Here is a 144,179-nt window from a genome sequence, read left to right on the forward strand (position 1 = left end):
GTTTAGTTGTTTCTCTTTCTCTTCCTTGATCCTTCCCTAGAAGTTTTCAAAAAAGCCCGCCTCTTCTTCCTCAAAATTTCTTCTTGGTCATACACTTCTTCAGCCAACCAAGCTAAATAAGCATGGTTATTCTTCAAAAGTCCAGCCCGCCTATAAGAATTCCCAGCTCTATCTGCATTTATCAGCCCCCTCTCATAAATGGTAATTGTAGTTGATGTTGCATGTACCATTCCAAATTCACGAGCTTCTCCAGGAACTTTTGGTTCTAAATCAAATTGTCTTAATAGCCTATCACCTTTATAGAAAGAAGCCTTTCTCAGGCCCATCAGAAACAAATGGTCCCATCCAGATGATCGTAGCCTTGGGTTTTGGCACCCCCACCAAGAGCAATGCCAAAGGATAGATGCACTAGACCTCTCTTTCAGGTGCTTAATCCAGTCTTGTTCAGTGACACAACTAGTTCTCTTCAAAGAACGACCACGATAATGCTCCGCCCATAGGGAGACATTGTGGAGGCAACACCAAAGATAAGTGATCCATAAGCCAGATCTGAAGGAGTAAAGGGCTTCCATGGAATAGCACAGTTTCTTGGTTGGATAAAGCATCCAGACCATGAAACGTTTCAGCAAGAACAATGGGAATGATATTCTTCTCATTAGCTGCCTCATGAACTATATCAGCCACTCTTACATCAGCAAAGCCATGATCACCAGTAAATAGCAAGAACTCGCTCAGAAGACAAAAAGCCAGTGCGAAACATTTGCTTCGACTTTGACAGAGAGTCCTGACCTCCATTGGCATGAACTTATCAATCATTTTCTGAACATCCACCCATTGACCATCCAGGAGCGGAACAACTTCTTTCAAAGGAATCCCCATCAATGAAGAAAGCCTAGTTTGGTGTTTCGGCGCACAGGACGGTATCGCTGGAGGTGCGTCTATGTCACAACCCAGGATTGCTGTGAATTCTTCAACTGTGGGACACAGTTCAGCGAGGTGGAATCGAAACACATGGTCTTTCGCATCCCAGAATCGTATGGCAGCCATGAGGAATCCCCAATCAAGTTTCACACGCTTCAAGACTAAGAGACCTTTCAACCCAAAAGCTTGGAAGTTTATACGTTCAGTTTTGTCCATGCCATCTACCCATTTATTCAAAAGGGTGAGGATTGAATCAGACCGATGCCATGTATTGGAATGAGAAGAAAAAGGGACAGTTCGGGCCATTGTTTGAGTTGTTTGTTTGTTTGTTTGATCTTGTTGGGAGAGCATTATATAATCTCTAGAACTCCAAGTCTTATGTAGTGATAATTGCTTTTGAAAGTTTATCATATATCCAATAAGGGGAGGAGATCATCTTGAAGATTGGAGTTGCAAGCTTCAGCGCCAACAGAAGATAAGTGAAGCACCAACAGAAGATAAGCGAAACTTTATCGCCAAAAGATATATATATTAGTGAAGCATTACTCTTTTACGTAACTGAGTGTAGAGATCCATTTGCATGCTTTTTATTTTTTTAATATAGGGGCATTGCACTTGACTTTTGTTTTTTTATTAAAAAAAAAAAAAAAGTCTTTTTACGTAACTGAGTGTAGAGATCCATTTGCATGCTTTTTTTTTTTTAATATAGGGGCATTGCACTTGACTTTTGTTTAAAAAAAAAAAATTTACATAACTGAGGGTATTGACCCATTTGCATTTTTTATTTTTTTAATATAGGGGCATTGCACTTGACTTTTGTTTTAAAAAAAAAAAAAAAAAATTCGTAACTGAGGGTATTGGCCCATTTGCATGCTTCTTACTTTCAATATAGGGGCCTTGCAATTGATTTTTTAAAAAAAAAAATTTTTACGTAGCAGGGGGCATTGGCCCATTTGCATGTTTTTTTTTTATTGACCCATTAGTTTTCATGCAAGCTGCTAGGGGCATTGGTTCAAATTGACTAGTTTCTAACAAGCTTGAGAAAGAAAAATGTTCATCTTTACAGGAATTAAGCAAAAACCTCTCATCCATTTTGGCATTCGACAACCGCTTCAGGCCTACATCACACAAGATTCAACTAAGGAGTCTCTTGCATCTCAGGCTCAAGGGTTTGACAAAGTTTTGTGAAAAGACATGAAAAACGTTCTCAGAGAAAGACCAACAAGATTTTCAAAAAATTCATAACTTTTTTTTGGCAAGAAAACTTGAAAATTTTCATTTTCAACAAAACCCAACAAGGTTTTTATCTCAAATTTCCAAAAGACATGATCATTCCAAGAATGCTCAACAAGTTTTCACAAACACAAATTTTGATAATAATATCAAAATTTTCAAGAGAAAATTCAACAAATTTTCAACAAGTTTCAGGTTCAAAATTTTCCAAAAGACAGACAAGTTTTAGAAAATTTGCCAAAATCTTCATAAGAAAACCCAACAAGGTTTTTATCAAATTTCCAAAAGACATGACAAGATCACTTCAAAAATACCCAACATGTTTTCACGAATTCAAATTTTGGTAAGAATATCAAAATTTTCAAGAGAAAATCCAAACAAAATTCTCAACAAGTTTCAGGTTCAAAATTTTTATAAAATTTGCCAAGATCTTTACAAAAAAACCCAACAGAATTTTCAAAAAAAAAAATGACAAGATTTTTTTAAAATAATAACAAGTTTTTGTAGAGAAAATTACAAATACATTTTGGATAAAAAATTTTGGAAACCAACAAGTTTCCAAAACTAAAAAGAATTATCACACATCGGTTAAATTTCAAGTTGCAAAATTTGGTGTCTTTCTTTTACATTGACATTCGCTTTTTAAGCTCTGTCAATGAGGGGCATTCTGTAGACACCTCATTTTACAACTTGCATTTAACCAACGGTAGATCTTCAAATTTGTGATACAAAACAAATCTTGATGTTCTAACGATCATAATGGTATGTCATGGGTTTTGATCGGATCACCTGATCAAAAGTTATCATACAAACAATTTTCAATGATCATGGTTCACTTACACGATGGGCCTGATCACGTCCTATTTTAAACACTTAATTTTGATTGGTTCTCACAAGAATTAATTTAAAATCAATTAAGTGTAATTTTGATTGGATTTCGTTTTATTTCATTTAAAAAAAATATATATATATGTTTTTACGGCATCTTATCTGCTCTTTTAAAAAAGAATTGGAGAAAGGATCCATGAAAAATTCAAAAAAAGAAAAAAAAAGAAAAATGCTCAAAAACCGTCATTATCTTCAGCAGCAAATTGAATCGCATTTTTGGCCCAGAAAAAGTTGAAATTCGGTTTTCTCTATTTCTATAAAAGTTGTAGAGAATTAAATTTCCTTTCCAAAAACATTAATTCCGAATCAATTGGAATTTTGAGCATAAATTTATGGCCAAAATACGAAACAGGTGCAGAAGATAATATAAATTCAATATCATCTTCAATCATCTTTCGAAATTTCAAATGGGGATCAAACTCAAATCTTTTCAGACTCATCTAATAGGCTTATCCCTTCCCTTAGTTCCAGAAGAAAGTTTTTTGAAAAATAAAGTGGATAGAAACAGATACATCCTGTGAAATTTTCAAAAATGCTCAAAAGACGTTACTTTTTTTAGCAGCAATTTTAAATGCATTTTTGGTCTGGAAAACGTTGGAATTTGGTTTTATCTATTCTGAAAAAGTTGTAGATAATTGAATTTCCTTTCAAAAAACACCAATCTTAAATCGATTGGAATTTTGAGCGGAAAGTTAGAGCCAAAATACGAAGCGGTGCAGCATCATCTTCAACTTCCTTTCAAAATTCAAAAGGGGATCAACACCAGCTCCGTCCCAGCTCATTTAAACAGGCTATCTCCCTCCTTAGCTTCAGAAGAAAGCTAAAAACTTAGCTTTAAACTAAGCCATCCCTTCCCCTATAAATAGAGAAGACCTCTGTCATTCTCTGGACCCGAATTCCCTCTAGAGAGCTAGTGAGAGAGCAGAAAAGAAAAAACTGTTGTGCAGCCATTGTTCCTACTTTGGTTGTAGTTTAGTAATTCCTTGCTTTCTCCCTAGCCCTTTAAGTGATCACTTCCCTCTTTTTTAATTTATGTTCTATGCTGGTAAGTATTTAATTATATTCTTAACTTTCTACACATGCTTGAATAAGTGTTTAACAAGTCATTATTTGTTTCTTTTATGATAAGCTTGGATGAATATGCCTATATGTCTCATTGTTATTCTTTTTACATGCTTAGATGGACACTTCTAGGCTAGCACACAATTTTTCTCTTGAATGCTTAGATGAGCACTTCTAGGCTAAAAACACAACTTTCTCTTCAACACTTAGATGAACATGTCTAGGTAATTGTTTACCTTTTTAAAAAAATGCTTGAACGAACATGTCTAAGTATTTTGAGTCTCTCTAGATAAACATGTCTAGGGATTTTCCTTTACTTCTCTTCATAATTGTTTGGACGATCAAATATGCTCAAATGTTTTATTTTTATTTGGTTCTCTCTGCAATTATGTTGATTACAAATAACATGATAAAATTGTTTTCTTTTTCTCACATGCTTAGATAAACATGTCTAGGCTAGGGATTCTTTGCTTACATTGATTTCTTGGATGAACATGCCATTACTTTAATGTTTTCTTTACATTAAAATTGTTATCTAACAAGTTTCATTTTTTGTGTCTTTTTTATGTTTGATTCTCTTAGCACATATTTGTTTACAATTTCTACAAATTACCATGTTTATATGACATATTGTTTGTATTTGTTTGACATGACATGACATTGGCCACCTTAACCTAGGAGACCGGTTTTACCGGGCGAGATGGGTGCTTAATCCCTTCCCATCTCGTAAATTAGCCTCCGAACCAAGATCAAGGGTTATAGACTATGCTCTTGTAATTTTACATTTTTTTAGATTGTAACTAGGGAATAAAGCAATGTAATTTACTTTTTTAGATTGTATCTAGGACAAAAAAGCATTGTAAATTTTTGTTACAAATTTGATGTAAATTGCAATATACATTAATACAAAAGAAGTATTATTTTTTATTAGAGGTTTTCTTATTTTCCCTTTTAAATTAAATAAGTGGCGACTCCATGTAAAACCCTCGATCTAGGGGGGAAGACATTTTACAGTCGCCAACTTGCCTTGTTTGGCAAAAACTGACGTTTTGCATTCCCTTCTCACCTTACTATATATACACCCTTATACCCATCATATTAAGAGAGCTTCCAAAGAGAATTTTGTGAGAGAAAACCCTAGAGAAAAACAAGATTGCCTCATCCCCGATCTTCATCTAAAGAGACTCTACAAATTCCTCTACTCTCTTCCTTTCCATTGTCATACCCTTGAGAGGTTATTTACCAAACCATTATCTCACGACACTCACGTCTGTGAAAAGGTCCATTTGGTGCTTAGGGAAGCAGTTTGGGAAGGAACCAATATACATTGGTTGATGCTATGGTCAAGTAGCGGAATCTGAGAAGCTAAAGAAGAAATAGGTTCGGCATAACCTCGTTGGAGCAAGAAGCTTGGAGGGCTTAGGTACTTGGGTAGATTAGGCTTGGAGGGTCTTCTGCTGTTCATGTATCCCAACTATATTCTTTAGTGGATTTTATCATCGCTTGGAGGGCGGCGGAGAGGTTTTACGCCGAGGACTTCGGTTTCCTCTTCGATAACACATCGTGTGTTGTCCGTGTGTTTGCATCTCTCTTTCCTTTATCTTTGTCTTATATTTACTGCTGTGGATGTGTTTATATTTGGCTTAGATTGTTTTATCAATTCTGTTATAAGCTTGTTATCATATTCTGTACATTAATTGTTTGATATAAAGCTTGAATTGGTATTTTTGTAATTTGGGGGTCTAACGTTCAAGGGTGTTTCATACCCATTTTGAACTTTCAAACCCAAAAAAAAAAAAAATTGAGCACTTCTATGTTTATATTATCTTTGATATTACTATATTAGGAGGGGACTATGCTTTTAATACAATGTCGTTTATGATGCATGGATAGACAGTAGCTTATTTGATTCTAAAAATAAATAAAAAGAGGACAGTAGCCTATTTAGTTGTGAACAAGTCCCTCTCAAACTATGTGGAAATATTTTTTATCATTATGGGATATCAGAGATTTTTTACATATATACATGTTAGATCAACTGAATTTCTTCTTAAAATAAAACTTCATGAACGTTCTTATAGCTTATACTTTTCCTTTGGTTTGATATATATATCAAATGTAATCTTATTTATTAAAAATAGAAGAAGTTTTTTGTTTTATTTTTGCACTTCTCTGATGAATAATAAGAAAGAGTTTTACTTATCGTTAACGAAGGGAACGAACTCATAACTAACGGCGTACGGTAAAGTTTTCATTACAGCATTGAAGATGTTTATGCAGTAACCTTGGACCTTTATTAATTTATGAGTTTTGTTATCAAGTGTCAAACCCACAAATTCAGTAAAACCATCCTTCTTGGGAACTCCTACTCGCAATTTCTTGGCATTTGTTGTAATCTCCCAACCTTACAACCCAACCTTTGGGGACAGAGGTTGAATCACCTGGCCATATAATAGTCCCTAGATTATTGGCTGTCGGAGTAGAATATGTTCTTGTGTACGTTTGTCCAATTTTGTTTCCTATTGAGTCCATTTTGTTGAGTCCAAAACGCTACTCTTCTTTCTACATTATCATTCACATTAATTATTTCAAAAGTTGATGACTGTAATTGCCCATTAACGAGATTAAACTTTCCAGAAAGGCCTCTAAATTTAATAATTGATAATGCGTCACGAAGTTTTGGTCCAGTTTGTGACAACCCAAAATTTTCAAGACAGGTTGAGTTGTTGGGAGTTTGAGTATCTGAATTGTCAAATCCAAAGATTGTTGTCCCAATCACCTCAACTGCAATGGCTAGTGCCCAAGCAGTGTCATAATCCCATAGTCCAAAAACATTTAAATCAGCATTCTCAATAGTTTGATAGTCTCGAATAAATTTCTCAAGCTCTTCTGTCTTTGGAACATAGATCTTTACACCTAAAACCCCTTCCATAGATTCAAGAACTGAAGGATCTACCGAACTCAGGAGACTAGTTATCCCATCAGTCATGATCCAAACATAGCCTTTGCTCATCATTCCAATCTCTTTTGCCTTGGTGAAAAGCCGGGAACCAAGTTCAGCTGACATGTGCACAATGAAGACCCTTGTTCGCATTGTCATCAACTTGTGAAGCTCTTCACCAATTTCATCATTTGAGGCCAATTCCCGAATAACACTATGGTAGGGGACAAGGGTAACAATGTCTTGCATTGCACTAATCAAAAGGGTATTATTCCCTCCCCGTACTCATTGTCTATGTAGATCAGCACTACTTCTCTCCATGCAGAGGCTTGAACAATTGCACTAATGGCTTTTACTTGAGACGAGTCACTTTGAGCAATTCGAAAAAAGTAAGGTCTCCGAGAGGAAGTGAGAGAAGGGCTTGTGGCTGAGAATGAAATAATCGGTACTTGAGCTTTGGCTCCTAGATCAATCATGAAGTTTGCCTGCGTTGAATTTTCTGGCCCTATAATGGCTTGTACATGTACATTTTTTATTAGGTCCAGAGCTGCGTAAGGACAATGACAAAACTCAAAATGGTTAGGAGCTCAAATTTTGTAGAGTAATTATTAATTACTTTGATAATACAGTGAGATAATGTTCTCCTCTTATATATATATATATATGATGAAATCTACTAATTAAATTTATGATGAGTTTTACTAAGAATATGAGAAAAAGAACACCACGACATCATTATATTTTAGGAGTACCTAATAATTTAACAAATTTTGTAAACATCTAATCCACTTCATGCAAATTTTTCTATTGGGTTCTTAACAAGCAACTAAAACTTAAGTCTTTGTGTCTGTGTGTGTGCAAAGGTTGAAATTTTATATATGAGAAAAATTCCTTGATACTCCTGAACTTTGGGGTTTTGATCACTATATCATTCAAACTTTTACTTTAATCAATTTACTCCCTAAACTTCACACATATGCCAAATTGCATTATACATTTGCTTGTCTACCGTTAAATTGACTAGCAACACTCATGTGACACACGTGGACACTTAAAAAACCATTTAGTCTAATGTTTTCAACTTTTCAACCAATAGAGAGGAGTGAGAGAGCAACTAGAGTTCAGTTGAGAGAGAGAGAGAGAGGATTTCTCAATCAAACCACCATTGATATCACCATTCGTGTGCCTGACACGCCGTTGGACTACAAGTGCATCAGTTTTACAATCTTATATTTCATATTCAAAAGTTTATTGGTTTTGGGTATGAGTTGTGTTAGGTTTTGAGTTACAATTTGAAAAGAAAAAAAGCAAAACATAGATCTGGGTTCAATAATACATATGGTTGACTTGCTCCTTGATTCTTCTTCTTATTTTCAAGATTCCATATATCAGGTTTACCTGGCCGTTACTTAGAGCATTCAAAACACTAAAAATCCTCATTACATCAAAAATGTCAAAAGTCAAAATTTTTAACGTCTAGCTACAGTAAACTGCCATCTTTGATTAATATATATATATATATGTGTAATTAATTTCTCTTTTGATAAGCTTGTACCATGCATGTGAATTCCTAGAAATGTTGAAAGAATTTTTAACATTTCATGTTTGTTTATAAATTACACAAGAAAATTCAAACACGTGTGGGATTCATTCCCACTCAATCTCATTTTTATAGGAATGTGAAGTCCCTTAAGTGTGTATCTATGTTCCCATCTAAAAGGGAAAAAAAAATATAAATAAATTAAAAATAAGCTTTGGTAAACAAATCCTTTTCACCTAAATGTCCATTTCAAATAACCCACATCAACTCACTTAATCATCTAATCCTATCAAACTGTTGTAAAACCCATTACACCCCAGCCCAAAACCCAAGCTTAATTAACATAAACTCTTTCTTTTTTTTCTTTTCTTTTTTTCTTTTTCTTTTTTTCTTGAGAAATAATTGACTCAAACTCTAGAAGATCCTAATCCTCCTAGTGCTAGAAATCCTCCTAACCGCAAATCAGTTTGGGCTTCTAGCTCCAGAAGAGAATGATTTAAAATATAAGAAAAACTTATCACTTTTAGTATGATCATCTTGTTACTACAGCTCCAGGAGAGAGAGAGAGAGAGAGAACCTGCAGCAGCTGCTTCAACAACACCGCTGGTGGAGTCCCTAGTTTGAAGGACCAGCCTAGTCTTGAAGTAATCTTCATAGGCATAGAAGTCTGAGAGGGCCATGTTGATGCAACTCAACCCCAATTTCCCAACCCATGTATAATTATCAAGGACACCCACATTTATTGGGATTACTACGTTTCGTGCCATGGCAACAAAAACGTACGAGAGAGATAAAGAAGAAGGATAGAAAAAAAGAAACTCTGCTAGGGATCATGATCATGGGTATATTTGAATCTCTTGGAAGATTTGAGGTTCTTGGTCTTAACGTTAAAGGACCTACATACTGTTTATAATATATTGTAGGAATTGAAAGTATGAAGAAGAGCAACTATATACATGTACAAGACATACACTCCAACAAATCAATTACTATTAAAAGCAACCAATTTTTAGATTATAATTAATAGAAATGCTTCCGCCACAATGGGGATCAAGAATTTTCATGCCCTCCACAGGAGGAAGAATACAATTAAAACACAAAAAGGAAAATAAATAAATAATAAGAGAGAGAGAGAGAGAGAGTTGATACCAATGACAAAACTGGTTGACAATTTGTACTCAAGAAATGGTAGGTGTTTAGCAAAACAACTTCAATTTTGATGTAAAAAAATTAAAACTAGTTTAAAATTGTAATGGTTGTATTTTATCCAATTTGTCCAGAATCATATCAAAAATAATTTTAATTAGCTTGCAATTCATATAAATAAAAAATAAATAAATAAATAAAAAGAAGAAGAAACTAATCTTTAGTGGGAATATGCATGTGAAAAAACACTAAAATTTAAAGTTTTGGTTTTCAACTTTCAAGGGAATATAATTAAAAGAGTTAGGTTTTTATGTGGAAATGTTTCTAATTAATCTCATTTTAGATAAGTGTTTTTAACGAAAAAAATTAAAAAACTTAAAACAATTAGTTGGTTAAAAACAAAAATACACACACAACTATTTAGTAATGAGAATTTGTAAGGATATAAAAAAATTCTCACAACACAATACCTTTGTTCTGAGTTGTGATAGGACTCAATATAATTTATTTTACTTTATTTTAACCTAGAATAGATTGACATTTAGGTAGGTTGTTGTGAAAATATTATGAAATTTTATTGTGTACATAAAAGAATAATTTAGTTATATGTTGCCATTGATTGATTTGGTTTTGTGATTTTCCAATTCACCTCAAACTCTTGATGTGGCAAAGGCAAATTGAAGCTCTACAATAAAAATTTTGGTTGTCAAAGGCAATTGGAACTAGAACAAAACTTTCCTATTTAGAGAGGAGACTTGGTAAACTTTTAGAAATTTCTATCTGGAAATTGGGTAAACTTTTAGAAATTGTTTTTTTTTTTTTTTCTTTTAAAATTTTGTTAATTTCTTGAGTATTGTTTGCAAGTATTGGAGATTGCAAGCAAAACAAAGATTGATTGCAGCTGGTCTTGGTGCAAATGTCTTCACAAGAACACATGATCTCCAATATGCTCCGGAGATGCAGCTTAATATAGAATCCTATCCTCACAGATGTCCTAGTAACTTCCCCAATGAGCATTGTGTTCTTCTACAGTCTCTGTGTCACTGCATTCTCAATGACAGCTCTAGAATATGTTTAGATCTCACTCTGAAACCCTAGTTTACAAATTCCAAAACTTACAAGTCATTATGGAAGACTGTTTTATATTTTTAAGAAAAAAAATATTTTTGTGACAAAAATTAGGTGGTAGATAAATAAAATAAAATAAATAAATAAAAGACACCAATGGTACACAACACACTCCACACCTATTTGTGCTATCTCTTGGTGATAATAGTATATGCAAATCTCTAAGGTATATTGTTTTCAATTTATTTACAACAATGTTACTTAAAAAAAAAATTCTTAAAAACACCCCTTAGAGCATCCATAATATATATATATATATATATACAAAAAACAGATTTCTGAAATCTGTATTTAGAAAACATCATCCACATAATATATATATACCCACTATTTTTGGTTTTGAGAAAAAAAAAAGTATTATAACTATCAAACAAGTAGCATCCATAATAGTAGTGCTAAAAGACTAAAATGCTATTTTTAGTACCACTGTATACAAAAAGAGTGCGGTAATAATTGTGATATAGATAAATTTTTTACCTATATCGCTACGTGCACAGCCTATAGATGTCCACTTTACCGGAAGCTTTAAAAATAAAAAATTATGTTTTTATTCTCCCTCCGTTTAAAATATCATTTTGTGCCGGCCTGTCCCAAGACTCTCAACTCTCTCAAACACTCACCTTTCAACTCTCAAACTCTCATCTCTCAAACTCTCATTGGCTGGCCCGTTTTGTAATTTTATACTATCATTGACCTTTTTGGCCATCCTCAAATAGCTACTGCCCAGTTGGGGTTTAATCCATAACCATAAGCGTGGTCTGATCTGAGAGTGCTGGTTCTTTTTTTTTATTGGATTTGCGTGAGACTTCCTGTCGGGTAAGTCTTTTCTTTTCCTTTTTGGAGGGAGCCTTTATCTTTTCATCTTAAGTCTAAACTTTTTGTGCTGTGAATTTGAGATTGATGTTAGGCAAAGGTTTTTTTTTTTTTTTTTTTTTNACCCATTAAATTGTGATGAAAAGCCAGAGGGTTTATTTTTAATAAGTTGTTACTATATATTTATCATCCAAACTAGGAAACGTATAGGGTTGGAAAAAAACAAATGGCTAACAAATATATGACAAATCTTATGATGGTGACGAAGGAGTTCATCATGTTTGAAGTGTGCGCTAATGACCTTATGCCCCCTTATCTCCATCCTTCTGTACTTCCCAGTTCCCGTTGGCTTTCCTCATCCCTCTCGCTTTTATAATGTTCATGGCCCGTTATACAATTGCGTTAGAAGTGAACTTAACTTGAAGGTTGTAAAGTGGGAAATGAGCTTAAAAGCACTGATTATAGGAAGTGTACTATTAAGAATTTTGTCAAGAGCGTCTCTACAAACGGTGCTGATAGTTAAATTTATCACATTTCTATAGGTTGCCTAAAATCTTGCTTCAAAGAAGCGAGAGGTGCTATAACCACCATATGAAAGGTAAATTTATCACATTTCTATAGGCATAGAAGTCCGAGAGGTCCATGTTGATACCATAGTTCTCAGAACCGGACCGGACCGGGAGGTCGGACCGTGAAAACCGTGAACCGTGATGAAAACCGGTTTTTTAAGTATAAAGAACCGGGCACATGTGAGGATTCCGTGGACCCCTAAAACCGGGGTTGGACCGTACGAACCGGTCAAGAACCGTGCGGTCCAACCCCTTAGCAATTTTTTTTTTTTTTATATAAAAATAACTTAACACAATTTTATTCTACTTAATTAAATTATCCATCTCTTACAAGGAATAAAAAAAATTATAATTAAAATCCTTCAAAAATATTCAACTTTACTTCAAAAATTAATCATAAATTTTAATATTTTCATGGTTATTATTTTATTTTATTAACTTTCTTATTTAATTATTAAATATATGCTTGAAAATCATTAAATTTCCCTCACATATATAGATATTTTAGTCAATTTTACTAGTTTTATAAATTTAATATCTATATTTAGGCTTTAATTAATTATTAAATTAATTATGACGTCATCACGGTTTGACCTCGGTTCAACCTCGGTTCGACCTCAAAAACCTTGAACCTCTCCTTTTTACGGTTCAATGAACGGTCCGGATTTGAAAACCTTGGTTGATACAACTCAACCCCATTTTCCCGACCTATATACATATCATTATCAAGAAGGACACCCATATTTACTGGAATTACTACCTTTCGTGCCATGGCCACGAAAACGAGAGAGAAAAAGCAACTCTGCTGGGGATCATGATCTTGGGTATGTTTGAATCGCTTGGAAGATTTGAGGTTCTTGGCCTTGACGTCAAAGGAATTACGTACTGTTTATAATATATTGTAGGAATTGAAAGCACGAAGAAGAGCAACTGTATACATGTACATAACATACACTCTAACAGATCGATTACTATTAAAAGCAACCAATTTTTAAATTATCATTAATAGAAATGCTTCCACCACAATGGAGATCAGGAATTTTCATGCCCTCCACTGGAGGAAGAATACAAGTAAAACACAAAAAGGAAAATAAATAAATAATGAGAGAGAGAGAGAGAGAGATGAAGTTGACGCCAATAACAAATAATTTTAATTAGCTTGCAGTTCATAAAAACAATTGAAACTAATCTTTGGTGTGAATATGCATGTGAAAAGACACTAAAATTTAAAGTTTTGGTTTTCAAGGGAATATAATTAAATTTATTTAAATAGTTAGGTTTTTATGTGGAAATGTTTCTAATCCCATTTTAAATAAGTGTTTTTTAACGAAAAAATTAAAAACTTAAAACAACTAGTTGGTTAAAAAAATACACACACACAATTATTTAGTAATAAGAATTTGTAAGAATATAAAAAAAATCTCATAACATTTTCACAATACCTTTATTTTGAGTTGTGATAGGACTCAATATAATTTATTTTACTTTATTTTGAACTATAATAGATTGACACTTAAGTAGGTTGTTGTGAAAATATTATGGAATTTTATTGTGTCCATAAAAGAACAATTTAATTATATGTTGTCATTGATTGATCTGGTTTTATGATTTTCCATGCACCCCAAACTCTTGATGTGGCAAAGGCAAATCGAAGCTTTACAATAAAAATTTTGGTTGTCAAAGACAAATAGGAACTAGAACAAAACTTTCCTATTTGGAGAGGAGACTTGGTAAACTTTTAGAAATTTCTATTTGGAAATTGGGTAAACATTTTAGGAATTTTTTTTCTTTTAATATTTTGTTAATTTCTTGAGTATTGTTTGCAAGTATTGGAGTTTGCAAGCAAAACAAAGATTGATTGCAGCTGGTCTTGGTGCAGATGTCTTCACAGGAACACATGATCTCCAATATGCTTCGGAGATGCAGCTTAATATAGAATCCTCGCCTCACAGATGTCCTTGTAGCTTCCCCAATGAGCATTGTGTTCTCCTATAGTCTTAGTGTCACTGTATTCTTAATGACAACTCTAGAATATGTTTAGATATCACTCTGGATCCCTAGTTTACAGGTCATTATGGAAGGCTACTTTATATTTTTAATAAAAAAAATTATTTGTTACAAAAATTTGGTGGCAGATACACATAAAAAGTAAAAACAAAAAATAAAAGACACCAACGGTACACACTCCACACCTATTTGTGCTCTCTAATAGCATATGCAAATCAGGTCAATTATTTTCAATTTATTTACAACAATGTTATTAAAAAGAAATTTTTTATCATAAAAACACCCCTTAGCTGTTTTCAACAATAACATTGGAAAACAAATTTCTGAAAACTATATCTAGAAAAGGCGAAGTACAATGTTAGTTTCTCAATTTTACATTATGTGTACAATTAGTCCCTCAAGTTTTAACTAAATACAATTAACTCTTAAGGTAAAAAAATGTGTTGTATTAATTTTTTTTATTAACTGCTGTTATTAGTGGTATTACTTGCGTGCCTGACTACTTGCCATATTTTAATGACTTAAAAGCATTCGCACTAGTGTATGTAAAATCATGTCAAATAGAAAAAAAAAAAGTTGTTTTTACACATTTTGCATCAAAAATTCAGTACATCAGTCCTTCTAAAAATGTCTAAAATCGTGTATATCTATACACGAGCTATAGTAACCGTGTAAATTTGCACGGTTACTGTAGCTCGTATATAGATTATTTTATTAATTTCTTTCGCTCCTTTTTTCTCTCTTTCTTCTCTGTGCTCAACAACCTCAGTAGATTCACCACTTCTCATCTTCTTCTTTTTCTCAGATGCACACAAACACAAACACAAACACACCCACACACAAACACATCCACACAAACAGACCCACGCACAAACAAACCCACACAGACAAACCAACGGAGAGATAGATCGGTGCTTGTGGTGCTTGGTTCGTGGATCGGCCGATGAAGACACGATCTGGGTCGCCGGACCTTGGTTCTGGGTCTTTGGAGCTTGGTTCGTTGGTCGCCGGAGCTTGGTTTATGGATCCGCGGGTGAAACACGATCTGGGTCGCCATGAAGCTCGGTTCGTGGGTCGTCGGAGCTCGGTTCGTGGGTCGTCGGAGCTCGGTTCGTGGGTCGTCGTGAAGCTCGGTTCGTGGGTTGCCGTGAACCTCGGTTCGTGGGTCGCCATGAATCTCGGTTCATGGGTCGCTGTGAAGCTCGGTTCGTAGGTCGTCAGAGCTCGGTTCGTGGGTCGCCGTAAACTTCGGTTCGTGGGTTGCCGTAAACTTCGGTTCGTGGGTTGCCGTGAACCTCGGTTCAGGGGTCGCCGGAGCTTGGTTCGGCCAGTGAAGAACTGATCTGGGTTTTTGTTTTTGAGAAATAATGAGAGAAGGCAGAAGAGAGAAGGTAGAGAGAGAGAGCTGTTCAGCAAAAATGAAAAGAGAGAGAGAGATAACGCGGTATATTAAGAGCCAGTTGAGGTAAATAATAAAAAAATGAGAATGAATGAATATTTTATTGAAATAATTTGTAAAATAAATAAGCTGATGTGAGTGTTTTGTAAAAGTGACAGTATAAAATAGAAAAAGTAAATTTTTAATGTAAAAATAGACGTGTAAAATACAAATACTGATGCGAATGTTCTAACAGTTTTTAATTAAAGCAAACAGACCCGGTTGCAATCTGAAGCAACGACGTCTTCGTCAACTACAGCTTCCGAAGCCGAACCGAAGGAACTTTTGGAAACTATAGTCACCAATCCTCCGTTGGAGAAAAGCTCAAACAGCAACAAAATTCCTACTCGGGTTGTTGAGGACAGTGAATATACTCAACCCTTCCGAAGCTTGCAGATCTGCGTTGGAGAAGAAGATCGGATTGCAACTCGAGCAAGCCGACCTTTTGATGGAATTTGTCTGGTTTGAGATTCGCGTCGGAGCCGATCTCCGAAAATAACCGTCAATCAATTTTCTGAGTAGCATTAACGCCGGCGATCTTATACGGTCATTGAACTCTTTAGCCATCCTCAAATAGCTACTGCCCAGTTGGGGTTTAATCCATTAACCATAAGCGTGGTCTGATCTGAGAGAGCTGGTTTCTTTTTCTTTTTTTATTGGATTTGATATTGAGGGGATTCCGTGAGACTTCCTGTCAGGTAAGTAATAAGCCCTTTTTAATTTTGAGGGAGCCTTTATCTTTTCATCTTAAGTCTAAACTTTTTGTGCTGTGAATTTGAGATTGATGTTAGGCAGAAAGTTTAATTCACACCACATAGGCAAAGGTTTTTTTTTTTTTTTTTTTTCTTTGTGGTTTAGAGAAAGTCAAATATTTTAGTAATATCTAAAAAAACAAGCTTTCTTAAAATAGCATGCTAGATATCTACCTAGGAAGATTTTTAATTTGTTGGATTGATGAACTTATATTAATTCAAAGTTCTTTTTTTTTTTTTTTTAAATTAGGGGAATTTTAACTGGATCTTTGCCTGAATTCTTGAGTTGATAAGGTCGCTAATTATTTGTATCTGTCACTGAGTCATTGTGTACTAACATGTATAAATCTGCTTTAGTAGCATGGTCATTTGCATCATCAAAAATTGGGAAGTTGTCAATTTGTGAAATCTATGTTTCTGGAAAATAACCCATGTTGTGTTTTGATCTGAGTCCATGTTTAGTATCTGGATTTTATCAATTTGTTTCCGAACAATTTGGCATCTTCACTTACTAGTTATTTTGATGAAAACTGAAAACAATTAAAAAAAATCTTCTTCGGGTGATATTCACTACTGTCTAGTACTGTTCATTAGCCTTTTGCACTGTTCATGTCTTATGAACAGTACACTAGTGCTGAGCTAAAAAACAAGAAGGCAAAAAGGCAAACGCAGCAGAATATTTTTCGAGTGTTGTTCACTACTGTTTAGCACTGTTTATTAGCCCATTTGCACTGTTCATGTTCCATGAACAGTACATGAGGTGCTGAGCTTTTTAAAAAAAAAAAAGAAGGCAAAAAGGCAAATGTAGCAGACGCAACCTGAATCCAAATGGAGTTTTAGCATCTCAATTTGCTAAGAGCCTTATAGTTCAACTATCATCTCTTAGAGTTCAAATCCTCCCACCCCCAATTATCGAATTATCAAAACTTATTTAGCATCTCAATTTAATGATTTGTGGTTGAATCAAATGAAATGGCTGCTACATGGGTCAGGTTTATATTGTACTACTACTTATAGAAGGATCTGAGGGTTTTGGCTTTCCAGGTTGCAGAGTATGGAATCTTATTGAGTTGTAGAAACTGCTGGTTATGTACATTCACAGCTATTCTTTTACAATATCACCTGGTTTGACTAGTAACCTTTCACAAATTAGCGCTGAATAAACATAATAGTTTTTAGAAAGTTTCAGGTTAGGTAGACTCAAAATAGAGTAGAAAGTTCCACATAATTATAATCCCTTCAAAACCCTCTATAATCAACAAATACCAAGTTATAAATGTGTTCTGGTTTCATATGTAGACAATTAAACCAGTGCAAAATTATGTTTTGGGTAAAAAAATACCAGTTAAGATGTACAGGATGGTCTTATGTAATGAGCCTATAAATTTGTTCCCCATGTGATCAATATAATACTGCAGATATTATAATTTGCTTGAGAACACCAACAGCGATACCTTAAAAATGTAAATAGAATTTTGGAATTGCATGTAATCATTTTACCAAAAAGTGAACTTTCTCAAGCCATGATAAAGTAGCAGTTTCGTGGGAATTTAGACACTCATAAGCATTTTCCAAATGGAATGCTTATGAATCCTCATGTTGAAAGATATTGTGAAGCAAATGTCACATCGGAAAATGTACTTGCCAATTGATATGCACCGTTTGGCTCCCTTAAGATCTATAAAGCCCTTGAAGTTTGAAATCCATCTTTGATATGTGGGCTGTTATACAAAAGGGAAATCCTTTAGAATTGGAAAAACTTCAGTAAAGGAAATCCAAATATCTGCATTCCATCAATCATAATGATGCTAAATTTCTATTGATGCCCGCATTTTTTATTATGGACTTCTACCTTCCATGTTAGCTAACATTGAAGCAAACACAATGTAGCAATTATTCATAGGACAATGCTAAGCCCTTTTAATTAATTTTCTATTATTAATGATATCAGCATCTGAAATATTATGAAATACTTAAGTGTCATATATGTTCTACTCTCCTTTTTCTCTAATTTTCTTCTTTTCTGCTTTCTCAAAATTTTCAGCCTAGGCAATTATAACTCTTCCAAATCTGCTTATTGAACCATTACAGACTGTATCAATACATGTAATGAATATTAAGAAGCTATGCTCACTATTCTATTTCTAATGTTAAAAAAAATAGTCAATAAGACATCAAAACCAATCCTATCAGAAATTCTGCACCATGGAATATTTCTGAACATAAACTGATTCCATTTTCAAGAAATCTGTAATTAAATTGTGTTCCATATTGACAGGTACTAAACAGTCATCTTTCTGTAACACCTCTGAAACACTAGAATCATTGGGGATGGATTCTGAGACAGTAGTGCATAATGGCGGGTGCCACTGCAGGAAAGTCAGATGGCGTGTCCAAGCTCCCACTAGCATTGTAGCTTGGGATTGCAACTGTTCTGACTGTTTCATGAGGGCTAACACCCACTTCATTGTCCCTGCTGAAAGGTTTGAGCTACTGGGAGATTCTGAACAGTTCCTTACGACCTACACCTTTGGCACTCATACAGCAAAACACACATTTTGTAAAGTTTGTGGCATAACCTCATTTTATTTTCCACGTTCAAACCCAGATGGAGTTGCAATTACATTCAGGTGTGTTGATCCTGGAACACTAACCCATGTTGAGATTAAGAATTTTGATGGGAGAAATTGGGAAAGCTCACATGCTAAGACTGGCATAGCTTCACTTTCAAAGGGGCAAAATTCTGCCAGCTGAAGGGCCAAAATGTATTTAAGTCAGGTAAATTACAAACACAAGATACCAATATCAACAATGAGAATAAATCGGAAGTTGATGACATTTGTTAGTTTCAGAATGCTTGTGGAAATAATAATTGGGGATTTGTGTTTTTGGACTCTTCATGGATTATACTGCACCTCTTATGCTTGGTGTGGTAGGGGTGCTATTTTGGGTGGTAGGGGTGCTATTTTGCAAATTTGTTTTATTGGTGTTGATAGCAGGTTTTCAATATTTCTGGTGTGAAGTACAAAATACAAATACCACCATAGTTAAGGGTGGTTATCTACAATTTACTTGTAATAAATTAGATATTGAGACTTTAAAAACCCTTTTGATGGTAACTCCTTAAATCTTTTCAGGGAGCTATATCACATACAATTCCTGCAATGTGGCTTAATTGGACCAAGAAAATTCACCACATCAAACAAAAATCCAACTCAGCTCCAAGTCAGCCGATTCATTGACAGAGCTTCTCACACCTCTTTCCAATGGTAACCTTCTCACTCTGATGACATCAACCACCCCATTTCCTCTGCCACCACCACCACCACTGTTGTTAACTATTTCTCGCGCCAATGGCCACATGATGAAGCTCACACCCACATTATTGCCAACGCAGTTGCCACAACCCCACACTACTCGGCCAAGACCAAACCCACAAAATTGCCACCATGGATAGCAGATTGCTTAATTATGAATTTTTAACGAGATTTAATTATTACTAATTTGTAATTCGAATTTGGTCTTGTGTCGAATTAAAGCTTACCATGTAAGCTTTCATGTGACGCTGCCACAGGACTTTGACTACCTTGTGACACTGTTTATTTTTTTGTTAGTTAGGACTTAGGACAGCTCAAAGGGGATTTGATATGTGGCTTTTGATTGGATTTTGTCTAGATCTTCTTTCTTTGACATTTTCGTTTTGCATTGTCGATGTATGTGTGGATTCACTTATATTGGTCTCAAATGCCTTCATAATTTTTAAGATTCCCTTTTGTTTTAGTCTAGTCCGTCTCTTAAATCAATATAAATTTAAAATAACTCTACTTATTGAGGTGAACCCATTTAAATGTGATGAAACACCAAGGAAAATTATTGAATAATCTGAAACTATCATAAATGCGTACTCTCTTCTCTCACATGAATTATGAGTCTCACCATAATTTAATTAGTAAGACCCACAATTATATGAGAGTAGAGAGTACACATTTTTATTTTTAATGAGTTATTACTATGTATTTATCATACAAATTAGGAAACGCATAGGGTTTGAGAAAACAAATGGATAACAAACATATGAGATATCTTATGATGGTGACAATGGAGTTCATCATGTTTGAAGTGTGCGCTAATGACCTTATGCCCCCTTATCTCCATCCTTCTACACTTCCCGTCGGCTCTCGTCATCCCTCTCACTTTTATAATCTTCATGGCCGGTTATACAATTGTCTTAGAAGTGAACTTTAAGGTTGTAAAGTGGAAAATGAGCTTGAAAGCACTGATTATAGGAAGTGTGCTATTACGAAATTTGTCAACAGCGTCTCTACAAACCGTGCTGATAGTTAAAGTTATTACATTTCTATAGGTTGCCTAAAATCTTGCTTCAAAGAAGCGAGGGGTGCTATAACCACCATATGGCAGCTTGCTTACTTTAATGTCATGAAGAAAGAATCAAGAACCTTTGAGATGTCATCTATACGTGGATTTGATGAACTATCAGGTTTGGTAAGAGGTTCCTAACTGCTTATCTTTGTTTTCATGGACACGACTGCACTCACTTATGAGCAAAATATTGTTACGTGACTCATGCTTATAAATTCTTTAATATATATATATATATATATAGTTTTAAAAACCAGACCATACCGGCTAGTTCAATCGGGAACCAAGCACCAATTCGGTCTAGTAAAAAACCCCAAAATCGGCCAAAATCGGAAACCAAGATCAAAATCGATTCTTTGAGCGTACCAGTATTTAAAACCATTATATATATAACAAGGTAGTAATAGAAAGTTCATTATCAATTATTTGTATTTATTCTATAAAAGAAATAGGGGAATGTACCCCACCCCCCCAACACACACACACACACACACACACGCACACAAACCTCCATAATTTATCTTTAGGATACATTACCAAACTTTTAAATGAGATATTTTAAACCCCTTTCTCTCTCTCACTTTAGCTATTGTCTGTCAATACTCTCTCTCTCTCTCTCTCTCTCATTAGCAATTGGAAGGTTCCTTTGGTGTTTTGGTCATCTTGGTCTCAACTTACTAGAAGGGGTAGTTTGGTCCTCTTAGTCTCAAGCTATCAACTTCCTATTAACGAATACCCTTCTAGAGAAGTTTTCTTACTTGGAGTGTTTAGAAGTGTTGGTGCATGCAAATAAAGTTTCTAAACCTTTTTTCTATTAATTATGTCATAGTTCCTAGATTTAAGCATGTTTTTATTTCTAGTTCTTCACATGTTCTTAGTTTTTCTATTAAGAATGCTAGTATGTTAGATCTAGGTTGCTCTTAGTCATTTGCATATTTTAGGATTTTTCAATTCAAATAACATACTCATATGCTCTTATATTATGATTTATCACATTAAAAACATATTCATCATGCTCTTAAATGGTTATTTCAACTTTTCAATCACATGTTCTTAAATGATATAAACTGTTTCAATGATGTGATATGATCATTGGTCACTAAAGTATAGAAGACTAGTTTTACTAGGCAGGATGGGTGCCTAACATTTAGTAGATTATGTTTTTCCTTGTAATTTTTAATTTTTAGATTGTAATTAGGAATCAAAGTTATGTACTTTTCTTAGATTGTACTTAGGACAAAAGCCATGTATTTTCAAGTTATTTTCAAGAGATGTATTTCAATTCTAATTCATCAACAAAGAGATGTACTTTTCAATTCTTTTAGTTTTTTTATTTATTTGTTTTAATTAAATAAGTAGCAACTCTATTATAAAAACATTGACCTAAGAGGGATAATAATATCAGTAGAACCTTCACTGTCTCTTAAGAGGCACTAACACAACTCCACCCATTCATAGGGGTTATGCCAAACCAATTTCTAAAAGTTGGGTCAAGTGCGCGGTCTCTCACACCACCTCATAAATAAATATTTGAATTGTGTTTTTGTGATTAGTGACACATGAATTTGTAAAATTAATATAGTAAAATGTGTATTACGCCTAGCACTAGGTATCTCTTGGTCTTAAAAAAACAAAAAATAAAAATTGTATGCCTCTTATTAAGAAATTATTAGGTCTATTGGAGGACTACTAAAGTGATTCTCCCAACCAATAAAATTTCACTATCTATGCAAATGTGACATCACCTAATGATTTTTTTTTTTTTTTCTTGTGTTGATTAGGAAGCTGACTCACGCACCTGCATAAGTGGTATCATTTTACTGGTTGAGAATATCACTTTAGTAGTCCCCTCGATAGACCTAAATTGTTTTCCTTATTTCTCCATTACTTGTCTAAAGATTGTGAATATTTAATGGGACAAGTCAAGGACAAAAGAGGGATTAGCGGAGGCAAATAACTACTAACTTTTGTTTTCACCTTTCTTATTGACATTTTCGATTTTCCTTTTGCATATCACAATGTGGATTTAATTTGTTTTAAAATAATAAATTTAGAGACAGGGCCTATTTGGTTAGAGGTAGGAATGGCAACGGGTCGGGTTCAGGCTAGGTTTTTCCAAACCGGGACCCGAGCCGCAGGCCCAAACCCGGCCCATTTATTAAACGGATTTTTTTACTGGGGCCTAGACCCGCCCCGTAAGCCTCGCCCAACCAGGCCACTTCAGGACCCAATCTTCAGCCCCAATCAATTTTAAAAAAAAAATTGTTTTCCTGAGAAAAAAGAACCACAGCAATGCAGCATATACAACAAATCCAAATGAATCTCAAATCAAATCCACCATAACCATTCAAATTTCCTATTCACAGAAACCAAATACATTTGAAATCAAACTATTCACAGAAACCAAATCAAATCTCAACAACAAAATCTAAATCACCAAACCCACAGGTTAAATAAAAGAATTTAAAATCCCCAAATCCACTAATCAAATAAAGAAAAAATGGAAGAAGAACATCAAAAACCATTGTCGTAAATCACTGTGGTTGTTCGTCTTCGTCTTCGTCTTCGTCTTTGTCTTTGTGGGTGAGATCGCAGAGGCTTTACAACGAGAATCTTAGATTTTTGTCTTCGTCTTCTTCGGCAAAGAAAGTAAGACCGAGAGGCTGAGAGCATGAGAGAGGCATGGCTAACAGTTGGTGGCTGATAGCATGAGACATGAGAGGAGAGTGAATGAGAATGGGAGTGAGGGCATGTGGGTGAGGCAGTGACTAAGAATGAGCAAGGGCTATGAGGCCGTGTGTTAAGGGAGTGTCAGAGTGAGGGTGAGGAGGCGAGGGAGGCATGACTAAGGGAGTGTGGGATTGAGGGTGAGGGAGTGTTGGAGTGAGGGTGAGGACTGAGGGAGGGAGGCGTGAGTTCTAAGTTGCTACTGAAGAAATGAGGGATTAGGGTTAGATTATAGGTGTGTGTGTGTATATATATATATATATAGGGGATATTTTTGTAATTTCAGGCTACTAGGTTTTTATCCGGGCCAGTTTTCAGGTCGGGTCTCGGATTTTTTTGATAAAACCCGAACCCGACCCGGACCAGCTTTAGTTTTTTTTTTTTTTTTTAATCCATACCCGGCCCTATTCCTAATCGGATCGGGTAAAACCCAGCCCATTAGGGTTGGGCTAGGCCGGGTACCCACGGGTCAGGCAAAAATTGTCATCCCTAGTTAGAGGAGTGGAAAAGTGGGAAGATAAAAAATTGTGGGAGGATAGAAAAGTAGGACAATAGAAAATATTTAATTTTTTCTCTTTTTTGTTTGGTTGGGAGTGGAAAAGTAGAGGGATGGAAAAAATGAGTTTGAATAAATTTACTCATATACCCTTGTTAAAGAATGATACCCAATTTAAACAAAAAAGTGACAAATAACCACACACACACACACACATACACACACACAAAACAATCACCCAAATTTATTAAAAAATAAAAATCATGTCCCAAAATAAAAATGACATCTTTTTTTTAAAAAAACAACTATAACACCCAAGCCCTAGAAAATCAAAAGAAGAAGAAAAAAAGACAACCACCCAAATTTATTAAAAAATAAAAATCATGTCCCAAAATAAAAATCACATCTTTTTTTTAAAAAACAACTATCACACCCAGGCCCTAGAAAATCAAATTTTTTTTTTTTTTTTTTTTTTTTTTGCAACATTTCTTACTACCCAGGGGAGAAGAAAAATAAAATAAAATAAAAGCATGTACACATGAGCATTTTTGTCAATCAATAAAAATTCATCCCCACTCAATTTTCTCTCCATTTTGGAGAGAAAATATTTTGGTGGGTCTAGGGAGAAAACACCTTGGCCCTACCATTTTTTTTCCTTCCTCTCCACCCAACCAAATACACCCCAAAAAAGTTTTCCTCCTTATTTTCTCTCTAAAGTTTTCCATCCACCCTATTTCACCTCTAACAAATACACCCTAAATTTTACAACTGTTTGAGGTAGAAATTTGTTAATAGTAGATAATAAAGTAATGTTTCCATATGAAAATCAATGTTGTACCAACATAACAGTTTTGAAATTTTTTGTAAAAACTATTGTATTTGTAATTGTAACATTGCTAATTTCAAAATATCTCTCTATAATCTTTAAAAATCTTTTTTGTGTTTTTTAACAGTAGTTTTCTTTTTTATAGGTATTTTACTGATTTTTTTTTGGGTTGGGGGGAAATATAGGTATTTTTTTGATGAGTCACGTTATATGTAAGTTTCATCATTCAATGCTTCTTCTTCTTTTTTCCTTTTTTTTTGAGGAGAATCTAATGCCCTTTCTTAGAATGATTATGTGCTTTCCATGTATTCCAATACAGCATGCTTATTATAAGTTATAACTGTTTTTTTGAAGTGTTTGACTGTTTGTCACTTGCTCACAAATGTAATAAGTTTTATCCTATTGAACCAAAAGATTGTAATATTTCCAAGCGAAAAGACAAACCCTGAAAATTAATAATATTTCCAAATTCATGATTTTTTTATTATCTTTATCCCCAAAAATAGTTGATATCTATTTAACTCCCAAATTTAAAAATAAAAAATAAAAAATTCTAGATTTAGAGAAACCCGATGGCTAGGAGTCACATTAGAAAAATTTATTATAACAGTTACAGTTTTGATGGAGCTAATTATCCCATACTATTTGAAGTGCAAGCTACTGGTATGTCTTCCTCTCTCTATACTTCTTCACTTCCCATCGGCATTCCTAATCCTTCTCAATTTGATAAAGTTCATGGCCTATTATACGTCTGCCTTGAATTTAAATCTGGTGTTTGTAAAAAGAAATATAGGCCTGAGAGCAAAGATTTTGGGAAATGTATCATCAAAAGTTTGGTCAGGTGCATGTCTAAGCATCGTAAATATCTTAAACGTGCTGATATAGAAATTTATTTACTAGCTGAATGGTGCCTAGAATCAAGCTTCCAAATTGCCAAAGTTGTGGATCACCATATGTCAAATTACTTACTTCACAGTTACGAAGAGCACATCAGGGAATATTATGATGTTGTCTATGTGTGGATCCCATGAGCTACCAGGTTTGTAAAAAAACAGGTTCGAACTTCTCATCACTCTCTTCATGGACATGAATGACACTCAGTAACAAAAGATCCTTTGTGTTGTAGCTCATTCATATCAAATTTGCTATAATATTGTTTGTAAAAGACCAATTTCCCATAGCAATAGTAGGTCCATTATCATCTTCTCTTGAATAAAGCTCTCCACTTTATAGCTTTTGTTTTATTTCTCTGTTGAGTTATGAAATATGTATATCGAGAGATCCTATTATTTGATGTTATATTTGGATTACAGTTTTTTTTTTTATTGGATTCTATTAGAGTTGAGTTGTTTGGGTTGTTTATGTAATTATTCGACTATGCATGGAGTTATTAAAAGAGTTTAGATCTTGGAGATTATGTAGAATTTTGGTAGTAAAGGAACCAAGTCTCAATAATTTCACATTCTCAAAAAATTTAAAAAAAAAAAAATAGTCTCAATAATTTCATGATACAAATAGAATGTCATGCTATATTTTTGTTAAATTTGTGAAAAAGAGAGACCATGGCTTGTGGGTCACACAATTCCCGATCCTAAATCATAATGGGTACGTGGCCGCTTTAAGGATAAGATTAATGTTAAAATTTCATTAAAAAAATCATCAAAAAAAAAAAAGATTAATGTTAAAATTTGTGCATATATAAATATAATCATATAAATATATAATCTCCTTCTCAAAAAAAATATATATAAAATATATAATCGGGAGCCTAAAATGGGAGTAGGACAAGTATGATTAAGCCTTTTCTCACCTTAAATACAAATGGGAGTACATTAGGCAATCCAGGTAAGGCTAGCTAGAGGAGGGGGTGTCATTAGAGTTTGGTATGGTCATTAGGTATTAGGGTTTTTGTTGAATATTTGATATTACAACAAATAATATTGCTGAATTATGTACTGTTAGATATGGATTAAGCTTCGCATGGAGATTAAGCTATAAACATGTCATATTAGAAGTAGTTCAAAGCTTGCAATTAATTGGCTAACAACCAATTTGATGCGATTGGGGACTCCCAATGCACCACTAATTTTGCATGGGCTTTCTTTTATTTATATCTATATATATATATATATATATGTTGAAAGTACAGTAAGCAAAGTAAAACCAGCCAATAAGGTGGTATTGCAAGAGATAATCAAAGTAATTTAAAACAATAGTAAAGCGGTAGAACTAGCCAAGCAGTATATATCAAAACAATTTAGAACCGTCCAAGATAGCGGTAGCAACAAGTAGTATATTAAACAAAAAGCTGAAAATACTTGTTATTGAAAGTAGAACAAACACTTACAGTAATAGTTACAAGATCTCAATAAAACAAGTTACGGTTTAACAGTTACAAAACTTGAACTAATCCTAGTTACAAGAATTGTAAGGATAGTAGTGGTAGTAGGAACAAGGAACTCTCTCTAAAGAGGGCTTCTAAAAGAAAGATGTTCTAAGGAAGAGAATTTTGTCTTAAACTTAAGGGACAACTCCCCTTAAATAAGCAAAAATTCAAAGTGAACAGTAAAAGTGAATAGTAACTGTAAACAGTAATCCGTGAACAATGCATTTTTTACTTAAAATCTACAATATATGGGACCTTGTCTGATTCTCCAAACCAAAGAAAGCTTGAAAAGACAAAAAGCCAAAAGAATATTCAAAACACTATCATGTAAAAAGACTTTGAAATGACTTCTTTTACGCATGGAGCAATAATAATCTTTAGAATGGCCAAAAGAGCAAAAGAATCTATCTGACTTTGAAGTGACTAAAAGCCAAAAGAAACTCTTTGAATATCATCATTTACGCATGTAGTGGAGCAGTAGTGTAGGAGCTTTACTAGAGAGTAAACATTATAGCATTTTTGGCCATTGTGCAGGCCAAACAAATAGAGAAATTCAAACAAATAGAGAAATCAATTATCAGTCAACTACTAGATCAAGAGTATCTTGACCAAACAATTTCTAACTATAGGAGTAGCATTGGAAAATAACGTTATCAGTGGGAACTGACGAGAATCTCAACATAGTAGTACTATAGCAGTATCAGTAACCAAAGAATGCCACTCATTAATCAGTGTAAGAAACATCAGATGGTAACCATCATAAGGATCCCATGGAAGATCATTATCACATCCATGCTCATGGTAGATAGCATATTGATTACAAAATATATATATATATATATATATAAAGTGAACAGTATTTTTTCACTTTTTTAACTCAAATAATCAGCAGCAAAGTCTTGTCATTTTCTTCAATCTAAAGTGCAAAGTCTTGCCGAAAGAGAGCTTGAGAAGACCAAAAGCCTGAGGAGACTCCTTTTTCAAAGAACGTCATCATAAGTTTGAGAAAATTCCTTTTTCAAAGAACATCACAGTAGAGCATGGGTAATCATCGTAGCATTTTTTGAATATTGCAGCAATTTTGGCCGTTATGCAGGTCAGACAAATAGGGAATCAACCATCCAATATATATATATATATAATACCCTTTTGGACCACTTCCTGGAGTAAAAGGAATAATATGATCGTCTGACCGAGGAGGTGCTAAGCATTTGGACACTGCAAAAATGTCTTCAACCCGCCCAAAGAATTGAATAGCGTCACGGTTTTGTGTAGCTGAAAAGATCCTATGAAGTGCCCATGGCCTAGTGCCAATGGCACATCAGTATTGTAATCCCCAGCATGTCATAACCCCCACATTCTTATATTTGGAGGAAAACTTTGTCCCAACTCCCAACTATTTGGTTTTGAAATTCAAAGCAACTCCAATGCTGACCAGTTGATATCTGCATTTTGCAGATGTACCACATTTTGTATTGATTTGCTACACAAAACCAGATAGCTTACCTTTTACGTCGGCTGTAACAGATACTTTCTTGCTAATGTAATGCCCAACAGAACAATAATGTAAAATCTTGATCCAAACAGAGGGTTTATTATTTCTGAGAGACTGCTGCTGTAGATGGATGAGAAAAATGTGGAGGAAACTTGAGCATATTTTCATAGTTGAGCAACATAACAGAATATGCATTAGTAAATCCCAAAGTTTATATGCGAATAGTTTTACAGGGAAAATTCTATTACATTGAAATAACATATTACAGTGAAACAAACATTGCCTAAAAAACTTTTATTGGAAGTACTTCCAATGTTCCGGAAGCTCTGGTCAATCAGGGCCTCGGCCTCACAAGGCCCAAACGATGATCACAGGAGGGAAATACAAAAAATAAAAAGTGAAATCTGCATTTTTATTAGAAAAGCACCATACATATACTGCTCACTTCTTCAACAGCGTTGCACTGCATTGAGCCATAATCTTTGATGCCCTTGTAATGGAATCAGTCATATAGAAATTATCAATGGCAGGCCGGAAATCAGTCAAACTCATCTTATGACTGCAGTCAGGCTTCAATGAAGCTGAAAAGGTTGCCAGCTCTCTCTCATCCATGTTTAAGAGGTTTGGTGCCACAGTCCTGATCCGGGCTCGAATGGCACCAAGTGAATCATAGGGCAACCTTACTCCTGCCACCTCAGACAGTGCTCGAATAATCTTCCAGTCATCCCTGGCATCACCAACTGTTGGAACTGCTGGCAATGTTTGTTGTGAGCACCCTTCTGTATTTTCATAGATCCCTTCCTTCTCACTGAATGCTGCTGCTGGAAGAATGATATTGGCCCGATACACACTCTGGTCCCCATGGTGCCCTTGATAAACCACAAAGGCATCGGATGGAACCTTTTCCATGTTCACATCATCTGCACCCATCAGATACACGAACTTGGCAGATTCAATGCTATTTGCAGATTCGGGCACAAGTCCAAGGTCAAGTGCTGCAGCTTGGGCAGCCTTAAGAAGCAATACGTTGAAACCATTCCAATCGGGTCTGACAACTTTCGCATTCTTTGCAATTGTTTCAACAACAGAGAAAATTGCATCCTTGTCCTCCCTCTCAAAAAGCCCTGCACCAACAATTATTGCTGGGTTCTTGGCATTCGCTAGGGCTGAGCAAAAGGGATGGCGACCCTCGGCAAGTTCAATTAGTGTTTTAGGGCCTGTACCAAGATGCTGATGATCATAATTTAAATCAGTTGCAGGGCCAATGTAACCAACCTTAGCTTGGTTTGCGCGAACTGCCTTTCTGATCCTCGCATTTACCATGGCAGCTTCAACCCTTGGCTGGCAATTTTGTTACAGAGCATTAGACACCATCATCCAGAATACTCAAAACATGAAACTTACCAAGTTAACCCCACCCATCCACAACCCAACACATCAAACAACTATAGAGGACATATTTTACTGAACAATTAAAGAAATAAAAAATTAGGGTTTGGCAATTTTTAGAAACATGGACTAAAATGGAAAAAGGCAAAAGAGGGTGAGGGTGAGGGTGCACAGATAGATGCTGTAATAGTAGTACATATATGAAAGAAACTTCAGTAAATTGAGAATTACTTTGGACAATGTGCACCCTACTAATTGAATTAAAGATGTATGATATTTACCTGGGTACCGACCAAAAGGAAAACGTCTGCTTTTTCAAGACCAGCAATACCACTATTCATTATATATCCTGATCGGAGATCAGCATCAGGGTTCGGGCCATTTCCCTCGCACCATACATTATTTGACCCCATTCTGTTTAAGAAATCTTTCAGTGCCATCATGGATTCTGCATCAGACAGCTGACCAGCAATACCAACAATTTCCTCTGGTTTAACTTGAAGCACTACCTCAGCAACCACGGCAAGAGCATCACGCCAGCTAACAGTCTTAAACCGCCCATCAGCACCACGAATCATAGGGTCATTTAGCCTCTGCCTCTTCAAACCATCATAACAAAAACGAGTCTTGTCGGAGATCCATTCTTCATTTATGTCCTGCAACAAGTCAGATCAGCTATCAGGTAGACTGGCACATTAAAAGAAGGTAAAAGACAAGTCTGGTACCAGACTACGCATAATAGGGTTTCATTCAGTTAATAATTAAGCCTGGTAAGCTTCTAGAATCATAAATGTCCAATAAAAATGAAAAATTGAGCATGAAGCTGCATTGCTTATTAAATGGAGAAACTGGTTTGGGAAAGAAACAGTCAGACTTTTAAAGATGATTGTTGTTTCACTGGTCTTAGAATGTTTGGAGATACCAACATGAGTTCTATTGTGGATTTCGTAGACTTACTCATTTTTTATTTTATCTTTTGATATGTGACTCTTTTTAATTGTAATTCTTTAAGGGTGGTATGTCACATCCTGTCTACATGACATATATCCTCATTTCAATAAAAGCTTATTACTTATACCCAAAAATAGCAAAAAAAACACACACCTCAATTTTCAGATAAACTCAATGCAAGAAACATATTATAGTTGAAAGATAAAACAAAAATTTAAGTCCTGATTTTTTTTTTTAAAATGTCAAATATTAATCTTTTTGTTACCCCTAGGGTAAAAGGAAAAAAGTACAACTCATAATATTTACTTTAGATACTTAGCCAAAAAATAGATACCTTACATGATAATATAACGGACAAAATAATTATATATTTAGGAATCCATGTTATCAAAGGACTTCCTAAGATATGTCAATCATCTTCTACTTTTGTATCTTATCGAACACATTTAACTGTAATGCCTTTAAGAACCAGTAAACTGGGGTAACAACCAGAGTAAAATGGCATCCATAACTAGTTAGATTGAGGCTTATAAAAATAAAATATAACTACTTAGATTGATTTGTTAACAAAATCTATGGCAATCAATGCATATGAGACAGTTCATTTAACCAAAGTTCTATCAGGGACTCAAATTTAGTGACAATCATATTATATGTGATGAATGAAAAGCTAATTGGCACATGGAAAATCTACTTGTCAGGCCCTCTTGTTTCAAAAATCAGAAATGGCATCATATATGTGATGAATGAAAAGCTCAGGTCTTCAGCTGCACAAGACAGTTTTGCAAAATAAAAGAGGGACTATGATGCTTTTGCAAATACAATCAAGTAGCACTCAAATAAATAACAAACATAACCTACAATGTAGATTAGAGTACCTCATTTAACCGCGGAAGGATGCGCAAGACCTCTGGACCTCTGCTATCAATTCGAATGTTGGATCCAACTGCATCAGTAACATCAATGCTCTCTGTTCCCTTCAACTCCCAATTTCGAGCTTTAAATGCATAAGGCTTTGAGGTAAGGGCTCCCACAGGACAGATATCTATCACATTTCCAGAAAGCTCACTAGTCATTAGTTTTTCAACATACGTCCCAATTTCCTCCCCACTGCCACGACCTAACATGCCAAGATCCTGAACCCCAGCAACCTCTGTTGCAAACCTAACACACCTGTTCAACCCAAAAATGTTTACATCAGAAGCTTGTTAAGGCTCATGGAGCTACAACTAAGCCGCATACACATTATTTCTGTAACAAAAGTTCAAGAATTTCTTATTTATTGGATGCTGGCTTCAAATATTTTATATGTTGATAATGTTCAATTACCAAGTCTCATAAGCCAAAAAATATCAATAGCAACCAAGAAGTACTACTAAGACTCACAGAACCCATGGCAGTAGTAGTAATCACATGTTAGCAAAGCTGTACAAGCAATCTAATTAATCTACGACTTAGTGGACTCACAAAATAGATAGATTAAAACAAAGCTTCTATGATGTACAAATAGATATGCATTAAATCAAAAGAACTAGAGGTAATTCTCTAACAGAAAACTAACTTTAAAAATTAAAAAAAATAAATAAAATAATAATAATAATAATAATAATAATAATAATAATAAAAACCTCTGCAATGAAGCCCAAAAGTATTGCTACCAGGAACCCTAGAAAAAGGTCTAAGCAGGTCAAAAAACTAAAACGAGAAATGTCAAAGACTAAAACAAGGCATAAACTATCTTTAATTGTTAAAGAATGGAACAAAGTGATCTGCGAACAAATAGTTTCCAAGCCGAACTAGCAATGAAATTAATATAACTTCCATAACTTTTTTGAGAATAAACGCGCAAGTAAAACTTCCATAACTTAGTACTGCAATACATTATACAATCTAAATCCAAATTGATGCCTAGTTGCCAATTCAAAGCTGAACTAATTACTTATAGGTTTAACTATAAAATAAAAATAATAAAAAGTCATTTCTTTAGCATTTAAAATAATATATATAGTTCTACTAAAAGACCAATACTGACACCTTAAATATAATTTTCCTTGAAGTTGCAATCCCTACGCAAAACTAGTTCTTCTCTTCAAATCCGCATCAACAAGGCATTCTATAGCTACAAACATTCCTTGCCTAAGCAGCAAACAAAATGCCACAGAAATATTATTGTGGAAGTAAAATAAAAAGCATGAACTTTTATTCATTCAACTGTGCAGTACCAGGACAACCCAACTCATGTTGCTCCAAGAAAAACAAGTATCTAGATATAATTTCCATCTCCACATCCCTCAGCCCCATTTTCTTTCCTTCCTTTTTTTTTTTTTTTTTTTGGGGGGGGGGGGGGGGGGGGGGGAATTGTAAGAAATTGATGCAGACATGGAAAATTGATTTGCTATTACTTTGCAAATTCACCTATTAAGAATTATATTAGGGGTCCACATGTGAAGTCTACTTGAAGTAAACATCGTGCGCTTTTCTAAAGGTTTAGGTATGAGCCTTTTTTTAGGTTTTAAAACAATATTATTTTGGTCAGTTTTTCAGTCAGAAGGTCCTAAGTATCTTATATTTTATTTTCTTTAGATCCAAGTTAGTCTTTTATTAGGTTTTAGTTTACTATTCAAACTAGGAGTCCTAATGCTACTAATACAAGAAAGAGTCCTTATATATATTTGTGTTCAATGTATTTAAAGGAGGATGGAGTCGATAAAAAAAATTAGTTAGTGATTTGAGCATTGAGGCAAGTTAGCCTTTGTGTGTTTTTCACCTTTTATCTTTCTTATGGTACTATACAGGGATACTATTTATATAGCCCCTAAAAGCCATAAAATCCTCTCTTTTCCTTCTTCCTTACAACCCCAAATAAGCCCTTTATTTACCTATCAAAACCTAAAACCCCATATACTTTCTCTACAACATAGCCATATAACTCATTAAACCACCTATTAATTCCTAACACAACCACAAAAGTTGTTCTGCCACAATTCTAAACCTTAGACCCACAAATTCTCCTAACCCTAAACACACAACAAGCACATGTAGACAAGTTCTCCTATTTGCCCTAAGTCAGCAATTCACACACCCAATGGAAGTTGACCACATGCTAACACATTCTAAAGGGGAATGGAAATGCCATTTGGGCCAAAGGCCATATGCATTTAGAAGAAAAAAAAAAAATATATATATATATATATAGAGGAGATAGGAGATGAAATGCTGGCTTCTGACCTTGTACATTGAATGCACCGAGTCATCACAGTCTTCACTAGAGGACCAAGATTCTTGTCTACCACTGCTCTCTTCACTTCAGTAAACCGACCACGATCAGATCCAAAAGCCATAGACTGATCCTGGAGATCACATTCTCCACCCTGATCACAGATAGGACAATCCAAGGGATGATTCATCAGCAAAAATTCCATCACTCCTTCCCGAGCCTTCTTTGCCAACGGTGTATCCGTCTTAATTTTCATCCCTATAAACCAAGCACTCTCATATGAGTCAAAAATATTTTAAAAAATCATCCAAATAAAATTAACTATTCACTATTCATCCCTAATCACCCAAAACCATTCAAAATCAAATAGCAGTATTACAGATTACAATATATGAACGGTACAATTAAAGTCTAGATGATAATGAAAAGCAAATGCTTCATACCATGACATGAACAAAAAGTAACAAAGCGAAAAACTTTTTTTTATATGTACATAGATGAAATAAATTTGAACATATGGTATGATTGCTCGTTATCAATAGACCAAGACACCAATTGGGTTATCAATAGACCAAGACACCAATTGGGTTTTCCTTGTACGCGGGATTCAAACCCAAGACCTTTATTCGACTTTACACTGGAACCCAAAACCGAACATAAAACCACCATATATCCATCCTACTCAACTCAACTCAACTCAACTAAGCCCAAAACCAAAAGTGAATACATTACAGATAATAGAATTATAAGAGCGAAAAAATCAAAACATAATGAAGACCCAATTGAAATGTAAGTGTTACAAATTCTAGCAACATACCCAATCACCATATAAAGTGAATTTTCTGTTACTTGAGCTACAGAGTTCATGAGCTAAAATGAAGAGCGAGAAGATAGAGAAACAAACCGGGAAGAGCGGGCATGGCGCAAGAGGCGACGGGTTTGGGCGTTTTCTCGACCTCGACGAGGCACATGCGGCAGTTTCCGGCGATGGAGAGGCGACTGTGGTAGCAGAATCGAGGGATATCGACGCCGGCGATTTCGCAGGCTTGAAGGACCGTCATGCCCTTTGGGACTTTCACGGAGTACCCATCGACGAACACTTCGATCGCGTCTTCCGGGTTGGGGAAATGGACTCGGGCTCCGGCCACAGGGGGTCGGGGCGACGGAGGAGGGGGATCTGGAGTCGGGTCGGGTTGTGGCTGGGATTGGGCGGACGAGGTCTCCGGAGTAGAGACAATGGGCCGGATGAAATGAAGGGACGATGATCGAGAGAGCTTGGAAGCAGTGGGTCTGATGACCCTTGAGGCGAGCATACCCAACCCCATGAATGTTGTTGTTTTTTGAGTCACACTGTCTCTGTGTCTCCTTGTGAGAGAGATCTCTCTATGTGAGTGAGCTTCAGCTGCTGCTTCTGATATATATTATAGTATGGGTTTGGTTTGAATGAAGTTTGAGGAAATGAGATGGGATGCGTGGATTTCCCAACGCCTTTTCCCGAAACACGAGTGATTTTTTGATGGGTTGTTTGATTATTTTGTTGGGTTTAACTTTAACCGAACCGACCCGTTTCTGACTTGTGTTGTGTGCCTAGTAAGGGCCACTTTGCCACGTCTAATATATATATATATATATACTAATTTTACCCCGTACGATACACAGTTTAATAAAAAAGTATATATAAGTTAAACAATTTATTTCAATAATATGATTAAACAATTTAACTCTTTGATCAAAAATAAAAATGTAATAAACCACATATAAACATAACAAATACAAAAATGCTGAAATAAAAGATGAAACCCTTTTAGAAGAAAATACAAAATTTGATAATTCTTAAATAATAAATAGATAAAGCGTAAATATTTATAGAGGTTTATATATGGATTTCATAGATTTAAAATTGCCTTTATGACTTATAAGCAAAACCTTTAAAAAAAAAAAAACACAAAAACGAAGAAGAGAAAACATACTTGCTATAGTGTGGATGGTAGGTTTGATAAAGCATTCTACGATGGATTTCACAAACATCAAATTGCCTAAGTAATAAGAAAAACAAAACAAACAAAAAGAGAGTTAGATTTATAATTAACATAGAAATTATGAGAGAAGGAGAATTATTGATAATGGGGGAGAGAATTGATTAGAATAATAAGTAGTGTTTCTACTTCCTATGAAAAAAGAAATGAAAGTAGAAGCCGTAAAAAGAAGAAGAAGTAGTTGTGGTAGAAATATATAAGAATATACTAAAAAACTTTCTATATATATTAGAAATCCTAACTCAATTAGGATTCAAAAGTTTTCATCTAATAGATAATCTCAAAAAATAATAGTAAGGGTAAATTCCACAAACCACCCCTGAGGTTTGTGATAATACCAACTAAGTCCAAAACATTTTAAAACCTACCAATTTCATCCTAAAACACAATTTTGTCCCTAAATTTTTATAAAAAAAAAAATGCTGTTACTTTTTTTTTTTCTCTCCTCTTCTTCTCTGTCTTTTGTTTCTTTCCTCTCCCCCTCTCTTCTCTAAGTTTCCCATAATTTTACAATTTTTCAATTACAACAACTACCCACAATATACCACCAAAACAAAACCACCTCACTTCCACGTCTCTCTCTTTCTCTATCACACACACACACAGTCTCAGAGAGAGACCCGCGAATCCTATCGTGCCACATCAAATCTCGCTCATCTCTCTGCTGTACCGGAATGCTATTTCCGGCCACCCCAAGTCCCCCCACCCCCACATCCTCTCTTTCTATATTTGCTTCACTTTATATCACACTCTCTTTTGTGGGTTTCTGCTCTCTAGGTGTGTGAATCTTTGGGTTTCATTTCTGTGAATGTTGTGCTTTTTTTTTGGGTAAATTTTAAAATGTTTTGGACTTAGTTGGTATTATCCCAAACCTCAGGGGTGATTTGTGGAATTTACCCTAATAATAATCATAATAATTTTTCAATTCACGAAAATGGCACTCATAATCCTAACTTGATAATTTCAAAGAGTCCTAACCGTGAATGTTTCTCTCTAATTGGTCTGTCTCTACAGGAAAAAGACTTGAGTTATCAGAAATAGAAAATATCAGATAATGAATTTATGTTTTTTTTTATAAATAAATAAATGACTTTATGAGGTTACCAAGTAGACTTGGATGTGTATGCATATTCCAATGTGTATGTAACTCCTTCTATTCACGTAAAAAGGAAAAGAAAAAAAAAAGTAATTGTGTGTGAAGAGGAAAAAATCACAATGAAGATTGGTTTATCTCAATAATCAAATAGATATAAGTTATAACTCTCCAACTCATGCACATGTCTAACTCTTCCTAACTATGCCTGTTGGGTTTTTTTTTTTTTTTAATTTGAATAATTTTTAATCCAAAAAAAAAAAAAAGTAACTGTGTATGACTATGAAGATGAAAAAATAGTAAAAAAATAAATTAATAATAAAAGGATTATAATTTTGATTGTAATCAAATTAAGATTCTAATGAACTTAGAAATTATAGGAGAACAAAATAAGACCAAAAATATATATCTATTTCTTAAAAAATTTTAAAATTTTCTATAATTTGGTAAAGCTACTTGGCACAACCACGGTTTCTAAACCCAACTTTTGTTATATAGTATATGATATATATATATATATATAGATATATTCATTAGAATTATTCACAAAAATTTAGGTTATGTTTGGTTTAGCCCATATCACTCTGTTTCCATCACTTATTTCTTGTTTTATTTGGACTCCAACAATTCTTCTCTAGTTTGGTTTGATTTTTTTTTTCTTCTCAACTTTCATAATTCATCGCTCAAGAAAGTGAGAGTGACTTATAAGTTATGGGAACAAGAGTTGAGAGTTTTCAAATTATAAGAAACTAGTTGCTAACTCATGCAATGCACAGGAAATCTGTTGTGTATGAAGATGTAAATAATTTTGTAACTTCATTTTTAATTGTACATTAAGATTTCAGTCTCAAAGTTTCCTATCCTTGATATGAAAAATTAAATTAGATAATGAAAAATAGAAATCAAACTTAAATTAAAATTAAAATTAGGTTTCCAATCCTTAACTTCATCAATTATCCATTAAATGTATGAAACAAAAATTTAAAAACTAATTAATCAATGTTTCAAATAAATTGAAGAACAACTTTAAATTAATCTTTGTATCTTCTTCCTTGTTGTTTCGTAGAAGTCATTGAACAACTCCTTTTGTTTTCCTTGATTACAAATGTTGGTGTGAGTTGTACATTGCTTTCAACATCAACTTTTTGAAACTTTGTAGAATCACCACCTTGTTCGCTTGATAAGTTGCTGTTATAATATATACAAGTTAAATATCAAATTTGTACATAAAACCAAGTTTGAGATAACCAAGAAACTTAAATATGCAATCACATTCCAATTTCAAATTCTTTCTAGAAAAATGTTAGCAATAAATATGCAAGAAACAATATTGAATAAAGGAGAAGACTGGTAAATACCTGACTGTTCTCATCTTGCAGTAGTATTAAGAGTCCTACACAAATAAAGATCTACAGTTCCAAATAACCTAGATAACAAAATGCCAAATCCTTATTTGCAAAACAATAAGAATCCAATTTCCAGCCAACATTTAAGAAACATTAATAACATATTACAATTCTTAAATAGCCACGATTTTCATAAATCAAATATTGTCAAAAGCATAAATAGATAATGAACCAAATCTAATTTATCAAATTGTTTGAATCTATAGGCGATAAGAATGCAGCCCTGTAATCGATAAGTTTTTGGTAAGAATCAATTCATGAATAGCAAATATTTTGTCATTTGATGGGAGACTTCAACTAATCCAAACTTCTCATAAATGTTGTATTTCTTTTTGCTATTCATGTTTATTGGACCTGCATTTTTTATAGTAATACAATTTCTGCCCTTTTCAATCAAATAATAAATCGAAACTGAATTTAACTCCCAACTATTAAAACAAATTAAAATAGAGACTCACTTAAATAGCAAGTTCCATACAATAGCAAGATCAATGGTTCTTCCATTGACATTATTTAGAAACACCCTATCCTTTGGTCAAGTTTGAGACTTCCCCTAAAGTATTTCAAATCATTACTATTCTTCTACATCTTAGCAAATATAATTTTTTGTATCAAATTATAAGTTAGTGTTTTTTTTAAGTAAATAATTTTATTAGAAAAGGAAAAGAGAGGAAAAACTAAAAGATGTATACGTTCCCATTTCAAAGAATACAAATCAAAGGGAAATAGAGATTTTCCTTTTTTCTTTTCTTTTTTTCTTTTTTCTTTTTTTTTTTTGTCTAATTCAAAGGGAAATAGAGTTGGAAAAACTCAATAAAAGACAACAAAGGGATGCCACTTCTCTTATTTCCTTCACAACACATGTTCCACATAATGGCATGGCTCGCCACACCTTGGCTACTCTATGGTTATGAAAACATTGTAAAACTACATACCTAAAGCTTGAGCTCGAACATTAAAAAACTTGAGCATTCTGGCATGTTTGTATCTCTTTGAATTGGGAAACTTGCTGACTTGACCATGTACAAAAGGGTTTTCAATTAATTATATAACTTTAAGTCTAGGAAGAATGTTATGTTGAGAAAGATATTCCTCTATTGTCAATTGACCTGACCATATCAATTTGTTTGTTGATTTTTTGCATGAACATATCTCTAATATCTTACCTGCTCAAAAGTTAGAAAAATAATTGCATTGGATGCTTCCATAAGTTATGTCATTTTCCATAAGTTACTGGTTATCAATACTGAAGCAGACATTTACGTAAGTTTTTTTTTTTTTTTTTTTAAATCACATAATGAGGAAACTTGTAGGGATGTAAAAGTTTTTATCACATATGTAAGGTTATTACTGAAGCATAGATTTATGTAAAATTTTATTTTTAAATCACATAATGAGAAAATCTGTAGAGATGTAAAAGTTTTTATCACATATGCATACCTGATATTCAATGAAGACAAAAGGGAAGCATGAGAGAAGGATTGTATGTAGTGTTCTAGATAAAAGGGAGTAATTGGTACTTTAGTAGATGTACTAACAATTCGCCTACTTCTACTACTACTTTGGCTTGGTTTTTTCTCAAACACCTTCTATACGTAAAGCAACAAATAGGTTCAAGTCCCTACCAAGTGAGCAAAAACAACCTTACCATGTGGTTGAGGACCATTCTAAGTAGTAGGAAGTAAACAAAAGTAACCAAACCAAAATTGATGGCCTTTTTGTAAAAGAACCAAGATGCAAACTGACACCAAAGTTGACATTCATCAGGTATTAATGTGTGTGTTTTGCGTGTGTATATATATATATATATTTATCACAGACCACATATCATCAATAATAAGATCAAATTCAAAATCCCAAAATCAAGGCCTTCAAAGTAGAAATGAACCTAAATACCTAACTTCCCATACAACAATAGCTACTTCATTAATTGAATCAAAGACAACAATCCAAACTATTCAAACCCCAATTTTGGTTCAAAACCAAGATGGAAAAATAAATTTTTCCACCTTAAATTGCCAGAACCTAAAAAAAAAAATTAAAAAAAATTAAAAAAAAAATCCTTTAATGCCAGTAAACCAAAGGCCAACCTTTTAGCTATAGCAACCTAAAACATCAAAGTAGATCACCCATAACCACCCAAAAAAAAAAATCCATGAACAATTGAAGTGGAAAGAGAGGGTATATAGGAAGTAATAACTAGGCAGATAGATTTTCAATTGAAGAGCAAATTGGAATTCTTACCTCAACAAATATGGTGAAAAAATCATAAAACCCAAACCAAACAAAACCCTAACTCACACACAGAGACATAAATTTACAGAGTTATACCTATTCAGTATGAGCGAAGCAATTGAGGAGGTAATTCTCTTAATCCTTTCAGGGTATTTGAGCTTCCAAAGCTTTTTCTAGCTAACATCAATTTGTGGTTGGCGTATCAGTGAGATGGGTTGCAAGATGGTAGGTAGATTTAATGGAGAATTTTCCATTGAGGTTCGGTAACTATATAAGCTTGTCTGGTCTCATGGCTTGTTTGCAAGTTTAGAGAGGGAGGAGAGTAGAGAGGAGTAGAGGGAAGGGGAGTAGTGGGGAGGAGAGTAGAGGAGAGTAGAGGAGAATAATTCACCTCTACCTTATTTGGATGTTTTTAAAATTAGTAAGGGGGAAGGAAGTAATTAGCACTTCTCCTTGTGTAATTTTGTTAATATAATAAGGGTAAATTAGGTAATTTACTTGGTCAATAGTTTATGTAATCTACTCCCCCTCCAAATCTCTCCAATTTGGGGGAATTAAAATTAGGGGGCTAGAGGGAGTCCAAACCCCTCCAAACTCCTCCAAACCCCTCCCCCTCATTCTTTAAAAAACTTCCAAACAAGGTAATTGCATTACTCTCCCTCCCTCTACTCTACTCTCCCTCCTTTTTTAAACATCCAAACATGCCATCAGAGTGGAAGGAGAGGGAAAGGAGATTTTGCGATTTGGGGGAAGGAAAAAAGTAGAGAAGAGATGTGTTTTGAGTTTTTGATTTTCAGAGTTGGGGAGAATAGTTATAGGGTTTGGTTTCCAAAATTGGGGAGAAATTTTAACTGAAATTTTCGGGCATGAATGAGAGATTTGTTATGATATATTGGTATTATTGCATTCATTACAATCTTTGTTTTAAATATTGTTAAAAGAACCAAATTTTGGTGCTTACTAAAATTTCCAGTTTTTAGTAGTACACTCAATGCCATTCACGGATGGAAAATTTTCTTCTTTTTGTTTTTTTTTTCCCCCTTCTGTTAGGTCATATTAATGGTGCAATCAAGTAATCGTTAGGCCGAACATGGAAAGTTCGGTTTAATCGAGAATATAAAAGTATTTAGTATAACCAGTACAATTTCATTTCTCTAAATTCAATGGCAAGCAGTGTCAAATTTCATCCATGCTTCATTCTCACATATTATCTTATAGGCCTTTTGGTTATAGCTCATAATGTCCCCTAAGCACAATTAATACCATACTACAGTTAACATCTCATGAAGGCCTCAATTGGCACTCCACAAGTAGACATTTACGGTATTATCGATACAGCTAGTGACCTTGTGTGGACACAATGTGTACCTTGTGATATCTGCTTTAATCAGATTCATCCCAAGTTCGATCCTAAAAATTCCAGCACATACAGTGAAATTTCTTGTCATTCAAAAAAATGTCCAAGTATGGGACCAAGTCCATTGTTCTCCTCAAAATAGTTGCAATTACGTGAGTGGATATGCAAGTGGTTTATCCAAAGGTGTTTTGGCCAAAGAAAAAGTCACCATCACTTCTACCTCTGGGCAAGTAGTTTCCTTTGATATTGCTTTTGGATGTGCACACAACAATACCATCAATTACAATGACCACACAACGGGACTCATTGCATTAGGATTAGGGCCTTTGTCCTTTCCTTCACAAATTGGTAGCAAGAGGTTTTCTTATTGCTTGTTGCCATATGATATTGAATATAGCCGGGTTTGGGCGGGCAAATGGGTTTGGGCTTATTTTGCCACCGTTAGAATATACTAATTCTAGTATTACAGGTAGGATAAGTTTTGGCAATGGCAGTGAAGTTGTGAGTGTTGGTGTGGTTTCAACACCAATTGTAGCTGTGGGAGATCAATATTATGTGACACTAGAAGGAATTAGTGTTGGAGACACATGTGCCCTTTAACTCTTCAGGTAAGGTTTCTAAGGGCAACATTTGTATCGATTCAGGATCACCACCATTGACTTTGCCACCGGATTTTTATAGTCGCTTAGAGGTGGAAGTGAAGAAGCAGATTTCAATTGATCCCATTAAAAATGAAACTCTAACAGGGACATGGTTTGCTATAGAACTAAAATTACTAATGAAAATGGACCAAAATTGACTGTCCATTTTGAAGGTGCAAATGTGGAGTTAAAGCNCATCTATGCTTCATTCTCACATATTATCTTATAGGCCTTTTGGTTATAGCTCATAATGTCCCCTAAGCACAATTAATACCATACTACAGTTAACATCTCATGAAGGCCTCAATTGGCACTCCACAAGTAGACATTTACGGTATTATCGATACAGCTAGTGACCTTGTGTGGACACAATGTGTACCTTGTGATATCTGCTTTAATCAGATTCATCCCAAGTTCGATCCTAAAAATTCCAGCACATACAGTGAAATTTCTTGTCATTCAAAAAAATGTCCAAGTATGGGACCAAGTCCATTGTTCTCCTCAAAATAGTTGCAATTACGTGAGTGGATATGCAAGTGGTTTATCCAAAGGTGTTTTGGCCAAAGAAAAAGTCACCATCACTTCTACCTCTGGGCAAGTAGTTTCCTTTGATATTGCTTTTGGATGTGCACACAACAATACCATCAATTACAATGACCACACAACGGGACTCATTGCATTAGGATTAGGGCCTTTGTCCTTTCCTTCACAAATTGGTAGCAAGAGGTTTTCTTATTGCTTGTTGCCATATGATATTGAATATAGCCGGGTTTGGGCGGGCAAATGGGTTTGGGCTTATTTTGCCACCGTTAGAATATACTAATTCTAGTATTACAGGTAGGATAAGTTTTGGCAATGGCAGTGAAGTTGTGAGTGTTGGTGTGGTTTCAACACCAATTGTAGCTGTGGGAGATCAATATTATGTGACACTAGAAGGAATTAGTGTTGGAGACACATGTGCCCTTTAACTCTTCAGGTAAGGTTTCTAAGGGCAACATTTGTATCGATTCAGGATCACCACCATTGACTTTGCCACCGGATTTTTATAGTCGCTTAGAGGTGGAAGTGAAGAAGCAGATTTCAATTGATCCCATTAAAAATGAAACTCTAACAGGGACATGGTTTGCTATAGAACTAAAATTACTAATGAAAATGGACCAAAATTGACTGTCCATTTTGAAGGTGCAAATGTGGAGTTAAAGCTTATACTGACTTTCAATCGACCGGTTCATGCATATGATATTTACTACTGCAATTACTAATACTGCAAACACTGCACTGGCAGATTTGGGTAACCAAGGATTATATGGCAACTATGTTCAAGCAAATTTGTTGATTGGGTTTGACTTGAAAACAAGGATGGTCTCCTTCAAGCCGATTGATTGCACTAAACTATAGTGTTTGGCATGTTCATGTAACATATACAATCAATGAAAGATATATACCTATTCATACTTTATATATATAGCTTAATTATCTTTCTTTTTTTAACCAAAAAAAAAAAAAAAGACATCTTTATTTTCATTACAATCTAATCACATTTCTAGCAGATTTCCAAAACCATTCCATTATACATTCATCCCCAAAAAAAAAAAAAAAAAAAAAAAAAAAAAAACTAACCAAGAGATTGAGTAGAGACACTTGCGACCTACGAGGAGGACTGAATAACCAACTTAGGAAGTGAGACCCATTAGAGGTAAGTTGCACAATATCGTTTTAGGCTTCAGTCACCAGATCTGAGTAGAGCAACAGGCTCTCTCTCTCTCTCTCTCTCTCTCTCTCTCTCTCGGTGTATGCATGCACACGTGGAGGCACGACCTCTCTTTCTATTATTCTCTTTGTAAGGCCCTCTTAAATCTTTCTCTATTTTAACTCTTCTATTTGCTAAATGATGAGATAATGATGAGAATCATGAGATGATACTTCATTTTCTCTTAATAAATGCTAGGTGAATGTGAGTAATGAGCGTGAGTAATGAGCAGGTGTTTTTTGTAACATATGTATATATGAATTCTATAAAGGTGAATGATTCTTACCAACATGATACAAAATAGACAAATAATTAGTAGTTCTGCACTTGTGCTTGTTCACTAGTGACTTTTTTAAAAGTAATGTTGAGATGATTTGAAACTTGAGTAAATTATGTATTTGGTTCTTAATCTTTTACATTGTGTGTCAATTTAGTACATGACCTTTCAAATGTGTCAATCTAGTCTCTAACTTTTTGTTACTGAATCAAAATGGTATTGTCATTAATTAAGTGGTGGATGGAAAATGCTTATTTGGCTGACTATCAAATATAAAAATTATTTTTATGCCACTTCAAATCAAATTACATGTCCACTACCACATGAAATAAAAATTAGAAAAAGAAAATGGAGTTTGTGAGAAATTGCCAATTTGATGGATCAGATAGAGGGAGAAAGTTTGTAGTTAATTATTCTCATTCAATGAAGTTTTAATGTTATGAAAAAGTGTACCAAATGAGCCCAAAAAAATAAAAAAATCATCCTTTGCTGAGACATAAATTGATGGTACTACAATAGCCATTCCAAAGCTGGTGCTCAAATTGTGCGGGGACTTCAGTGGGGGAGCAACGTATAGCGCCCCTTTCATACGTAATGCTAGTCTCCTAGCATACCTAGGCCATCACAATTCACATAGCTATACACAACATTTGTCAGCTTATAAGCATTTACTCAGGTTTTAGGGAATCATCTAGCTTACACTGGTGCCAATCAATAAAAACACAAAATACTAAGACATTGACGCAAGGGAAAACTTCCCAAGGACTTTTAGAATGCTTTTTGATGCTGCTTACATAGGAAATTTTATATATTAACTTTAAGACAATAAGTTGATCATATAAAAAGCAAGCTTTCTAATAATCTTGCCATGTAATTAAAATGTTTCACAAAGACTTCATCTTAAGCTCCTGAGTCTACTTCCAAAATCTGCTCTACGATCATCAGCTAACAACAAAGAATTAACATTTACAAAGACAATTTTAAACCATTCCTCATCATGCTTCTTACAGTAATTTCCAAAAATCTATTTCATGCTTCTCCTCACTTTGCTTCTTCAAGCCGTGCGCGTAATGACTCAGGACTTGACGTTTTATTTATACTGCAAAAAAGAACAGATAATGACATCAAACAATTTGAATAAGTTTTGTCGCTTGAAGAATAATTTATGATCTTCTACAAATATCCATTTGTTTCCTATAACAATTAAAATGGATCCATCCACAACCATATCACATATTAACAAGGCTCACCAGAAGAGCAAATCCCCTCCAGATGCCAACTTTTCTGATATCCATTCCGGAACTAATTCTATTAAGAGGTTTAGCTGCTCTTCAACTTCTCCTGCAAACACAAATGAAGAGGATCACCAAAAGCTCCCAGAGAAAAGGGAATTATATCCGTGTGGTACAAATGCTTACTTCTGTCAACAATATCACAATGGCTTGCAATTATCTTGTGTATAAGCTCCTCTTTTGTGATAACAGACCGCTTAATAGACTGAAATAAGAAGTGAATCATGTTGAAGAGCTTAGGCAGGCTAGCAATCATTTGTCGCCTCCGTTTTGCCCGTGAGATCGCCGGATTTCTCTCTTCTACTGCCTTCCTCTCTTTCTCTATTATCTGCAGCAAGAAATCATAGTTATAAATTCTAATGATGCAATCAGAACAAACTTTTATGTCTCTGTCCAGGTTCAATATGTTCATCTCCAAACAAATATTTAGGTATGATCATGTTGTAAACTAATAAGGCTAGGATAAATGCAAACACAATGACTATACATTGATATCCTATCCATGATTTAATTTCCGTTTGAAGCAAAATGAAATTTATATGTTGGTTATTGCAGTCAAATAACACTAGAAGAAAAAAAAATGATAGCTTGTATATTGTTTTAAATAGAACATTGAACCATGCTCGGTAAGGATGAAAGCATAAGGAATTCACAATGGGGCTTACCGATTGCAAAATATTCTCAGGAAGAATATCAAAAACATCATTATCAACTGAAACACCTCCAGTGTCATCCATTTCATCACCAATGTTTCCATTCTTTATGGGAGTGTCAAATTTTAACGATCTTGAACGGGGTGGACGCCTTATTAACTTGTTTGGTGAGCTAGTGGAATCATCATCTGGGCTCATATAACATCTCTTTGGTGGATACAATGTGGGCGTGACATTCATTAGCCCAGCTGGAGTGAGAACATGTTTTGCAGGAGTCGAATGGATATTAGCAATTTCTGCAGGAGAACCATTCTCATTATTCACGGCATCTATCTCTTTGCTTGGGGTTGCTGGTGGGCAAGATTGTGGCAAATGAGCAGGGGAAGCATTAACTGCTAGACATTTTTCATTGCTGGTTGATTCACACGACAGTTTTGATGGGGACGGAGTACCAGCAGCAGAACTACTTTTCTTTTTGGAGGAACTTTTGTTAGGTGGTGACTCTGGAACTGGAAGAACTGAAGATTGGAGATAAGTCTTTGATAAGTTTGGAGGATAGTTCTGTACTTCATGGCTAATGACTTTCTGTGAAAAGCGCTTGTGGAAAGATCGAGAGAGATGTGATGCTACCACTGGTTGCTGTTTTCTATGTGCTTCGATTGATGTCCCGAGGGGAAATGACATGTCGGGAGAATTGTTTATGTTTGAATTCAGATCTAGTTCTGTTCTTTCTGCAATTTCATCATCCCGAATGCAGGTTTCTGATACTGCTGATTGCAGAGCTGTTAGTGCAACAGTTGATGTCTTAATAGGAAATGATGAGGTGGGTGTTTTCATGTTCGAATGGACGCCTAGCTCTTTACGATTGAATGGTTCAGGCAACAGTTCCTCTGGAATTTCATCCACCTGCATGCAGAAGAAAAATCTTAAGGTGCAGTCTAGAGCATTGCTTAAAACTACCAGAAATCTTCATATCGAATATATATGAGTAAACTGAATAATTTTTCATCTCAAATCCATATTGTTAGTTACAATTTTAAGCGGTAGTGAATATCACGCTGACAGCTACCTTTATGGTTAACATTTGTAGTGAAAGAGACGTCAAAAGCAGCTAGAGCATAAAGTTGATTTTCAATTGTATGAAAAAGGAACAATTCTATAATGGAACCATAGAATATGACCCTAACCAAAATTATATTAGATTATGGTATTATCTTAACCCAGTCTCATTAGGTGGCCACAAGTGGCAGATGGAATCTTGTACTAAAGTTTATACATAAAGTGTAAAACAACTATATATAGACAGGAATGGAGGGAACAGATGACACAGAGGCATCTCACTGCAAGAATGTCCTAAGAAAAGAGAGAATATATGCCCAACAGTTTTTGTGCATTATATTCCAAAGCACACTCCCCTTTTCAATTGGCTAGGAAGGCATTATAACCAGAGAATCAAAGTAACTTATATATACATATAAAAAATGTAAATGATTGGCAACTAATGTTGTTCTAGATGTGATCATGAATACAGAACTAACAACAATTTAAGGATATATCCCAAGTAATATACAGAAAGTACAGAACACGAGTACCTCAGGGTAGGATTTTGAAAAATCCGCAAGCCGCGATCGTAACACCTTCCTCAAATGCATATTCCCGCTTTCAGATTTCAACTTCCCATCATTTTCCACTGCATCAACGTTGATGGAAACATAGAGATCCGGCTTCATACAGCTCGTCCGCTCATCGAACACAAGTACCCTCTTTATCTCAATTGCATCACGCAAAATAAATTTCAATTGAGCCAAGTGCCTGTGTGTAAACCTCCTAAAAACATTTTTTTTTTTAACATACAAAACAATCATAAGATTCATTAATCTCATATAGCTAAGTGTAGTCAATGTATCAGGTGAGTTGCTTAAGAAATACCAAATATGCAGTGTGGTAGCAATTTTTGAAAACTGATCTAAAAAAACTGAAAAATCTGTGTTTTGAGAATACATTTTCCCTCTTAAAACTTTTTTGGCAATGGGTTTCTATTTTGTTTTCAAGTGCCAGAATTAAATTTTAAAAACACGCTTATCCCAAATCCAAACAGACGTTTAACGTTCTATTTTCTAAGCAACCAAAAAGAGAGAACAAATTTGAAACATCTTATCCATCAAAATTAATAACAAGGCTCCAAATTCACCTCCAAAACCAACAAATTTCATAACTTCATACCAATCATCATCGCTATAAGACACAGAATGCAATCATTTCCCAACCAAAATTTTACTTTCTTAGAAGCCAAACAAAACCCAAAAAAGAAAAATTAAAAATTAAAAATTTACCTATCAGTTAAACACTCAATTTTGGGGCAAATATTGGTAAAAGAGGATGAGGAACCCTTCAACCTCAACAACCGAATAGAACTATCCAAGCTATCAAAAAACTGAGCAAGAATCTCATACCTGCACATAGAACAAATAAAAACCCAGAAACATTAATTAAAAGCTAAAACAAATAAACCAATAAAATCAAATCACCGTATAAACCAAAAAAGTTCATACTTTTCGGGTAGCTTAGTGGCGTGGGGGTGGGGGAGCGGTTTCTTGGACTTATGGGGCTCGGGGATTTCTGGGGAGGTGGGCCAGGATTGGATCTGCCTTCTGGCGGAGGAGTTGGGGCGGAGGGTTTCGGCGACTTTTCTGACTTCGTTGACGGAGAGGGCGACGCCGCGGTTGCGCAAGCGGTTGCGGGGGAGCTGTGTGGGCTGTTTTTCTGGAGTTTTGGAGCTCAGCTGGTCGGCTGAGTTGATGTGTTTTGAATGGGGTTTCTTGGATTTGGATTTTGATGAAGATGAAAGCTCCATTGGTATCACAGCGAGAGAGAGAGACAGAGAGGAAATGTAGTGTGGATTGAAGGAGAGAGAGAGAGAGAGAGGGGATGTATATATGTATTGTATTGTAGGGTTTTTCTTTGGAGGGAAAGCTGTGCTGGAGCAAGGCGTGCGTGGTTGCATTCCCGCCTAAATGACCCGTTGCTTCCCGCAATTTCTATCGGGTCTGTTTGGGAAGTAGGTCTAGTGAGTCAGGCACGTGAGCTTGAGTAGTCTTGTCCGCTGCCAGGGAAATGAATGGAAACCTCTTTGGGTTTTAAGTACAGTAGATGAGTTAAGTGGCAAAATTGTAATAAAACGCACCTAATGTGGCTCACAAGGATTTTTCTTGAAAATAACTTTAAAACCCAAACTATATTACTAGTTAGCCAAGGTTTGAAACTATTTTGGTTTGTAACAAATCGAGTCCGAAGGACTCAATTTTGAGGTTATAAATTGAGTATATTGCACTTGGTTTTCCTATTGCGCCAACAACTGAGGTGGACAAAGTGTCCACATAGGCTTGAAAATCGAGTCTAATAGACTTGGTTTTCGTTCATGGAAATCGAGCCCAAACTACTCAGTTTTCGTTCATGGAACTCAAGCCCAAAGGACTCAGTTTTCGTTCAACCATCACCACTTAAAACATCACTCAAATTCAAACACGTTCAACAGCAAATACACTCAAACCCAAACACACCGAGTCCTCACAGTCTCTCACTCTTCAAACCCTCACTCTCACTCTTCAAACTCTCACTCTCCTTCAAACCTTGCGCCACACCACAGCTCAACCTCATCATTCTTCAAACCTCGTGCCGCGACTCAACCTTAATCTTAAGGTAGGTACCCCTTCTCAATCTGCTTGCTTTGATTAGATCAAAATAATTTTTTTATTTATTAATGCTCCAGATTTATTCATTTTTTCTGGGTTTGCTTTACATACATCATATATGGGTTTGCTTTGATTATTTGTTTTTTTTGGGTTTATTGGTAATGGATGATTTTCTATTGGCATGCATTGTACTTGATAGATTTTGTCACACAAACAGTGAACAGAACTATATGTTTGCATATGGTGATAGTCTTCCTATTATTGTTGTTGTTATGATCATCTATATTAAAATCATAGTTGAAATTTCCTATACTATTATTTATGACGCCCCAACAGCATGTGGGTGTCAAGAATATTGTAAAGAAAATGAAAAAGGATTTTGAATGCTTCTGCAAGCTTAATAAGCGACGTTCTTGATTTGTCAGATCATTGCTCTAACTCCTTAGAACACATTTGAATGAAAATGGAGAAATGTAGAAGGTTTAATTAATTTAGCTTATACTGAGTTTTTGGTAGGATATTGAGTTTTTTATATGTATCTTTATTCCTTGTGGTTGATTGTCATACTTATCGTATGTGCAAGAAATTAGGCTATACATTGAGATCCTTGCCAATTTATCTTCAACATGTGCTTATGTTACTCTTGACTCCCTAAACTTCGTGCAGTATGGCTACCGTTCTTGCTGAGATCCTTGATGAGTTCGGTCCTGGTCCCATGGAGGGTTCGGTGTTAAGGTTTCTAAAAGAACATCAATTGTGTGCTATTTAGGAAGGCGAGGTAAAATAAAAACCAACCACCTGCTGAATATTCTCTTCTTATCCTTTTACATTATGTTGATTTTTTTTTTCGCCATTTCTAAAATTCTAAGTTTGTCAATGGTATTACTAGCTTTGAATGCATAGGCATGCCCATTAGTTGGGTTGAGTTAGATTGGTTGACTGTTGCATATCCTTACATAAAGGTTACACTTAGATAATTAAAGACATTAACATTGATAAGATTTAGAGAGGTTTGATTGTTTCAGTCTTTTAGCATTGGACTAAGAACCAAATTGAATTGTGAGAGCTAGAGAGAATCAAATTTTGATGTATTTATTCGTTGTAAACATGGTGGGTAATGGGTTTGATTGCTATTATGGCAATGTTTACACTAGCATGCACAGCATAAGTAGCAAAATAAACGACTAAAAACAAATGTATCAAGTGCGTTGCATCCTTTTATTTTTCTCCCGTTGTTGCTTCTTTTTTTTTTTTTTTTCTTTTTTTCTTTTTTTTTTTTTGGATGATATTTTAATTTCCCTTGATAACCACTTTATTTTATTTTATTTTATTTTTTTTGAGATCAATAGCTACAATCATATATACAAAGGTTATGGCATACTGCATCTTATCACTATAGTTCTATCATGTGCAGGATCTAGGAGCACTAACATGCCATGGTTGTAATGACGAGTTCCGAAAACAACACTCGATGGTGGATGATTGCATCCTCAACATTGTCAAGAGAGTTGAATTAGAGGGGCTGCATAGGACCCTATCTAGAGAGATTGATTATAACTTGATAACGGCCTTTGTTGAGCAATGACGGCTTGAAACCCACACCTTCCACCGTCACATGGTGAGACAATGATCACATTACTTGATGTGGAGGTTCTTTTGGGGATTCCAATCGATGGTGAGGCAATTGTTGGAACAACTGACTTCACATGGGCTGATGAATGTCAGAATATGCTTGGAATTGATACTAATGGTGTGGTGCTTAAAGGACAAAGGATCCAAATTAACAGGCTACTAGAAAAAGTTGACCAAGGGTTGCCCAATGTTGCAGCAGAGGTGGTTGTGCATCAGTATGCACGATGTTATATTTTAGCACTCCTGGGGGACACAATTTTCACCGACAAGTCTGGCGATAGGGTGTATACGATGTGGTTGCAGATGTAGAGATGTAGTTGTTTGTACAATTTCCTCTATGCCGACTTTCGCATGTGGCTCCAAAGTGTCGTACAACTCAAAATTTGCTACTTGTTCCCATTTTTGCATCTTGCTAAACATGATCTTCACATATTTGTCTTCTGTTATCGCTATATATCTGTAATTAATGCATTGATTGAGGACTTCATGTGGAGAATAGAAAGTAATATGTATGTCATGCAAAGCAAGGTTCACTTGCAACTCTTCTATAATTTTTATTTTCAAATCATTCAGGGTTTTTAGCTTACGACATATCATCATATAGTAGCACTGGATATCCGGACCTTGAAATGGGAATCCATCATAAGCATTGGCATTGCTAAGGGGTCCACCATAGTATATATTTATATGGATCATTGTCAACCTATAGATCATCAAGTGCAATTGTGTTAGTGACAAATTTATAACTCTCAGTCAACATCAATCACAAAACTTTGCATATGAAACGCCAACAATACTAACCTCAACCAAATTTGCATATATTCACCTTAGGTCACATACAAAAATAGTCATTACCAATTTCATATTCTTTTAAAATTCCAAATCATTCTAGGGGCATGACTTTCAAAACCCATTCAAATAAGTTATGATGAACAAAAATATTATACCAACCAGCTATCCATTGAAATCTCTGTTACAAATCTTAAACAAATATATCTTGAAATAATTTATGGTCAAAAGACTACAAATACTATCTTAGGTATCAAACTCATAATCCATTCCATACCTATGATAAAGACCTAAAAGTACTAAATATTCCTAACAATTGATCTCAATATTTAGTACTAAATATTCCCAATAATTAATAACAATTTTTTTTTTAAACTTAGCGTATTATTAATCACAATATTTACACTAACAAACAAAACAAAATAAATATTCCCATATGTTGTAATAACATAATTAATCACAATATTTGGTACTAAATATTCCCAATAATCACATATTAATTTTTTTTAAATACTTAGCAAATAATTTAATCACAATATATACACTAACAAAAAAAAATATTCCCAATATGTTGTAATAACATTAATCACAATATTTAGTACTAAACATTCCCAATAATTAATCATAATATTCTTTTTTTTTTTAACTAGCAAATAATCACAATATACTAGCAAATAAACTAATCACAATATACTAACAAATAAATTAATCACAATATTTACACTAACAAAAAAAAAAAATTTCCTAATATGTTCTAAATTTTTCTTTTAAAAAAAACCCAGCAAATAATTAAAATATTGTAAAAACATTACTTGTGAGATGAGTGTTGTGTGAGAGCTTAGGAAAATTGTGAGTAAGTGAAGAGAATAATTTTGAGAGCTAAAGATGTGAGAGCTGAAGAGACGGGTAAGGAGGAAAATAGGTCCCATCTAGGACCCACATGCCACATGTGGAGGGCTGGGGACCATTCATGAAAATCGAATTCAGTAGGCTCGATTTCCAACTCCGTATCCGCAGTGGGATGAGACTAGTAAATTGAGTCCAGTAGACTCGATTTCCATGAACGAAAACTGAGTCCAGTAAACTCGATTTCTATGAACAAAAATCGAGTCTAACAGACTAGATTTTCATGTACAAAAACCGAGTCCAGTGAATTCAATTTCCAGGTCTACGTGGACAGCTTGTCTAGCTCAGCTGCTGTCGCAATGGGAAAATCGAATGCAATATATTTGATTTATAACCCCAAAATTGAGTCCTCTGGACTCGATTTGTTAGAAATCAAATTAGTTTCAAACCTTGGTTAACTAATAATATAATTTGGGTTTTATAATTATTTTCAAAAAAAATTCGGCTCACAAAGAAGACTTCTCTCAAGTCAAAAAAGCAATAATGAGATCCGACAACTCTTTAGTCCTTCACTAGGAATTCATTTACTACACTAGAAGCAATAACACACACACACACACACTTGCCTCATTCTTCATCTCTATCGGTCTGTCATTCCTCCCAGCCTTTAGGTCTATCATCTTTCTTGGTCCAGCAAATCCGCGTTAATCTCAACTCAAGTTTGTCGATCTTATTTTCATTTCTTGGTTTTCAGATGGTGTGTGTGCATCAGCTAAGTAAGCATAGAACTACCAAATACAAGAAAAAGAAATCTACAAACACACACACTCTAGCCAAAACCACAACCATTTCATCCTCCCAAAATCCACTAATCTTTTCTCCGAATACAAGACCACAACAATGCAATCTTCTCCCAACACACACAAAACCCAAAAGCGAGAAACCCACCAAACCCTTAAATGAGAGAGAGTACTGATTTGAGAAAATCCACACCGTAGGGAGAGAGAAATGGTCGTTGTCTGGGAAGAAAGAAACAGTAATTGACGTAGGTTTGGGATAGAAGACTCACATGAGCATCATGTGGGTTTTACTAGGTTTTAACTTCTTCGGTTCTTGTGGGGTTTGGTTTCTATAGGGAGAAAGACATACAACAGTTTGTTTTACTAGGTCTCACCTTCTTCGGTTCTTGTGGCGTTTGGTTTTACTGGGGAGGAAGACAACAATTTGTTTTACATGGGTTTTTACGAGAATGGATAGTAGCCACTCTAACGAGTAGGTTCCACCTAGTGAGTTAAAGTTGCTTTTTTCAAACTAAAAACCATGGGCATTTGGGGTGCCACACAAGGTGTGGAATGCGAGTTTAGTTACAATTTAACTAAAAGAATGTCCTAATTTTGTGTAGTTTGAATTTTTTTTAACCTAATGTATTTAATCTTTTTTTTTTTATGATAATATGGCTTTTTAATATAGTGTCTTTGGGTTTCTTAGTGAGAGAATAATCTGATGGGCAGCTTGAAATTTCTTAATTTGCCTTTATGGTATCTGAAGTCACAATGGACTAGTGGAGACCCCATGAGCACCACGCATTCATGAGTTTAATCATCTGGTGTTGTGTCGAGGACAGCAAGCATAAAACAACATACTTCTCACATTTTTCTCTAATCCAAGTAATATGGGCACAAATCCCAAATAGACATACAGACTAACCGGCATGAGGGAAATAAGAACCAGTCTAGATAATCTGCTACGTTTAAAGCTGCATAAGTTTATCACCTGTTCCGAGTGGATAAAATGTGCTCCATTTCCAATTAGGCAACCCCATTTACATTTCTAACATTAGTAAGATAACAATACAAGGTTTGATCTAATTCCAGTGAAGTTCATATGGCACAAGGATGAAGCTCAAATAATGCAACATCCCCTCAGCTATCTAAACACTACAACAAGTTAATCAATGGTTCAAATCCTGTATTTTACCATCACATTTCCACACATGTATGCTTCAAAATTTATGTTGATTTAAACCTTGTCAGTCTCGCTTCAAGGATTTTGTGATGAATGCTCGCGTAATTACTATTGCAAGGTATGCCAAGACTGTGACGGCAATACCACCAAGCAAAACAAGATTGTCATAGGCACCATTCTGGACTGTGTAGACCCGGAGCCCAATTGCATTCCAGTTGCTCTCCGTCCAAACAGGGTCCACCATTCCCATTGGGTCAGAGGAATTTGGGGGCAAGACAATCCAAGCTTCAGAATCAAACTTTAACCTTGTTGAATATGCTGGAACATACCTGTAATGATAGACCATATGCCTTAAAACTTGAAGAAAATAATTCTTCCAGAGTCTTTTAGCAACACATAATTGTGTTAAACATGGATCTATAATGTACATCATCTATCAAATCATCAAGTTGAGCCATTGACAAAACAGAAAGCTTCAATCAAGGCATGCTGCCCCCTACACTGGCTATGAGGACAATAAAGCACAGAGAGCATTTTAGGCGGGCAGAATGTGTTTATGATGTCATCAAGAGATGACAAAATTACAGTTTGATCTAGGAGACCCAATTAGCTAAATCTACAGATGATTTGCATCTTAAGGTAATTAGAGTAACAATTATCATTGATCATCCAAATTCACTAGATAAGATTGAAAATATAATCAGAGGCATAGAGACAGCTATGAATTGACATATTGCACTAAAGTTATGTCCAGCACAGTCTTGATTTAAGGTAACATCAGGTTTTCTGTTTCAACATAAACAGATCAGCTAAAGAGACGAATGTAAGGGCACTCACATCAGTCAATGTATAATAGAATAAGGGGTAAATTTTGCAAATCCAACGCCAAAAATCACCCACATCGGTTAAGCTAGAGTTCTGTAAATTTAGATTGTTGTTACAATAACAGTGTAAATACATATGGTTACTGTTCACATCCAATCTATTTTTTGATACTTTCTCTACTCATATATATATATAGAGAGAGAGAGAGAGAGAGTGAGAGAATAAAATAATATTTTAATGAAATGTAGTATAAAATAGATGATTTTGATGTAAATGTTTTTGAAAAGTGGTTATGTAAAAAAGAAATAGTACGTTCTTATGCTAAAATAGACAGAAATATTTGCACGAACTGATGTGAATGCTCTAATAAGTCTACTGCCAATGAGTTGGGCCAATCCAAGATTTGTCATGTTCAAGCTTGGCTTGTTAAAAAATAGATGAGCTCATTTCAAATTCATTTCAAGATTTAAAACTTGAACATGGTTCAACATAGGGTTTGATGAGCTAATGAGCTACTTGACGAACCCAAAATTTTTTTTAAATCAGGCATGATAACCACTTAAACATAAAAAAGCATCACCCTAATAACTCAAAAGGTCAAAGACCACTGTCATAGCATGCCTAAATGTCAACTTTGAAAAATCAGAAGGCCTCTTTAAAGCCAAAGTTTGACCAAACAAACCAGAAAAAGAAGGTAGGACACTACTACTGAGAATGAGAACTCAAAAAAGTTATTAAAAAAAAAAATTTTATTTATTTATTTATTTTTAAGTAACGAACTCACACACACATAGGGGAGAGGGGATGGGGCTCTAACTTGGAACACAAAGGCACATCACAAACTCCTCTCACAATTCATGGTAAATTATTATTATTATTATATAAATAACAAAAACTATATAAGGTTATCTGGTAACAACAGGATATTCAATAGATAAAGGATTATTATACAAAAGATACAAAGTGAAAAATATGAATTGAGCACCCATTTTTCTATAAGAAAGACAGATGCTCAATTTTTACCTTTTTTCTGACAAGTAAATCAATTCTTACCCATATCAACCATTCAAAACTCAAGTAAAGAAATAAATATTAGTCACCAATTCGAACAAAATTTAGGAGATGTCTTCTTTTATTGTTTATAGATTAACCACTATATACCAAAACTAAGTGAGGAATTTATAGGCAATATCCATAATAGTTTATTCCATTAACAATGATCTTGTGCGTGTACGTGTCTTAATATCAACCTTGTTAATGAGCTAAATGAACTAGTTCACATCTCTAATTAATATTAAGCTTGTTAATTAACATTATTGTCTACCAAGCATTACCGAATGCTAGTAGCACCATTTTGGTGAAGAATGGTTACCTTACCCAGCTACCCATATAAGGGTCATTTCCTTGTCTTGACTTTGGGTCACTTTGTTTGAGTATTTACACTAACCACTCAATGCTCCCATTATTTATGCATGAATCTCATCCCTATGGGGTCATGAGCCTTGGTAGGTTATTAGAATGGACCTAAATTTTAATCAATCATACTTACGCAGGCTCTGCAACATCCATTATAAATTAATATTTACATGCAAGTGAGATACCTCGTTGTGGAGATAACACACACTCCCTTTCCTTCTGTTTCAGCTCTCACACAAACCTCACCATTGTTGCAACCTTTTGAACAAGTAGAGCTAGAATTCTCCCTGGGAATAGATGTTCTGTCAGCCAAAAAATTCCACAAGAATCTGGAGACATCATCTACATATCCAAGATAAGGTGTGGAGGAAGGCTCATCAAGGATAACACCAACATAATGGCTTGGACAGGTATTAGTGGGTGATATATAGTTCTTCACCAGATTGCAAGAAAGACCCGGATCACAGTCAAATAGGCAACCCATAAGTTCTTCAACGAGTGAGACATTCACATTGATAGCAGTTAAAGCTGAACTGCTTAAAGTATTATTGTCACTTGCTAGTATGTAAAGGGTACGGGCAACAAGGGAAGCGGCAGCCACTACAGCTGAAGAGTTTATATTCGCTGCACCAAAAACACGAACGAGAAATAACTAGAGATCTGGTATAGCAGTGTAACACAGATTAATTAATCATGGAAGACAGAAGCATTCAAGAAAAAAAAAACCAACTTACATATATCATCAAGGTGGCTATGGTAGAACTTGTTGCTGAAGACACTATTAAAATCTTCCAAAACAACCCCAGAAGTATGAGAATTCTGTTAATGAAAAGGGCAAGGGGTGGAGGAAGCAGCCAAACCATTAGAGTTACATGAAACTAACTATTTGTTACAACTTTTTTCATAAGTAATAAAATTCTATTAAGAAACAAGAAGAAAAGAGAACGCAGCCCTAGTGCAAGGGAAGTGCACAAGAGACATGTAGAAAGATTTCTTTTCTTATAAATAAATAAATAAAAACCCTCAGATACACTGGTCTTTCTCTTTCTCATCATTAGTTCATTACCATATATAAATTCTTCAATCTTCCTAATTTGTGTTCAGATTTTTTTTTTTTTCCATTTACAAAAAGAAGAAAAAATTTGGAGAGACCTCTGAACAGAAATATTAAAAGAAAGATAAATTATAAAGAAAATTTGATTTAGGTGAAACTGCCAATCCAATTCCTTAATTTTTGAAGTCTCCTAAGTTAAAAGATTTTGTTGTATATAAGAAAATGAAAATTCCCTTAGAGATGTGTAATATTCTACATCTCCGTTCATAAAACAAGAAGTTTCTCTGCAGATGAAGATAATTTCAAAACCTGATCCACATATTAAAATCTAAGGGGTGTTGTGCATGAACTGAATGATGCATTGTATTTTGTAGCATTTATTATATGCATTATTTTGGAAGAACAGTCCAACCAAAATATTGTACAAAACTCACATGCCTTTTTTCCCCATAAAATATGATATAATGGTGACTATGATCAAGTTTCATTGTCGCTTCTATTAATGTCACCATCACCCTTATCATCATCAACATAGAAATTAATTAAACAAACTATTAACGACAAAATCAAGGAACCAGATGGCAATGCTGAAAATAAATTCTTTGTTGATATGCTGTGAGGTCTTTGTTTCCAAAAAAATCAAAACAGAGACTTTGTACCATATATGTGCTTGTATCCCCACCCCCACAACCCAAAAAGAGAGAGAAAAAGAAAAACAGTAAAGCTGTGGATGGAAAAAGAAAAACAAGGATTTCAAGTGTACTGTCCAAAACCTTTTGCAGGAATGCCATCAATGACGATGGAGGTATTCCGGGATTTGAAGCATTTGCTGCCGAGCAGATTATGTGTTCAGATTTCAGTGAATCTTGAGCTTGCTCTAGGGCATCCAATGTCTCATTTGTAGCAGATGAAGCCTACAAGAATCACCAAGGCTGATCTTGGAATCAAAGAAACAATGTAACTTGCATGTATAATATGTACAGTATGCGGGAGAGCAGGCAAAGGAATCCCTGTAGCTTGGTTGCTAAACTTCATTGTATTTTAAAGGCCCCTGAATGTGAAAAATCCTTATTCCCCCATATTTCAAAGGGAGCCATCAAGTAATTTGGACTCAGTTATCCTAAATATAGAAATATATTCATGAAAATTCTCAAGAAAAATTAGGAGTATCAAAATGAAAGTGCAAAACAATAAGATGGTCCCAGATGTGGGCTTCCAAACCAATGCCCAGTTTAACGAGTGAAATTATTTTTTCTACAAATATCAGAAATTTTTTATTGAAAGTTTTGCATATATCTAGAACATCTAAGAACCCTCCAAAATAAGCATTTCAAAGACAATATCCAACCAAAGCATGACCACAGAAACAAGAAGTTCAACTATGAAGGAAGCTCCACTTTTACAATCACATGGGAGTTCCTCTCAACATCCAAGAACCCCCCCCCACCCAAAAAAAAAAAAAGCATTTCAAAGACAATATCCAACCAAAGCAAGACCACAGAAACAAGAAGTTCAGCTATGAAGGAAGCTCCACTTTTACAAACATGTGGGTGTTCCTCTCACACCATATGCATCACTTTTTTTTTTTAGTAAAGCAGACTAGCATCCCAAATAGTGGTGTTTCAAATTCATCTCAAACCTGATATTCACCTTCAAACCTAACCTTAATTGTTACTCCAATGACTAGTTTCAAGATTTTTGCCAATGTCATTCTACCATAATGGATATCAAAAACACCACACATGCTACCATTTGTACCATAAAAAAGCATTGGGACTAGAGCATGTATTAACAAAGAGTACTCTTACCAATTTTACCAAAATTAACAATTTTCCCATCCTCCCACAATATTAGTAAATTGACAGATGCATTATTGGCAGACATCAACAGACCTGATTAGCAATCTCAATAACTAGAAAACATTCTTGTGCACAACCTTCACCTAGTACTGACATCCCAACTGAACTGCAACTGCACCACTGCCACAACATCACCACTTCCCCATAAAAATTTCTGGCAAACCCACTGCTAACCTAACCTTGGGACTAATAATTAAAAGTCAACACTATACCCACCACTGCCACAACCCCCATTACCTCTACCGTAAACTACACCTATTCTACATACTTGCATATAAAAATGACCAACTGTGCATGATATGTTGGAATTGATATTTGAGAATGTACATAATTAGAACTTCTAGTATCCAAATGAACTATGCATAAGGGAAGTCACATAAAACTTGTTGTATTAAGTGTCCGTTTGGAAACAACTTATCTAACTTTTTGCTAAAAACTTTATGGTAAAAGTATGTTAAAGTATACCTGTAACTTGAAAAAGTGAAGAAAAGCATAAAAAAGTGAGGTTTTAAAAAGCTGTACATAAAAACTAAAAGCTAAAAGCTGAAGCTGATGCCAAATTGGCTCTAAACTCACGAAATAAATGAGTTCAAGTTTCTTACCCCTGTTATATGAGCATAAAACTTGTTAACACCTTGATTGAAGCCCTTCCCAATAGATCCAATTTCCATGACCTATGATAACATAATCCAATGATCCAAAAGTCAGCCTCTAATCCAGATGAATCACTGGTCATCCCAGTATCCATTTTAACACAAAACTAAAATATACATTAAACAGCAGTTCTTTTTTGTCTTGTCCTTTTTTTCTATCCTTTTTTTATTCTCTTTAGGGAGAGGGGTTTCTTGAGCATGACACTTTAAAATGTAAACATTTCTATTTATGTCTTCATTTTATCAACTAATGATTAATTTATAGATGATCTGATGATGAATGTGATTATAAGAATCTATTTCTTCTAAAAGAAAGAGGGAAACATATAATAGTAAAATACAAATTTATTTTTTGTTTAAAGCTGAATATAATATATATTTTTTTTTTGATAAGTAAGAAAGATGTATATTTAAGAAGCTATCTCATGAAAACAACATAAGGCAGAACAAGGGATACAGGGAAGGAAACAAACATGAAAAAACAACAGAACAAAGAACTAAAAACAAAGGAGAGAGTTAAGGAACAAGGGGAGAGAATCACTAGAGGTGAGTCCCCAAGCCCTAGACCAATCAAAAAGAGAGCCACTAAAGAAAGCGAGCAACTAGTCATCGAATTTGTCCATGTCCTCAAAAGTTTGCCTCGCTCCCTCTAAATACACCACATTAGGCACAGTGGGGCTAAATTCCAAATGCTAGAAAAGTGCTTTACCAACCAATTCCACCAACCAAAAAGCGTATTTACAACTGATCTTGGCAAAACTCAAGAAATCCCAAAAGATCTGAAAACCAAGCTCCACAGCTGATGAGCTTTGTCACAATGGAGTAGCAAATGATTCACCGTCTCCCCGCTACAGCGACACATAATGCATCAGTCAACAAAATCAAAGCCTCTACCCCGCAGATTGTCTCCTGTAAGAATCTTCTCCCAAGCTACATTCCAAACAAAGAAAGAGACGCGCGAAGGAGCCTTAACCTTCCAAATACCTTTCCAAGGAAAGATAATAGGCAAGGGACTACGAAACTTATTGTAGAAAGAGCGGATGTCAAAATCCCCCTTCTTTGACAACTTCCACCACATACGGTCTCCGTGCTCATATTTAGGTAAATTAGAACCCAAGGTTCGAAGGAAATCCTCCACCTCCCCTGACTCCCAATCATTTGGATCCCTGAGTAAGCGAACATTCCAACTTCTCTGACCCTCAGTCCCCAACCTTTCGAGCGAAGAGGCCATAGATGCCTCTCTATTATAAGCAATCCCATACACAATCGGGAAGGAAAGATGGAGTGGTAACTCCCCACACCACTGATCTGTCCAAAGTTTCACTCTATCTCCCACCCCTACCTCAAACTGAATGTATCTACTAAACACCTCCCAGCCTTTTCGGATACTTCTCCATAAACCACACCCGTGGACACCCCTGCCCAACTTGGAGGACCAACCCCCCCACTCTTCCCCAAACTTCAAAGCTACAACTCTCCTCCAAAGACGAGTCTCCTCAACCCCAAACCGCCATAACCATTTTCCTAATAAAACTTTATTAAAAGTAGTTATTTTCCTTACTCCCAAACCATCATTCGCCTTAAGAGCACACACCATATTCCACCCCACCAAATGAGCCTTCGAAACCCACCCCCCCCCCCACACAAGAAGTCCCTTTGCATCTTCTCAATCTTATCAGCCACATGCGAGGGGATTGTAAGGAGAGATAAATAATAAGTAGGGAGGCTAACTAGTGTACTCTTAAGCAACGTAAGTCTTCCACATTTTGACAAATACAGCTTCTTCCACCCAGCCAACTTCCGCTTAATTTTCTCCAAGATAGGATTCCAAATAAAGGTAGGTCATTGGCAATGTCCCAATCCTACAACCCAGAATCTCAACCAAAGCATGCAAATTATTAACCTCCCCAATTGGAACCATCTCACTCTTCAAGACATTAACCTTCAAACCTGTCACAGCTTGAAAACAAAGGAGGAGCATTCGAACATAAAGGATCTGCTCCACTTCCGCATCACAAAATAGAATAGTCTCATCCGCAAACAAAAGATGCGAAACACATTCCCCTTCCCCCCGTCTAACATTAGCCTTCAAACCCCTGATCAAGCTAGCACCTTTAACTCTTTTCAACATCCTACTTAAAACCTCCATAATAACCAAAAACAGCATAGGAGATAACAGGTCCCCTTGTCTCAGACCCCTCGTACTCCTAAAAAAATCAGCTAGAGCCCCGTTAACCAAAATAGAGAACTGGACAGTAGAAATACAAGTGCGAATCCATCTACACCACTTCTCCCCAAAGCCCATCCTCTTCAATAGATTTAGAAGAGCCTCCCAATTCACGTGATCATAAGCTTTCTCAATGTCTAGCTTACAAATAACCCCCGGAGTCCTACTCTTCACTCGACTATCAACACACTCATTGGCAATAAGGACTGAGTCAAGGATCTGTCTACCTCCCACAAAACTATTCTGAGACTCAGAGATTAGTTGATCTAAAACCAGCTTCAAACGATTTGCCAAAATCTTAGACAAGATCTTGTACAAGCTCCCCACCAAGCTAATAGACCTGAAATCTTGAATATTGGAAGCATCATTCTTCTTAGGAATTAAGGCTATGAAAGTAACGTTCAAAGATTTCTCAAACTTACTGTGAAGATAAAACTCCTCAAAAACTGCTAGAGTATCTCTTTCCACCACTCTCCAACAATGGTGAAAAAAGGCCATAGAGAAACCATCTAGACCTGGAGCTTTATCTCCAGCCAACTCCTTGACAGCTAGAAGAATCTCCTCCTCAAACCTCCTTTCAAGCCAGCCCCTCTCCGACCCGTCTATCTGATCAAACTAGAAACCTTCCGCAAAAGGCCTCCACTCTTCTGTCTCCTGATACAAATTTTTATAAAATTGTACCACCTAAGCCGCCACCTCGGACTCCTCCTCATAAATCACCCCATCCACCTCCAAAATGCTTAGATGGTTAAACTTTCTACGGGAGTTAGCCACCTTATGGAAGAATTTGGTATTATTGTCTCCTTCCTTAATCCATAACATTCTTAATTTCTGTCTCTAAGAGATTTCTTCCAACGAGAGAAGATTCTCTACTTCAGATCTCACCACAACTCTCTTACATGTCTCTGCATCAGAGAGGCCAAAATCCCCTTCCTTGGCATCTAGCAATTTCAAATTCTCCAGTAATTGAGACTTTTTGCATCTGACATGACCAAACTCCGAACGGTTCCACTGAATGATATCTTCTGTCAAGGCCTTCAATTTTTTGGCAAACACAAAACTAGGAGTACTAGAGAAAGAATGTCGATTCCACCAAGAATGAACTCTATCAAAGAACCCGTCCGTCTTTAACTACATATTCTCAAACCTTAACGGACTTTTCCCCCTCGCCATTCCCCCTACCTCCACTAGAATTGGGAAATGGTCAGACACAGGGCGAGGTAAAATCCGCTGGATCACATCCGGATAGTGCTCCTCCCAATCGCGAGACACCAAAAATCTATCTATCCTAGACATTAAAGGCTGATCTGAGCCGCTAGACCAGGTATAGCTCCCTCCCTCCAAAGGCAAATCAATCAAATTAAGGTCCTCAATAAACTCCTAAAAAAGTTCCATAGCCAGAGTGAGAGAGGAATTACCCGACCGTTCACTCGAAAAACAGACAATATTAAAATCCCCGATGCAACACCATGGGACATTCCAGTATTGCTAAATACCAACCAACTCGTCCCACATTAGCCCCCTCGCATGGTTGTCAATTGGGCCATAAACCCCAGAACACACCCAACTGAAGCCATCCCCCACCCCTTTCCACCGAACAGACACAGAAAATGAACCCACCATAAACTCCAACCTCTCTAAGACCCTCCTATCCCACATCATCAAAACCCCGCCAGCTGTTTGGACAGCATCTAAAGCCACCCAATCCACATAAGGACAACTCCACAAGCTGCCAACCATTTGTCTGTCCACGCCAGTAGGCTTAGTCTCTTGAAGACATATTACATCACACTTCCACTCACGCAATAAATTTTTCACTATCGAACGTTTCCGACAGTCATTCAGACCCCTAACATTCCAAGAGAGAATTTTTAAATTCATAAAGACAAGAGAAACCCAACTGATATATTAGCTCAGCAGCCAATACTCTACCTACCATCATAGTTAACCGAAGAATCCAAATTCCTCAACTCTCTCATCCCTTTATCCTTATTAATGACAGCTTTTCTAGGAACTGTAACTTTTCTGTTCAACACTTTGGCATCCTCCATCTCCTTCTCAATCTTTTGTAACAAAGCAATACATAACTTCTCATGTCGACTTAGAGGCAGCCCCACCAATTTACTAAAACCAGGAAGTCTGTTCTTCACCCAACTAGAGATGTCCAACGTATTCACACACTCCAATGCCTCATTACCACAGTTCAACTCAACTGACACAGGCAACCCAAAGGGAGTGATAGACATCAGAGGGATTGATAGGCTATCCTCTCCACCCAAACCCATATCCGAATGACTCAATTCTCCCACCACCAAAGCACTCGCCCCAGGGACATCACACATTGCCTTTGTGGGTATCACCGCTAAATTGGACTAATCCTGTTCCAAGGCATCTTTCGGCCTGAGGTTGGCACAGCTGTCCCAGCCCCCTTTGACCCCATCGTTGACACCCATAACCACAAGCCCAACCCTCGATAAGCTCCAAAAGAAACCAAAGAGGAAAAGCTCAACCGATGACCGCGAAATCCCCGTAACAGACTTAACCCGGTGACATCGTGAGCTCATCAGAGCTAGTTCCAGCGGGGAAGGTGTCGTCGGCCACTGTCGGAGGCCCAGCGCAACGGTCCGGCACCTCTAGCTCAAGGTCGAAGGACTAGGGAAGAGCCTTGGGGCACGCCACTGACGTCGAAGCCTGGGCTGAGTTTCCATCGCCATTCAGAGAACTCTCGCCTGCTTCAAATACACTTAGGCCCGAGAAAATTGAATTAAAAGGGCTCTTATGTGTTTCAATCAGCAATGGGCTTGAGCCCATGCCCAAAACAGGCATATCTTCAACCTTTTTGTTTCCTCGTGCAACCCATTTAAGGGCCTTTGGTGCTCCTTTATTGCAGACCCTATCCACTACCCGTGATACCCCTCTGAACATCGTATCTCCCCCTTTCTTTCTATCCCAGAAAACCAGTCTGCTCTCTATCACATCAACCTCCACGATAAGACCTCTTCCTGTCCAGCAAGATCTCGTAGCATCATTCTTCTTCCCCTTTTTATAATCTTTTGAATTCAAACTGAAGTTTGGGCAGCGTATCCTAGTGTCCACCAGATTTTGCTCACCTACCTCTACCTCCTCATTAATGCTCTGCTCCCTCCTGTCCCCTCCCACCACCTCCACCTTATCAGACTTGCCCACCGGAAAATCTCCCACTTTGGCACCTTTAAGTCTCAGATTCACCCCCTTCTCCTTCTCTCCTAACCGTGTCATCTTCCCCTTGGCTATGAAACCTAGCTGCTTTAGTTGCTTTCTATCCTCTATCCTTCCATGAGAGCCTTGCACAACTTCAGCAAAAGTTCTAGAGTTTTGCGCCTCCAAGTTATACCTCCGCACCTGAGGAATAAATTTTGGAAGACCATATCCACCCACCGCATAATGGGAAGGGTTCAACAACTTTCTAAGTTCAAGACCAAAAGCCCTCCAACCAAATTTCTCTTTGCCTTCAGGGATAATAATCGATCTCCTAGACCCACCAGCTTTGAGCTCAGTCAATAGCAAGAACTGACCAGAAGAGTTGAAGCTCCTTTGGAGAGTAAAGGCAATGTCACCTCCTCTGAAAATAAAAAACTGTTTGGAACTCTCCCCAACAACAAGTTCTTCAATATTATTCATCAGCCAATGTGCTGCATTCTTGCCCATGAAAATTGATCTCATAAAGAATTTGCCCCTCTCAAAAATCCGTAGCAAGAAATAACGTCCCCCTTCCTCTAAAACTAATTGAAAGAATTTAGACTCAATAAAGAAACTGCAAACGAACTCCCCCCATGAAAGAAACTATCCTAATTAACTAATATCTTAGTAGGTTTCTGAATATAATAATAAGAGTTGTAGCATTTCCGATTCCAATCTTCTTGTGTAAATGAAAGCAAATGAAACATAATTTTTTTATTTTTTTATTTATTTATTTTTTGTTTATTACAAAAGGACCTCAGTATGGGGTGGGGTTCCACCTGGTTCCACATCCAACGCAGCAAGCATAATCTGGGGAACAGCGCTGGGACAAAAGCAATGAGTCTCTTACAAGTTGTAGCGAGAAGGATGATGAAGACTGGGTGGACCATGGGGCCATTGAGGCTGTTCCAATTGGGTGCAACCAGCTGGTTGGTGAGGATCTATTGAGCCCACTGGTAAATAAATGGGTCATCGTGCCCTATGAAGACACTTAGGAGTTTAATCCATAAGCCACCTCAAATTTGGGTGACATGAGGTTCAGAGGGGAGAGAACCTAGGAAGTGTTGCAGTAGGTTTTGCAGATAACAAGGTGGATCAGCCGGTTTATGGAGTCACTATGGATGATTTTGTGAACATACCATCAGTTTGTTCTCCCAAATTAGGAAACACACAAGAACACACTCAAATGTAAGCAGCAAAAAAACCATGAAGTGGACCTAAGGGAGTTAGAGAATTGCAAAATCTTGTATTTATAGTTAACTACAACAAAGGAGGAGAGTGGCACTGTAAATAGTAGGGGCATATAGTAGGGCACAGTAGCTGCTGTCACCATCATGCAGCTAAAAAATTATCTTGTGAATGTTTGTGGACTGAATAATGAAGAAAAAGGTTTTGAAATTCAGAATTTTTTACAGAGTTGGAAAGCAGATATTATCTACCTTTAGGCTTTAGGAAACAAAGGTGGGACCTATGAATAGAAGTATCATAAGGAGCATTTGGGGAACACTTTTGCAGACTAGAATACTATGAGAAGAAGTAAAAATACTAGGTGATAGATAACAAAATTCCCAGATTACATTTTAAGAAGCCAAATTTACTAAGAGAAGAAGAATACCATCTCAATTAATGAATTATCCAGACCACTAACAGCATCTGACTGCAGATCAAGCTCATGTAAAAATCTCCGGCTACCAAGGTAACCCCAGGCCTCTCCAGTAAAAACTATAAAAACAAGCTGCAACCACATTAAGCAATTATCAGAAAATGAAGCAGTTTTTTAGTTTTTAGGCACGCCAGCAGTAAAGAAAGTCACAGAAAAGCATTCTGAAGATAAACCATCACCACAAAAATTATAATATACCTATGCTTAACATAATCAATCAAATTATAGTTACCACACCATTCACAATGTGTTCCCTGAGCCAAGCATTACAACAAACAATTTCTAGTTGAATCTTTTTATATTTGAGTTATTAAAAGAGGCCTCTCAAATAGTAGAGTTTGACCGTTGGTCACTTTGTTTATACAACAGACTTGACATAAGGAAATTTACTTTTTAAGTATTTCAAAAAAAAAAAAAACCTTTTTTATTGATTAGATGGGGGGGGAGGGGGGGCTGGGGAAGCAGAGTGGGAATTCACCAGAGGGACCCTATGAGGCATTTTCAGGAGATTCAAACTAATGTAAATGGACGAATTCAAGACAACATGTTTCCAATTTGAACAAAAACATGTCCACATTGACACAATCATTGGCTCTATGAGACTGATAGCTAATATCAGCTGAACAAAAGGTAATGTCTAAGACAGTTCTCCAATGTGAGATATTTGGAGGGAAAGGACTGGGACTTTTGATGCTGCTGAGCTAGCTCAGGATAAAGCCCAAACTTGTGTCCCTAGGATCTTTGTTTGACCAAAAGACTGTTTTACATAAACCATTTTATCTTTATATCTTTTGAACTTTTTTTTCATAAGTATCTATATATCTTTTGAACTTTAGATTGTAAAGTTTGCAACTACAAAGTGACCTCCCATATGCTTCTAATCTCCCGAATCCACAAATCTACTCTCTGTAGCGTCTCTTTTTCCCCATCTCATTAGAGCCAATCACCCCTGTTTTTAGGGTCTACCCATCCCAGCTGACACTATTCACCTCATCCTCAGGCACCCTCTCCCTTCCCCTTCCAATCCACCCCCTTTCTTGGGCTCTACGTCCCTATACACCACCCATCCACTCACTTCCTCTCCCCAGCCTTTTTATTCCTCTTCCTCTCTGTCATTATGGACGGAAGTGTTGTCCCCACCCACGACTCTGCTGGTGAAAATTATTTTTAATGCAACAAGAAAGTGAAGGTAAAATATGTTTAGTAGCTGTCTAGAGGAATCATCAGCCTGAAGTTCACTTTATTTGGTCTGAAAAACAAATTGAGGTTGATCCACTAGTTCCAGAAGATTCTGATGCGTTCAAGGCATTAGCTAAAGCACTCAAAGCTGGTTTTGACAGATTTCTCTTGGAGGGTGATGCTTGCAATGCAATACAATCTATATTAAGTCCAACTCGCCAACTCCATTGGTCCAATGAAACTATGGCTATAGAAATTTTAGATCTTCTATCCTCTCTATTTTGGAGCACCTTCACGTTCTTAGAGAGGCAATGTACTAGCCCACTCCCTTGATAAGTGGTTTTTTAACTGTGATCTAGAGGGATCTAATCCTATGCCCCTTATTTCCCGTTCTGTGTTATGCTGTGAAAGGGCTGATGAGGAGCGATCCTCCCATTTTTCTTCAATAAAAATTTCAGCATATTAATTAGAAAATAAAAAATTTCAGCATATATATAAAAAATAAAAAATAAAAAAAATTGCATGAAAGATTGAAATTGTGGTTGGCAAAATTTTAAAATAAAAAATAAAATAAAATTTTTTGAATAATTCTATCGAATAGAGTAAGACTTACCTATTTCCCTCTTTTTTTATTAATAAGTCCCGCATGCACCCAATGGGCATGGAACCTATGATCTCACTCTTCACCTTGCTCTTACAACGGAAAGCGGCACCATTGGAGCTAGAGCACATTGTGGGCAGCACAAGGCCATGTAAAACGACATGAAACCAAGCAAAAGATGAACATAATACCAACTTCTAGAAAGGTAAATTAAGCAAGAACATGTTTTGTTCTCTTCAAAGGCTGATATAATTTCTAAAAATGTCAGCTTCTAATATAGAGTACATCATAGTATCACTTCTTTACTGGAGCTTGACTAAAACTGAACTTGGCTGGTTCTACATAGCGCTGTGCTTGTCTCCGTATGGCTAGCCTCAATTTATATTTACAATCTCATTCTCCTTATTATTATCTATATTGCTCTTACTCATGTTCTCAGACAGCCAAGTGCCAAGTACACAGGTTTGAATCTTGAAAACATCCAATTCACACAAAAAACTGCAGAAGGGTAGGACCATATCCAAGCCACCTCTTCCTAGACTCCACTTAGGTGTGACCAGTATTGGGTAATGTTGCTGGTGAGTTGAGAGGAAAAAAAGGGATGATCTAGGAGCTGGATTTTCTATTTTTAGCCTCAATCAATAAATTACTTAAATATACTACAAGAAATTTACCAATAACAATAATAAAATCCCAAACCAAAGTTTCAGACAAAAAATAAATATAACTCCTCTCACAGCTCATTTTGTTCCAAAAATCACATTTTCAGACATCATATCCGTTCACAATAGTAAGCACTATGGCAGCTTCCTCATGCATTGGAGAAGGACCAGAATGAGAGGAATATGCAAATTAGAAGACAATATTGTATTCTAAATTACAAACAATAATCTATATAGGAATAAAAACAGAAAAATCTACAAGCAGAATAAAGGTCTCCCCCAAAACGAAAAAGGATAAATAACTTTACATATAAGGAACCAAACACAAAAAAATTTTAAAAATGAACAAGAAGAAGACTTTAGCAGGAATGGGTCAGCTGCTCCATTTTTCAGAGGCAGATCCAGGATTTTCCATATGAAGGGGAAATCAATGATTATTATATTATTTTGTACAAACTACATACAATTTAACTACAACACAAATTATCATAAAATCAGCTTTTTATATGAATGAAAGACACAAATATATATACACATAAACTTAAATACTTAACAATATCAAACAGAAAAGTAATAACCCTCCTTAATGATTACTTATCAAAAATAAAAAACCTCCTTAATAACCGTCCATGTTTTGAATGAACCTTTTAAATGTAGTAATACTATAAACTAATTGAAGCAAAATGAATATATAACACGGACAGCTCCCAGTAGCAACACTTATTGCCCAGCTGAGGGCAAAAAGCTCACAAAGGCGACAAGTAACACTCACATGATATATCTCTACAAAGACTATCATGCACATTAGAACCTGGCCTAAATTTTGTTTTACAATTTTTTCCAAGGCAAAAACAAAAACCAATGGAAATAAACCAAACTAGAGTTGGTTCCCACAGATGTTATTTGATGCTGAGAAAAACTAGGAAAGTCATGAAAACCAGGAAGGTCAATGAACTAAAAGGAAAGTTAGCAACAATGTATGAAAACATACTCATCTTCCACACCTGTTTTGTAAGGTCGTCTAAACCATCTACACGTGAAAGTGCATCAACTGCTGCCAGCAATGAAATCAGTCCCTAAAAGTGATCCAAACACAATTATATGCATTGATTTATGGAAGAATAAGCATACCAAAATCTAAACTAAATTTCAAACATTGGGATACAAATAAAAAAAAGAAATTGAACTCACAGATAAAGGGGAATCTGCACCAAGGCTTTTGTCACGGAAAAATGAAGCAGAATCCATGGATGCAACCGTCAGTATTACAGGTTTGGATTGTTCAGAGGAAGAAACATTAATTGGAGGTAGGGATGACCAAACACTGCCCTTCACAATTGAGAAACAAATTATTACAATTTAAGGTAAGATAAACAGTCCAGAAAATGGGGGAAAATGAAAAAGAACAACATTGCAATCCACTCAATTTTAGTTGTATATATTCTTTTGCCTTTTCTTTTTTTGGTTAACCAAGGTAAGTATACAGGAATAACAAATATTAGCTCGTGTATAGCACCTGAATTTGTACAAGACCAGACTCCTCTTTAAACATTACACAAAATAATCCACTTCTCTAAATTACCCTGTATTCACCTCTCAGAATTAATATTAACTAGAAAGGAGTTTTTTGTCTATTTATTTATTTATATATTTTGATAAGATAGTATCTCATTAAAAATAAAAAGACTACATCATTATATATGGTAAGTGTAGAAGAGAAACACCTAAAAAATAAAAAATCTTTTTAGTTAGTTTTAATTAAGCTTTTTTATTGGTAAGCTACATAATGCACCTAGTGAGTTTTGAACCCACGACCTCACCCTCTACAACAAGTGGAAATATCATCTGAGCTAGTGACAGTAGCCATATGGAATTCACAATTGCTATTGATCTTGGAAAGAATTCCTTGACCAATTTGCAAAATACCAACATAATAAATATTGTGAAGTTCCAAGAAATTTTGAAAGACAAAGGAAATAATATTATGGTGTTTCAAGATGATCAAGTTCAAAGAAAAGATTTCTAAGACAAGCTCTTTTAAATTTACTTTTAATTTAAGTTCCCATTGGAATTTACTTGTTGCTGTATAAAGCCTTGTACGTGCAAGATGAGTGGTGGAGAGAGTGATTTGAGTTATCTTGTGGTATAAGCTTTTTGAGATTCCCTGAAAGAGTGAGTAGTCCTATACTAAAACAACCTTCCAAACAAGAAAAATGTTCCACTACCAACTTAGGCATAACCCATAAAACTCTAGACAAAGAAAACACCGGCAACCATAATGCCTACAAACAACACAATGAAGAAAAATATAGTTCATTGTCTCCCCACTCATTTTGCACAAACAGCATAGCGCACTATAATCTGGTTGTGCTTTCTTATTCCACTGTTAAAATTTTACCCTATGCCACAGTTCTAAACCAAAAAAAAAAAAAAAAAAAAAAAAAAAAAAAAAAAACCAACTTTGCAGGAACTTTGAATGGAACACCAAGGAAAAATCAACCCATAAACCCCTTGAGAAAGCTCAAAAGTAAGATCTTAAATCAAAGTTCTGGCCTTTTGACAATGACCATCCCAGCATAGTTATCCCCATTATGAAATTTATCCACAACTTCAAGCTCTCAATCATGAATGAGACTGGAACCAAGGCTTTTGATGGAATGATTGCCACCAAATAAGAAAAAGCATTTACCAGCAACAAACCAAGGATCACCATCCATAATTACTTTCAGAATATCATTACATATATAAAGAAGAAGAAAAAAAATACAGATTCTCAACTTCATTGAATTCATTGTTTCTAACTTAGCTCTTCATAAAATGGGACAGGATGCTAGATGTCAGAACAATGACCAAGCACACAATCAAGCAAGATAGGGCTTATCCCCCTGAATGATATAAGAAGGTGACTTAACTCTTTATGATCCTTGGCCAAATATTGGGGAAGGGCAATCTCAGCTTGTGCCACAAAACAGGCCAGACCAGTTTATCCTACTGCTAGGAGAAGAAAATGTTCAAAGCTACTCCAATCCTTAAAAGCTATATGTAGTGAACTAATCAACCAATTCACTCACAATCTCTTCTTTCAAAAAAGCAAATAACCCACAGATCAAAATCAGTTTACTGCAGAATCTCCACAATCTATCAATACCATTAACATGTTGCTGAGTATCAATATGATACTGAGATAACATCATCTACATCAAAACATGAAAACATCCTACTGTGCTTCTGTGGTGGTTAAAGGAATAGATGCTTTAATAGAAACCATATATTACCACTATGACAGTTACACTACAAAACAACTTTAAAATCGTACACCAACTTCCTCACAAATTGAGTTGTTAAATAGCATTATCAAAACATAAAACCTCACCTGTATCCACCTAATGGAAGGCAAGCCCCTTCTTTTAAACAAGATTCTGAATCATGTGTCCCAGCTTTTGTTGACTAATCCAAGCCAAGTGAATTACAGGTCAATAATAAGTCAATCAAATGAGTTTGCAAACCGTTATTTATTATTATCACTAAACCTCGAAAATTATTACCATTTAAAGAATAAGAATTAGATACCTGCATCACAAGATCAAATTCAGCCACATCAGTAGTATAAGCTTTCATGCTCTTCTCATTGTTGGTAGCTGCCTGCATTAACAAATGACAGCATATAACATAAATTCAGATCAACACTATAATCTCATCCTGAACACAAAAAGGAAAAAAAAAATTTAAATAAACAAAAATTTCATTAATATAATCAAACATTGCTACCCTAGTACACGGAATGTATACAAGAGTAAAACCCAAGAGTACAAAATAAAATAAAATAAAATTATGTAGAAAAATTATTTAAAACAAAACCAAAAAAAAAAAAAATACATGACTATAATCCATGAAATTTGGAATGGCTTAAAAAAATGCACATTATAAGGTAAATTGTTTAGAAACATCTTGTTACTTGTAAGTTGTTAGTTGTTACAGATGCATCAAGTGCCAACACATTCTAAGAAAAACATCCTCCCAAGCAGGCAAATCAGCTATTTAGAGAGACAGAGAGAGAGAGGACAAAGAAGAATCAATTTATGGGTAGACCAAGAGCCATAAATAGAATTTTCCTTTTTTATTGATAAGTAATAAGATTTATTGATATGAAAAAAGGGATACCCTAGTACACAGGAAGTGTAAAGGGGGTCAACAAATCAAGTACAAAAATTACATAAATCAAGAAAAGAAGAAAATGATTGGTTTTGCAAAGCAGACAACCAATCCACTAAGGTTCTAAAGAAAAATAACTTGAGGTCTAATATGGATTTCTCATTATCTTCAAAGCACGTACTATTTCTTTCCCTCCAAAGACACCACATTAAATAATGGGGAACAATTGTCCATATATGACCATTTCAATGATGACCAAACTGACCTTGCCAGCAAGCTAGGAGCCTCACAACTGACTTTGGCATAACCCAACTTACTCCAAATAAACTCAAAACCATAGATTACAAATCCATTGCGACCAGACAATGAAGGAAAATATGGTCAACCGATTCACCCTTACACTTGCACATATAACACCATAAATAGAATTTTCTTGTAAGTAATAAAATTTTATTGATGAGAAGAAACCACCTTCTGTATACAAGATAGTCACATAAGATAAGCCTAAATAGTAAATAATTACAAAAATATATTACAGTCAAAATGAGAGGGAACCTATGAAATCTACAATCGAAATGATATCATTTGGACCCAATACATGAGACAATTCAAACAATGATCTAGCAAAAGACATCTTAAGTCTAACCATTGAGGTTTCACATCTTCAAATGTGCATTTAGACATGATATTTTATTCAAATGTGCATTTAGAAATGATATTTTATTAATAGAAAAGATAACATTATACTCATGATGATGAAAACAAAGTAACCTAAAAGAATTACAAGAGAATATGCACAAGAGTGAAGTGATTCACAGAAATCTAAGAGGAAAATGCTACTTGTAAGACCACACACACGAGACCAATCAAATAGAGTTCAAATCAGCAATGATTCCAATTGAGCCTTTGATCTTTCGATATCATCAAAAATACAATCATTTCTCTGTGTCCACAACAACCACATCAAGCATGATGGGACACAAGTTCCAAATATCTAATATGTGCTTTCAAAACCAATTCCTCCATCCAAGAGATAATCTACCCTCCTTGGTAACACTCATTGAATCCCAAAGGCTCTAAAGACAACACTCCATAAAGCATATGCAACTTCACAATGGATCAACAAATGCTCCGCCATCTCTCCATTACACCAACACTTGCAACACCAACCAGCTATAGAGAAACCTCTCTTGATAAGATTATTAGAGTAATCTTCCCCCAAGAAACCATGCAAACAAAGAATGAGACCCTCCTTGGGGCCATAACACACCACCTACTCTTCAAAGGGGAAATAGTTAGCTTTAGGACCTCAATCCTAAAATCATAATAAAAGCATATATCAAAGCAATCACTCCCTTTCAATCTCCATCTCATCCTATCGCCAACATCCCTACTAGGGGTTGTTAAATTACTGATTGTCCAAAAAGCTTAAGTTTTTTGGGATACGGTAAATTTAATCATTTAACACACAATTCTAACACTCCCCCTCACGTGTGGGCCGAAACTACCTTTTAATAAGTGAGGTGCAACACGTGGGAATTTAAATGGGAGGTAGAGTGGAGGAGACAATGATTGAACTCAGGCTCTCATACTCTGATACCACGTTGTTTAAGGTGAAGGTGTTTAGGGTTTGATAAGTCAACCCTAACACATAAAATATTATTTATATATAAAGAAGTACACAATATTACTATTTTGCCCCTAGTACTCATAACAAGGGTATTTGTATAGGAGATCTAAAAGAGAATTCACTCACTCCAATTTGATTAACCAAGATTAAATAAAGTTAAGCATTGAACAAGCATATGAGTCAAGGTGCAACTCCTTTAGAAAATGATTCCCACGCCAAACATCATGCTAGAACCATACATGGGTGCCATCCCCCACCCTAAAACGCACAGCAACAAAAAATTGTCCCAATTTGTCCTAATGCTCCGCCATAGACTACACCCATGTGTCCCTCTAACTAAATTTTAAGTCCATGTCCAACCACCCCTTTCCTCCCCACACTTAATAGCAATAACCTGCCCCCATAAATGTGTGGTCTCATTCCCAAACCTCCTTAACCATTTCCATAATAATGCTGGATTAAAGCTTCCTATCAAATCCCCAAACCACCCGAAGCCTTAAAAGAACAAACCGTAAACCATGCCACCAAGGAGAACTTGAACTCCTCATCAGAGGCACTACCCAAAAAGTTCATCTGTAATCTTTCCAACCTATTTGCGTAGCTTTTACAAATTTCCCATAACAATCGATATAATCAACACCTCAGGGTAACAAGTGTCTCAATTGAACAGAAAAACCATACAGAAATATCTTGCTAGAGTACAGATTTCAAACAATATATTACCTCCTCCAGGGTCAAAGTGCTACTCCCAGAGAGTAAGAATACTGGAAAATTATAGGCTTTCCACATGATACCAGATCCCTGCAAATGCAAAGTATGAAGCTTCAGCTTGTCAAACAGAAATTGAGAAAAGATATCCCATAGCCAAGTTATACTAATTTTCAGTTCAATCAAAATTCAAGAAGTTCATTGACAGTTTTATTTTCATAAGCCTTTTTTTTTTTTTTTTTACTTTCAACTGACCTGATAACACCTTAATCAATATGTCAATACATGCTAACCAATGCATCATTATCCTTTTTTTTTTTTTTTTTTTTTTTTGGATAACCAATTCATCACTATCCATCAAAGAACTATGCTCCACATTCCTATAATGTAATGAACAATTAATTTAAGCTCTCAATTTGGTACTAATTACACTCACGTACCTTTGCTAATTCATAAATATATTTTCCAACAAGAGTTGGCTCATTATATAGCAGTGCAAATCAAAGCATAAGAAGAGGTTCGAAATTTTTTTTTTTTTTTTTTTAAGGCAACTGTAAAAAAAACTGAATCATTTTGACAAAATAATGTAAAAAAGTAATAAAATGTCATCAGGCTACAAATTTCATAGCATACAATTGGGTTCCACTCATAGTTGGTGTTTTGGTAAGGAGCGAATTCAGCTTGTGGAAACTTGTGAGCAGGAGAGAATCCTACAAGTAAAAAAAATCCAGTGTCAGTAGCAACAAAAGAACTGTCCTTCAACCACTCGCTTTAAAAGTAAATAAAAGCATTTTACCTTTTAACTTATTTTGAATTTCAGTTCCTGATTCAACTATAACACCAGCAATATTGCTAGCAAAACTTGAATCATTCCATATTCTGAAAAATAAACAGATATCTAATATATAATCAAATTTCCAACGAATAGCACTTGAAAACCACAAACATTATCCTCAACAAATAAGTGATAATTCAAGAAAAAAGATTAGCCAAAAAAAAAAAGTTAGCATATTTTCAAGTAAAAATAAAATTTAAATTTTAAAAAAAAAAAAAAAACTAGTTTCGTTGCTTATGGTAAAAGTGAGACCAAAAAAAAAAAAGGCTAAAGCTTCCAGACAAACAGATTAGCATTTGGTTAAATACAGTATCAGGCTAGTAACTGCATAATAGAACAATCCCAGAACAATTGAATACAAGTAGAGCCATGACTTACTTTGTATAAAACAATTACTGATGCATCCATAAGCAAAATAATAATAATGATTAGGACACAGCACCACCAACAATACCAAATAAGTTGCGTATTAAATTTTAGTGGGTTTAAAAATACATGATTATATTCCCATTGCCTCTGGCTACAAAAGTCTATAGGATATTACAGAGCAATATTGCAAACCAACACACACAGACTTAAATTTCTACGTAGGTTATTTTTAATGATTTTGATAATGGGGGAAGGGAGGATTTGAACCGTGGATGTTTCAAATATCAGAAACACCAAGAGATGCCAATCAATAGAGCTACAAGGCTCTTGGCTCATTTTTAATGTTTATAATAGCACCATGCATACACAATGCTTTATATAATTTTTATCAATTTTTCTTGATAATTATTGGGCAAGGTTGGTTCTTGGAATTATCAAGCATGACAGTATAAAGTTTTTTTTTTTTTTTTTTTTTTTTTGGGAAAAGTAGGTAGTGGAGGACGGGAAGGTGGGGTTCGAAACCAGACATGAGGCACCACAAAAATGCTATTACCACTAAGCTATCACTTGAACCCCATGCAGCAAGGTTTATTTCTTCAGTTAAGTTATTACGTTAAAGTGATGGGCTGTTTGTTTTGTCTTTGAGAAACAAGAAACATTTTTTCCAGTTCTTGCTATGTTTTTCAGTATATAACTATCATAAGAGACAGTGCAATAGAAATTTCTACTTTGAAGTTATAATATTGACAATTTAATATAAGTTTCATACTTAACAAAAAATTCAATAAATTTTAGTGTAGAATGGGACACATGAGGCTCTCTGCCTCCTTAAACCTAGAAACTATATTCATACCATTTTAATTTAAGAAAGCAATTAATATATTAGGCATTGCAGATAATCAACTTAAGATAAACAAAGACAGATGGAGTTATTAAAAAGCTTATGACTCCCTCTCTCTCATAGAAGCATCTAACATCAAACTTACTGCATCCATTCAATCATCTCCAACTCAAACAGAACCTTCCCCACTAGGCATATTGGAATACAAAATTTTAAAATGAGATTCAGTCAATTCCAACTCCCAATCATGAAAAGCTCTTAAAAATCTGATGTTCCATAAACCAGTTCCCACATCATTCAATGACCCCAAACAAGAACTCATGAAGTTTCGTTGTCTATAACAATGGAGAACAACTTAGGATACTCCTCTTCCCAGGCAGAGGTTCCACACCCTGGGTCATGCCAAAGACTCAATCTTCTCTCATCCCCAGCCACAAACTTGATGTTTGTGGCGAACTACTCCCACCCTACCCTATTCCTTTTCAAAAGTCTACATCCACGGGAACTTCTTACTAATTTGGACATCCATTGGCCCCATTCTTCCCTATACTTTGTACACACAATTCTCCTCCAAAGATGATCTTTGCCATCCCCACAATGCCACAGCCATCTTCCTAATAATGCTTGACTGAAGGTACCCAATTTTCTCAACTTTAACACCCCATTTCTGACAGGGGAACAAATTATATTCCCCTCCCAAGGTGAAATGTGAATTCATCGCTATCACTCCCCATAGAAAGTTATGTTGTAGTTTCTCCATCCTTCTTGCCACACGCGTAGGAAAGTTTAAAAAAAAAAAAAAAAAATTAGTAGGTGGGCAAGCTAGATAGGGCAATTTTAAAAAAAAAAAGTTTGTAAGTTTGGATTAGTTTTTTGCTAAGAGCCTATTTTCTTATTCGCAGGAAGCTGGCAAAAGAACAGCTGCACCTAAAAAAGTGAGGCTTTAAAAACTGTAAATAAGCTAAAAGCTAGAAGCCAAAAACTAAAAGCTATTCTGAATGCTAACTACCATCCTTTGATAAACTTCCATCCTAATAGTCTATGCTCCAATTTCTCCACAACAAAATTCTAAGGTATGTGGCATAGGTAGACTACCTATTTTGCAAAACAAGACGATTTTGAAATCTATAATTCCTTCAACTTCTCCAATAGAACCATCTCAATCTTTCCCACAAGTAAGATGTTATACTTTTTTTTTTTTTGAAAAGAAGATGTTATACATTTTCATCACAAAAGATATCGTCATTAGCAACTAATAAGTGAGATATCTTCAACATTCCATTGAAAGCACCCTCAACCTGAAATCTTGAAATGTTCGTCCCTCTACCATACATCCTACCAACCCCCCCCCCCCAGCGGTGGCACTGCTTTGTTAATCATCCTACTAGGCACCTCCATTAAGAGAATAAATAGCTAGAGTGAGGACCGATCTCCCAAGATCTAAGGAAAATAAGTTCGGTATTTACTCTTTCTATGTGGTACCAACTTACTAATATATATCAATGGATTCCTGGTAGGATTATTTGGTGTAATAAAGTAACAAGGAAAGTTGATTTCTTTGTGTGGACCACAGCTTTTGGAAAGATCTGAACAACTGATAATCTTATTCATAGAAGCATTACCTCAGTGGATTTGTGTTGTATGTGTAAAGGGGATGATGTATGGATCATATGTTACCCAATTGTTGTTTGAGAGGGCCCAAAGGTTTGGCAATATTGATGCATGTTTTGTTGTAGAGTCCATGAATTCAATCTCCTTTAGATTTTATTTATTGAGAATTATTTACTTATGAGAACTTTATGTATACATCTCTTCTACATGAGGTTCAGCTCTTATCAACGAATCGCGCATTACTTCTTTTTTATATATAAATAATTAATAGCATATTACTTATAATATAAATAAACAAAAAGAAGGCTAGAGCTTTGGTCCTAAATGCAAAGTTCATAGCATGGAGGTATAATGGAACTGGAGAAATATAGAAGCAACAAATGAGCTTGAATGGCTGGATGCTTAGAATAGACTATGTCAGCTTATTTCATTGAAGAGTATGCTTCTTGTACTTACTGGATCCACTATAAAAATAGCATTTTAAAGAGAGGGATAAAATAATGAATGATAATTTGTACTAAATACTAATAAATGATAATTTTATATGACTCTCAATATTACAATATAAAGGAATGTAATTTGTATAGCTAAACAAATAAATGCATGTATATTCATCAAGTTAATAGTTCAGAAGTAGATTCAAACCTGTCAGAAAACCCCCCAAAAAAAAATGTGCTCTTTATCACTACATATTCTCTCTCTCTCTCTTTTTTTTCTCCAGTTAACCAGTACAAAAGATTTTTAATCGTATGATATCCTTCCTTCAACAAAAGGAATTTTTCCCACTGTAAGTTTATTCATTTTAATTCAATCCTTAAAGTTTTACAATTTTAAACTTGAAAACTGTTCAGGCATTATTTAATAGTTCTTTATGTATAAAAATGATACCTTTTACATGGTAGAGTTATGAATATGATTAGGTTTCTTACTAGACGCGCACACCTTTTTCTTTTTTTGTTTAATGCGCGTCCAGAGCTCTTCAAGAGCCTAACTATTCTCCGGGGTGTGTAGTCCCCCAAGCACTTGACATACGCACACAATATGTGTGCATCATCATAAAATACTTTTCTTTTTCGATGACGAGGAACCTCTTCAAGGCAGGGCCACTTCGTGCACCTGCCCCTGTGAAGTAAACCCCAGAAACACGACCCTGCCCATAATAATCATCATACAATACTGAGTAAACTCCGGAAACACAACCCCGCCCATAATAATCATCATACAATACATTTCAAATTTTGAATGGAAATTTAAGGGAAAGAGACATAATGAGGAAGAAAAAGAAAACACAAATGAGTACAATATACAATAAGCAGATAAAAGAAAAGGCGTGCCTGGTGATGAAACTTTGAAATTCATCCAATGACACCAAAATTGAAGAGGACTGAGACAACTGAGTAGCATTTTGATATCTTACAATCGGGGCCACAACCTCTTGTCTTCCAGGATCTGAATATTTAGATAGAGAAGTAAGAATGCTCCAATTTGATTTGATTTGAATGCAAAGAAAATAGAGGGTTCTGGGTTAGAAAGATTAAGTAGAACTTACTTGAACAACCAATTGGACCAGAAAGATTGAGCAATCGGACGCAAGGATACCCATCAATGACCTTGTACATTGACTTTTGAAGATCAGGAACTGACTCCATGGAGTTCGAATCACCTGAGGCTCCCCAAAATTCAAAACCAATAAAAATAGGTAATTTCAAAAGCATCGAAGTGATGTAGAAGAAAAATAGAGGAGAGAACTGACCATCGGAGAAAGAGAGAAGGAAATGAAAGTTGAAGAGCAAAAGAAGAAGAAAAAGGAAGTTGCTGTTGGTGGCCATGGCGGATTCGCTACTTCTGTTTCGATTAGGTATTGGAAGAATCCTTGTGGAAGCCCTAAGACAACCACAGTAGAAGAGCAGCTTCGGCACTCTCTGTCTCTGTGGCTGTCGCTTAGAATTTGAAGGGAGTTTTTGGTTCACGCCGACCCGGCCATACCCCCTGACCGTGAGAGTGACGGTACGAAATATAAATTCTAATCAAGAGAGTTGAAAAAAATGAATTTGTTTTTTTTTTTTTAATGGGAGAAAAAATTATTTGATCCTATCAAAAAAGAAAATTTTGAGAAACTCTTAGAATTTATTGCAATTACCAACTTCTCTTTTACGAAAATTATAAGTTGTACCCGGCATATATGCTAAGTCTCTCATACATAGGTGGGCCCCACAGTGTGACTGACTCGGCATATGTGCCACTACACCATGTACAAGCTCTTTTGGAGCATTAAGATTAGGAATTGTAAAAATAGTCATCTTAACTTATCAAAAAAGTTACTTTATTATTTTAACACATCATTTTATAATTTACAATACAACATATATTCTATCCTTTAATTCTATACGTTAAAATAATATATAGAAATATTAAAATAACATTAAAAAAAACTAGCCACTGCTACTCCCACCCAACTCACTACCACCCCCACCACAACCCACCCCACCACAACCAACCACTGAGAGAGAACTGACCATCGGAGAAAGAGAGAAGGAAATGAAAGTTGAAGAGCAAAAGAAGAAGAAAAAGGAAGTTGCTGTTGGTGGCCATGGCGGATTCGCTACTTCTGTTTCGATTAGGTATTGGAAGAATCCTTGTGGAAGCCCTTAGACAACCACAGTAGAAGAGCAGCTTCGGCACTCTCTGTCTCTGTGGCTGTCGCTTTGAATTTGAAGGGAGTTTTTGGTTCACGCCGACCCGGCCATACCCCCTGACAGTGAGAGTGACGGTACGAAATATAAATTCTAATCAAGAGAGTTGAAAAAAATGAATTTGTTTTTTTTTTTTTTAATGGGAGAAAAAATTATTTGATCCTATCAAAAAAGAAAATTTTGAGAAACTCTTAGAATTTATTGCAATTACCTACTTCTCTTTTACGAAAATTATACGGTGTACCCGGCATATATGCTAAGTCTCTCATACATAGGTGAGCCCCACAATGTGACTGACTCGGCATATGTGCCACTACACCATATACAAGCTCTTTTGGAGCATTAAGATTAGGAATTGTAAAAATAGTCATTTTAACTTATTAAAAAAGTTACTTTATTATTTTAACACATCATTTTACAATTTACAATACAACATATATTTTATCCTTTAATTCTATATGTTAAAATAATATATAGAAATATTAAAATAACATTAAAAAAAACTAGCCACTGCTACTCCTACCCAACTCACTACCACCCCCACCACAACCCACCCCACCACAACCAACCACTGTTACAAACCCACCACCACATCCCACCATTGTTACAAGCCACTACTACTAACCAAAATCAACCAACCACTATTACAAACATTGCCACAAACACCAAGAGAAAGAGAGATCGACGAGATGGAGAAAGGAAAGGTCGATGGCTCTAGGCAAGGCGGCACCAAGCGAGATCGGTAGTTCCAGGCGAAATTGGCAGCCCTAGGTGAGATCGGCGACTTCAAGCGAGACAACTCTTGGCGAGATCAGCAGCTTCAAGTGAGATCGTCGACACGGCAGTGGCTCGAGGTCAGCGGAGTAGATTGAGGATGAGAGAGGAAGAGAATGAGAGCAAAGAGGAAGAGACAAAGGTAGACAGGAGAGAGAGCTTCAGAGGTGTGAGAGGAGAGAGGAGATAGGGAAAAGTTGATTAAAAAAAGGGAAAAAAAATTCCCACATCTGTCTAGGCCCACCGTTAATAAAAAAAAATAATAAAAGTTTTGTCATTCATGAATAGTACGCTTTCAAATTTGAGATTATACCGTTCATCCATGCCAAATATTTTGGCATTTAAAACACCTGATGAGAGTGGTTTTTTGGTGTTTGATGTACTAAATGCCAAATATTTGGCATTTGACACACCTGATGCTAGTGCTCTTAACTCATTTACCATTTTAATCGTTTAAAGGAAATAAAGAGGATTGTATTCTCCATTAAAAAAATTACTGTATTTTTAAAAAAAAAAAAATTAAGGTAAATAGTAACTTACACTAGCCTCGCCTCTCCACGCATATGCATGCACATGGAGCTCTTTTTTTGGGTTTAGTATCTTAATTTTCTATTCATCTCATTGTGGGCTATACATGGAGATAAGAATTCAAAATATTTTCATAGTCGGGCTACACAAAGGCTTCAAAAAAATTCTATCTACAAAATAAGGAATTCAAATGGCAAGTGGTGTTCAAACTTGAAGGAAATGGCTAATACACTGGGGGATTTTTATAGAGAGCTTTTCACTTCAATACCCTTAACTAGCCTAACGGTTCAATCAATTTCATCCACCATATCATTACGAAGGAGATAAATACTCAATTATCTTATCTGCTCATGGCTTGGGAAGTTCAGGAAGCAATTAAACAAATGTCCCTGCTCAAAGCTCTAAGACCGAATGGTATGTCCTTCTCTTCTATCAAACTTTTTGGAATTTACTAGGTGATGATGTATCTCAATCTGTCCTTTATTTTCTTAATTCTGCTACTTTCCCAGCTCACCTTAATGACACTTTCATTACTCTCATCCCTAAGGTTAAAAGCCTAAAACTCATGTCTGAATTTAGACCTGTTAGCCTCTACAATGTTCTTTACAAAATCTTTTCGAAGGTTTTAGCCAATAGACAAAAAAAGTTTTACCAAAAATTATCATTGAGCACCAGAGTGCATTCACCGAAAGTAGACTTATTTCTGATAATATTTTGGTAGCTTTTGAGTCTCTTCACAATATGCAAAAGCACAAAGGGAAAGATGATTACATGGTCACAAAGCTTAATATGGGCAAAACCTATGATAGAGTTGAAAGGTCTTACTTGAAGATGGTAATGAGAATGTTGGGTTTTAACAGACAATGAGACATTCTATCTCCTTTCCTCTTCTTATTATGCACAGAGGGTTTACATGGTCTTATTTCTTAAGTTACTGTATGTAGAAATAACCCAAGAATAACCCACCTTCTCTTTACAGATGATAGTATATTTTTTTGCAGGGCTTTTGTGCAGGAATGTCAAAAAATTCTTGATATACTGGATGTTTATGGTAGATGCTCCAGTCAAAAATCAACAAAAGTAAAACAACAATCTTTTTCAGTAAATCTATTATAGAAGAGATGAGAGAACACATCAAGCATGCTTTGGGAGTTCCAGAAATAAAACAATATGAGAACTATCTGGTTTTACCCTTCTTTGTGGGTAGGAGTAAGAAGGATAGTTTCAATTATATCAAGGAAAAGGTGTGGAGGAAATTACAAGACTGGGAAAAAAAGCTATTATCTCAAGTAGGGAGGGAGATCCTGATTAAAGCTGTTGTCCAAGATATCCCTACTTACACGATAAGCTGTTTCAAAATTCCTTTGGGTCTTTACAATGAAATTGAGAGCCTAATAAGAAAGTGTTGGTGGGGATAAAGAGGTAACTAGCAGAAAATTCACTGGGTTAAATGGGAAACTCTCTGCCAAACAAAAAAAAGGAGGCATGGGTTTCAAGGATTTAGCTCTCTTCAATAATGCACTCCTAGCTAAACAAGCTTGGTGACTTTTGCATGAAAAGCATTCTCTTTTTTATCGTATTTTCAAGCCTAAGTTTTTTCCAAATTGGTCTATTATGGAAGCTTCAAGTTCAATATCTGGATCCTACAATTGGCAAAGCATCTTGAAAGGCAAGGATGTGTTGATGAGAGGAGCTAAATGGAGAGTAGGGTGTGGAGATTCTGTTAGTGTTTGGGTCGATGCATGGCTCCCTTCAGTGGAGCACCCACGAATTCTGTCTACAATAACTGAGGGCTTTCAAGTAATTTGAGTATGTGATTTCGTAAACCCAAACCCTATATCCTGGAACTATAAGCTAGTGTGTGGTTTATTTTCCCCTTAAGAGGCTGATTTAATTCTGAGTATCCCTTTAAGCAATAGACGTACAGAGGATAAATTGGTTTGGTTTTTTAACTCTTCGGGATTGCATTCTGTGAAATTCGATTACAATTTTCTTGTAAAGGAGAATGTTTCTCCTAACATGTCCATTAGAAGTCTGACCACTCAACAAGATCTTTAGAGGAAAATTTGGGGAGCTATGGTTCCAAACAAAGTCAGAGACTTCATGTGGTGTTCATGTATGCAATCCCTGTGAAGCTGAATTTAGTTCATAAAAGAGTCCTATTAGAGGACGTTTGTGAGCATTGTCGAAATTGTGTTAAGATAGTCCTACACACTATAGGAATGCCAAGAACTCAATTTTGTATGGGAATCAGACTCCTAATGGTTGTTTTGTCAGACCATGCACTTCTCAAACTTCATGGAATTAGTGCAACATATCATGAAGGAAGGAAAGAACTTGGAACTGTTTGCCACAATAGCTTGGACCATTTGGTATTGTAGAAATATGATCTGAACTAGCAATAAGGAATTACTAGCAGCTCAAGTTTTGGTCCATGCGTCCCAAGTGTTGCAAGATTTCTTTAAGTTCTTCTTGCATACTCGAGACAGAATGTATCCCATAATCCTCGATTGGTTAGATGGCTTCCTCCTCTAGACTCTCAATTCAAGGTGAATTTCAATGGGACTGTCTTCAGATATCAACAAAGTTGGGATAGGAGTGGTTATTCACAACCATGATGGCCAAGTTTTGGCCTCCATGTCTGAAACTACCCACCTCCCTCCTTAATCAGATGTTTAGAAGCTTTAGTTGCAATCAGAGCAATTACTTTTGCTTTTGAACTGGGTTTTTCTAATATTGTGGTTGAGGGGGACTCTAAGACAATTATCAAAACATTGACAAATGAGGAGGAATCTTTTGCTTCTTTTGGTCATTTGATTTTTGTTGTTAGTCCAATTATTGATTCTTTTACTCAAATTTATTTTTCCCATATTCGTAGATTAGGTAATGCTGTAACTCATAACCTTGCTAGACATGTTAGTGGTTATTATGTGTAAATGGAGGATGTTCCACTACACCTTCTTAATGTTCTGTTGGCTGACTTTGGTTAATATTTTTAATGAAAGTTTGAGGTATTCATTCTAAAAAAAACATTGAAATCGTATGTTCGTGTGTTAATGTGTTTATTTTTTAGATCTAGCCCAATACACTCATGACTGTATCATTGTCTCTCAAATGCATAATAGGATTAAATATACACTTAAACCTCAAATTGAAATGAATAGAAAATTATGACCCAAAAAAAAAAAAAAATTGCCTCATGCATACACGGAGCGTGTGCGATGAGACTAATTTTTATAAACGACATTCTACTATTTCCATTTGAGATCTTGATTTACACAACAAATAACCTCTTATGAACATTTATGTCTACTAGTGTGAGCTGCAAGTGCACGTGCTTGCCAATACATTGGGTATTTGTAAATATATCTTGAAATTAAAAATTTAAAGTTACGCCTTATTTTGGTGTTAAATTTCTAATTTCCAACCCATTGTCTAATGTCTATATTAGTGTAAAAATTTAAAAGTGTAATGGGCAAATAACCAATCCAAAATAGCATTTTGATCCATTTGTATTAGCAATATATGTAGTAAAAACAAGTCCTTAAAATCCCATAATAATCTATGTTGTAAACCTAAAGACCACATAAAAAGAAGAAAACATGATTCTAGCTGATCATTGATGAAATTTAAAACACCTTAACAAAGTATCACTAGACACGTCCACTACCAAGCACTGTCTACCTTGTAATCATAGTTGACTTTAGCCAATGGTTCTTTACAAAATCAAACAAGGCATGTTTTCTAGCTAAATTCAACCAATGTAGAAACTAAGCTTTCAAATATGGCTTTATGCTAGTCTTGCTAGAAGGTGATAGTATGTAATACATGTTAATATTCTAATGAGTTTGTTTATATCTCTAACCTTTAATAGCACAATACTAAGATTTTCTATCATTGTGAACCACTTGATTTCATTGCACTTCATCTTCCCACTCTTGTAGAAAACCAAAGCTTAGTATCAAGCCAAGGAAGGGTACTTCCACATCTACTGTGAGAGGAATCTTCTTAATGGGGTCTTTCGGTGGGCCCCACTCATGTAACAAACTTTTCTCATAGAGCAACCTCTCTCTTTCTCTCTCTCTACCTCACTCTGCCTCTCCCCCATATTCGACCAACCTTTCTCTTTGCCTCACATTCGATCATTACTCATTTCTCTCAAACCTCCCTCTCTCTTTCTCTCTCTCTCTCTCTCTCTCTCTCTCTCTCTCAAACACACAAACAATCCCATACTCATTCCCTTCAGAGCTTTCTCTCTCTACCTCACACTCTGTTCTTCTCAACTCAGCATTGTCAAATATCTCTCTACTATCTAAATCTTGTTTGGTAATTCTTCATCTTATTCTTCTTCTCCTTATTATTGTTATTATTATTTTTTTTTTTTTTTTGTGTATTGTTGTTGATCCTCAAAACTTTAACTATTGTCTATATATGTTAGTTTGTATAGTAAAAAGTTACTCTGTTACATCTATGCTACATAAAATTTTGTTTGGCAGCCTAGAAAATTTTGAAAGAATTATAAATCCTTGATTTAGTTTCTTAAAAAGTATATTTCATCTTATGTGTAGATATTTCTGAAAACTTTTGGAACTTCATTTTGATTTTTTGACTTTCTCCTCCTAAAGTAAAATCTCTCTTCCTCATTTAGCCAATAGGTTTTGATATTCTTCTTCTTGTCATGTTGTTTTTGTTATTATTATTATTTTTGTTAATATTATTCTTCTTCTTATGTTCTGATCTAAATCTTGTGTGTTAACCAAGAAAATTTTTAAAGAAATATAATTCTGTTCAAAACTTGATCTAACTCTTGTTTGTTAACCAAGAAAATTTTGAAAGAATTATAATTCTACTCTCAAAAGTTTATCTAATGTCTATATATGTTAGTTTAATTTTGTTTGCTATTATCATTACCGATGGGGATGAGTAAGCTAGTACTATGATATTGATATTCAATTCAAATCTTTTATTTACCACAGAATCAATATCACTAGAAATTTTTTATTACTCAAAATATTGTTATTCAATTCTTACAAATAATCCATTATATCATCATTACTTTTATTATTCTATTCTTTTTCCATTTTTAGATGGATGATAATCAAGTTCAAGATTTACTGGATGTGATTCATCCTATAGATTGGCCTTAAGACCATCCATATTTCTTATCTGAATTTAGTTAAATGTTATTTGCTACATGAACATGAGGTTCAATTTTCACCATTTTTAGAGACAGTTCAAATTGAAATCCCAAATCTCATCACCTTAGGTGGACCACTTTTAGAGTTTTTTGGTATTGGCTTATAAAAGCCTATACTTTCTGTTTAACCACATGCTGAAACAAACATGAATTGGAAGTTTAAGTTCTTTGCAGATCCGTTTGCTCCTAATTCCAATATTAGGTTGATAAAAAATGTATAGAAAATCTTACCCACGTTCGCAAGAATGATTGAAAGTTTTGGAATGCAATGCCCAGGGTGAGATGCATTTGGAAGGGTTAAGAAATAGGTTAGTTTTCGGTGATATTTAACCTAGATGGGAATGGGAGATGAGGTTACCTATTTAGCATCATTCTTATATATCATGACTATGGGAGAGGATCTTGATGGTATAGTGAGGTTTGGAGGCTTTCATCCTATAACAAATTCTCCCATTGTCTTAGTTCATCCACAGGATTTTTCGGGGGACCTTAGACAATTCGAAGGACATTTAAGGGACATATATAATCAGTTGGACATCCTAGATTTTTGTATGAAAGGCAGTCCACAATTACATTATGCCAACTTCCGTTGGCACAAGTGCGTACATGAGTACAAAATTATGGATGACAATGTGATTGTCTTACACATGACACAATACTATCAATATGATTGTGATAGTAACTGGTCAAATGGGTGGTATCTAGATATACTTACCTTAGTACCCAACTAGCTTTGGAACAATGTAGTTGATTTGAATTGGAAAATCATTCAAATATATAGGAAAGATGGCAAACTAATTGGGAGACATGAGTTTGGAGGAGAAGATGAAAATGAAGATGATCACGAGGAATCAGAGTTGGTTGAATATGATTCAAGTGGGAATTTAGGAGATGATTCCAATCTTGAAGAAACTGATTCGAGTTCAGAAACAGGAGATGATTCCAATTCCAAAGCACTTGAAGAAGATATGATGCTGCCCTAGGTATTAGATTCTTAAATCTAAATCATGAACATGTTTGTGGTTTTTCAACTTGCATATATTGAATTACTATATACTTCATCCTTGTACTGTGGAAACATACCACTTATCAATGAGATAAAATCTTGACAACCGCACCTTAATGAGTTGTCTTGTTTTATTATATGGGTGGACCTGACTATTAGCTTGTTGACTACTTAAAGTAGAGTGATATTGTTGTTCAAGTTGTTAATAATCAGTGCATGAATAGAATGTAACTACATATTGTCACTAATGTTGTGATTGTTGTCAAATAGTTTGAATAAGAGAGGTAGATGGTCCATACATGTAGAATGAAAGGGAATGCCTTAGTTAGGGGTGTCCACGGGTCGGGCCGGGTCAGGTTTGTGCCCAACCCGGACCCGACCCGAATTAATCGGGTGGATTAAAATTTGACCCGAAACCGACCCGGACAACTGGCTGGATTTTTCGGTTCAGGTCTTGTCGGTTTCGGGTTGTATCGGGTTTCATTTCGGGGGTCGATTTTGGCCGGATCCGGCGAGATCTAGCCGAAATCTGGCCGGATCAGACGAGATCTGGCCGAAATCTGGCCAGATACGACGAAATCTGGCCGGATCCGTCGAGATCTGGCCTAGATTTCCTCGGATAACGGCGAGATCTCGCCGGATTTGGTCTGGTATGATGAATATTTCGCCGGAAACGTTAAAGGTATGGAAGATTTGGTCTGGGTTGCTTAATATTTCGCCGGAAACGTTTAAAAATATCGGCGATTGGTTTGGGTTGTGTAATATTTCGCCGGAAACTCCAGAAGTATCGGTTCGGGTCGAGTTTCACGGGTTTTGAAATGCAAAACCGCCAACCGACCCACCGGAGGTCAGGTTTGACAGTTCGGAACCCGCATCCGACCGCCGGAGTTATCGGGTCGGGTGGCGGCGGGTCGGTCTCGGGCGGGTTGATCGGGTTGAGCGGGTCCACGAGTCTCCTGGACACCCCTAGCCTTAGTGATAAGAATTTTTTGTCAACTTTGATCAAATTTGACTGAGGGTTTACTTTTGTGGCAATCAAAAGTTAACTTTTGATCTAAACATCTAATCGGAGTAAAACCAACATCATTGCGAAGAATATTGAATTCCCTTTCAAACAACTTCTCATAGGTCGAAATCGGACTTAAAACGGTTAAGATATCTAGAAATCCATGTTGGGCTCGTTAGCTCGCTTCTCGAGACCATAACTTTTGATCCAACTGACTAATTTTCAAAATTTAAGTGATAAATTAGACATCCATCTCTTTCTAATGCCACCAAAATCAAGTCAATCGGAGTCTTAAAAGGCCTTCAAATAAGCAACTAAAATTGGAACCGTAAAAGCTAGAAAAGACACAATTGCTAACATCAGCATGACCACTCAGCTTGCACTTAGTAGTGCATGCCGGAAGCCAAAACGTCACAAAATCAATATAAATACTCCCTTAGCTCTCAGATTAAAAATAAATAAATAAATAAAATTGGGCACTTAAAGCAATTTTTTGGAGCAATGCTCTCTCTCTTTTCTCCTAAATTATCTCTCGAACACACACAATAAATCCTTGATTCTCTCATCTCTCATACATCAAGGGGTAGTGTTCATGCTACCATTTCCTCCTCCTTAACCCATTTACCTTGGTTTTGAGGTTGGCAAGGTGTAGATGTAGCTTTTTAGCTACAATCTACACCCATGTAATTCCTAGCATGTTTTACTATTTTATCTTCCTCCTTAGCATGTTTTATTGCTTTATCTATCTCTCTAGCATGCTTTTATTAGCCTAGCTTTCTTGGGCTAGTATATGCCTAAGTTTCTTGATTGTGCTTTTTATGTCATATCTATATGTTTGGATGCTATGCTTAAGTGCTTTATAGCTTTGAATATTTGTTTATGCCTTTTTCTTGTGTCTTTTGTCAATGGGTAGGATGTAGATCTTGATCTATTGCTCAAGGTCCACATCCAAACAACCAAGTTCAATGAAGGGTTTGAATTAGAGTCTTATTTGCATGTTTATGCTTGTTTGGTCTTTTTACATGCATTTGTATGTCTTTTTCATAGATCTCTCATTTTGTGTTGCCATGTTTGGATGCTCCATGCTTAGCTCTCTCTCTCTCTCTCTCTCTCTCTCTCTCTCTCTCTCTCTCTCTCTCTCTCTCTCTCTTCTCTCTCTCTCTCTCTCTCTCTCTCTCTCTCTCCACACACATATATAAAAGTTGCAATGGCCTAAACCACGTGTCCCTCAAGTGTTAACTTCAAGGAGGGCTTTGTACATAGATTGTAATGTAGGCTAGGATTTGGGTGGTGAAATGAAAGATATAAAAGACTAAAAAATGTCTCCCACAAAATGAAGTCTTAAATTTGCTTTCCTTCTTCTCTTATGGCAGTCATATGATTTTCATCTTTTAAGTTTCTATCAATTTATATTTTCCTATCATATTTTTCCTTTTTTTTTCGCCATTGTTAGATTTTAACATGAATTTCATCCATTGATAGATTTTGTAGATGAGAGTCAAGACTTCAAACTTGTGAGAAAATTGATGGACTTTGTAGATTTGCAATCTTATTAGCCCAAATGACATGCTTATTGGTGAATGATTAGGAGCCCGTTGAATAGAAGAGAATTTGGGCAAGAAAGTCCAATTGATTATTTGGGCTGTTGAACATAAGTTTAGCCCAATGACACAAGATTTTTTGGGCATTTGGCATGATTTTGCTAACAATTTTGTTAGTTGACAAGTTTTGCAAACTATTTTGTTAAGTAGCATCTTGAGCCTTAAAGCCTCATTTCAAAGTGGTGGTAAAGCTGAGGTGGACTAAAAATTCACGTGGAACTCAAGTTTTAGAGACTCGAGTTCCTACAAAGCATCCCAAGAAATAATACAAGAAAAGATGTTCACATTAGTGGAATGGGGGACCAAGAAAGCTGAAGTAGGTAGCATGAGTTTTCACTTGTCAGCTAGAAAAAGACAAAAGTGAATCATTTGGCTAGGGACCAAGAAAGCTGAAGCAAGACAAACCTCTAGCTATTGATTTGTTGTTGCTCGCAAGTTTGTTTTGGTGGGACATCAAATTTAATGGTGGGACATGTGATAAGAGGCATGGACCTTTCTTCTTTTCTTAGCCTTTGAGAATTTTTTTTCCTTTGTGGAACTCGAGTCTTAGAGTTCCATGTAAATTTTTTATCCACATCAGCTTTGCCACTTCTTGGAACTCGAGCCTCTAAAACTCGGGTTCTTTCATGGAACTCGAGTTTTAGAGACTTGAAATGTTAGTTTACAAAATAGTTTCGAAAACTTGCCAACTAACAAAATTGTTAATAAAATCATGTTAAATGGCAAAAAATCCCTATGCCACACTTGTAGTGTAGCACGCATTGATTGATGAATAAGAACATGCCACATGGCAAGAAAAAAAATGAACTCTAGGTTTGTGCATTGTGATTGTTTGATTAATGTCTTATCAACCTCTTTTTTTTTTCTTTTTTCTTTTTTTCCCTTTTGTCTCAAGAGTCAAGAGTAGGTCATACTGAGAAATTGTCAACAAGTATGGTTAGTAGTATGTCTAATTTCTCAAATAAAGTTTTATCTTAGATATTTCCTATAAACACATAGGTATCAGTTGGAAGTCTTGTGAATTTAACTAGCTTCCTTTTGAAAGTGAGCGTAATCTTCATTATTATTATTATTATTATTATTATTATTATTATTGTTATTGTTTTTAGGTGGCAAAATCTTCATTATTAATTTTAAATACCCATGACAAATAAATACAAAATATCTTATTGATCAAATATAATATACTATGTAATTAAAGTGTATTAGAAGTTGATTCTCCCCCCNCCCCTCTTTGTATCTATCAAATTATCAACAAAAAAAAACCACCCCCTACCTACCATGTAATTGCTAAAAATATTGTAGCTTAATGGTTAACCAACTCCCTTTTATTAGAGAACCAATGGTTTGAACTCCAACACGAAACCTCCTACAAAACTATCTTTTCCCAAGCTAAAAACCATCTCACTTCTCGCCAAGCTTATTGGATGATTTTAGTGAAAGTGTCTCCTCATTTCTATCCAACCATACCTTTGAGTAAGGATAGCAATCCATGTTCACATGTCAAGTTTATATCGTGTCAACTTATGAGTATCCAAATATGAGTCAACACTAACTGACATGTTTATAAACGAGTCAATATTCCTTAACCTTAACACAACCCTTTTATTCGTGTCGACCAGTTTATCAGATTTTATCAAAACAAAAAAAATATAATATATAAATACATATACATTAACCAACTTGATATGAATTATGAAAAACTAAACAAATTAATATTTTTAATATAAAATTTAGATTTAACAAGTAACTGTATCACAAATAATCATTTAAAACTAAAATACATCTCATTATCACAAATAATCAATCATAATATGTTAAAGAAAATAAACCACGATAACTAATAAATTTATATACCTCGGGCTTGAAGAGTTTATTAGTAAAATATCATTTAATTAAACGGGCTAGATGAGTTAAATGAGTTCCATGTGATGGACACTAATCCAACCTGTTTATTAAACAAGTTAGTCGTGTCAATGCGAATATGACACGAACTCATTAAACCTCAACTCATAACCCGCTAATTTCGTGTTGTGTCATTTTGGATTCACATGTCATGTATAATTTTGCCACCCCTACATTTGAGTAAAAAATGTATCAAATGAATCTCAGATTCTTTAAAATATCAAGTGTTGAGTAGTGTCTAGCTTATTTGTCTATCATCTTTGCAGCTTGTGAGGTTGTGCCCACGCATGGAGCTGGTAATAAAATAAAGCAAAATGATGCGGTTGTATATTAACTTCGACAATTGAGTAAAAGAGATCTGTGTCAAAGAAACAGCATCGGATAATCTTAATGAAGATAACTTTACACACTTATGTAAGTGAAAAGAAGTTTCTAATTTGACGCCCTAAATTTTGAATTTATACTGCCTGCAAAAATTACACTAACCATTGGTATAACATATCGCAAAAACCTACACTCAAAATGTTCCTAAAGCTATAACATATCGCAGACCCATTGGTAACAAAAACCCTAGTAAGGAAAAAAAAAAAACCAAAAAACCAATGGCTACAAACCAAAGTCCAGTTCAGCTCGCTTCAGCACAGATGTCACTCTCCTAAAAAATTCTGGTTCCTTTTCTTTGATATCATCAAGTGTGCTTGATTCATGCTCATCTGCCTAATTAGACGAGAAAACATAAAAAGAGAGTCATGAGATTTTCTAAAGCAAGCTCTTCAGGAAGGGAAAAAATAAAAGAGAAACAGCCAAATACTAGAACTGGCAAAAAAGATTGTCACTGTAAAGAGAAAATCAGTGCAACATTTCCTATATTGGCAAATATATTCAATTAGCCACTACATTCCATTTACGCATCACCTCAAATGGTGATTGATTTAATGTAGTTTATAATGTCAATGCCTAAACAATAACGACCAAAAAAATGTCACCCTCAACCTCTAGAGCTTAAATACTCTCTTCATGAGACACAGACAGAGAGGCATAGGGAAGGGTAAATATCTTTCCATTATATTGAGCAGAATAAAAATATAAGAAAATGATGACTATAAGATAATTGAAGCGTAAGTACCAAAAAAATAAGACCATTGTAAAATATAGTCCCCCCCCCCCCCCCTAAACCCATTGTGATATAGTGAGACACNCCCCCATAAACCCATTGTGATATAGGAGACACTAAGGCCCGTTGTTTGCTCCTACTCAATACTCAGTTTTCATATCTCATTTCTCATCACTCAAACTCAGTTTTCGTAACTTATTTCTCTAACTCTATTTTTTCACTCACTCAAGCTAAAACTTGTTTGGCTCATATCTTGGTCTCTATAACTCAAAATTTTGCACAACCTGGTGGGACCCATTTACTGTGTTAGGTCAGAATGGTAGTTGCCTACCCGCGTCTCTTCTCTTTCTCCCTTCACTTTCATTTCCTCATTTCATGCCTCTTTCATCTTACTTTTCTTTCTTTCCATTTTCATACGGATTTTCCAGAAACCCAAAAAAAAAAAAAGCTCTAGCCTCCTCCCACAATTTGTACCAACTCCATCAAACCCACTTCCTCACAAAGCTAAAAGCTTAGAGCATACATAAACCCCAGTGCCTCACCTGTCACCGTGAGACATACCCACCATCCTGTATAGAACATACATAAACTCCACACGCACAAACCCATTTCTGTACATTTGTGGATGAACCCAAAACCCAAAACAAAAATATTTTCTTTAGAAACCCCAAACCCAAATCAAATTCCATTTTGAAACAAACACCAAACACCAAAACCCAAAACAAAATTTTTTTCTTTAGAAATACCAAACCCAAATTAAACTCCATTTTTCAATCACCAAACCAAATCAAACAACAAACCAAAATCAAGCCCAGATCTTGATCTTTCTTTTGGCCCACAGCTGGTGAGTGGTGGCGATGATGAGCAGTGTGAGTAGCTTTGGAGGGCCGGTGTGCAGTTGTGGTGTGCATTTGAAGAGAAGAAAAAAGAAGGGATGCGAATGGAGAGTTGAAAGGAAGAAAAAAAAAGAAAAAAAGATGAGAATGAACAATGAAGAGCATGGTAACAGATCAGCCATCTCTATCTCTCTATCTTCTCTCACGGCGAAGGGTCTCTGGTCTGAGCTTGGATCGGAGACCCAAATCACAACTTGTGGTTGATCGGAGACCCAAATCACGAGCTTGGATCAGAATCCTTAGATCGGAGATGAACCGATCTGGGCTGAGCTTGATGGTGACGACATCGAGACCCAAATCACGACCTGTGGTTGATCGGAGACCCAAATCGTTGAGCTTGATGGTGACAACTTGTGGTTGCTCGTGGTGGTTGCTTGTGATGGTGATGACTGGCGTGGTGGTGGCGGCGCGGTGGCTTGTGGAGGAGCAATGAAGGGCAGTGAGCAGAGAGAGCTCTGGTAAAGAAAACAAAAATGAAGAAGGAGAAGAGAGAGAAGAACCGTTGGAGAGAGAGATGTTGATGGGACAAATCATACGGTGGGCTCCACAAGGTCAAGAATTTTACGGAACTGCCACTTAGTTATGTAATCAGAAACTGAAAACACCAATTTGGTGTTTTCAGTTTTCGCACTGTAGCATCACTCAAACTCAGTTTGAGTGATGAAAACAAAGATAGAAAATAAGCCAAAAACCAAACCAGATTTTTAGTGGGTCCCACGCTAATTCTCAGTTTGAGTGATGATAACTCAGTTTGAGTGATGAGAATTGCCTAATCCAAACAAGCCCTAAAGTTTTCAGATTTTAGGAAAATGAGTTAAGTGGCAAAACAGTAATAAAACACACAAAATGGGACCCACGCGGTTGACTTGTCTTGTTGAGGTCAGACAGCAGTAATTGTTACCAGCAGCTCCTTGGTCCTTCACTCAAACTCATTTACTAACAGCCTAACACAGTAACACTGGAAGCAGAAACACAGTCTCATTGATTTTGCTTCATCTCTCTAGGTCTATCATCTCCCTCCAGCTCTCGGTCTTTCAAAGTAACGCATCCACCGGATCCTCCATTACTTGTATTTACCAGAAAACCCACAAACACATATACAACACTCCAGCCAAAAACAACCATTTTCATCCTCCAAAATCCACAAATCTCTTCTCCAAGTACAAGTCCACAACAATGCAATCTGCTCCCAACACACACAAAACCCAGAAGCAGGAAACCCACCAAACCTTTGAGGACAAAGAGAGAGAGACAATGAGAAAGAGTATCAATTTGGAAAAATCCACACTGCAGGGAGAGAGAAAGGGCAGCCTGGAGAGAGAAGCGGCTGCCGATCTGTGGGTCTAGGGAGAGAGAAACGCATCGCTGTGTAGATTTCTATGGGTTTGGCTTCTTCGGTTCAGTGGGTTTCTGTGGGGAGAGGGAAGAGGCAGTGGGCATACATGCGGGTTTCGAAGATAATGGGCAAATTCTGACTAGTGGGACCCACCAAGTGAGTTAAAGTAGCTTTTTTGAAAAAGAAAACCAAGGGGATTTGGAGTGCCAAATACACTGAGAATGAGTTAGGAGAAAATAGATAGGCTTAAGGTGGATGGAGAGCTGTCTTCGAATCTGGAGGACATAGCCGAGTGTATTTCTCGCTTCTATAGGAAGTTCTATTATGAAGATGTGGTTAATAGACTTGTCCTTGATGACATGGAATTATCTAGAAATTCTGAGGATGCTATTTGATTAGATAGGCCATTTGACGAGGAAGAGGTGTATAGGGTGATTAATGGTTTTAATGGTGATAAGGCTCCTGGTCTGGATGGTTTTTCCATGGCTTTTTTCCAGTCTCGTTGGAGTGTGTTGAAAGAAGAGATTATGGAAGTTTTTCAGAACTTTCATATTCAAGCTGTATTTGAGAAGAGTCTTAATACTGCATTTCTTGCCCTTTCCTAAAAAGGCAGATGTTGTGGATATCAAAGATTTCTAGCCAATTAGTTTAGTTGGTGGGATGTACAAGATTGTTTCGAACGTGTTGGCTAATTGGTTCCTACGGGTGGCATATGGGCTTATTTCAGACTCACAGAATGCATTTGTAAAAGGTAGAGAAATCTTAGATTCCGTGTTAATTGCTTCTGAATGTATTGATAGTAGATTGAAGGCGTATGATCATGTGAATTGGGGTTTTCTAATGTATATGTTGCAATGTCGTGGGTTTTCAGAAAAGTGGAGAAAATGGATTATGTTCTATATTTCTACTGTTAAATTTTCCATTTTGATTAATGGAAGTACTTTAAATTTCTTTGGAAGCTCTAGGGGGATTAGGCAAGGGGATCCTCTATCTCCGTTGCTCTTTGATGTTGTTATGGAGGCTTTGAGACATGGCTACAGCTGCTGGATAGTTTTCAGGCGTCTCTGTAGGTTCTACACCTAGTACTTCGATGTTGGTGTCTCATCTTTTATTTGCAGATGACACTCTTATTTTTTGTGATGCTAACCCTAATCAGCAGGTTACTTTAAGGGAGATTCAGGCTAGATTTGAGGAGGTTTCAGAATTAATTTGGGGAAGTCAAAGTTGGTACCAGTTGGTGAGGTACATAATCTGGATGTGTTGGTGGGGCTATTGGGTTGTAGGCATTCTTCCCTTCCTTTGAAATATTTGGGACTTCCTTTGTGGGCTAAATTCAAGGAGTTGTCAATCTGGAATCCTATATTAGAGAAGATGGAACGAAGATTAGCAGGGTGGAAAAGGCTTTACTTATCTAAGGGAGGGTTAAGTAACTAATAAAAGCACTCTCTCCTCTTTACCTACTTATTTCCTTTCCATTCTTCCTATACCTAGGAAGGTAGGTAATCGCATGGAGAAATTATAGAGAGATTTCCTTTGGTGTGCTGTGAGTGGTGATTCTAGTGGTGATTCGAAGTTACATCTGGTGAATTGGGCTAAGGTTTGTAAGCCAATTTAGGTTAGGGGGCTAGGTATTAGACAATTGAGAAGCTTTAACTCTGCTTTGTTGGGCAAGTGGTTATGGAGGTATGATTTAGAGACAAATACGTTATGGAGAAGGGTTATAGAGGCGAAATATGGGAATACTTGGGGTGGTTGGTGCACGAAAAAGGTGACAAGTGCATATGGTGTTAGCCTCTGGAGGTTTCTTAGAAGTGCCTGGCTGAACTTCTCTAAACTCCTACGATATGATGTAGGTGATGGTACTAGAGTGAAGTTTTGGAAGCATTTGTGGTGTGGGGATTGTATCCTTAAAGAGGCTTTTCCAGATCTTTACTGACTTAGTACTTAGTACGGTTAAGGACTCTTAAGTGGCGGAGGTTATGTGTTAGTCTGGTGGGAGGATTCATTGGAATTTCCATTTTTAATGTTCACCACAGGATTGGGAGGAAGATTCTTTTAATCAGTTTATGGAAATTTTTTACTCTTCGAAAGTGCGGGGGGTTGGCCCTGATAAGGTTTATTGGAAGGCAGCAAGGATTAGAGGTTTTGAAGTTAAAGGTTTCTATCTTTCTTTCTACCCTCCTATTCTTTCTTTCCCTTGGAGGTTGGTGTGGCAATCGAAGGTCCCTCCAATGGTGGCTTTCTTTTCATGGTCAGCTTCGTTAGGTATGATTCTTACAACTAATAACTTTCATAAAAGGCGTATTGGTCTTGATTGGTATTACATGTGTAAGAGGTGTAGGGGGTCGGTGGATCATCTTTTGCTTCATTGCCCTATAGCTTTTGAGTTGTGGTCTTTGGTGTTTTGTATGTTTGGACTTGATTGAGTTATGCCACATAAGGTATTTGAGTTGTTTGAGTCTTGGCAAGGTAAATTCGGGCGACATCACAATATAGATTTTTGGAGACTTGTGCCGCATTGCTTGATGTGGTGTATTTGGAGTGAAAGAAATGCTAGATGCTTTCAGGGATGTGACTGGTCCTTACTAGAAATTAAGTCTTTTTTCTTACATACTCTCCTTGCTTGGAGTGTGGCTCTATCACATTTTTCTTGTTTATCTTTTACTTGGTCATTGTAATTTTGGTTCTTGATTTTTGCCCCTTAGTACATCCTCAATGTACTCAAGTTGGCTATTTTTTTCTTAATAAAATTTTTTCATTACCTTAAAAAAAAAAATAAAAAAAAAAAATTCTAATGGATAAAACATTACCTTGAAACATCCAGATATAACACTATGACATGTTTTGCTAGAAAATTGGTGGCAGGCATATAAAACTCATATCTAAATCCAAATAAAATATAAGAGGATCGCATTAATCTTGGCATAAGCCATCTGCTTAGTGGAGCACATTTAGAAAATTCAGGTCATGTGCTTATTGCTCAAGCACCTACATTTTGAGCTTTAATATTTATTTGTGCTTTGATATACGAAGTGACAAGGGAGGAAAAAAATGCAAGAAAAACACGACTAGGTAGTATTTTCTGTTTTTTGGGATGAGTTGCAATTAGTGTTATCTTCCATTGTATTAATGCCGCCAAAGTTACGTAATCTATTGATGGCTTCAAGATATCATGAGCACTCACTCATTCGATAAAATGTCAATAAATATGTTAATAAATGATATATACCTCGCTAAACTTTAATAGAATTAAGTTTGACACTGTCGCGGGCTTTTCCTGATCCCACCTGAAGAAATGGAGACAAGATCAAAAATGTCAGTGATAAAATAGTCTACATTCACCATCAGGGCAACATCAATTTCGATAAGAAAGATAACGCTACATGACAAACATGGTAGACATGGTGAAATTCAACAGGTTTAGATGATCATAGTTTAATTGCTCAATGCTCTTGTGCACATACTTAGCTGCAATTTACTCTAGTTCAAATATCTGAGAAAGATTGCCTTTAAGTATCCTACAATTCAGAGAAAATTGTCTATGATGGTATTTATGTTCAGAATAGAATCTAACTGCACCAAACTGCTCAATACAAGATTCCAAATCAAGGTGCCATAACTAAGAGAAAGACTGGAGAAAGGGCAAAACTCAGGTACACTTTCTTAGCTGCTGTGTCATAGGTTCCTATGACAGCATTGACCAAGACAGTAAACAATATTACCATTTCCAATGAGAATTGTTGGAAAGTAATGTAAATTTCACTTTCCAACAACAATAAAAGTCAATGCAACCTGTTTAAATTTAATTGGGGAACCTAAGGTACAACACCTAAGAAACTGTACCCGAGTTTTACCAAAGAGAAATCAGCCAATGAAGTGAGAGAAAGAACGACAGCCAGTGAATGAACAGTAGACAAGGCCCTGATAAGAGATAAATAGCAGAAAAGGAGTGGTCAAGCCAATCCTAATTAAGATCTTAGGCTTTGTTTGCTGAGTTGACTATATAGTTCATACACCAAAAGACTAATTTTATAACTTTAGTATTTCTTTTTTAATATTCTCCCCCAAATTCTAGGCAAGGTTCAAAATGGTCAATCACATCCAACACAAATGCAAACTATACCTCACAAGCATTAATTCATTAACAGATCGCCACATTCCACGTCCGACATCTTTTGGAGACTGCTCTCTTGCACTTCGTCCATGCCACAACTCTTTTGCAACGTACATCACTTCTTCAATATCTACCTATAAAAAATGGCAATAGATTACACAAGCATTTAACCAAAAAGTTTAAAGGACTTTCCCATAAAATTGAAATTTAATAACTAGCATATGGTGCCATGACTCTTCTCATTTTTATAGGAAGCCAAACTCATTCCACCTTATACTTGTAACTTTTTCTTCCTGGTATCAGGTCCTTTGGCAACTCTTAAAAGAGGTATCAATTATTAAAAAAAAAAAAAGATTGATAGCTAGGTACTTTTTTACTGACTAACTTGTAATTGGCCCTTAATTTTCTCCTAGTCTTGGCATCTCCTCCCCTTTCTTTCAATAAGAGTAGTGTGAGCTCATATATTCATACAGGCAGGTAAAATGTATCTACCTAACCCAAGTGCACATGATGCATACAATAAATTTTACATAAAAGAATTAGAAGAGAGAGTTGATCACAAAATTTGGGACTAAGGCTTGTTATGGTTGTTGATAAGAATTAGAAGAGAGAGAGAGAGAGAGAGAGAGTAAGAGAGGTCTTATCTGCTCCAAAGAACTAACAAACTTAATATTAAAAGAGCCTAAAAAGAGCTTTAGGAATTAGTCAGGTGCTAGGTGAACTCTAGACACCTTATTAGCAAATAAATAAATAGGAGCAATTTTTTAACAATAACTTATCAAGGGAAACTTCATACCCGGACTTCCATGGCTGTGCCATACAATGATTCCTCATGCTCAATAAGGCGTTGATGAAGCATCCGGTAATGATCCATGTCCAAATTTACCACAGGCTCTGTTTGGACTTGCACCCCTGCTAGTTGTGTCACAACATAGGAGGCCATTACTTGTCCAAAAATTGCAGGGACGGTTCCTAGAACAGGTATTATGCGAACCCTAAACCCTGGTACTATCTGATATAAGGATAAGAAGTTAGAATGTTTACAAATAGGGAGAAATTAATTAATTTTCTTGTACAATATCTAGTTTTTTTTTTTTTTTTTTTGGTTGATAAGTAACGAAAATTTTATTTAAAAAAAAAAAAAAACAAAACAAAACTAGGTACACAAGGGGTGCAATCAAAAAGAATAACAAACAGCTCTCAAACTACAATGCTCAACCAAATCTAAAAGAGGAAAAAAGGAGTTAATTACTTTTATGGATAAATACGCCAAATATCAGAATTCTTTGGAGTAATTACTTATTTGGAAAAAAAAAAAAAAAAAAAAGGAAAAGAAAAGAAAAGAAAAGGTAACATATACTTTCAACTAACAAGTAAAACATTTGCACCTGATAGTCTGAGGGATTTTCTTCTTCTCCACTTGGTCCCTTAAATGGAAGCAGTTTTGCTTTAGGTTTCTCGAGCGAAAACACAACAGGAATGCCACCGTCAATGCCATGATCTCTCCTTAGTCGGTGTCTTACCTGAAACAGAGATTTGGGAAAAAGGAGTTGCATATTAATGCCTTAATAATAATAAACAAAAAGCATGCAATCTTCACCTAGTAAATAAATGAAGGAAAAAGTAAATTTGTCCAATACTTTTATATAAGTTGAGTGCCAACAAAAGTAGTTAATGTGAAGTAAATGCAATCATAAACTGAAAATTATCATATACGCATAAAAAAAAAAAAAACCCCCTCACCGACAGCACCAAAGTTTCAAACACCCAACTGCAGCCAACACCATGGGCAAAAGTCACCATTATGACACTCACCACCCGAAAATCCAACACCCACCACCAGCCAATACTCAGTTTCCCCACAACTCCATCATGGCACTAACACCATGTCACACCCATTTGTTTTGAAATGCAAACAAGAATTGCAACCTAGCAGCACTTGACCCAGTAGTCCTAAATACCACCATGAACACATGGCCAACCACAGCAAAACATGGCCAGCACCAGCAAACCAACATCATTGCCAATTGTGCCAACCTACACTTGTTACCCAAAATCCATCACCGTCACATCTACATTCTGAAAACAAACCAGCCACCAATCCAATGCCCGCCACCAGCTGTTACTCAATTTCCTCAAAACCCCATCATGGCACTAATACCACATTGCACTCTTTTTTTCTTTTTTGGAAATGCAAGAAAGAATTTCAAAGTAGCAGCACTCAACTCCATAGCCCTAACACACCCCATGAGCCAATGTCCAACGACAGCTAAACCAACATCACCATCTGCCTATGCCTGCTACCCAAATCTATCACCACCCACGTCCACATTCCAAAATAAACCTGCCACTGCATCCACAATAACAGTGGAGGCTTATGAGGCTTACAAGCAAATAAAGCTTGATTTGAAAGCTATATTATAATGCCTATGGTGGGTGGTTCAAGGGTTCTGGTTTGTGGGGGCAATGGTAATAATCTTAGGTGGGGTAAAGAGCAAACTCAGACCATACCACAAGCAGAGAAAGTATAATTACCCCAAAAATAAAATACATAAACAAGATGGCACATATCCATATTCAGGAAGTCTAACAGATAAACTATAGCACACCTGAGATACACAGAATACTTAAATCAAGTTTGTAAAAAAGATACATGCATATGTACACACGGTGCACACATTCAAAAAATAGAATTGCATTTACTTATTTATTTTTTATAAACACTCAAATACAAAGATATTGATTATATGTATATACTAAACGATTATTTCATTTTATTTTTTTTAATTGATAAATATGAGCTACAAAATATCTAAGTTCCAAAATGTATAAGACCTTAGTTTTCATGTTTTAGAAATGGGCATCTTTTATGCAACTTGGTTCTGCAAAAAAACAATCAGACAGAAGCATATTCAAAACTGCTGAACAGCTTAAAATTTGTTGATAAGAAAAATGAAAAAATCATTACCGCACGAGATAGCGGGTCATTTGTTGACTCTTTCAAATCAGCAACACGTATTCTTGTTGGATCAGCTCTTGCACCAGCTCCTGTTGCAGATAGAACTTTCAGACCCCTACGTACACATGCAGCAAGAAGTGCCACCTATTACATATAACAAATCAACAAATTGAAAATTGAAACTTCATTACTATCATAATTCTTGTTTGGAACACAGCAGTGAATTATAATGACAGAGGGGCGGCTGGAGAAAAATAATTTTTTGGCTTGTGTAGACTTGTAAAAACATTGTTTTCAGGTGCAGACCAAATTTTGTAGAAAATGTCCAACGTCCTTCTCACATCATTGTCATATGCATCTAAATCAAGTCTTGCTAGCATGGCCCTTCCCAAAATAATTAATTTATATACAAAAGGAAGAACCCATAAATAATATCCACAATTCGGATACAATAGAATTTTTTTTATCAGTGCCTCCATATCATCAAATCATAAAATTTGCAAAATTTCTTAGACTCAAGGCTGAAAACAGCATCATATTACATTGGATCAAATGATCATATAAAGCACATATATATGTACAAACCTATGTTACATGGACTCCAGTGTCAGGTGCTGGCATGTCCCTAAGTGTATAACCCACTTAATAATCCAGTTAGAGTTACATTTCCTCTCTGCAAGGAGGTGTAGGGTTAGGCGGCTAGTATATGTTGAATTTGTTTGAAGTTCAGGTTTTATTTGGTTTTTAGTGTGAGAGAGAAAGAAAGGAGATTGGAGACGATGAGGAGGTGAGGAGCTTTTGATAACTGTGAAGAGAGAAGAGAACCCCTAACTGAAAGAAAACACACACACACACACACACATATATATTTACATATATTTAAGGGCATTTATGTAAATATACTTGAAGTGGGGAAACTAAAACCCATCCCTGCCTCACCATCAAGTCAATATATTTCACCTTGCCCTCACCCCGCCACTCCATCAAATTGGGGAAAACCTGCTGCCTTCATGGGTGGAAGCAAGGGGAAAAATTGCCGCCCCCATAAATGCATATGTATATTACTAAGAAAAACCAAACTATTCCTATTCACGCTTGCAATGATGGAATAATCCCAAAACTAATAGATTGCATCTTATAGTGTTCAAATATGATTTTTACATATGACGAAGCTCAATTTGCAACAATTGAATGAAAGAGTGTGTTCCATATAAGCAAAACTGGAAGATTTGTCTTTTATGCAAGAAACTTTGGATAAGTAGCAGTTGCTATTATAGCTAAATATCTTTGCCAAAAATAAAGTTGATCAAGAACTTAGATGTTTTAAGTTAGATATAAGTTTATCCCGACCATTGTTGAAAAACATTGCACCCGTTACCCCTTCAAAATCTGATAGATGCAGCCCCGCCTAGTTGCTGTTACACCAACTTCGATCGGGTGTTAGTTCAATGCAACAAGGTGTTGCACTAAAGAGAGAAATCCAGCCTTACATTTCACCCCATGTTCGATTTCAAGAACAGCTAAAAGAATGCATTACAAGGGCAACAGAGATCACAACTGACCAAGGTGAGCATAAGGTTGATCATGGAAAAGTCAAGACCATGGAATATATTGATGTTATGGCTATGGATCAATTCAAGAAGGATTTTAAGTTGAAAAGACTTTCAAGCATTGATTTTATTATTCCAAATGAATTTAACGATATGGAGTGAAAAATAGATTCTTTATCTTTAATGCTTCCATAGGTGTTTGAAGAATGGGTGCAAGTTTCATGTTTAATAGTTAATACTTCAACACTTCAAAACCCAAGGCCAAGTTTTTCCCACCTGGGGAACAATGATGAAACGATAGAAGATTGATTTGCTACTACTTTGCATATTCACTAATTCAAGACATATTTATGAGGTTTTTAAGGTTAAAACAGTTTTTTATTTAGATTTTATTATATTAGTTATGGTCCATTTTGTATTCAAGGGCTAAACTATAATTTCTACAATTCTTGTTAATTAAGGTCCAAAAACTAGTACTAAATTATTTGAGTATTCAACAGTAGTAATTTTGGTGCAGGTAAAACTAAATTCATGAATGTTAATCATAGTTATAGGCAAGAAAAGTTACCTTTGTATCAATGTTATCGATGCAGTCCAAAACAAAATCAGGGTTTCCTGAAAGAATTTCTTCTTCAGATGATGCATCATATAATAGCACTTTTGCATCTATATGGCACTCTGGGAAGATTGATAGGAAATGCTCTTTGAGGCACTGGGCTTTTGGAATGCCAACATCTGCTCTTGTTGCAACAGCGTGTCGGTTAAGTGATGAAAGTGATACCTTCTCATGTAATTAATGAATGAGTACATATATCTTATGAATCTAATCAAATAAATTCTAATGAATGCAAATATGAAAGCAAAAATCAATACTCCTTTTTTTTTTTCTACTAATGTCAGTCTTCTATCATTACCAGCATTCTTAAGAGTTAGGAGGGACAATTGTATCCACAAGAAATAAAAAATTTATTAAATTACTGAATACTAATTAAAAGTAAAGTGCTTCATGGAACCAGTGTGCCGTATGTTCAGAATATTATCAAAACACGATTGATCATCCAGTTAATGCAAGCTATCATGTGAAAAAGTCATCTTTGCTGGTAGATTTGAACAGCTTTTACCATATATCAAAATTTTGGTCAAAGTTTCATGTTCTGGATAGTGTTGAAAGAGCAATAAAGGTATGAAATTGAAACAACCAATTCCATTAATTTTTACCAATTTTCCAACTTAGGGGGAAAAAAAAAGTGGATGTGTTTTTTCCTTTTCTTATTTTCAAGAGTGGTACCCTTGCCAGGGGGGGGGTGGGGAATATGAGAAACTGTTCTAGAGAAGCACTCAGAAATTCACAAGGTAGGGGGGAAAGTTTTAGTTCCTCTTCAGTTGGGTAGCTTAAATCATATCATATCATAAAGGAACACTAAACAAATAAGTCAACTAGAAGTAATTTAAAGTTCACCTTCAATTTAAACTATGACACTAATAAGGTAAAAAATCATGGATCTTATAGAGTACCATTTTTTTGGTAGTCCATGACAACAATAAATTATCATCATTTAAGTGCATTTTAATAACCGGTTACTTTCTAGTTTAGGTATCAAAGATCCATGTCCTATTGCCAAGCTGGATGATGAATACACATCAAATGATTCAAACCACTACTTGATGCAAATATGCATTCATTAAAAACAATAATTAGCCAGTGGTTCAAATCCCTTCTTTACATTACAATTTCTGTAAAATAGACACTATGGGAAATCTCATCAGATATTTCTCAGTTTAGTAAAATAAACTAAAAGAAAGCTTCATGTGTGGATTTAGCATAGGAGTAGACACACCAACATGGTGAACTGTGTATTATAAAGCTATGAAAAACAATAAGAGAACACAAATATTAAAAAAAAAAAAGAAAAAGAAAAAAAAAGAGAGACATCACAGAATATACCTGGTCAAAGTCCACAAGGAGAAGCCTGCCAACCCCCGATCTCAGAAGCATAGATGCTGCATGACTACCCACCCCCCCAAGACCAATGACCACAACATAGGATGCAGTCACTTTCTGTTGAGACTCAAGGCCAAAGAATTGAATGTTCCTAATAATAGCAGAAAAGTAACAACTCCAATTATGCTAACAGTTAACAACATCAAAATAGCAATCCACTCAGAGAAAGATCCCACTCCCACACAGTTGCCATCACATTCTATCCAGGCCTTCACATGTTGGTAAATTAGATAAAACCCTTACAATGAATTGATTGAGGAAGCATCACATCAGAGTGTTGGACTGGTGTTGTATGTGTGAAAAGAGCAGGGAAACTACAGATCACTTACTACTCCATTGTGAAGTAGTCAATGAACTTTGGGATATGATCTCATGTTTACTTAGAGTGCAGTGGGTCATGCTTAGATGGGAGGTAAATTTACTCCCTTCTTGGAAAAGAAAATTTGGTAGGAACCATAATGCAAACATGTAGAATGCCATTCCCTTATGAGTAGTATATTTGGGGAAAATGCAATGTGTGTAATTTTGAGACTACAAGAAAACAAGTTTAAAGTAGAAGCTTTTAGTGTTGAAGACCCTCTATGATTGGAAAGCTGCTAATGGCTGTTTTCTTTTTCAAAATTGTTAGAATTTATCAATCTTTTTTTCTTTTCATGATTTCTTGGTGTTTATCTTGTATGTTTCATGTGTACATAGGTTGTACCCCTTTGCACTCTTAACGAATTCTGGTTACTGGTAAAATAAAAATAAAAAATAACTTAATTGGTGACACCAATAGTACCTGGTCAATTGTTCAGAAACTATCTCATCTTTTAGAAGGTTTAAACCAGCCATCCCATGGTTCTGGTTCCCAGAAACTGTGCAGCCTTTAGCATTCTCAGATACAAGTCCATTCCCTTCTATAACAATTATAAGAAATATAGAATTACAGTTGATTAGTCACTAAAAAATAAAAATCACATATAAAAACCATGTAAGAAAAAATAAAAACCAGTTAGTTGTTAGTGACATAAAAAGCCACCATTTTTAGGTGATAAAGGTCAAATTAGGAATCTATCTTCGTGTTATTGTGCTGGGCTTTAGGATGGGAAAAGTTATGTCTTGGACTTTGTTATAGTGAGAGAAAGGCTTTAGGGTTTCTAGATTGAGTTAGGATTGGAAAATATTTAATTTTGGTGACCGAAAGAGACCAGGAGTCAAGGTATCCACTCCCTGGTAATTCTCAAGAATCTCAACAGCAACAAGATAAGGATTTTAGGGTTGTTTTCAGGGGTTATTTGATGGCAAATAGTTAGAAAAAAAGTAGGCTTTTAGGGTTTTCACAAGGAGAGGAAAGGGTGTGATTTGGGTCAAAAACAGGGAAGAAAAGATAGAAATTTGTTGTAATTCAACTTATCAAAAAATAATTTGTTGTAATTCAGGGGGATGGACTGTTTTAACAATGACATGAACAATAGCAGTGCACCAAAGAGGGAGAACACTTTAGGCACTCAATCTCAATCCATGAATCACTTTTGAAAAAATAAAATAAAATAAAATAAAAACTGTGAAGAAACCAACTTTGTCATTCCATATCAAACCACGAATTACTTTATATTCTATTAATCAAGTCTAAATTCTTTTTAACAGTGAATAATATTGATAACAACTCATTGACTCTTAATTTGACTAGCAAACAATAGGAAAACCCAATAAAATGTTCCTCAAACTATCATGAAAAATCTGAAAATAATCTACCCCAAAAATAAAATTATGCACATGAATTTATAAAAGTTCAAGATCTGCCCTTACACATAAAAATGTCTGTAACTCGTAATTTTTTTTTATTGGTTCCTAGAACTCATAGATTAATAATTTAATAATCATGTTAAAAGCAATTTTCACCTAGTGACTTGACTTCAAAATCATACAAGACTCATGTCAATCCAATTTTATGCTAAGCTTCACACAAGAAAAGCTTTAAGTCGCCAAAACTGAAATTTACTGCAACTTGACATTTCTTCCATGGCTGCATGATCAGGTCTTTGCACTATGTGTGGGCATAGGGGTTGGCTTGGGGGAGGGGGGAGGGTGAAGGTTAAACTCAGATGGAAGCCTAGCACATGTGAAGGGTATACATTCACTACCAATAAGTAAATTAGGAAGAGAGCATCTTCAAGTCATTATTTGGTAACTGCAGTCAACCTCAGCCAAGGAACAAGTTGAAAAGCCTCAACTATATTACCCAGCAGGAATTCTACTATTACACCTAAGTGTTATCATTAATGCTGCGTGAGGCAGCACCTAAAACACAGAGAGAAATGAAACTACATAACTTTCATAAATAAACAAGAAGAAATACGATGCCAATGAGCTCCAACTCAAATTGCAAATCCTTCTTCCATGATAACAGTGATGGAAGGTGAGGTCCTATGTTCAAGGCCCACAAGGTGTGTGTGTGAAACTTATCAATTAAAGTTAAAAAATAAAAATTCCATACTCCTCCAAATTTTGGCATGCATTATACCTAGAATTTTTTACATCCTTCTATTCTACTTCTACTTCTACTCTTTAATTTTTAAATAATAAAAGGCATGCCAGAATGGTGTTAGTTAGTACTAAGACAACTCCTCATTGTTGAATCTTTTTTCTTTTTCTTTTTTTGTATATTTTTTCTCGATAATTTACCAGTCATGTTCTTCCTAACTAGGATTTCACAGTTTTTGAAAGAAAAATAATACAGAAAACAGTTTTTACATGCAAAGACGGTAACTATTTCTTTACAAAACAACAAAGCTGTCAAAGTTCAGAGCATATAAACTCTTTTTAATACACCAGACCCAAAATGCAATAACAAAAAAATTGCTACATAACAAAGTCAAGCAAATACGTGTCATACTCATGGATATTGGTTTCATCATATACCTACATAGCACCATAAGCAACCATAAATAAAGCCATAAAGCCATTTTGACTGGAATATCTAAGTGCAAGGTGGCTCTACAATCTATATCTATTACAATTGCCAAACCTTTGTTTTCGGCAAAAGCTTCGTATAGAGGCCAAACCTATTATTTTAAATCAATTGAATAAAGTTAGTCACTAGATCACTTACTATTAATTTCAATAGCCTTTTCCTCCCATTGCTTTGCAATCCTTCTGCAATGATACACAACCAACCTTAGCCAAAAGTAATGAAAATCTGCATATGCTGCATAATATAGTAAATTTCTTTATTTTTATAATTCTTGTAATGCTGGTAGTACAATTATAAAAAAAATATAAAAGCAAACAAAATTTGGATCAATTTTCTTTCCTATGAATATGATTTTGCCTTTTCTTTTAACACTGAATCGTGAAACTTCATTCAACAAAGCCAAACAGCTCCATTTAGTTTTTTTTCCCAGGAAACTGAAGTAAAGGAAAGAAAAGAGAAGAAAGTTTGTAATTTGATTTTCCTGAGTTTTAGGCTAAGGAAATGAAAAGAGTGAGAATTTGAAGAAAAAAAAATATATATATTGGCAGCGAAGCGGAGACAAAGTAAAGTAAATGAATGACTAGCCTTGGAAGAAGCTTGAGAAGAAAGACTGTGGAAACAGAGCCCAAAACAACTCCAGCTCCCACCAAACCTAACCATTTTACTCTCTCCTCCATTTTCCTTTTCCTTTTCTCCAATCCCAAATAAAGCTGAAAGCAGGGGTTACGGCAATTGGGGCACTCTCAGAAATTAGTAGGGCTTTGAGATCGTACATGTCACTTATTTAAAAATAAATAAATAAATAAGGCCAAAAGAAAAAATATATATATTATTAAAAAACAAGACTTAGATATAGTAATTAGGTCTTAGGTACTTATTTTAAAATTTTGTCATGTGAATTTTTTCTCATAGATAGAAGTATATTTTTTAGTTAAGTAGCTAATCAGGAACCTAAGGAGCAGTAACTAAGTTTTGTCCATTATTAATTATAGTCAATTATTTTTACACCAATTTTACAATTTCTTGAGCAAGTGGAAGTGTTCGATGAAAAGTTGTGAATTCATATAATCATAATGGGTAGAGCACTTGGCTTTCAATAGCTCAACTTAGGGGTGTCAAAGTTCGATATGATCTCCAAACATAACACAAAATTAACATATTACTAGGGATGACAATTTTTGCCCGATCTACGGGTACCCAGTCCGGCCTGACCCTAATGGGCCGGGTTTTACCCAGTCTGATTAAAAATAGGGTCGGGTATGAGTTAAAAAAAAAAAAAAAAAAAAAACCCAAAGCGGGATCAGGGGTTATTTGATGGCAAATAGTTAGAAAAAAAGTAGGCTTTTAGGGTTTTCACAAGGAGAGGAAAGGGTGTGATTTGGGTCAAAAACAGGGAAGAAAAGATAGAAATTTGTTGTAATTCAACTTATCAAAAAATAATTTGTTGTAATTCAGGGGGATGGACTGTTTTAACAATGACATGAACAATAGCAGTGCACCAAAGAGGGAGAACACTTTAGGCACTCAATCTCAATCCATGAATCACTTTTGAAAAAATAAAATAAAATAAAATAAAAACTGTGAAGAAACCAACTTTGTCATTCCATATCAAACCACGAATTACTTTATATTCTATTAATCAAGTCTAAATTCTTTTTAACAGTGAATAATATTGATAACAACTCATTGACTCTTAATTTGACTAGCAAACAATAGGAAAACCCAATAAAATGTTCCTCAAACTATCATGAAAAATCTGAAAATAATCTACCCCAAAAATAAAATTATGCACATGAATTTATAAAAGTTCAAGATCTGCCCTTACACATAAAAATGTCTGTAACTCGTAATTTTTTTTTATTGGTTCCTAGAACTCATAGATTAATAATTTAATAATCATGTTAAAAGCAATTTTCACCTAGTGACTTGACTTCAAAATCATACAAGACTCATGTCAATCCAATTTTATGCTAAGCTTCACACAAGAAAAGCTTTAAGTCGCCAAAACTGAAATTTACTGCAACTTGACATTTCTTCCATGGCTGCATGATCAGGTCTTTGCACTATGTGTGGGCATAGGGGTTGGCTTGGGGGAGGGGGGAGGGTGAAGGTTAAACTCAGATGGAAGCCTAGCACATGTGAAGGGTATACATTCACTACCAATAAGTAAATTAGGAAGAGAGCATCTTCAAGTCATTATTTGGTAACTGCAGTCAACCTCAGCCAAGGAACAAGTTGAAAAGCCTCAACTATATTACCCAGCAGGAATTCTACTATTACACCTAAGTGTTATCATTAATGCTGCGTGAGGCAGCACCTAAAACACAGAGAGAAATGAAACTACATAACTTTCATAAATAAACAAGAAGAAATACGATGCCAATGAACTCCAACTCAAATTGCAAATCCTTCTTCCATGATAACAGTGATGGAAGGTGAGGTCCTATGTTCAAGGCCCACAAGGTGTGTGTGTGAAACTTATCAATTAAAGTTAAAAAATAAAAATCCCATACTCCTCCAAATTTTGGCATACATTATACCTATAATTTTTTACATCCTTCTATTCTACTTCTACTTCTACTCTTTAATTTTTAAATCATAAAAGGCATGCCAGAATGGTGTTAGTTAGTACTAAGACAACTCCTCATTGTTGAATCTTTTTTCTTTTTCTTTTTTTGTATAATTTTTCTCGATAATTTACCAGTCATGTTCTTCCTAACTAGGATTTCACAGTTTTTGAAAGAAAAATAATACAGAAAACAGTTTTTACATGCAAAGACGGTAACTATTTCTTTACAAAACAACAAAGCTGTCAAAGTTCAGAGCATATAAACTCTTTTTAATACAACAGACCCAAAATGCAATAACAAAAAAATTGCTACATAACAAAGTCAAGCAAATACGTGTCATACTCATGGATATTGGTTTCATCATATACCTACATAGCACCATAAGCAACCATAAATAAAGCCATAAAGCCATTTTGACTGGAATATCTAAGTGCAAGGTGGCTCTACAATCTATATCTATTACAATTGCCAAACCTTTGTTTTCGGCAAAAGCTTCGCATAGAGGCCAAACCTATTATTTTAAATCAATTGAATAAAGTTAGTCACTAGATCACTTACTATTAATTTCAATAGCCTTTTCCTCCCATTGCTTTGCAATACTTCTGCAATGATACACAACCAACCTTAGCCAAAAGTAATGAAAATCTGCATATGCTGCATAATATAGTAAATTTCTTTATTTTTATAATTCTTGTAATGCTGGTAGTACAATTATAAAAAAATATAAAAGCAAACAAAATTTGGATCATTTTCTTTCCTATGAATATGATTTTGCCTTTTCTTTTAACACTGAATCGTGAAACTTCATTCAACAAAGCCAAACAGCTCCATTTAGTTTTTTTCCCAGGAAACTGAAGTAAAGGAAAGAAAAGAGAAGAAAGTTTGTAATTTAATTTTCCTGAGTTTTAGGCTAAGGAAATGAAAAGAGTGAGAATTTGAAGAAAAAAAAATATATATATTGGCAGCGAAGCGGAGACAAAGTAAAGTAAATGAATGACTAGCCTGGGAAGAAGCTTGAGAAGAAAGACTGTGGAAACAGAGCCCAAAACAACTCCAGCTCCCACCAAACCTAACCATTTTACTCTCTCCTCCATTTTCCTTTTCCTTTTCTCCAATCCCAAATAAAGCTGAAAGCAGGGGTTACTGCAATTGGGGCACTCTCAGAGATTAGTAGGGTTTTGAGATCGTACATCTCACTTATTTAAAAATAAATAAATAAATAAGGCCAAAAGAAAAAATATATATATATTATTAAAAAGCAAGAATTAGATATAGTAGTTAGGTCTTAGGATCTCATTTTAAGATTTTGTTATGTAAATTTTTTCTCATAGATAATAGTGTATTTTTTTAGTTAAGTAGCTAATCGGAACCTAAGGAGAAGTAACTAAGTTTTGTCCATTATTAATTATAGTCACAATTATTTTTACACCAATTTTACAATTTCTTGAGCAAGTGAAGTGTTCGATGAAAAGTTGTGAATTCATATAATCATAATAGGTAGAGCACTTGGCTTTCAATAGCTCAACTTAGGGGTGGCAAAGTTCGATGTGATCTCCAAACATAACACGAAATTAACATATTACTAATGTGTAGCCTTATATATATGTACATGTACAATTAAAAATAATTTAAATTATATAATTTAAATTATACATTTCTTTTACTAGAAATTCAAATTATACATAGTATTCACTTAAACTTTTTTTAAACTATATGTTTTTAAAATATGTAATGGTTTCTAATTATATATATATATATATATATGTTTAGAATTTAATTGGTTGTGGACTCTTTGATTTTTGCACCATTGTAATAAATTAATTGATTAATTACCCAAGTTTATTAATTAATTAAATTAATATGCAAAACGTGTGATAGCACAAACAAATCATTAATTAACTAAAGTATGCAGCATAAATTAAATTGACACGGTGATTTGTTTACGAATGGAGAAAACCTACACGACAAAAACCTCACCAGGTGATTTTAAGATCACCACTCCCGAGAATTCACTATTATTACAACAAGCGGCAAGTAAAGAAATCTCAGTACGTTATACCAATCTACAGTTGAACCCTTACTCCAATACCCAATTGGACTTGTTCTGTAGTGACAATCTTTCATTTTCAATGCACGGCTCCCCAGTTGTGACTAACCAATAAATGCGTGGATCCTAGTATGCGACTTGATCATCAACGTGAGAAAGATGTTGGCTGCAAAGTTTTTCAGTTCATCACACGATGAAGATCACGAAACTCCTCGGTCACAAAACCCTACAGTGCACAAGCACAGCAACTTCTTCAAGAGAAAGATAAACTAGGACAAATTCTGTCTCTTGTCACAATTTGCATGAATAAAACTTTGCTCTACACTTGTGTAACTTGTGTCACCTTTTACAGCCCTCAAAATAATCCTTATATACGTTTAGGGTTGTAAGAAAAGAAAACCTAAACACATACTCACGAATTAGAATGAAATTAGTTATGAAAAACTGAATTTCATAAACCTCAATAGATAGCCATCTATCGAGCTAGCTGTCGAGCCACAGGTTGAAACAGCTTTTAAACCTCAATAGATTCTAGCTGTCGAGTTTTAAAATCCAGCACTTTCTCACTTAATTCTTGGATAGACTTGCATGGATTTAACACTTAATCATGAAACCTTGTTCCACGAAGTATTAAACACATCTTAGATCTACCTAATTACAAGTAAAGTACGTTTTGTCAAAAAATTAGCCAATTACATAAAATATTGACATATATTCTTAATATGATTCACATATATCATAACACCAATAATTTACTTGCCACAAAAATTAAAACTCAAATTGATTTGTAGCAAAAATTGGACTCCAATTGAAATCCAATTTAGAATCTAATTAGATTTAGACTTTTCGATTTTTATACTCAATAATTTACTTGGCACAAAATTAAAGATTGAATAGGACATGTGGCGCAAAATTGAAAATCCAATTAAAATATAATTTAATTTTCTCTGAGTTTTAGTTATTAATATATATATATATATATATATATATATATGTTGAGTTGAGGCTTAATGGCTATGAGAAAATGTTTCATTTTTTCACCCTAACGATCACAAGAGCATATTTACTAAGATGTTCTTGTCAACCTCTTAGACCTAATTCTCCTAAAAAAGGAATTAGTGGAGCATTGCATCAATTTAGTCCTAATTAGTTTAAAGAATTTAAAAATTAGTTTTAAAAAAATGATAAAAAGGGATGATGCATTTTGTTTATATTGTTATTTATTTAGGCAAGATGTTGGTTATTGACCGGGAGATCAGTAGTTTAATAATTGTTTGGTTGTGTACTTTGAAAAAGATGTAGATGATAATATTGATAATGAAACTATTGTACAATGATTTAAAAATATGAAAACTTGTAGAGGAAATTTTTAAGACTTTATTTATTTGTGAGTTTTTTTTTTTTATTCAAGTGTTTTTTTTACTAAATTTTGTTTAATATAAATTTCTTGATGACTACCCTAAAAAAAATTCTTGGACTCATCACTAACTTGTACTAGTCATCTAATAATAGATGTGTGGTTCAAAATGATGAAATTTACCATATTTATATAAATAAAATAAAATAATAGGCACAACACAAATCAATAAATTGTAAAACCAAGTTTGAAATTGGATTTTTTTTTTAAAAATCAAATAAAAAACTAAGAAAAATCCATAGTTAAAATGTCACTTAGAATCCGAGCACCAAGTCCTACACTTCAAATAAATTATTTTAAGGACAAATTATACTTTTTCACTCTAAATTATCACTTCAATTATGCTTAATCCCTTAGCTATCAAAATGCTGCACAATTTTAACTTATCAAAGTTATAACGTATAACGGAATTTAGTATTGAAATATCAATTTATCCCTTTCTCTACTGATAAGGATAAAATTGTAAATATGAACACTCACTAATGGAAAGGCATAGAGCGACAATTCCAAACAAACCCGTCAGTCTTACTTGTGTCCATTAACAAGTGACAACAGTAGGGAGTCTGTAGCTCTAAGCTGACAAGGTCAACTTGGGGAAGATGGAAGGTTGACGACACTAAGCTGAAGGGGATGCACAAGATTGACGGCTCTGACATGACCTTAACTTGGCATCCACACATGCATGTATAAGGAAATATCTTGTACCCCACGCTTAGTGTTAGTCGAAAAGACTCCTACAAGGAAAGGATTCCGCAAAATACGCTTATGAGGATTCCTATAAGGAAAAGACTTCTAAATCAAGAAAGATATATCAACCCTCTACTACTATAAAAGCCCCAAAACCCTCACTAGCCAAGGTATGCATAATTCCCCCTAGCTTTAGCACTCTAGAGTTGTGAGAAGTTCTAACTTGACCTTTGGAGGGTACTTAGCCGGCATCACACCGGTGCTCTCTGTTAGGTCTTCTCTTTTTGTGTTATGCAGGTATCGTTTTGAGCATGTGAGGACCGTGTGACTTACTGCTGATTTTTCTGCATCATCAATTGACGCCGTCTGTGGGAACTCGTTCACACTTAGCGACTTGTAAGCCATACGAACGCTTCCCGAACAAAGAGTTGCATGGTACTTACTCGCTCGATAGCGACCATCAACAACGTTCAAGGAGATGAACCATGTGCAATTGCCCTCGAGAGACAAGTTCAGACTCTTGTAGCTGCCGTGGAATGCCTCACCAAGCCAAACCACGATCTGGAAGAGCAGCTGCGTCAAAAGAACGTAGGACATAACACTTAGGAGGAGGACCAAAAAGGCACTAGCGCTGAGAGAAGAGACTAAGAGGGGCCGGAAGGTAGCAACACTCGAAGCAGACTAGAACGACAGGAGATGAGCTGCCTATTTGTCATAGATANATATATATATATATATATATGTTGAGTTGAGGCTTAATGGCTATGAGAAAATGTTTCATTTTTTCATCCTAACGAACACAAGAGCATATTTACTAAGATGTTCTTGTCAACCTCTTAGACCTAATTCTCCTAAAAAAGAAATTAGTGGAGCATTGCATCAATTTAGTCCTAATTAGTTTAAAGAATTTAAAAATTGGTTTAAAAAAAATGATAAAAAGGGATGATGCATTTTGTTTATATTGTTATTTATTTAGGCAAGATGTTGGTTATTGACCGGGAGATCAGTAGTTTAATAATTGTTTGGTTGTGTACTTTGAAAAAGATGTAGATGATAACATTGATAATGAAACTATTGTACAATGATTTAAAAATATGAAAACTTGTAGAGGAAAATTTTAAGACTTTATTTATTTGTGAGTGTTTTTTATTTTATTTTATTTTTTTTTTATGTTGATATATTCAAGTTTTATTTTTACTAAATTTTGTTTAATATAAATTTCTTGATGACTGCCCTAAAAAAAATTCTTGGACTCATCACTAACTTGTACTAGTCATCTAATAATAGATGTGTGGTTCAAAATGATGAAATTTACCATATTTATATAAATAAAATAAAATAATGGGCATAACACAAATCAATAAATTGTAAAACCAAGTCTGAAATTGGATTTTTTTTAAAATCAAATAAAAAACTAAGAAAAATCCATAGTTAAAATGTCACTTAGAATCTGAGCACCAAGTCCTACACTTCAAATAAATTATTTTAAGGGCAAATTATACTTTTTCACTCTAAATTATCACTTCAATTATGCTTAATCCCTTAGCTATCAAAATGTTGCACAATTTTAACTTCTCAAAGTTATAACGTATAACGGAATTTAGTATTGAAATATCAATTTATCCCTTTCTCTACTGATAAGGATAAAATTATAAATATGAACACTCACTAATGGAAAGGCATAGAGCGACGATTCCAAACAAACCTATTGGTCTTACTTGTGTCCATTGACAAGTGACAACAGTAGGGAGTCTATAGCTCTAAGCTGACGAGGTCAACTTGGGGAAGATGGAAGGTTGACGACACTAAGCTGAAGGGGATGCACGAGATTGACGGCTCTGACATGACCTTGACTTGGCATCCACACATGCATGTATAAGGAAATATCTTGTGTCCCACGCTTAATGTTAGTCGAAAAGACTCCTACAAGGAAAAGATTCCGCAAAATACGCTTATGAGGATTCTTATAAGGAAAAGACTTCTAAATCAAGAAAGATATATCAACCTTCTACTACTATAAAAGCCTCAAAACCCTCACTAGCCAAGGTACGTATAATTCCCCCCCAGCTTTAGCACTCTAGAGTTGTGAGAAGTTCTAACTTGACCTTCAAAGGGTACTTAGTCGGCACCACACAAGTGCTTTCTATTAGGTCTTCTCTTTTTGTGTTGTGCAGATATCATTTTGAGCATGTGAGGACCGTGTGACTTATTGTTGATTTTTCTGCATCATTAGTTGACGCCGTCTGTGGGAACTCGTTCACAATTAGCGACTTGTAAGCCATATGAACGCTTCCTGAACAAAGAGTTGCATGGTACTTACTCGCTCGATGGCGACCATCAACAATGTTCAAGGAGATGAACCATGTGCAACTGCCTTCGAGAGATAAGTTCAGACTCTTGTAGCTATCGTGGAACGCCTTACCAAGCTAAACCACGATCTGGAAGAGCAACTGCGTCAAAAGAACGCATGACATAACACTCAGGAGGAGGACCAAGAAGGCACCAGCGCTGAGAGAAGAGACTAAGAGGGGCCGAAAGGTAGCAACGCTCGAAGTAGACCAGAACGGCAGGAGATGAGTTGCCTATCCATCACAGATACGGCTCCACCGCACATTGTCACAGAGATGCAGATGATGAAAGAACAGATGGACTTTATGATGAACGCCCTTAGAGGGCGAGTGTCTGGTGACTTCGATGACTTGGTCCACCGAACCGATTCGCCGTTCACCATGACTGTCAATTCCTTCCCCCTTCCACCGAAGTTTCGTATGCCACAGTTAGAAAGCTATGATGGAGCCAAAAACCCCCTAGATCACTTGGAATCCTTCAAGACCCTGATGCACCTTTAAGGAATGGTAGACGAGATCATGTGTAGGGTTTTTCCTACCACGCTGAAGGTCCTGTGAGAATTTGGTTCAGCAGGCTAATGCTTAACTCCATCAGTACCTTCAAGGAGCTAAGCGCTCAGTTTGCTTCACACTTTATTGAGGGGCATAAGTATAAGAGGTCTACTGCATGCCTAATAAGTATCAGGCAACAGGAGGTTGAGACACTGAGGTTGTATATAGCCCGCTTTAACAAAGAAGCGCTTTTAATCGATGAAGTTGACGATAAGATTTTCTAGCCGTTTTCACAAATGGGCTACGAAAGGGTAAATTTCTATTCTCACAATATAAGAATGACCCAAAGACTATGTCGGATGTGCTTTACAGGGTGACCAAATACATGAACGCAAAGGACGCACTTTTGGCTCGAGAGGAGAAACCCAAGAAGAGAGAAAGACAAGAAGATATATGGCAAGATAGGGGGCGAAAGATGGCAAGAACTAGAGAACGTAGGGATGATAGGTGTTCTAAGCCCCCTGCAGGGAGGTTCATGAGCTTTACCCCACTAACTACGTTGATTGACCGAGTCCAAATGCAAATCAAGGACGAAGGAGCCCTGACTTTTCCCGACAAGCTGAAGGGAGATCCCAATAAAAGGTTTAGAGACAAATATTACCATTTCCACTAAGACCGCAGTCACGACATAGCCGACTGTTACAACTTGAAATAGCATATCGAAGCACTCATTAGGTAGGGAAAGTTGCAGAAATTCATAATAGGGAGAGAGTGGATCCGCCTCTTCAAGAGCAGGACCCTGACGGGAAAACGAATGTCCCAAGCCACCCTTAGGAGACATAAGAATGATTGTAGGAGGCACGACGACTACCGGCTCGTCCAAAAAGGCTCGAAAAACTTACCTCAGGATGGTTCAAAATGTTTAGTTAACGGGCGTCGTCTCGAAGATGGCGCTGATCTGCAACCCCATTATTGGCTTCACTGAAGAAGATGCTCGACGCCTCCACCACCCACATAACGATGCACTCGTTGTTAGCATCCGAGTAGGAGACTATAACATGCACCGGGTCTTGGTCGACAACAGAAGCTTTACAGACATCCTCTACTACCTGGCGTTCCAACAGATGCGGATTAACAGAGAATGTCTAACCCCAACCAACACTTCGCTTTTTGGATTTGGTGGAACAAAAGTGTACCCTTTTGGTGCAATCACATTGCCTGTAACAGTCGGAGATTATCCTCAGCAAATCACTAAGGATGTAACATTCCTTGTTGTTGATTGCTCCTCCACCTACAACACCATCATAGGACGACCTACCCTTAACTCGTGGAATGTTGTAACTTCAACCTACCACTTGATGATCAAATTTCCCACAAAGTATGGAATAAGGGAAGTACGAGGAGATCAAATAGTCGTGCACAAATGTTATATTGCGATGCTGGAAATGGATGAGCATCTACAAACCATGAGCATAAAAGAACAGCGAATGGGGGTGGAACCTATAGGAAAGCTCGAGGAGATACCTCTTGACGACTCCAACCCAGACAAAACCACCCGAATTGGCACCCTTGCCAGCCCAACGGTTCGCTTGGTGCTTGTAGCTTTCCTCAAAGAGAACCAGGACGTGTTTGCTTAGAGCTATGAAGACATGTTAGAAATCGACCCTTCAGTCATGGTACGCAGGTTAAATGTGTCATCCTCTTTTTTGCCCATTCGCCAGAAGAAGTGAGTGTCCATCCAAGAATGAGACCAAGCGATAGCGGAAGAAGTCAACAAGTTACAAGAGACGAGCTTCATCAAGGAAGTATACTATCCCGATTGGCTAGCAAATATGGTAATGGTCAAGAAAGTCAACGGGAAATGGAGAATGTGTGTGGATTTTACGGACTTAAACAAAGCGTGCCTCAAGGATAGCTACCCTCTCCCTCGAGTCGACATATTGGTAGACTCTACAGCTCAACACCAACTACTGAGTTTCATAGACGTCTTCTCAGGATATAATTAGATCCGGATGGATTAGGCGGACCAAGAAAAGACTTCATTTGTTACTAGCCAAGGCCTCTTCTATTACAAAGTAATGCCATTTGGCCTCAAGAACGCAGATGCAACGTATCAAAGGCTCATAAGCAAGATGTTCACAAACCAGATCGAAAGGAATGTTCAGGTCTACATCGACAACATGCTAGTAAAAAGCCGAAGGGAGGATGACCACCTGCTGGATCTCAAGGAAACATTCAACACCCTTTGCTCCTACAACATGAAGCTTAACCCGAGTAATTGTGCATTTAGAGTGACGGCAGGAAAATTCTTAGGTTTTATGGTGTCTCAAAGAGGTATCGAGGCCAACTCGGACAAGATTAGAGCCATAGTAGAGATGCCCCCCCCTCCCAAAGAATGTAAAAGAAGTGCAAAGTTTAAATGGTAAAGTAGCCGCCCTGAACAGGTTCGTATCAAGGGCAACGGATAAATGTTTACCCCATTTTCACACGCTAAAAAAGTCTTTTGAGTGGACTGGTGAGTGTCAGCAAGCGTTCGAAGATCTAAAAGCTTACCTCTCTTTCCCACCACTGCTAAGTCCTTCACAACCTAGGGAAGAGCTCTTCCTCTATTTGGTCATCTCCTTGGCAGCTGTCAACGTGGCCTTAGAGAAGAAGACAAGATTCAAAAGCCCGTATACTACACCAGTTGGGCACTTTGTGGTGCAGAGGAAAGGTATCCACTAATAGAAAAGCTCGACTTCCCTTTGGTTACGGCAACCCGCAAGTTCAAACCATACTTTCAAGCCTACATGGTGGTTGTCTTGACCGACAAGCCCTTGCAACAGGCAATGAGCAACCCTGAAACTGCTAGAGAATTGGCACTATAGGCGATAGAGTTGAGCGAGTTTGACATTCAATATCGCCCACGTACTGCCATCAAGGGACAGGCTATTACAGACTTTATAGCGAAGTTCACCAATGGGGAAGACAAGGGGGCAAATGAGTGCCCTCAATGGAGTATACATACAAACGGATCATCCAACAAACAGGTTGGTGGAGTAGGTGTCGTGCTTATTTCCCCTGAAGGAGACAAGATTGAATATATGGTTTGCCTCGACTTCCCTACCACCAACAATGAAGCCAAGTATGAAGCACTAGTGGCAGGACTCAATCTCACCAAAGTGGCAGGAGCTGTAAATGAGATTCTTCATTATGACTCTCAGGTGGTCACCAACCAAGTAAACGGGGATTATGAATGCAAGGGCGAAAGGATGAAAAAATACCTAGAGCAAGTAAGGAGAATGGTGAACGACTTACAGGCCAAGATCTTCCAAATCCCTAGAGGTGAAAATGAGCAAGCCGATTGCCTTGCCAAAGCTGATTCCACAGAACATATGATTGCCCTTGATAATGCACTCTCTTTTGTTCAGCTTTCTCCATTAATAGATTCTGTCGATGTGCAGAAGATAGGTTCTGAAAACGACTAGACCACACCATTGGTCTCCTACTTGAAAAATGGCATCTTACTAGAAGGGAAGGAGGCCGCAAGAGAGCTAAAGGTCCAAGTAGTGCGATTCGTTTTAACAAAGGACGTCTTGTACAAAAGAGGCTTCTCTCGCCCATACCTAAGGTGTTTAGGTTTAGAGGAAGTGGACTACGTTAGGAGAGAAGTTCACGAAGGGATCTGTGTAAACCATTCAGGGTCATGATCGTTGGTACACAAACTAATTCGAGCAAGGTACTACTGGCCCACCATGCAGAAGGATGCCCAAACTTATGCCAAAGCCTGCCACAAGTGCCAAAAATTCAGTAATTTCATCAGACAGCCGTTCGAAGAGTTGACCCTAATGACAATCCTATGGTCGTTTGCTCAATGTGGATTAGACATCATGGGACCATTCCCAATAGTGGTGCAACAGCTGAAATTTCTTATAGTAGGCATAGACTACTTCACAAAATGGGTAGAAGCTGAAGCATTGGCCACCATTATGGAGAAGAACATATGAAACTTCGTCTGGAGGTACATCATATGCAGGTATGGGATCCCTAGAGTCATAGTCTCAGACAACGGAAAACAATTCAACAACGACTCTTTCCGGGATTTTTGCTCGCAGTTGGGGATTAGAAATCACTACTCCTCCCCTGCACACCCTTAAGCTAATGGATAGGTTGAAGTCACGAATCGATCCTTACTCAAAATTATCAAAACTCGGCTTGAGGGGGCAAAGAGAATGTGGCATGAAGAGCTGCCAAGCTTACTATAAGTGTACAGGACAATAGCAAGGACACCTATAGGAGAGACATCATTTCGGCTAACATACGGGAACGAGGCGGTCATCCCAGCCGAGGTTAGACTTACAAGCTATAAGGTGAACAATTATGATGAAAGCAAGAATGACGAGGCTGTGCGTTTACAACTCGATCTAATTGACGAAGTCAGGACGACAGTTGAACAAATACTCGCACGGTACTAGGATTGCATGGCTAAGCACTACAATTCCCGGGTCAGGCATAGAGACTTTCAGGTTAGAGATCTCATTTTAAGGAAGGTCATGGCGCTGCTAGAGACCCTGCCCATGGGAAGCTCAGCCCCAACTGGGAAGGACCTTACAAAATCACGTTATGGTAGAAGAAAGACACCTACCGCCTAGAGAAACTGGATGGACGGAAGCTACACCATCCATGGAATGCCGAACACCTATGGAAATACTACCAGTAGAGATTACAGCATGAAGAGCAACACCTTTTCATTTTTAGTTTACTTTAGTTAATTTTAACTACACTTCTCAATTTTCCCATTTTCCTTAGTTAATTTTTGTTATAATACTTTTTAAGCCTAAAGGGTAGGTCTTTTCTTCTAGAGAACTACTTTTTCTATGAATGCATGGTTTATCATAATAAGAGGAGTTTTATTCAAATATGGCTAGGGTGTTTATCTATAAAAATCATTAAGTTCATAAAATGGACAAGTTTATTAGTTCACAAAGTGGGCGGAACCATAAAGTGGACGAGTTCATTCCTCGAGGATGGACCATTATAAAGTCTGTAAAGCGGACGAGTTCACTAGCTTGTCCATAAAGTGGACGAGTTTAATAATAAGTCCATAATGTGGACAAGTATGAAGTCCATAAAGTGGACGAGTTAATCAAGTTCATGAAAGTGGACAAGTTTGTCCATAAAGTGGACGAGTCTATAAAGTAGACGAGTTCATTCCTGAAGGATGGATGAGTTTATTAGCAAGTCCATAAAGTAGACGAGTTTATAAAGTGGACGAATTTATCGGTCCGTAAAATGAGCAAGTTCTTTTCAGGAGAACAAGTTATGATTATAAAATTCACAAGACAATGGACGAATCCATAACAAGCGGATGGACCTAACTAAGCTGACAAATCCACGCAAACAGGTTCATCCCATGAGGTCGCTTATATTATAAAGACCATAACAAATGGATGAACCTATAACTAAGTAGATGGGTCCATAATTATGTACGTAAGTGGACGAATCAATATTATTAAGTCCTAATCCATGACTAAGCAGACGGCATCAATGAAAAGCCAAGAAATGAAAACATTAAATCAACAAAGTAAGCGTCCTTAGGTGGATGAGCCTATCATGCAAAAGTAGATGGGTTCGTCTCTAGCTTATGAAAACATTTCGTACGAGCACAAGGAATGAGCATATAGATCAACAAATAAGGAGCAACACATAAATACTGAAAGCGACGGATATGAAATACCATAAATAAAATAAAGTTTTTTTTACAATCAAAACCCAAAAAAAATGGAAGGGCATTAAACTGTCCAGAAATTAGATCAAATTTACAATAAAGAAAAAAGAAGAAGAAAAAGGACAAAATTCAGGAGGCTGGGGGGTCTTTTGGGATCTTGTCACCCTTGAAAGGAAGGTCTTGGGCTTCTTGAGTCGGAGGATTGTCAGCATTTGGAGGGTTGGACGACGACGTCAGAGGAATGACGGGCTTATCCACAGTAGGTTGGGCTAGAACGACACCATCATCCTTTGGATTTGCCTCGGACTCAGTGGAGTCGTCATTCTTTTCAAGAGTAGTGTCACCTACAGGTGTCGACGGTAAGGGGTTATCCATGGAAATCTTAGAAAAATCCAGGTGGGGGAAAGAGGATTTGACCTGTTTAAGGCAATCCTGCAACCTGTCACCATAATATTTGGCACAAGAATCGACGAATGATTGTGATGCCTTGAATTCCTTCACGGCATCAGCCTTGGCCGTCTCCACCTGACCTAGAAGGGCTGCTAACTCTTTCTCCGCCGTCTCCTTAGCTTCTTGTGCTTTCTTCCTCTGGCGACCCTCCTCCTCCTCCAATTTTTCTTTCAACTCCTTCACCTCTTAATTAAGAGTACGCATGGCACTCTTATATTGATCCTGCCCGTCAGTTATGTTCTTGATATGCTTATGCAGACGGGTAATCACCCTTTCCTTGGCTACACCCCTATTTTGCAAAGCTTTCATACGAACCATCACCTACAAGACAGGATAACCGTCAGCTATTAAGCATAAAGATGAAATAGATAAAGGAACAAAGGAAGAAGCATGCCCGAGCAAGGTTAAAAAGACTTGACACCCCCAGCTCATCCATCCCTTGCTCAACAGAAGGATCCATGTCCTTGTCCCTGATGATGGATCTCACCATCTCGAAGGCGTAGTCCTTATGAGTAAGGAGACAACGGTTAGGATTTTGAATGACGGGGCCTGACATCGTCATTAGCTCTTTGCCTGCCCCGTGCTTAAGCTTGGGGGGTGACGACTTCTTGGGAAGCTCCTCCCCAAGAGTGACGGATACCTTTTTGGATGGGCAGCCGTCCTTCTCGTCACCTTTCTTCTTAGTCGATCCCTTACTGACGGCCTTAGGAGCTGACGAGGATGCCCCCTCATTTTCCTTGTCCTTTCCCTCCTCTTTCTTACGAGCAGCAGCAGCCCTTACCTGCGCTCTCAGCCTAGCAGCCTCCATTTCTACAAAAAGGCAAATATGGATTGTTAAGGCAAGTGATGGCTTTAGGAAAGCCGATGGAAAAAGGAAAAGGGCTAAAATAGGTGACTCATGACGACGGGAGTAATCGTTGAGACGACGAGCTTCTGGTGTTGGATCGGAACCCCTGCAGTAAGCGTGAAGAGTGTCGAGTGTAATAAGATCCTGACACTTCTGCTCGTCCAAATGGATTTTTGTTACCCTACAAATGATAGCCTCCTGCTCGTTTGAGATATATGGACGAACACTAGCTAAAAGAAAACAAGAAAAGTAGACGATGTTAGAAACTTGTAACAAATAAACTGAAAGAAGTAGACGACATTAACCTAATGGGATTAACCTGAGTCCTTAACATAAGCCCAAGTGTTGTCAAAACCATGGGGCATCGTCTCTCACTCTTCCTGACGACACACCCAGTTCGTCCCTCTAACAAAGAAGTACCTGCCCTTCCAATTCCTATTGGAATCGGGCATATCAGATACTAGTCTTAGCTCTTTCTTCCTCGCTGAGAAGTGATATATTCCCTTTGATGAGACAATGTGTTGGGGACAGTAGCACCAGAAGAACTTGTCAAGAGTCAATTGACGGTTCCCTCCACTTAGGTGACCTTACAAAATCTCAGCCCCAATAAAAATCCTCCATGCATTGGGGGCGATTTGGCTGACGAACAACCTTAAAAAATTGGCCAACTGACGGTAAAGTGCCGTTAGAGGCAATCTCAACCCTACCGCAAACATGACATCATACATGCCGACATCCGCAGTCTTTCCTGTATAGCACCTCTTAGACTTCCCAGGGAGATGGATGGGGATGTTGTTTGGAATTTGGTATCGAGCATGTAGAGAATTGAAAATCTTGTCTGACATCGTCGGCAAGAAGTCATTAATTGTCCATTCTTTGGGGAGAATGAAAGGACGGTCATCCTTTGGACTTCCTGAAGTACTCTCTAAGACCTCCTCACTGCTGTCATTTTCATTCCCATCACTCTCTCTCCTTTCCTCCTCATTGCCGTCATTTTCATCCCTATCGCTCTCTTTCTTTTCCCCCTTGTCATCCACATCTTCGCCCTTACTTACTACCTCATCTTCTCCATAACTTTCCATTTCCTCATCAGAAGGTTGGGCTGACGTTTTCCTCTCTGACAACCAGGAGAAGCCCTCCTCGAGCTCATGACTTGATGGGAAGACCTCGTCGTAGCTTGCTTCTTCGCGAATTGACGACTATTTACTCGCTGCTTCTCTAGACATCTGACTACCTACAAGCAATGGAGGTATTCTAAGAACCTAAAAAATTTCACAGATCAACCAAGATAAAAGTAAAAAATTAGAAGCAGTAAGAGCAAAAGTGACTTACCAAGTAAAACCGACAAACTCTTGAAAGATGACAGTCTTGGCTAAAACAAGATGGCTTGGGCAAAGTTCTTGAAGTGACGGGTTTGCTTTGACAATCAACAACAGTAAAATAGAAGAAAATGAGGGGAGAGGCGAGGTATATATATAAGAAAGGATATGCACAGAAGACGAAGTGACACCCTCGTCCAGAAGCAAAGCCAGTTAAGTTGTGCCGCACGTCCAAGCATTAAATAAAGGTTGCTTAAGGCAATCGCCCATAAATGATTTTCTCTCTCTCCTGAGCAAAAGAAAATTAACAATAAAATTCAATTCCATAACTCGTCAGCTTAAGCTGATGAAGCTATGGAGTAGGGAGCAACTGATAAGGATAAAATTGTAAATATGAATACTCACTAATGGAAAGGCATAGAGTGATGATTCCAAACAAACCTGTCGGTCTTACTTGTGTCCATTGACAAGTGACAACAATAGGGAGTCTACAGCTCTAAGCTGACGGGGTCAACTTGGGGAAGATGGAAAGTTGACGACACTAAGTTGAAGGGGATGTACGAGATTGACGGCTTTGACATGACCTTAACTTGGCCTCCACATATGCGTGTATAAGGAAATATCTTGTGCCCCACGCTTAGTGTTAGTTGAAAAGACTCCTACAAGGAAAGGATTCCGCAAAATACACTTATGAGGATTCCTATAAGAAAAAGACTTCTAAATCAAGAAAGAGATGTCAACTCTCTACTACTATAAAAGTCCTAAAACCCTCACTAGCCAAGGTACGCAAAATTCCCCCCAGGCACTCTAGAGTTGCGAGAAGTTCTAACTTGACGTTTGGAGGGTACTTGGTCGGCACCACATCGGTGCTCTCTGTTAGGTCTTCTCTTTTTGTATTGTGCAAGTATCGTTTCGAGCCTGTGAGGACTGTGTGACTTATTTTAAGGGCAAATTATATTTTTTCACTCTAAATTATCACTTCGATTATGCTTAATCCCTTAGCTATCAAAATGTTGCACAATTTTAACTTTTCAAAGTTATAACGTATAACAGAATTTAGTATTGAAATATCAATTTATCAATTTCTCTACAAACATATAATTGAGAGTAAATTAGTTTTTCAATGCTAAGATAGTGGGTTAAGTGTAACATATTTTTGAAATTAAGGATAAATAGTATATTTCGATGGTTCTTAGGATGAAGTATAATCGGGTTGATAATTTAGACAAAAAGAAAAATTGTGATTTTGCCCAAAAAAAATTTTGAAAAGTAATTTTGCCAAATTTTAAATAATAATAATAATAATAATAATAACAAGCCCACGCTTCCAAATCCGAATCCGAATCCTAATCCAAATAGTTAATGCCGTAAAACAAAGATCCGGGGTTTCTTTTTCTTGGCCGACACTCTCTACCCTCTACTATATATTCGCAGTCCCCTCATATCCCCAATGCACACTCGACACAACAACCAAAAAAAAAAAACCCTACACAGCAATCCTAGCAGCCTCTCAGCGTTCCTCTTTCTCAGTACTTTTCCCAGCGAATCCAAGAACTTTGTCAATCATGGCCATCCTCTCTGATTATGAAGAAGATCAGCAGAATCAACAACCCTCTTCTTCTAAGAAAGAGGTCATTCTTGCTGAGAAAGAAGCCGAGGCCAAAAAGCCAGAGGAGGAGGAGAAGCAGCAGAAAGAGAAGAAACTTGTTCCCAACAAAGAAAACGGCCTAGATATGGAGAATTATTCATGGGGTCAATCCCTTCAAGAAGTCACTGTTAACGTTCCAGTCCCACAAGGCACTAAATCCAGCCTTCTTTTGTGTGACATAAAGACGAACTCTTTGAAGGTTGGGCTCAAGGGTCAGCCTCCAATCATCGATGGAGAGCTATTCAAGCCTGTGAAAGTTGACGATTGTATTTGGAGTTTGGAGGATAAGAAGATGATCACTATTCTTATTTGCAAGAGAGATCAGAGCGAGTGGTGGAAATCTTTGTTGAAGGGTGATCCAGAGATTGACACACAGAAAGCTGAACCAGAGCCAAGCAAGTTGTCTGACTTGGACTCCGAGACCCGTTCTGCTGTGGAGAAGAGATGTTTGATCAGAGGCAGAAACAGAAGGGACTACCAACAAGCGATGAGATTCAAAAAGAACAGCTGATGAAACAATTCATGGCTCAGAATCCCAACATGAAATTCCCTCCGGAGCTAAGTTCATGTGAGATTAGGAAGACAATGAAAGATCTAATCTTTTTAGTTATATGCAGTTCTAATTTTTATTGCTTTTGTTTGGGATTAAGGATTTGTTTACAAATTTAAGCATGTGATCATGTGCTATTCAATATCAATTGTGGGCTTTTTAGATTTATTAAACTTCAATTTTTGGTTGGATTTATTATAATCTGTAATCTTTTTAGTTCGTAGATGTTTATTGCAGTTGCTTTCGTTTAGGATTGAGAATTTGTTTACAGATTTAAGCGCGAGATCATGGGCTATACAATATCAATTGTGGGTTTTTCAGATTTATCAAAGTTCAATTTTTGGTTGGATTTTTGGGTACTATCATTAACATAGAACAAAGGGCGAATACATCAAGGTTCAGCGGTAATGCTGGATGGGCAGTTTTAGTGTTTGGATTTATAATAATCTGTAATCTGATATATAAGAACAAGTTTTATATGGGCTATTAGAAGTTTAGAACCATTGTAATCTCTCTATTTCTTTTTTTTTTTTTTTTTTTTTTGGTCTTTTGGCTAAATTTAAGCCTGGTCATTCAATTTGCATTCTATGCTGATTTAATTCTCGACATGCAAATTTTTGTACCGTGGGTACATTATTATATAAACCGTGCTTGCATAAAATTTGTAGAGATATGATAGTTACACGAAGTCATGATTTTAGTTATAATTATAAAATTTGCATACAAAAACCAGCCTCTGCTCTCAAGGATTGATATTAAATTTTGTTTCAAATTTTAATAATAGAATTCTAGTAGAAGTATAATTTTTATTTATTTATTTATTATTTGATAGTTATATGGGGGAGGAGGATTTATGTCCTGATCGTCGACAAAATTCTTGATAGTTAGAATATAATTTTGAATTTCTCAAAACTTAGATGATAGAGAGTTGTGAGCAATGTAAAATTTTTCAATTATGACTTTAAATGACAATTTTAGTTTTAAAAAAATTATGTGTACGTTGTGTCTGAATGTGTGCAATAGAAATTTCCCTAGAGTTTTACCTCAAATAAACCACTCAAACAATTAATAAGACAAAAAAGGATTTTTAGTTTTGAATACAATTTTTAATTCTTTGAAAGATTAGTAATAGAGAGTTTTAGCTAATTTAATTATCCTAACAAATAATAAAATTAACTAATTTAATAATTAATGAGAGAAATGGGTCCAACATATTAATTGAATAGGTGAAGAAAACTAGAAAGGGAAAGACAAACAGAGAGAGAGAGAGAGAGAGAGAGAGAGAGAGAGAGATATTTGATACACAAACATATTTATTAAATTAGTGACATTTGTGTTAAAACCTCATCATCTCCCCCATTATATGTGTGTTTTTGTTAAAAAAAAGGAAAGGAAAAGAAAAAGATGTGGAGGGTAGTGAGGATAGTTAGTCAATTTACTTTACTAAGTAAGATCAATTTAGTCATGTTTGGTTTCATTAGTTGAACCCGATCTAGTGTGTGAGCCCATGAGTTAAGCGTTGCATATGGTACATTGTAGCAAAACTCTCAAATTAGAGGATTAATTTAGCAAATTATAAGTTCAGTGGACATTATAATTTGGGTAATAGATTATGACCCCAAAAAAAGTATAATTTCTAAAAATCTTTTGTTAAAACAAATCAAAAACCTAATAATTTCTTCCTAAAAAAAGGTTAGATTTTAAAATTTATAATTTAGATTAGATTACATTATAAGTAGAAAACAATTAAACTAGTTTTTTTTATTCTTTTTTTAGAAAGAAATTAAACTAGTTGGTAAATCATGCAATTATGGGAAAGTTTAAAAACATATAATTTTTTTTATAAATTTTTTGCCTTAAATATGAAATTGATAATTAAGGTGGTTATTAATATTGACAAATAAGGGTGTTCAAACCTAAGATATTAATCTTAGGGATATCATGAGGTTTTAGAAACCACTAAACCAATCCCTTGGGATTATGGTGGTTATTGATAAACATCTATTATGATCAATTTTGTATATGGAGCTATATATTGCTGTATTTGTTTATTTATAAGAACCGTATATTATAGCATTAAACATTTATTATGATTACATTTGCATATGTAATTATATATTTTAGCATTTAAAAATTGTAATATACCAAGATCTTAATGAAGTGTATAAATGTAAAATATAATTTAAATTAAATTAAATTAATATATATATATATATAGAGTTTTTTTTTTTGAAACATATATATATAATATATATTAATTTTCTAATTTTTAAAATTATGAAATTAAAAAAATTACATTTTTTTTGGGCACTAAAGTGCGAGTATGATGGACACTAGCAAGAAAAATAAGTTGGATAAATTTCAAAGTTAGAAAGTTGAATTCAATGTAATTAAAGTTAAAAAGTCCAAATTAAATTTTAGAAAAGTTTTAGATGGTGCAATTTAAAATTTAAAAAAAAAAAAAACTACCAAATTGGCCATGAGCTGAGCCTGTAAAACAGTGTTTCATGCTTGACACAAAAAGGGAGGGGAAAAAAAAAAATCACGGCAAGCAAATCGGAGATGAGAGTAGAGGACAAGCGCATTGATTCCTCTTCTAAAAGGTTAGTTATTGGACAACACAATTTTCTCAAACTGAAAACTCAAAATTGGAATCATATTGCCGAATTCTATTTCTGATATACTGATGACTGTGTTTATTAGACAATACTTCTTTATACAAGCTTTAATAGATTTTTCATTTTAATGAATAAATTTAAAGCAAGTTCTTTATCAAAAGTTTTAATATCTGAAAAGAGACGATATTTTCTAAGTATGTGAAGAGTTCATGCAAGACATAATCTTTGATCTTCTAGATTTTTTTTTTAGTGAGGGGTGCATTTGTATATGTTGGAAGAATGCGAGCAAAAACATTTGCAAATTTAAGAATAATAGAAGCTCTAGTTCTATGATACCAGTTTAGTGAGGGGTGCATTTGGGATCTCCATGTATCTCTCCGTACTCCTGTAGTACTCCATTCCCCTTTTCCCTTCCCCGGAGCTTAGTCTCCCCTTTCATTCCTTCTTCGCCATAGCCTCTCCCTTTTCCCAGGCTTCCCCTCGCCATAACCCCTTTATCCACATTCCTATCCCTCTCTTTATACCCATCAGCACAACCTTTTTCTTCCATGGAGATCTCAGAGCTCGTTTCTCGTACAGAGAAATGCTCATGCCAGGACATCAGACTTGAGCTCCCTCCAAACCAAAAAACCAATACACAAACCGAGCTTCTCCTTCTAGCTAAACTCCTTACCACCAAAAACACCAGCCTTAATATGGTAAAAGAAATCACTCAAAAAGCTTGGAAGCCAGCGTTTCCTATGGATGTCAAAAAACTAAGCCAGAACATCTTCATGTTCTCCTTCATTCACGAAGCTGATCTACACAAGGTCTACAATAAAAGACCTTGGTCCATCAGAGGTGGGCACCTCATCCTAAAACATTGGAGTTCCGACTTGACATGGCAGGAAGTAGACTTCTCTTCATCTGCCTTTTGGATCCAGATCCATGGTCTCCCCAATCTATGGAGAACGGAAGAAAATATAAAGAAGATAGGATCCAAAGCGGGACCCGTTATCGACGTCGATCTTACTGGTGACCCTGGTGGCGTTTGGAGGAAGTTTATTAGAGTTAGAGTTGAGGTCAATATTGCCAATCCCCTTCTCCCTGGGATCTTCCTACCCAGACCAAACAAAAGTGACTTATGGATAGGTCTAAAATATGAAAAGATCGCTGACATCTGTTACCGCTGCGGTGTCATCGGTCATGTCCAAGATTCATGTACTGCCGAATCGTTCCAGCTCTGTAATTCCTCAGGTAAGTGTTTCAATGCAGCAGGTCCGTGGTTAAGAGCAGAATGTGACGGCACCCCTCCAGGTGCCTTCCAAGAAAACAACCATACGCCTGTTACCACAAAGTCACCTGGCACCCAGCCCATCTCCGTCGTGACGGAGATTACCCCAGCTAGCTACACCAAGCCGCAACCTCCCCACAATCAGGACCACAGCATTGGTCCCCCCTCCACGTGGTCCATCCTCAGTGTCCCTAGTCACCAGCCTGGCCACCAACACACCACGATAATGGAAAAGGACACTACGGTGAATGAAATCAGTGAAGCAGTGACGAATCCTGTACTGGCAATACCTGAGGTACACACTTCGTCCTTTCATGTGCCAGCTACGCAGGACAACTCAGCTACCCACAACCTTATCCTTCTAACCCCAGTGAAAATCAATCTTACCCCTCTCATTTCCACTTCTGAAGTTAGCCCACCACGTACTCACAAAAACCTGGACCCCCCACTCTCTCCTGTGGGCCTCACACCAAGCCCAACTTATCCTTCTCTTGACCCACATAGACCACCAAGCCCAGACAGATACATCCCAAACCCCGTATCAATTAACCCGGCCCTTTCAGTAAACCCCAATCCCCCATTTTCCAAAAGCAACCTTTATTCCCAACACATCATCCCTCTCCCAAATCATCTGACACCACCAACCCTTTCCTGTAATCAAAAAAGAAAGAACTCTGTTCCGGAGCTCGAGCACTTCTCCAAAAGACTTAGGAAAGCTGTGGAAGGGCCTGAGCCAATCTACTTTGATCCCAACACTGTCACCTTCATTCCTCGCTCAAGGCTTGAGCAATTCATTGTCAACGAAGAGGTAACACCTGGACATTATGGTAACTCTTTTTCCAACTATACCTCTGCTAGCTCTGATTCTGGTAATGTTTCCAACACTGTCACTATGGCCGAGGAGGCGGGCCTTATCATGCCCCCACCCTCCCCATGAGAATCCTTGGTTGGAACTGTCGGGGCATTTGCAATGCCTCGACAGTTCGAGCCCTTGCGGCTCAAATAAAAGGCGGTAGGCCAAATTTGATTTTTCTTTCTGAAACTAAAGCTGACGAGGATCGCATGGAATATGTTAAATGTTTTTTAAATTTTGACAATAAGATAGTGGTTGAGTCTATTGGCTCTTCAGGCGGATTATGCATGATGTGGAAAAATGGCATCCACATAAAGGAAGTTGATTTCAACAACAACTTGATCGCAGTTAAGGTTTTTGATTCAGTCATCGACTGGTTACTAGTTGGTTTCTATGGCCCTCCGTATTACACCAAGAAAAAGGAAGCTTGGGGGAATCTATTTGCTCTGTTAGAAGCACATCAAGGTCCGTGGGCATGTATGGGTGATTTCAACTTCATCATCAACGATGATGAGCAATTTGGAAGCAGAAGGGGTAGTTCCTCCGTAGCAAATTATTTAAAAGAGCTTTTATTCGAGTTCAATGCGGTGGACTTGGGTTTCTCGGGTAACAAATTCACTTGGGCCAAAGGAAGATGGGGTAGTGCTACAATCAAAAGGAGGTTAGATAGGGGTGTGGCCAACATCTCTTGGAGGTTGGCATACCCAAAAGCCACCATTACACACCTTGGAGCCATCAACTCTGATCATACCCCTATCCTCCTCGACACCAATCCGGAGGAAAGCTTCACCCACAGGCCATTCCGTTTTGAAGCCATCTGGTTGAGAGATGAAAGCTGTCAGGCTGTTATTGACAAAGCCTGGAACATAGAAGCAACTGGCTCAGAGTTCGTAAAACTCTATAAAAGACAAGCCTCAACTAGAGATGCCCTCCGGCAATGGAACAAGCAAGTTTTCGGCCGCTGTCAGGACAGAATCAACACTCTCATTCAAAAGATCAAACATGTTCAAGCAATGTCTTCATCCCAGGAAAACGAACTCAGGGAGCAAGCCCTTCAATCCGAGCTCTCCGAATGGCTTATTAGGAGTGAAATTCTGTGGCGTCAAAAATCCAGGGAACTCTGGCTCAAATTCGGGGACAAAAACTCTAAATTCTTCCATTTGTCCACTATTATCCGGAGGAAGGGTAATAGCATTGACGCTATCAAATCGGATGACGGGTCTTGGATCCATGACCAAAAGCTGATCCGAGAACATATTCGAGCAAATTTCATTAATCTGTTTAGAGAGGAACAAACTTGCTTCCCCGAGCACCTTGAGCATTTGGTCCTACCCTGCATCACAGAAGAGGAAAACGAGCTCCTAAAACAAATCCCATCCCCAGAAGAGATAAAATTTACCCTATTCCAAATGCATGACTTGAAAGCCCCTGGCCCTGACGGCTTCCCAGCTCTGTTCTACAAGAAAATGTGGCCTACTGTAGGCAATGATATTGTCAAGGCAGTGTCTTCCTTTTTTGTTAGAGGTTCCATGCCCAAAGAGGTAAATAGTTCGTTAATTGTCCTTATCCCTAAGGTTTCTAACCCCACTTCTGTGAATCATTTCAGGCCCATTAGTTTGTGTAACGTCGTCTACAAGATCATCTCAAAACTTCTTGTCTCCAAGCTCAGACCTCTACTCGACAAATTCATCTCTCCAACTCAATCGGCCTTCATCCCTAATAGATGGATCGCCGAAAATCAAATCATTGTCCAAGAAGTGGTGCACAGCTTCAAAACCCGGAAAACTAATCCCGGGCTTATGGCCATCAAGCTTGATCTCCAAAAAGCTTATGACAGAGTAAACTGGAAGTTCATCCAAACCATTCTCCTACACCTTGGCTTCAATAATACTTTCACAGATTGGATCATATCTTGCATCTCCTCTGTTTCTTTTGAGGTTTTAGTCAACGGAGGCAAAACTGAACAGTTCAAGCCTAGTAGAGGCCTAAGGCAAGGGGACCCGCTGTCTTCCTATCTCTTCATTATCGGGCAGGAAATTTTATCCAGGATGCTTGATCATGAGCTCAGGTTGAAAAACATTAGTGGCATCAAAACCAGCATCTCTGGCCCAATTATCACCCACGTCATGTATGCGGATGATATTGTGCTTTTCACCAAAGCTTCTAGAAAAGACGCAGCTAATCTGGTCAAAGTACTAGACAAATATTGTAGCTGGTCTGGGCAAGCTATAAATAGGAACAAGTCTGGAGTGTTCTTCTCTAAGCACACCCAATACCATACTAGAAGAACCATCAAAGGTATCCTGCAAGTCAAGAATCTGAAAAGCGATGCTGTCTACCTCGGTGCCCCTATGTTCCTCTCAAGAGCCCCTTCCAAGGATTTTGCCTTCCTTCAGGATAAGCTAGAAGCTAAGCTTATGGGGTGGAGAAGCAAATGTCTGTCTTGGGCTGGCAGAAAGACTTTGATCAACTCCATCGCACAAACCATTCCTATCTACACCATGTCCACCTTCAGCATCCCTAACAAGGTTTGCGACAAACTTGATTCCATCACAAGAAGATTTTGGTGGAAACCAAAGCAACATGAAGGTAGATTTTTAGCCTGGAAAGCATGGGACAATTTGTGCTGCCCCACTAGAGAAGGAGGTCTTGGGTTCAAGAAGGCTAAACACATTAATAGTGCTCTTTTGGCAAAACTGGGCTGGATGGTGCTCTCTAAAGGAGATAGTTTGTGCATGTCCATACTGAGATCAAAATACAAGGTTAAGGATGATTGGCTCAGGTCCGACTCTCCACAGCAATCAAGGGTCAGTTAAACCCTCAAAATAATACTTTTTAAAGGGCTTTTAATACTTATTTCAAGGTTTTGACCCTTGAAAAAATTAACTTTGTTGTAGCATCTTAAAGCTTCTACTAATGATATTTCTTGAAAAAATTCAAGACCCGATGGTGTAGCAGTTGCTGCATATTCCCAAAAATATGGTTGTTGAAACCAAAACCTTCAAGTGAGTACTTGAAGTCATGGATGGGAGATTCATGTTCAACAAATTTTACTAACTAAAAAAATCTATGGATTTGGAGTTGCATTGGGTAATGTTAGTAAGTACTACTAAGTTGTAGCAATTCAGAATTGGGTAATTGTATTTTGTAAAAACTTCCATTTAGTTAGTAGATTTGTTTTGCCTTAGGGCTGTTAAGGTCAAACCCTCCAAGTGGTTTTTACTTTGGAACTATTGTTCTATTGGTTTTTCCTAAGTCATCGTATTGTGTGTTATTTATTTTCACTGCCCTTATTATTGATTACATAATATTTGTGTTGATTGCATAACCAATGATTGTTCATAATTTTATTAATTAATAACTGTGGTTCGCAAGACACGTCTACATTAAGAAAAAAAGGCTCACATCCAGCTTTATAGTAGAGCTTTGGGCCCCAACAGATACCTCCTTTTTAAGGCATAGTTTACATTTAACAACTGTAGAAATAGAACTTGACGCTAATTATATTATTGATTTGCTTGCTAATTCTAGTTATTCTGTTTCTCCCCAGGTAGGTGATTGTAGGCAATTGATTTAGGGTTTAGGGCCTTTAGGCAATTGATTTCCAGCTTCTTCAAGTTTGGATCAAGCAATGCTTTTGTGAAACAAATTGATGTATAAACGCTTTAGTTAGATTGGGTGTGACTCAATATAGGGATTTTGTTTTCTATGATATTCCGCCTGTGGACATTCTAGTGATTTTAAAGGTCTGTACTTAATAGGCTTTGTCCTAAATCTTTCTTTGCTCTTTAGTTTAATGCAATCCTGATGTTTTTTGAAATTTAAAAATTTAAAAATTTAGGGAAAAAAAAAAAAAAAGCTCAATGGGATGATACGAGATGCTTGCGCATGAGGACCTACATGATGTTGGAGGCTCGTGGACCTACATGCATGTATGCTGAGGCTCATGGGTTACATGTATGCTGGAGGCTCGTGGACTTACATGCATGCTGGTCACATAAATAATTACCATTTATATTACAAGCAAAAACAAGTTTTAAGGGTCATGGAAGCTAGCTGCACGTGGCAATGCACAATTTTAAACCAAATAGCACGTAGTCCCTGGGTACCCTACAAATATTGAAATGCCAAGACTAAGGGCTAAATGATGGAACCTTTGAGGAAGGAAAAGCTTGATGAGAGAATATGCATGTTTCTCTGTATATTGTATGTATGTGTGTAAACGTGCATATGCCTTTGAGAATAAGAGACTTGTATAGTGTGCACATGGGTGTTTATTTGGGCCTGCCTGCGAGCCCAAGTACTAATATCCTCACACTCGCTCATAGTGAATACGAAGGGGCTGTTTAGTTTTTTTTTTTTTTTTTTTTTCATCACTCATCATTTTTCACTCAATTTTCGTCACTCATCACTTAAAATACTCAAATTCCCTAAACCCACCTGTTTGACACCATCACTTAGTTATGTTTTCAACCAAAAACTAAAAAAAACTGGGACCCACACACTGACCCAATGTCATAAAACTTTTCTCTCTCCTTTTTTTTTTTTTTTTTCCTTGAGCCTCATCTTTCTCTGCCTCTCCCCTTGCAGTTACTTGCTCCCCTGCATCTAAAACCCTTATACATTTTTCACAAACAGACTACAAGCTCAATATCTTCTTCATCCCAATTTGTTTCAACCACAACACCACAAGCCCTTTCTTGAGCTCCCTTCAAAATCTCTTCCTCTCTCATTATCAAGCTCTATATGTCTCCCATCTTTGAAACAAAATTCATCCATAGTTTAGGCTTGCCATCACCGGGCCACAAAATTGCATAATTGTTCCTAGAAAACATGAGGCGGCCTCAGTGTGTGGGTCCTAGATTTGCAGATTTGAGTTTGCTTTTTTTTTTTTTTTCTTTTTTCTTTTTTTATATGATTGAGAAATCTAGGTTTTTTTAATTTTGTTTTGGATTTCATTTTCACTTCTATGGATTTTGGATTTTGGATTTCCTTAAGGAGATTATGGATTTTGATGTTAAATTGAAGGTTGATGTTCCATTTTCAAATGAAGGTATGATGTTGGTTTTGGATATGAAGCTATGTGAAAAAAAAAATAAAAAAAATAAAAAAAGAAAAAAAAGAAGAAAAAAAAGAAGAGGAAGATGAAGAAGACCAGACCAGACTAGACCCAGCATGAAAGGGAAAAGAAAAGAAGAAGAAGACCTAAACTCATCGAACCCAGTGAGAAAAATAAAAAAAAAGGGTCAAAAGTTGTGGCTGACCTCTGACTAGTGGGTCCTTCAGTGTGTGTTTAACTACCAAAATGCCATTGGAAATTGAGTTTTGGAAATTGAAAACACCTAAAATATGTTTTCAGTTTCTATAACTTATAACTCAAAAATCAGAGAATTTGTGATGGAAACAAAAACTAGAAACAAAAACCAAACAAACTTCTGAGCCATGGGTCCCACAATTTTTGAGTTATGGGTAATGGAAACAGAGTTATGAGCGATAGAAACAACAAATCCAAACAGCCCCTGAATAGTCCACACATTATTGGATGATATCTCACACCGCTTCCATTCACAAGTCCAACACAAACAAAGGAAATAGCCCGTGCAACTGTGCCAAGTCTAACCTACAAGGACCGATGGAGTGTATATATATATATATATCAGTTTTTTTTTTTGATAAACTTCAATATATTAAGCTAAAACGAAGTACAAGGTGGGGCATCTTCCTTACAAACTTCAGCAAGCCAGGGAGGAAGATTAGCCGAATTAAAAAAACAAGAGCTATTGGAAGTGAGAGCAAACTTTGCTGCAGAATGTGCAGCAGAGTTGCAAACTCTACTTGCCCAAACAAAGCAACAAGACGAAAAGGAAATAGCTAAATCTTTAATGTCTGAAACAAAATGGGATAAGGTCCAGGCAGGACAAGGGCCACACTCAAGAATGGCATCAATGCAGACCTTGGAGTCTCCTTCAAAGCAAACGTTGCTCCACCTCTCGCGTAAGGCTAGCTGCACTGCCCAGTGCAAGGCTGCTGCTTCAGCTTGGAGGGGGGAAGCTTAGGGGTTGATCTAGCCCAGACCTTTAGAACAATTCCTTGTGAGTCTCTAGCGACGATTGCTAGCGCTGCGCCAGAGGATGAAGTAGCAGCATCAGTGTTAAGCTTGATCACACCAGGGGGTGGAGGCGTCCAAGAGGGAGCAGGCATCAAAGGGTTAGGAGGCTTGGGTGGTGAAAAAGTAAGTGAAAA

General features: G+C 36.2%; 5 protein-coding genes, 1 long non-coding RNA gene and 2 pseudogenes across 8 annotated transcripts; 2 read left to right on the forward strand and 6 right to left on the reverse strand.

Annotated features, from left to right (window-relative positions):
- Nucleotides 1-6,299: 6,299 nt before the first annotated feature.
- On the reverse strand, nt 6,300-9,376 carry LOC112033510 (glutamate receptor 2.2-like; annotated as a pseudogene).
- Nucleotides 9,377-11,430: 2,054 nt separating this feature from the next.
- LOC112033521 (uncharacterized) lies at nt 11,431-20,201 on the forward strand. Of its 2 annotated transcripts, XM_024066295.2 has the most exons (3): nt 15,894-16,384; nt 18,717-19,216; nt 19,576-20,201. In XM_024066295.2, exon 2 carries the CDS (start codon nt 18,770-18,772, stop codon nt 19,190-19,192), a length of 423 nt encoding a protein of 140 aa, XP_023922063.2. In that variant the 5' UTR covers nt 15,894-16,384; nt 18,717-18,769; the 3' UTR covers nt 19,193-19,216; nt 19,576-20,201. The 2 variants fall into 2 exon arrangements, with proteins under 2 accessions (XP_065623900.1, XP_023922063.2); XM_065767828.1 differs by lacking the exons at nt 15,894-16,384; nt 19,576-20,201 and adding an exon at nt 11,431-11,675 and having other exon boundaries at nt 18,717-19,557.
- Nucleotides 20,202-28,918: 8,717 nt separating this feature from the next.
- On the reverse strand, nt 28,919-35,807 carry LOC112033527 (NADH dehydrogenase [ubiquinone] iron-sulfur protein 1, mitochondrial). Its single transcript, XM_024066300.2, has 5 exons — nt 35,210-35,807; nt 34,317-34,563; nt 31,967-32,261; nt 30,419-30,793; nt 28,919-30,089 (listed from the first exon to the last, which is right to left on the reverse strand). Exons 1-5 carry the CDS (start codon nt 35,628-35,630, stop codon nt 29,190-29,192), a joined length of 2,238 nt encoding a protein of 745 aa, XP_023922068.2. The 5' UTR covers nt 35,631-35,807; the 3' UTR covers nt 28,919-29,189.
- Nucleotides 35,808-38,364: 2,557 nt separating this feature from the next.
- Nucleotides 38,365-38,877, reverse strand: LOC136065114 (uncharacterized). Its single transcript, XR_010626758.1, has 2 exons — nt 38,793-38,877; nt 38,365-38,622 (listed from the first exon to the last, which is right to left on the reverse strand). It is a non-coding gene; the product is annotated as an uncharacterized LOC136065114 (long non-coding RNA).
- Nucleotides 38,878-45,838: 6,961 nt separating this feature from the next.
- On the reverse strand, nt 45,839-50,178 carry LOC112033519 (CDT1-like protein b). Its single transcript, XM_024066292.2, has 7 exons — nt 49,598-50,178; nt 49,379-49,498; nt 48,638-48,872; nt 47,058-47,951; nt 46,519-46,720; nt 46,351-46,441; nt 45,839-46,199 (listed from the first exon to the last, which is right to left on the reverse strand). Exons 1-7 carry the CDS (start codon nt 50,047-50,049, stop codon nt 46,142-46,144), a joined length of 2,052 nt encoding a protein of 683 aa, XP_023922060.2. The 5' UTR covers nt 50,050-50,178; the 3' UTR covers nt 45,839-46,141.
- A 5,634-nt stretch (nt 50,179-55,812) lies between these two features.
- LOC112033482 (nicastrin) lies at nt 55,813-83,528 on the reverse strand. Its single transcript, XM_065767827.1, has 16 exons — nt 83,227-83,528; nt 83,023-83,136; nt 82,808-82,922; nt 78,614-78,696; nt 78,451-78,527; nt 77,833-77,910; nt 74,898-74,969; nt 74,701-74,774; nt 72,519-72,651; nt 72,332-72,403; nt 68,838-68,957; nt 61,726-61,797; nt 60,038-60,178; nt 58,945-59,029; nt 58,396-58,834; nt 55,813-56,298 (listed from the first exon to the last, which is right to left on the reverse strand). The coding sequence occupies exons 1-16, from the start codon at nt 83,300-83,302 to the stop codon at nt 56,034-56,036; spliced, it is 2,016 nt and encodes a 671-aa protein (XP_065623899.1). The 5' UTR covers nt 83,303-83,528; the 3' UTR covers nt 55,813-56,033.
- Nucleotides 83,529-96,483: 12,955 nt separating this feature from the next.
- LOC112033526 (tRNA threonylcarbamoyladenosine dehydratase) lies at nt 96,484-116,856 on the reverse strand. Of its 2 annotated transcripts, none has more exons than XM_024066299.2 (11): nt 116,683-116,856; nt 116,239-116,282; nt 110,936-111,053; nt 110,098-110,245; nt 108,721-108,933; nt 106,612-106,746; nt 105,032-105,166; nt 104,440-104,655; nt 103,653-103,777; nt 102,759-102,816; nt 96,484-96,900 (listed from the first exon to the last, which is right to left on the reverse strand). In XM_024066299.2, exons 1-11 carry the CDS (start codon nt 116,772-116,774, stop codon nt 96,790-96,792), a joined length of 1,395 nt encoding a protein of 464 aa, XP_023922067.1. In that variant the 5' UTR covers nt 116,775-116,856; the 3' UTR covers nt 96,484-96,789. The 2 variants fall into 2 exon arrangements, with proteins under 2 accessions (XP_023922067.1, XP_065623898.1); XM_065767826.1 differs by lacking the exons at nt 116,239-116,282; nt 116,683-116,856 and adding exons at nt 113,249-113,292; nt 113,696-113,868.
- A 15,565-nt stretch (nt 116,857-132,421) lies between these two features.
- Nucleotides 132,422-133,393, forward strand: LOC112033508 (protein BOBBER 1-like; annotated as a pseudogene).
- The last annotated feature ends 10,786 nt before the right edge of the window (nt 133,394-144,179 follow it).

Source organism: Quercus suber, unplaced genomic scaffold (assembly GCF_002906115.3).
Source record: "Quercus suber isolate HL8 unplaced genomic scaffold, Cork oak 2.0 scaffold_852, whole genome shotgun sequence".
Taxonomy (NCBI): domain Eukaryota; kingdom Viridiplantae; phylum Streptophyta; class Magnoliopsida; order Fagales; family Fagaceae; genus Quercus; species Quercus suber.

What these genes read in the sequence shown, in the direction of transcription:
- LOC112033519 (XM_024066292.2), bottom strand. Translation starts at nt 50,049, where the DNA reads ATGCAACCACGCACGCCTTGCTCCAGCACAGCTTTCCCTCCAAAGAAA. An exon ending in CTGAGAATATTTTGCAATCG is followed by an intron (nt 46,721 to 47,057) that starts GTAAGCCCCATT and finishes TTCTTGCTGCAG; the next exon opens with ATAATAGAGAAAGAGAGGAA. An exon ending in GGAGGGGATTTGCTCTTCTG is followed by an intron (nt 46,200 to 46,350) that starts GTGAGCCTTGTT and finishes TCTTTTTTGCAG; the next exon opens with TATAAATAAAACGTCAAGTC.
- LOC112033527 (XM_024066300.2), bottom strand. Translation starts at nt 35,630, where the DNA reads ATGGGGTTGGGTATGCTCGCCTCAAGGGTCATCAGACCCACTGCTTCC. An exon ending in TCCTTCCGCGGTTAAATGAG is followed by an intron (nt 30,794 to 31,966) that starts GTACTCTAATCT and finishes GACTTGTTGCAG; the next exon opens with GACATAAATGAAGAATGGAT. An exon ending in TCCTTTTGGTCGGTACCCAG is followed by an intron (nt 30,090 to 30,418) that starts GTAAATATCATA and finishes CAAAATTGCCAG; the next exon opens with CCAAGGGTTGAAGCTGCCAT.
- LOC112033482 (XM_065767827.1), bottom strand. Translation starts at nt 83,302, where the DNA reads ATGGCCACCAACAGCAACTTCCTTTTTCTTCTTCTTTTGCTCTTCAAC. An exon ending in CCTTCTCTCTTTCTCCGATG is followed by an intron (nt 83,137 to 83,226) that starts GTCAGTTCTCTC and finishes GGGGAGCCTCAG; the next exon opens with GTGATTCGAACTCCATGGAG. An exon ending in TTTCAAAGTTTCATCACCAG is followed by an intron (nt 78,697 to 82,807) that starts GCACGCCTTTTC and finishes TTTATTTTTCAG; the next exon opens with AATATGGAATGATTCAAGTT.
- LOC112033526 (XM_024066299.2), bottom strand. Translation starts at nt 116,774, where the DNA reads ATGGAGGAGAGAGTAAAATGGTTAGGTTTGGTGGGAGCTGGAGTTGTT. An exon ending in CTTCTCAAGCTTCTTCCCAG is followed by an intron (nt 116,283 to 116,682) that starts GCTAGTCATTCA and finishes GTATCATTGCAG; the next exon opens with AAGTATTGCAAAGCAATGGG. An exon ending in ATGACCCGCTATCTCGTGCG is followed by an intron (nt 105,167 to 106,611) that starts GTAATGATTTTT and finishes TCTCTGTTTCAG; the next exon opens with GTAAGACACCGACTAAGGAG.
- LOC112033521 (XM_065767828.1), top strand. Translation starts at nt 18,770, where the DNA reads ATGGATTCTGAGACAGTAGTGCATAATGGCGGGTGCCACTGCAGGAAA.